Source organism: Lygodium microphyllum, chromosome 18 (assembly GCF_053477565.2).
Source record: "Lygodium microphyllum isolate KBCC chromosome 18, Lygodium_microphyllum_v1.1.10, whole genome shotgun sequence".
NCBI classification, from domain to species: domain Eukaryota; kingdom Viridiplantae; phylum Streptophyta; class Polypodiopsida; order Schizaeales; family Lygodiaceae; genus Lygodium; species Lygodium microphyllum.
In genome coordinates this window covers 42928517-43072695 of record NC_141152.1, presented here as the reverse complement: position 1 = coordinate 43072695, position 144179 = coordinate 42928517, and the positions used below count along the sequence as shown (strand labels likewise).

General features: G+C 41.0%; 2 protein-coding genes and 2 pseudogenes across 2 annotated transcripts in view; 3 read left to right on the top strand and 1 right to left on the bottom strand.

The window, feature by feature from the left end:
- Nucleotides 1-24359, top strand: part of LOC148020806 (putative NADH dehydrogenase [ubiquinone] 1 alpha subcomplex subunit 5, mitochondrial) — a 24848-nt gene extending 489 nt beyond the window's left edge. Inside the window, exon 2 of the mRNA XM_087699458.1 lies at nt 24017-24359. Within this exon, the coding sequence (XP_087555584.1) occupies nt 24017-24180 (164 nt within the window). The 3' untranslated portion in view covers nt 24181-24359. The remainder of the gene's footprint in view (nt 1-24016) is intronic.
- A 25935-nt stretch (nt 24360-50294) lies between these two features.
- Nucleotides 50295-110867, top strand: LOC148020803 (protein kinase family protein / protein phosphatase 2C (PP2C) family protein). The gene is made up of 12 exons (XM_087698615.1): nt 50295-50644; nt 68685-68802; nt 105383-105549; nt 105678-105745; nt 105861-106084; nt 107451-107502; nt 107583-108090; nt 108506-108578; nt 108749-108968; nt 109069-109173; nt 109850-109945; nt 110249-110867. The coding sequence occupies exons 1-12, from the start codon at nt 50527-50529 to the stop codon at nt 110441-110443; spliced, it is 1944 nt and encodes a 647-aa protein (XP_087554741.1). The 5' UTR covers nt 50295-50526; the 3' UTR covers nt 110444-110867.
- LOC148020805 (protein METHYLENE BLUE SENSITIVITY 1-like) lies at nt 67862-68159 on the top strand (annotated as a pseudogene).
- On the bottom strand, nt 75594-77571 carry LOC148020804 (uncharacterized; annotated as a pseudogene).
- Nucleotides 110868-144179: the final 33312 nt, after the last annotated feature.

Genomic DNA, 144179 nt, shown 5'->3' with positions numbered 1-144179 from the left:
ATCATTTCTGCAAATTTGTAGGGAGCACCGGTCGATTTTATTAATTTCTTCAATCAGTAGGTTTTGTAGGCATGTAGATAGGTTAAGGTCCTATGCTCCTTTGCAAATGACAACGAAGGTTCATGCATTTGAAAGGCCATTTAAAGCATTCTAGCAAAGTCCATTGATTTAAAAATTCAAGCGATTCAAGGGAGCATATGATCACATAGTAATGATACAACCAATGAACTTGACTTGGATTTTGCAAGTAAGTCAAGGAGTATCTGAGGATAGCTTAGTGAGGGAGTGGGAAAGTGCTCAAGCGATAATATAGACTTCCACGACCTAGGTCTCAACTTAGTAGTTCAAATATATAAACTTCAGGCCTTTAAAAATTTTAAACCCTAGCATTTAAATATCATTGTAGTAGTTTGAGTTGGAGCAATCTCCAATGGTCTCCAATAGTAGGTGGACATCTAATGGCTAGTTAATGCCATATGCATTCCGACTTAGTTGCAATTTCTTGGCAATTAGTAGATTACATTGGCATTGTTTTCAACAATAAATTTTCGAGGGTATTGTAGTTGAGGAGGAATGTAGTCTTTGTGGGAAACATGGAATGCCTATGACATGGCACTAGTCATTGCCTTGAGATCTCCTAGAGTCAACATCACTTGCCATATTAGAACTTGGAAGACCTCAAAGAGCAAGACCTTGTGGATAACAAATTTCTAGTATATAGAGAGTATAATACTCTCATGGTGGCAGCTTGCCAGTGAGAATGGTGAGTTGTAAAAGAGAGGCCATTGACCGTCCATTAGCCCAAGATCTTTTCGAACTTTCTTCTTCAGAGAAAATGAAGTTGGTGAAGGTAGAGGCACACTGGGATAAATTGAATGCTTGCATTTGTTCTTTTCTATTTTGCTCATGCACACGAGATGTAATAGCCACATCATGCATTTGACCAATGTTTGGGAGATATGGTTGGAATTGGATCAACTTTATAGTTGGATGATCATGATGAAGCAGGTGTCTTCTGGAGGTGCAGATGTGGACCTTGAACATGAATAAGTCCGCTTCCATGTGGGAGTATATCAACAAACTTTGGGAATTGTAGATGTAGGAATAGAATGCTGGGAAGGCAATCACTTTGAAGATATGGTGATAACTCTCTTGTTGTAGTTACTGCCCCAATTTAGTGCTTTCTACTCTGTCTTGAGTGTGTCAAGAGGAAGAGAGGTCTTCAAGACCAAATACCACGGTGATGGCACTCTAGACAAATATAATGTGTGATTGGTTGCCAAAGGGTTTGCACAATGGCGAGGAGTGGATTTTCATGATACCTTTGCCCCCATTGCTTGGATGGCTGGTCATTCTTGTCTTGGCCAGCCATATGGGATGGTTGGTCTATCAGCTTGACATTAAGTTTACCTTCTTAAATGGTGATTTGAAGGAGGAGATCTATATAGAGCAATTTGTTAGCTTTTCTTCCTTAGATGGTAAAGTTTACATGTTGAAGAAGGCCCTTTACGGCCTTAAACAGGCTCTATGTGCTTGGAACAATAATATAGACTTATTTCTTCAACAAAAGTTAGGGTATCAGAGATCATTGTTGATCCCAATCTATACGTCCATAGTTTAGTTGGAGGGTGCATTTTATTCATGCTCTACGTGGACAATCTCATTTTGATAGGTGACCATGCCTAGATGGTTAAGCATACAAAGGATGCACTATTTGAGAAGTCTAAGATGACAAACATTGAACTTATCCATTTCTTTTTAGGTCATGAGATATATAGGAGCTTTTGAAAAACCACACACAAAATCGGAGTACAAGTGCGAAACAAAAAACACACCTTGCTCTTGTATCCACCACATGCAACACAAGCCCCCCATGCATGCCTCTCTCACCAGCAGTATTCCATACCACCCTTAACGAGATAAAGGCGCACTTGCTAAGCGTGAACCATCACAGTTCCATAAGCAAAAGTGGTTTTGTGCACGCCATTAGATCTCGTATCCAATTGCAAGTTGAGGCTTTGATACCAGTGAAATGCCCCCCTAGAATCCATCTTGCACACGAGAAACGATGCTGTTAGCAGTCTTGTCTTGTGTGGTCATCTCTTACTTGTGAGTCTCAATTTGAGTCAGACGAGGACATTAGGAGCTTTGACATTCTATGTGTTTTAGACACTTTAGATGGAGGGCACATTAGTGTATTTCTTTTTGGGTAGTTTTGGCCATTTGCAAGGGTTACCACACTTAAGATTTTACTACTTTTTGCCTATATATATGCGGATATATATGCGGCTTTTCGGAAGAGGCGCAGGTTCCAGAGGAATAGTTGTTGACACCCAGCTATCACTGGGATCTCCACGAACAGGGTGTTCCTCACCTCCCTTTGAAGTTTGAACTTCCTTGAACTAGACATCACGGCTTGTGTAGACATCCCGCTTCACGGGATTATACAATCGGTAACCTTGAGATTGTGAGCTATAGCCCACAAACACGTGTGTTTTGGAAGCCACTTCAAATTTGTCACGTTGTGATTTCGGGATGTGAACATAGATATCACACCAAAAACCCTGAAATAAAAAATATCCAGCTTAGACCCAAAGTACGCCTCACAAGGGGTTATATCAACAACGGAAGTAGGGGATTGATTAAGAATGTGAATTGTAGTAGTCACAGCCTCAGCCCATAGACATTGAGGTATTTGATGATGCTCCATTAGGGCACGAACCATCTCGATCATACTACGATTTTCCCGCTCCAATATGCCATTCTCCTAAGGGGTGTTTGTATTGGCAAACTCTTGGTGGATACCATGATGTGTAGAAAAACAAGCAAGCTCATTAGGAACAAATTCTCCGCTCTTATCTAATCGTAAGATCTTCGGTTTCTGCCCTAATCGGTTCTCCTCAAAGAGCAACCAATCTGTAAAGTTGGAGAAAGCCTTTGACTTCAGCTTCAAGAAATAAGCCCCAATCTTGGAAAAGAATATGCTAGTACTTCATAACTATGAGACATTTCTTTTTGAGCTCACTTCCATATTTGGAGTTGTAGACACTCTGGTCGAGTAGTAGAAACAAAACTTCGGAAGCTACAACAAGGTAACTGCCCTGCCTTTGCTTACGCATTTGAATTTAGGCGATTAATCTATGACCTCTTTTGGTATGAGATGGGTCCAAAATGTGGTTGAGCCCCCTCATGCAGTTCTATAGCACAAACATATGGTTTGTGCTCAGGCAAGAGATTTGCATTCTTTTTTTGAAAGACATCTTGGAATTCTTGATATTGGCTTGGTAGCTTGACTGACTCATTCTTACTAGATTCTCAAGCTAGTATATGATATATCATGTAGGTCAGTTCTTGCGTTGCTATGTGCATAGATATACCGACTTTGTATGCTAGATGTTGGAGATGATGCTAGTCCGCATAGTGCTTGTACCGATTTTGAGCCTTTTGGATTTGTTGCTTGAGTTCTTGGTGATATCTGTGAAACCGGTCTATGACTCATATAAAGCAATAGTTCCTTCCTTTAATACCTGGTCTTTTCACACACACACACACACACACACACACACACACACACACACACACACAAACAGAAACCTCACTCCCTCGCTCAACACCGGATTGGCCCCAAAGACCGGCGCCCCTCTCGGTATTTCTTTATCAATTAAAATATGGAAAGTTACAAAAATGAAATGTTACAAAATACGTAACGTGAGAACCGTTGGCTTTCATCTTTTTTGAGTAAATCCCAGCTGCATAAGAACAGTACAGCATGAGCAGATCAACATCCCTTTTAGGAAAGCATTTTTTGTGACCAAAACTCAATGATTCATGTGCAGAATTGTAGTTTGCAGATCTCTGAATTCACTGTTCTTACTGTCCAGTATATTCAAAACAACATCCCTTTTAGGAAAGCATTTTCTGTGACCAATACTCAATGATTCATGTGCAGAATTACAGTCTGCAGATCTCTGAATTCACTGTTTTTACTGTCCAGCATGTCCAGCATAAAACATCCCACAAATAGCACTAAATCAGAGCTAAAAAAACCTATTCTTGTGTGGCATGGTTATTACTTCCTTTAGTTCCTGCATTGGAGAAGCCAACAGCTGCTCCTGAACCTGGATAGTGAGGTTCTTGCCTTAGCAGAAGTGCAAAGAAAACCCAGAACTGTACCTTCGATGGAATCAGCCCATCATGCAAAGCATTTCCTTTGAGAATAGAGAGAGAGTTGACTAGAGGGAGCAAGCTCTACCTCCGTACATGAGTCAGAAACGAAGAAGTACTCTCCATAGTTGATGAAATTGCAGCAATTTGCCCTTAGCTCCTCAAAACTTCATTCTTAGATCTGCCCCTTATGCCTATTATATTTTTTTAAAATGCTCTCTCTCTCTCTCTCTCTCTCTTTTTCTTTTGGGAATTTGTGCCAGATGGCATACATGTAACAAATTTCCCGTTTAAACCTTCCGGTCTAAAATTCTCCATGATTGGTGCAAAATTTGACCTTGGCATAGACCAAAGAATTAATCATCGTGCAAAAATGAAGATAATGAAGTGAACAGATTTTGGGGTCCAAAAATAGTCACTTTCTAAATTTTAGGAATAGTGACTCTTGCATTCCTCGAGTTGTTCTAAGCAACTTTAATTATTGCAATCACATCAAAAAGTGTAATGTGGCTCAGTTATAGTGACTTTTATTCCATGAGTATTCTCACATGTGCATCTTTTGTTTGGGCCAGGCTCATTGTCCTAAACCATCTCTAGTGGCTAAGCACACAGTCCCAAACCATTGACATTCTATTCTTCAGTGCCCATTCAATATGGAACTGGTCCTAAGGCTCAGACAAACCATTAGTCCGATTTGTCCCAATGGCTGCCTCTTCTGGCCATGCAAAAATCCTGACTTATTCCAAGAGAACTCTGGGGGTAAAAAGCAACAACAACTAAAGAAAAGAAAAATAAAATATTTATATAGGTGAATAAGAAAAGCATCTGTAAAAAGTATCACCACCTGGTGACAATCTGCTAGGTCTTGAGCTTTATCTCGGATGGCAGAGTTCTTTACTTGATTGGAGAGATGTACATCTATCCTTGGATGTTGGCCATAGTTTGCAAAGAAAGAAGTTTGCTTGGTCGATGCATGGATACTATTATTATAAGCAAACTCTGTAAAGGGCAAGAGCTCAAACCAATCATTCTGATGGTGTAGTAGAGATATTGTTCCAAGACTTGATTTACCCGTTCTGTTTGACCATCAGTCTATGGATGATTGCCTATGGATAACTTAACTTGGACTTCAAGAAGGTTGCAAAGGCTCTTTCAAAAACTAGATATGAATTGGGGATCCCAATTGTTAATGATGTTTGGGAGTCCATGTAAATTGAAAATGTATTTGAGGATGAGTCTGGCCGTAGCTGCGCTTGTGATGGTCTTGGTGGTAGGGATGAAATGTGCCATTTTCGTGAACCTGTCTACCACAACAAGAATAGAGTCATATTTGTATGATTTGGGAAGATTTGTTATGAAATCCATAGACAAAGAAGAGGAGGGTCGTGTTGGAATGGGCAAGGGTTGCAGGAGGCCATGTGGTTTGTGATGAGGTATCTTGGCCTTGTTGCATGTATCACATGATTTTTTATATTCCTTAACTTCTTTCCACATCTGGAGCTACCAAAAATCTCTTGAAATAAGCCCTAAGGTCTTATTAACTCCAAGGTGTCCTATTGTTGGGGTGTCATGGTATTGTTGGAGTACTTGGAGTCTCGGCTTTCTTGGAGGGATGTAAAGTAGATCCTTATAGTATAACAATCCATTAGTTTTGTGAAGCTCACAAACTTCATTTCCTTTTCCTTCTTGATTTTTTCTCTTGACATTGTTGGCAAAATCATCATGCGGCAGGGCTTTATGGATTAATTGGATCAAGGTAGGGTTGTCTTGGTGACAATTAAGATGGCTGCTAGCTGGAGGTGCTCTAGCTTGAGTTGTGTTACTCGTTGATCAAAAGCTTCTTCTCCCTTCTTAGATGCTAGGTAGGATTTTCTTGATAAAGTATCTGATTGACATTGTGGGCATCCTGGGCGATAGGTGATGACAAAGTCAAACCTAGATAAGAAGTTATTCCAGTGGGATTGTCTTCGATTGAGGATGCGGATTGTCACAAAGTATTCTAGGTTTTTGTGATTTGTATAGATGATAACTTTATGGGCTGTACTCTCTAGATGATGATGCCAAGTATCAAAGGCATCTACAATGGCAAGGAGTTCTTTGTTATGGATCTCATTGTTTATCTTTGGAGGGGAGAACTTCCTTGAGTGGAATGCCATTGGATGGAGTATTTTATCAACTAATTTAAATTGGGTCTTCGAGATGACATCAAGGACCTCATGCTCACTATGTTTGAGGCAAAAACACTCAATGATTATATTATGCAAGCCATCTAGTGTGATAATAGATTGTTCGAGAGGAAGCAAGAAAAAAGAGAAGAATTAAGGCCTCACCAATGGAATCCAGCCCCAATCAGAGAAGAAACCAAGTTTAAACCGATGCAAATAGATAATACCAAATTCTAGCCCTTGATCCCACAAGAAAAGCAAAGATGAAGAGAGAATTGTCTATGCCTATATTGTGGAAACCCTGGACACATCGCTCTAAATTGCCCAAATAAAAGGGCAAGAACCCTAAGAGGAGTTGTAACCATCCTTGAGCAGGAAAATGAGGATGTTCGGTTGTAAATGTGAGTGTACAACCGGACCTTGATATAAAAAAGGGTCTCTTGATTCCAGCCCTCCCCATGGAAGCTTTCCTTGTCATAGTCCAGATGATCCTGCCGAGAATGACCCTTTCCCTCAAAGCCCTGGTCGACTTCGAGGCCTCAACATGTTTCATTGATGATGGCTTTGTCAATAGATACTAGATTCCAGTACTCCAAAAGACCAATCCTGCATTAGCTGAAGTCGTGGATGGAAGACCTCTAGCATCTAGAGATATTACCAAGGAAACTCAACCACTCATGGTGACTCTTGGTGATCACAAATCTCGTGTATGATTTAATGTCATTTCCAGTCCCACAAATCCAATCATCCTTGGGATGCCTTGGCTAAAGAAACACAACCCAGAAATTGATTGGGTTAAGCAAAAGATTACATGTCGTGAAAATCAAGGAAAGTCAATATATCTAGGAGCCAAAGCCTTTATGCACACAGTAAGGCAAGAACCAATCTACATGATATATCATATACTAGCTCAAGAATCTAGTAAGGATGAGTCAGTTAAGCTACCAAGTGAGTATCAAGAATTCCAAGATGTCTTTGAAAAAAAGAATGCAGATCTCTTGTCCAAGCTCAGGCCATAAGATTATGCTATAGAACTCCATGAGGGGGTTCAACCACCTTTTGGATTCATCTACAGGCTATCTTGTGATGAACTAGCTGAACTACGTAAGAACATTGATGAGAACTTAGCCAAGGGGTTCATTAGGTACTTGAAGTATCCTATTGGAGCCCCAATTCTATTCGTGAAGAAGAAAGACAGGTCGCTTTGAATGTGTGTGGATTATCGAGAACTCAACAAGATAATAGTCAAGAATCGATACCCTTCGCCATTGATACCAGAGCTCTTGGAACGCCTTGGAAAAGCCAAGATCTTCACAAAGATTGATCTATGAGGAGGTTACAATCTTGTACAAATCAGAGAAGGAGATGAATGGAAGACAACCTTCCGCACAAGGTATGGTCACTTCGAGTATGTTGTTATGGCATTCGGCCTTACCGATGCTCTTGTAGTGTTTCAACATATGATGAATGATATCTTTCGAGAGCATCTAGATGATTTTGTAGTTATATACTTGGATGATATCCTGATATTTTCAAAAGAGCCAAAGGAGCATGAGCACAATGTAAACTTAGTTTTAGAAAAGCTCAGAGTAAAAGGACTATATGCAAAACTTGGGAAGTGTTTTTTCCAACAGACAGAAGTGGAATTCTTGGGGTACAATGTCTCCCAGAGAGAAATCTTCATGGATCCCAAGAAGATCAAGACTATTCTTGATTGACAGTTACCTACATGTGTTCGCGATGCCCAATGTTTCCTTGGCTTTGTCAACTTCTACAGGATATTTATCAACGATTACTCAAAGATAGTCACGCCACTTACCAGACTCATAGGAAACTCAAAGTTCTTATGGCCCCTAGAACCCGAGAAGGCCTTCCAAACCCTGAAGACTGCTTTCACCACTTTCCTAATTCTAGTCCACCCAGATTCTACCAAGTCATTTTTCTTGGAGACCGATGCATTAGACTATGCCTTAGGAGCCATCTTGTCCGAGCATGGAAATGATGGTTATATGCATCTAGTGGCATTCCACTCAAGGAAGTTCTCTCCTCCAGAGATAAACTATGAGATCCATGATGAACTCCTTACCATTGTAGATGCCTTTGATACTTGGCATCATTATCTAGAGGGTGCAGCTCATAAAGTTATCGTTTATACATATCACAAAAATCTAGAATACTTTATGACAACCCGTATCCTCAATCGAAGACAATTCCGTTGGAATAACTTCTTATCTAGATTTGACTTTGCCATCATCTATCGCCCACGATGCCAATAATGCCAATGAGATGCTTTATCAAGATCCTACTTGGCACCACTTACCAAACTCATAGGAATCTCAAAGTTCTTATGGCCCCCAGAACCCGAGAAGGCCTTCCAACACTTTCCTAATTCTAGTCCACCCAGATTCTACCAAGTCATTTTTCTTGGAGACCGATGCATTAGACTATGCCTTAGGAGCCATCTTGTTCGAGCATGGAAATGATGGTCATATGCATCTAGTGGCATTCCACTCAAGGAAGTTCTCTCCTCCAGAGATAAACTACGAGATCCATTATGAAGAACTCCTTGCCATTGTAGATGCCTTTGATACTTGGCATCATCATCTAGAGGGTGCACCTCATTAAGTTATCGTTTATACATATCACAAAAATCTAGAATACTTTATGACAACCCGTATCCTCAATCGAAGACAATTCTATTGGAATAACTTCTTAGATTTGACTTTGCTATCATCTATCGCCCACGATGCCAATAATGCCAATGAGATGCTTTATCAAGATCCTACTTGGCACCTAAGAAGGAAGAAGAAGCTTTTGATCAACAACGATCAATACTACTCAAGCCAGAGTACCTCCAGCTAGCAGCCATCTCCAGTTGTTACCAAGACGACCCTACCTTGATCCAGTTAATCCATGAAGCCTTGCCGCATGATGATTTGGCCAACAATATCAAGACTAAAAATCAAGAAGGAAAAGAAAATGAAGCTTGTGAGTTCCAGGAAACTAATGGATTGTTATACTATAAGGATCTACTTTATATCCCTCTAGGAAAACCAAGACTCCAGATACTCCAACAATGCCATGACACCCCAACAATAGGACACTTTGGAGTTAATAAGACCTTAGAGCTTATTTCAAGATATTTTTGGTGGCCCCAGATATACAAAGAAATTAAGAAATATATAAAATCATGTGATACTTGCAACAGGGCTAAGATACCTCGTCACAAACCACATGGCCTCCTGCAACCCTTGCTCATTTAAATGCAACCTTGGTCTTCTCTGTCCATGGATTTCATAACAGATTTTCAGACAAATATGACTCTATTCTTGTTGTGGTACATAAGTTCACAAAAATGACACATTTTATCTCTACCACCAAGACCATCACAGGCGTAGCTATCGCTGGACTCTTCCTCACATACATTTTTAGATTAGGTAGACTCCCAGACGACATCATTAGCAAGATTAGGGTTTCCAATTTATATCTAGTTTTTGGAAGAGCCTTTGCAACCTCCTTGGAGTCCAAGTTAAGCTATCCACAAGAAATCATCCACAGACTGATGGTAAAAAAGAATGGGTAAATCAAGTCTTGGAACAATATCTCCGCTACACCATCAACTACCATCAGAATGATTGGTTTGAGTTCTTGCCCTTTGCTGAGTTTGCTTATAATAATAGTATCCATGCATCTACCAAGCAAACTCTTTTCTTTGCGAACTATGGCTAGCATCGAAGGATGGATTTACATCTCTCCAATCAAGTAAAGAACCTTGCCATTTGAGATAAAGCTCAATACCTAGTAAATATACACTAAGAACTTACACAACAAATCCAAAAGGCTCAGAATCAGTACAAGCACTATGCGGACCGGCATCGTCTTCAATATGTAACATACACTGTCAGTGATGAAGTATAGTTACTCAGGCATAAATTAGACAACAAGGCCCTCCGCCAAGCTAGACCACCAGAGATTTGGGGCCTCTATCGTAGCCTAGATCAACCTAGCTGCTTACCAATTCCAACTCCCCAACACCACGAAGATCCACCCGGTCTTCCATGTTTCCTTGCTTGAGCCATACCATAGCTCACCACTGTGCAGGGAGAGATCTAATTCCTCACCACTTATCTAGATTGAAGATCATGAAGAATTTGAGATTGAGCATGTATTAAACTTGAGGATCTTCTGAGGTCGATTGGAATACCTTTGTTCACTGGAAAGGATATGACATCAATGATTGCACTTGGAAACTTGTAGAATATCTCCAAAGAGCACCTCTCAAAGTTAAAGAATTTCACAAGAGGAATCCAATGAAACTTGGATCAAACCACCAAGCCACTCCTCATGGAACTCGTTGCTAGAGGAGGGGGTGATGTCACACACATGTTGTGATCAAGTGTACGGATTAATTCTGGCTCATGCCATATGAATCCACACCCCATGCGAACACACCCTTAACATGGCATTCTCAAGCCAACCCTGCGAACGCACCCTTGTCATGTTATTATAGAACCTTCTAGAAGATATGCCATGTCATTGCCTATATCATCGATGATCTTATTATAGAACCTTCTAGAAGATATGCCGTGCCATCACTTGCATCATCGATGATGTCATCATGGAACATTCTAGAAGATCTTTAGCTACCCTCCAACACCTATAGAAGGGGAGGGGCTCGCCATAGATCTCCTTAGTCTTGCCAATGCCAATCTTGGGAGCTCAAGGAGTTGAGACCTCCAAGTAAGTAACTTCGAGTTTCAGTTCTAGTTCTTGTCTGGTTGTGGTATCTAGTCTTGTTTTTTCTTCCATCATACTTGTGTTGTCTTGTCACCTTGCAATCTTGTAGTACGAGATCTTGTTTAGTACTATATTGTATCTTGTTCATCCCCATCGAGGGAGATCTTGTAATTCTAATATCTTGTATTCATACCTATGGTCTCGGGTTGTGGGATCCTTCATATCCTATTGAATCTTATTGTCTATACCTACGGTTTTGGGTTGTGGGATTTTTCGTATCTTGTTAAGTTATCATTGCACCTTGTACCCCCTACGTGGGATTATCTTGTAATCAGAATTCTTAAAACAAATCTTGCATCTAGTCTAGTCTCTCAAGCACAGTCTAGTACTCCCATAACAGCCTATAATCATCTACAGTTAGCATGAAATACAAGCTTTGTCTAAGGGGCTTCATCCTCATCGGTCCACAAAGATCGGTAGAAACAAGCTCCAAGGGTGTTAAAGACTGCCTCGAAGCCTTACTGGAAATAGTATCACGAGTTTGCTTTCCATGGATGTAGGAAACACAAGGCTGCTGGCTCACCACAATATCTGGAAAACCTCAAACAAGCTGTCCCTTAGACGCCTTCCGCAGGTATTCATAGTTGAGGTGGCCAAACCGAGCATGCCAAAGCTCGGACTGAGTTTGAGAGGTAAGAAGAAGAGAAGTCAAGGCAGCATAAGAACGCAACTTATAGACTCCATTCTCCTCATAACGTGAAGAAAGAACCTAACTTGATCCACGATCAAGAATCCGAAAAGAATCCACATCAAATTCAACCAAGAGGTCGAGGGCATAAATATTGTGCACTGAAAGTAGATGGTATCCCAAGGCCGGCACATAAGGCACCTCGGATCTATGGGCACCACCTCACCCATCTGGAATAAGATGTATGTCACCCTGCCCTTGAATAGGGATAGAGGAACTATCACCAATAAGAATCTAGCCATGTGAATGCCACAAATGAGCAACACCTGTTGTTGAAGGAGTCATGTGCTGTGAGACACCATTGTCAACAATCCACTCCTGAGTGTATTGGGCTGTCAACGCAGCATCGGAGGCCTTTAGGATCAACCATCTCCAAGTATAGAAAAGCAATTGATGAGGGAGTAGCCACCGCTTCGGAATTCTTTGAAGATGTCTCCTTCTTTATATTTTCCTTCTTCTCCTTGTCGAGGCAATCCTTCTTCTAGTGACCTGTCTTGCCACAAATGTGCCAAGTGGACTCCTTTTTCTTGTCCTTTGATTTGTCCTTCTTCTTCTTCGTTTGGTCCTTCCCCTTCTTTTGAGAGGACTGACCAACCAAGGCCTCAGATTTAGAAGCATTGGTCCCTTTCAACCGCTCCTCTTGGGCAAGACCATAGAAACCAACTTTTACCGAAGAGTCTCAGACCACCCTGAATCAATCAAGGCGGAATAAAAACCACTGAAATAGAGCAGTAACTATGAAAGAAGATTTATCGCCATGTCTTTAGAAGTGATCACCTTTCTGGCATTTTGGACCTGCATCTGAAGCTGCCTTAGCTTGTTAATATGCTTCCACATAGAAGATGACTTGTTGACACTCATGGTTCTCATTTGCACTTCCAAAGAAACTCGTTTCATGATGGTTATATGATTATACATCTGATCAAGCTCCAGCCATATCTTTCGGGCCATTGTCAAATGCTCGGTATGAGAGAGAACTGTTATAGTATATGAGAGAAATAAAAACAAGCGGATGCGAGCATTGAGTTTGTCCCAATGTGCTCGAGCCTTTGCCAACTCCATCTTATCATTGGAAGAGAGTTTGGACTCGTTTCAGGAAGAAGGATGATGAATAGCCTTTGTAACAAGCTCCACCAAATTATAGAACTCCAAAATGGCAAGCATCATAATCTGCCAAATGCGGTAGTTCTCGCCATCAACACGACACCTTCCGGTCCATGATCGCTTGAAACTTGGTCTCGGTCTTAGAAGACATCTTCACCTACAATGCCTGCACAAAACACAAAAAACAGCCCCCTTTGACTATGTGAATGCAGCTTGCTAGGGCTCTTCACCGCTCATCCCACTTTGTCTTCACCCGTTGAAGGCGATGAAAAGATAAAATTTGCACTTGAAGGCCCAAAACATAGCCTTTTTCCTTCTCTAATAGCAAAAATCAGTAGCAGCTTTAGCAAATCTGCTCCTTTCTTGCATGCCTATGCTCGTCTTAGCCTTGTTTTGATGTGTAGCCCTCTTAGTCGCCCTTGAATGCTGAAAATAGTTGTGTTGCATTGAAATCTCCTCTCTAGGTAGGTCCACCCAGTCCTTCAATGCTCTGATACCATGTCAGAGTGAAGTAGTGCAGAAGTGTATAACCAAGACAAAGAGTGAAGAGAGAGAGAGAGAGAGGCAGTGGGACAGAAAATCTGCAGTGAAGAATGCTGTATAAGGAGGTAGATATGTACATAGGTGTAGAGAGAATGTGTGTGTACGTCTCCACCTCGAAGATCTCACACTCTGTGAACCCCAAGGGCATTCCCCACAGTTTGTAGCCTAGAAAACTGAGAGCATAGCTCAAAAAAAGTGTGGAGATTGGGACCAATAAATAGGCCACAAAAAATACATGGAATAATAATGTAGGTCGGTTGCATTAAATGCAACCGATTGGACAAAAATTGTCCAACCTATTGCAGGCTGTTCGACTTGCCACATAGACTTATCATGTGTCATGTCGCTTGTTGATGTCAGTTGCTTGCCACGTGGACTGCTTGATACATCTGTTGGGAATTGCTCAGATTTGCACCTGCCTGTCCAGGGAATGCCAATATCTTTGTCTAGGAATGAAGGGTGGATCTACATTGGGGCCTTCATGTAACTCTACTTTGTCACCAATTATTACGGTCGAGTCCATGTTTCTACACATTTATCAGGTGAAGGAGCCTTTGATCGTCCCGCCTTTTGAGCAGCCTTGGCTTATTGATAGTGGTGCATTGAGTCATATGACTACCCAAGGTGATTTGTTGCAGGATCTTTGTCTGTCAGAGGGTATCGTCATTGTTGGGGTGACATCTCTTGGCACCTTGTCTCGATTGGTTGACCATCCATCGAGCTTCATCTTTGAGGCCCTACATGTTCCAGACGGCCGGGGGTTCCTCTCATCTCAGTTTATGGCCTTCCTAGACTTGGGACCCGCATTGTCTTCACTGAGTTCGGTGTTTTTATTGAGGATTTTCTACAGGAGCCACTTTTGTGACAAATTGGTAGGATAGGGGGCTATCTATGCTGCATTCCCCTTCCATTGTGTAGGGCCCTCCGAGGCAACTTTCTATTGTTGCACCCATTTCCAATCATGCACCATTTATCCCACAGGTTCCATCCCATCCCCCATTATCTCCTTTGGTGGTTTCCTTGTACCTTCCATCCCTTTCAAAGGGAGACAATATTGGTGATGCAACTATGGATTTCGAGGTCCTTTTTGTTTCAAAGGGGTTCTAGTCTACTTTGGGCCTTTCTTTTATGTTGTGACCTTTGTTTCTATGCAGCTCATGGTGTCTTCCATAGTTCCTCACTATCATCTCATAGTGGGTTAGAGGCTTGGCTCACCCATTCCCGATTGGAGTTTTTGGGAGTGATCCATACGAGGCCTCTTTGTTTCCATTGCCCTTGGGTGGCTTTCTGTTTGATTGGATTTTTATATGGAGAGGGGGCTTTGCTCCTTGACCAGCTTTCTTCATCGACAAACTTCATCAGCATTGACACTCTTCCTACCATCCTCAGATCCACGTCTCCTTTGGCCTTCTACCACATCTAGGATGTGAGAGGGGGTGTTAGTAGTTGTGTATCTTGTATGGTTCCCTCTTCCTTATGAGGCTTGGATGAGGATGTTAGGAGCTCTGACATTGTATTTGTTTGTTATTTTATGTGTTTTAGACACTTTAGATATGTTGGAAAATGACAGCTAGCTATGAGGGAGAGAAAAGAGAGACGACGAGTGTGTGCTGAAGCAAAAGAGTAGAGTATACTTGTTGAATTGAAAGAATGAGAATGAAAGGTATAAGATAGACCTAGCTTTGACTCAACTAGAGTTAACTGACTCTTAACTCAAACTCTATGAGTGGTGGTACAACTTATAACTTTAGTTGTGTTCACACTAAGAATTGAAAAAGAACTAAAGACTAAAACATTGGGCACTGCCCATAGAATTGGCAAATTCTAACACTCCCTGCAATGCCAATGTGGTAAAGTACAGGAATGATTAATCACCAAAGGGTAGCAAGTTTAAGGACTTGCAAAAAGCCTCAAACTTCTCACGAGGTAGTGCCTTGGCGAAAATGTTTGCAATATTTTCATGTGTAGGACTATACATCAAGCTGATCTCTCTTGCATAGCATCTCTCTTTGACGTAATGGTAATATACCTCAATATGTTTCGTGCGAGGGCGAAACACAGGATTTCGTGTCACTGCAATAGCACTCTGACTGCCAGAAAGAATGGATGTAGGACCCTCCAATGGTAAATGTGGTTTAGCCAACAATATGTGCAACCATACACATTCCATTGTTGCGGTGAAGGCTTCATTCTTAATGTATAGAGTGGGAGTAGTTGGATTGTTTTTGAATTCTTTGCTAGCCAAATATGTTTCAATTTTAGAGTAGCATGCACGAGGAGCTTGCTTGAGACCATAAAGAGCTTTCTTTAGCTTGCATATCACGTGCTTTTTCCCCTTAACTGCAAACCTTGGAGCTTGTGACACATAAATATCCTCATGCAAATCCCCATTCAAGAATGCTGTCTTAATGTCCAACTGATGTACCTTCCAACCATAATTTGTAGCCATAGCAATTACACATCTCACTGTACTCGTACGGGATATAGGAGCAAAAGTCTCTTCATAATCTATACCCTTTTTCTGTGCATAGCCTTTTGTTACCAACCGTGCTTTGTGACTCTCAATGGTACCATCAGCCTTGCGTTTGAGTTTAAAAATCCACTTTGTGCCAATGGCCTTCTTGCCAAGTGGTAAATCCACAAGATCCCATGTAGAGGTAGTGGCAATAGAGTCTAACTCAACTTGCATGGCCTGCATCCAATATACATCTTGCTGAGCTTCGTCCAAGGAAGTAGGCTCATCATCATCTAATAGTGAGTTTATAAATACATGCTCATCACAATCATCTACTTTTGTAAAATCAATCGAATGGGCTTCCCTTGCATCATGCATTGCATGTCTAGCAACCCTTCTAGTGCGTTGAAAGGAGCATCCATTTTACTCTCCTGGAGAGTTTGTAACAGTCATCTTGAGACTGAAGCCACTGTTAGAATGACTCCTCAACAGAATGTTGTTGTTGAAAGGAAGAATCGTACTCTTATGGAGATGACTCATATGCTCAAAAGCAAGGGGTTGCCTCATAAATTTTGGTTAGAAGGCCTTCAATGTGCAAATCATGTGTTAGAATCGTATAGCTACTAAGGCACTAAAGACAATCACCCCATTTGAAGCTTGGCATGGCAAGAAACCCAAGGTTGACTACTTTCAGGTGTTTGGTTGCATAGACTATGCACATATTCCAAAAGAGCTTCGTGGGAAGCTTGACGACAAGGTTGTAAAATGAATATTTATTGGCTACAATTTGGAAAGCAAGGGTTATCGCATGTATGACCCACACACAAAGAAAGGTTTTGTCAGTAGGAATGTCATATGTGCGACGAGGCATGACAATGCAAAAGAGACTGCAAGTTTCCTTTTAGAGCAGATTATCTGCCGTTTCGGTCCACCGAAGGAACTAGTATCGGACCGTGGAACCCACTTTTTGAATAAAGTGATCAAAAGCTTGACTGAAGCGTGGCAAATCAAGCATAACAAAACGACTCCCTATAATTTGCAAGCCAACGGGCAAGTCGAAAGTACTAATAAGCAGCTTGTGGGTATCTTGTCTAAAATAGTCTCGGAGAAGAAACGAGACTGGGACAGGAAGTTGTATGTGGCAGTATGGGCGTACAATACAACGTTCAAGTGAGCTACCGGCCATACTCCATTTAAATTAGTTTATGGGGAAGAGTGTGTGTTACTTCTCAGAAAATGTTGCATTTTCACATAATCAGTTTCAAATGCCAACCACCCTTGACATTGGTGATGTCTGTGAGGGTCTCTTGCCACTTTCTTTGGACTCCATGCCTACTGTGAATGGCTAGACAGACATAATACAACAAGCTGTTGTTGCACCATATGCTCCTGAACATCAGGATATCGATGATGGTTTGCCACATGCAATGGAAAATGCAATATAGCATGAAAGGACTGCTGTAAATGCAGCAAAAGCACAAGACATGTACTCCCCTCTCTATTTGTGCGAAGTGTCTGCACTTTCAAGCTAGTTTCAGTCTCAAGCTTTGCAACAAGATGTTTAAAATGCATAAACACATCCGATTTTGCTTTCAGCCCATACACCCATGTATACCAAGAGTAGTCATCAATAAATGTAACAAAGTAAAGATGACCGCCAAGTGCACGTGTCCTCATGGGATCACAAACATCAGAGTGAATAAATTGCAATTTCCGGACAGCATGCACTGCACCATCCTTTTTGAAGGCAAATTTGTGCATCTTGCCCAAAATACATCCCTTGTATGCACGAGGAGGTGGAGTCTCCATTGGAGGCAATGCATCTACCATATGACACCTTTGAAGGGTCATCAAACTCCCAAAACTCATATGTCCAGACTCCATAGTAGGCATGCCATAGCTCCATATTCTGCATAGCGGGCGATAAGAGTAGTGATTGCTAGAGCATCAAAACTGTAACAAACCCTTGTACAAGGTCCCATATAGCCTGAGTGCATAATCTATCTCCTTGTCTCTGACAATGCATTTGTCATCTTGAAAGATGACCTAAAAGCCATGCTTGTTAAAAGCAGAGATAGACAATAAATTCTTTGTAATGCCAAGCACAAACAAGACATCTAGAAGGATGAAGTTAGAACCATTTGCAGCAGTAATAGTGATTGTCTCAATGCCACAAACATAATAACTATTGCTGTTTGCAATATGCTTCCTAGCAAGGGCTGAATACAAACAGAAAAATAAACACTTTCTAGAAGTGATATGCTTTGAAGCTCCGCTGTCAAAATACCATGTTTGCTGCGTTTCAGCAGCATTAAATGCTGAACTAGCCATTCAAGAATCATAATTGCAAGTTAAAAATGCATAGTCCTCTTCCACAAAGTTGGCTGAAGCATCACCATCAATAGACTTACTAGCTGATGTCTCTTGGACAGCCAAATTGGAGTCATTTTTCTTCTCTTTGGCTAATCTCTTATGGCATTCATTAATATAGTGACTTGGCTTCTTGCAATAATGACACTTCCCCTTCTTTTAAGACTTTTCTATGTCTTGGACAGCCTTATTTGATGGCTGTCCAACATCACCCTTTTGTTGATTTTTTGCATTTTGCTCAACTTTTTCTTTGCCTTTGAACTTGGAAAGCATAGCCACATCTCTTGAACACAATGCAACATTTTTTTGAGTGTGTTATTCTTGCAACAAGAGACCTTCCAATTCCACAAATGTAAGTGGCTTCCCCTGGCACAAAAATACAACAATATCAAAGAGGTGTGAAAACCAAGATATGTCTTTGGAAGAGAGTTCAGTGTGATGTTTACCGATTCAGTATCCTGAACAATTTCATTCACATTGAGCAATTGCCCATGCAAATCTTGTATGTGAGTAAGCTGATTTGTCATGCTATCACCTTCATCCATGTTCACATTGGTCAACTGTCTATGGAGATAGATATTTTGGTCTCGTTATGTACTCCAAAGATGTGTGGAATGATTGATCGAAGAAAGTGCATGTGTATCTTTTGAGTCTCCTCTCTAATCCTTGGTAGGAGGGGGATGAATCATGAGAGGCAGTAGCACCACCAACCTGTCCTCTAGCGTTATGTTGAGGTGTTTGAGGTGCAAGACCTCCTAGTCGCTGCAAGTCACTTGTAACATAGTTCCACAAGTCCTTTGCTACAAGAAGGTTGCGGACCATAAAACTCCACAATGGGTAGTTTGATCCATCAAGTTTGTGAAGTGAGCGATGCGCAGTGGCGATGCAATGTCCGGCGATGAAAATGTCAGGTAGAGAGCAAAACGTGTGCAAGAGTAGAGAGTGAGAGTCAAAGATAGAAATGTACGATGTTCTTGGGTACAATTTGTTGTGTTGTACCTCTTTAGGTTTTAGATAGATATATATGAAAGTACAAATGTGCTAAGGGTATGTTCACACCCATGCATATATAAAAGGCATGATGGCCCTTTATTCCTAACAACCTCCCATCTAAAGGCAATGTGCCTTAAGAGGAGAAAAGAATCAGCTAAGTCTAGGTATATACAAAGCTGAAATATATATACCTATCAAACTCCCATCATCTGTTGGCAATGAGCAAACCGCTCTGTTGGAAGACCCTTCATGAGAAGATCTGCAAGATTATCATCTGTATGCACTTTGACAAGCTCAATGCTCTTGCTATCAAGTATATCTCTAATGAAGTGATACTTCACCTATATGTGCTTCGTCTTTGCATGAAAGACGGGATTCCATGCTAGCATGATAGCACTATGACTATCACAATGGAGAATAGGTAACTCTGTAATGCTAAGCTCTCCCACCAAACATGAAAGCCATAAAGCCTCCTTGCATGCCTCAGTGGTAGTCACATACTCTGCCTTTGTAGTAGACAATGCAATACACTTTTGTAGCCTGGAGATCCAAGAGATTGCTCCTTCTGTGAAGGTAAACACATACCCAGAAGTGGACTTTCTGCAGTCCGCATGACCAACATAGTATGCATCCATAAAGCCAACGACAGATGCCTTCTGCTTTCCAAAGCAGATGCACAAATCCTTTGTGCCTTTGAGATATCTCATAATACCTTTCACTGCTTTCCAATGCTTTTTACCAGGGTTTGCCATGTATCTGCTAACCACTTCCACTGCAAAGGCAATGTTAAGACGTGTAGCAACCATAGCATACATCAAACTGCCAATAGCTGAAGCATATGGTATCTTGGCCATTTTAGCCTTCTTATCATTGTATGTAGGGCTGTCCTCTGCACCGAGTTTCACATATGGAGGCAATGGAACCCCAATTGTTTTTCCCCCCTGCATATTGAAATGTTGCAAAACCTTGGAGACATACTCCTGCTGAGATAGATAGAGTAATCCTTTTGACCTATCTCTGAGTATTCTCATGCCAGGAATGTGATTTGTACCATCAAGATTCTTCATGTCAAAGCTGCCATGAAGACTCTGCTTCAGTGAGTCCAAGGCATGAGTATCCCTGCCAACAATCAGTATGTCATCAATATATAGAACCAAGATAATCAGGCTGCCATTTACTGCCTTCTTGGTGTACAAGCAGTGATCCACTTGACTTCTATGAAAACCTTGAGACTTCATAAATGTATCAAACTTATGATACCATTCTCTTGGTGCTTGTTTCAGCCCATATAAACTCCTTTTGAGTTTACATACCATTTTCTCTTTCCCTTTTGCCACAAACCCTCTAGGCTGTTGCATATATATGATTTCATGCAGATCACCATGTAAGAATGCAGTCTTTATATCCATGTGTATAAGCTCCATATCTTTAGTTGCAACAAAGCCCAAAATGGTTCTCAATGTAGTCATCTGGACTATAGGAGAGAAGATCTTATCAAAGTCGACTCCATGTTCTTGCTTGTACCCCTTCGCAACCAATCTTGCTTTCTACTTTGGCGAGGAACCAGAAGTGACGTTCATCTTGTAAACCCATTTGCATGGAAGGGTTTTCTACCCTTTAGGCAACTACACCAAGTTCCAAGTGTCATTTTTCTCAAGAGATTCCATCTCTGACAACATGGCTTTATACCATTTCTTGCTGTCCTGTCTGTCCATTGCTTCCTTGAAGCAAGATGGTTCACCACAGTCTGTTAACATGACATAATCAGCCACATTGTTTGCATGAGGAACAAATCTATCAGGTTGTCTAGTAACCCTAGACGATCTCCTAATCCAATGATCATTGTTTGCTGGCTGTTGAGTCTATAAATTTCCATTTTCAGCTTGGCATTTTAGCTTGCAAATCAGCATTAACAGCTTGCTGTCCTAGCTGTTCATGCACATCTAGTGGCTCATTATTATGGGCAATGGCTGGCTGATCATTTCCATATTTTTTTTTGCATTTGCAAGTTCATTTACAACAAGTATTTGCTACTATACAGCAGGCACGTGCCAAGAATTTTTGAAACTTGTCAAGCACTTCGTCCTTGCTACGAATAGGGTAAACCCATACCTTCCGTGTAGCATCATCGCCAAAGGTGACAAAGTATTTCTTTCCTTCTAAAGATAACCCTGGCATCTGATATACATCGGAATGTACTAATTCTAGAGGAGAAGATTTCAACGAAAGAGACTTCTTATGAGACGTCTGTGCATGTTTACCATAAACACAATGATCACAATGCTCAAAATCAGCATAATGAAGACAAGGCAAGTAACCCAAACGAGAAAGCACTTTAATTCCAGTTTGACTCATGTGTCCCAAGTGGCCATGCCACAAAGAAACACTTGGCTGCTCGGTCACGGCAACAACATGGTCACGCACACTCGATACATGAGAGGATACAAGGTATCACTTTTACAACCTGTGGCAATTACTCTAGATCCCTTACTGATCTTCCATTTTCCATCACCAAACGTGGTATGAAATCCATCGTCATCTGGCTGCCCTGTGCTAATCAAGCTCTTCTTGAGCTGATGCACATGCTGTACATGCTAAAGTGTGAAAACAGAAGCATACTGAAATTGCAACTGCACATTGCCAATACTTGCAATGTCACAACCCTGTATAGTCAGAAAACCGCTCATGATGAGGGGTGACATGAAAGGAAGCACCTGGATCTAGAATCCAAGTATGCATGTCATCATCCGTATCTGCAAGTAAAGCATGTGTACTAAAATGTGAAGAGACAAAGAGTACGCCATTTCCACTACCACTGTCATGAGTGACTACATTCACCTTTTCAATTTTGACACTGCTCTTCTTAGACTGACTCTGTTTCTTCTATTCCTTGCTATCATCTATCTTCTTGCCCTTTCCTTTCTCTTTCTTCCATTTGTAGCAGTCACGTTTAAAGTGACCCTTCTTGCCACAATGATGGCATTCAACATCCTTACCACATGATTTACTGCGTTCCTTGCTATCCGATTTGCCTTTCTGCTGCGATTTGCCCTTAGTATGTAAAGCACTGGAAGACTTACTGGATGCATTGTTCTTCCGATTCATTTCTTCCATGAGTAGAGCACTCTCTACATCAACATACAGAAGGATCGTATTAGAATTGCTCATAGCAGTCCTGAATGTATCCCAACTCTCTGGTAGAGTGCAAAGCAAGAATGTAGCCTCAAATTCTTCATCAATCATGAACTTCAAGGCAACTAGCTAGTTGAAAAAGGAGTTAAACTCACTCAAATAAGTAGACATTGTTGTACCTTCTTTCATACACAAATCCATAAGCTTTTTCAGCCAAGAAACTTTGCTTGCGGCACTCTTCTGTGCATACAGTTCTTCCAGTTGAGTCCAAATAGCATAGGTAGAATCCAAACCTTCTATGTTAAACAGCAAGGCATCAGAAATCGATACCTTGATGGTTGAGCTTGCAAGCTCATTTAACTCATCCCAGTCGTTGTCAATTTGAACTCCAGGATTGAAAATTGACAAAAGCACAAGTTGAGATTCGAAAAGAGATGGCCAAAATGGATAGGAAATTGCAGAAATTTTGAAAAAACCGTAAATCTAAAAATTAGGGGGTCTGCACTTTGTAGGATTTGCAGAAAATCGCAGGCAGGGTTGAGAATATGGTTGATAGAGGTGAGAAAATAAGGACCAAAGCTAAAAACAGCAGCAACTCCTCCAAAATAGTAGCTCCTCAGGTGTATGCAAGCTGCGAATGGGATTGCACGTAGGGCTGTGCACAGGGTGAAAACAGTAGCAGCTTGTCTTTCTCTTCCTCGGGCGGAGAGCTGGCTGACAGCAACAGGACCTTAGGTAGGGCGGCACTAGGTGACAGTGGCTGAAGTAAATCTGTGCATCGAATCTGCTTTGTTACCAAATGTTGGAAAATGACGGCCAGCTATGGAGGAGAGAAAAGAGAGACAATGAGTGTGTGCCAAAGCAAAAGAGAGTAGTGTACTTGCTGAATTGAAAGAATGAGAATGAAATGTACAAGATAGGTCTAATATAGGCCTAGCTCTAACTCAACTAGAGTTAACTGACTCTAATTCTAACTCAAAGAGTGGTGACACAACTTATAACTTTAGTTGTGTTTACACTAAGAATTGAAAAAGAACTAAAGACTAAAACATTGGACACTGCCCATAGAATTGGAAAATTCTAACAAGATGGAGGGCACATTAGTGCATTTCTTTTTGGACACTTTTGGCTAATTTTAGGGGTTTGATCACATTTGGGGTTTTACCACTTTTTGCCTGTATATATGCGGCCGGCCTGCCATTCTTCATGGCCAGCTCCCTTTAACAACTGTAGATATGTAAGATAACTTTGGACTGCAGCACCCAGTTTCATTTATGCTGTTCCTTGCTTTGACTGGCTGTGACATAACAGCCATTGTGGCAGTTGACCAACTTTAAGTAACTCTAGGACACCCTGTCCAAGTCACATGCAGCATTGAAAGGTTCTTTAGAATAGAGTAGTGACATATTGCAATAACCGGATAAAAAGACACCAATTCCAGGTGCAAAGCCTTTATGTGTGTATAGTTAAAATTTAAGAATTTACCATCTTGGTTCCTACTCACTCTGGAGCCCTTAATGCATCCTTGATTCTAATATGAGTTGTGTATTAAAAAACAACTATGCATACAATGAATTCACTAACTAGTCACTTTTGTCTCAACAGAATGGAAACCATGGGAAGTTCCTGAAGGTTACACTCTGGAGGTTGACATAGATGAGACTCCTATTCCAAGTCATTGTCCACAGCATCCTCTTTTATTTACAGCAGAAGCACATGTTCCCAAATCTGAGGAGACTGAAACAAAAGACACACAAAAGACGGCCTAAAAACGCTGAAATATGTTCTGTGAACAGGATCAAGGTCGTTTTTGTAGTCATTTCAAGCTTCAATTGTAAAATTGTCATGGCACGGCAAGGGTTATGCTCTTGTTTCTCACCATGGATATTGATGTGTGACTCAAGAGTCTTATTCAAATAAATGTAACTTTTCTATGCTTTGGTTGTCACTTCGTGAAATAGTTTTAAACTAATCCTTTGTCTTTATGTTCTACTACAAAGAAGGCTAGAGCAAGCGGGGAGGCAAGCTCACCTGCATCTAACTATATGCAGAGTTTGAAAAAAGTGCATCCCTTTGCCATTTTTTCCTTTCTGTATGGCCATGAATAGTCTGCAGTGTCTAGCAGTTCTGTTCGAAGGGATTATTAACTAATGTCTGGTTTAGCTGGTCTCACTTTGGAGATTGCAAATGGAAATCTGGAGATTGTTTTGGAAAACTGGACAATAGCTTCAAGTCATAAGTTTTCACCTACCTTTATAAGGTTTTAGTATGTACCGCTTATGGCTGGAAGGTCTGGCTCAGGAAAGGAGTGACCAATGTTAGGGTCAGGTATGGCATATGTATAGGTAGTTGAAAACTTCTCATACTTGTGTACCTGCAGGCAATGGGTACCCCCAATGTGTGATTCTAGTTTGTCATCTTATAGTCACAAACTATGGAACATTTGTACACTTCTTTTAACCATATCTCTGAAGCAAACTCAGAAAGTCTCACTTCACACTTGTTCCCAGTTTCTCAATGGAAGTTGTGGTTTTCCTATATTGTTGAAGTTGTTGATTTGAGGGTCTGCCAGAGCTGCCAAGTTGAGGTGAGGATGGACCTCCTTGTGGTGATTGGGCATTGGGGGACACACTGTCATTCCTTTTGGGGCAGCCCTCCCTAGGTGATGAACAGCGGTCTCAGAATGATACAGACGATGGGAATCCGATTGGTTGATTAAAGCAAAGCATTGTGATGGATGCTGCCAATGTTGATGCTCTACCCCCCCTTACTCTTAAGCATTATGACAGTAATGGATGGCTTGGGGAGCTAATTCTGTAGAAAAGAGAAATTGTATCCATTGCTTTCTTCAAAACTATTTTTTTCATTGCTTGGCTCTATCAACTGTCATTATTAACGACTTAAAACATATATGTCTAGAGCAATATAGTGCTCAGCTGCATTATGAAAAATTAGCAGGTCTCCTACCTTAAACTATTTGGAGCTGTAAACTTTCATGTTTGAGTTTGATTTTTTGGGATGTTCAAGCTTCCTTCCGAACTGTAGAATTAGCTCTCAACAAAATGTATCCAAAGTCATTTCGCTCATGCTTTACTTTTCTATTTGTTGCTTGCTCCACCCCTGATATGGAAATCCCAATGGCTAGATTTTGTCATAGACCGAGTCTCAAGGGCCGCTTGATTTTACATCTTGTTAGGTATTTTGTAGCTCTTTTGTGTGACACACAATCAGCACGTGTTAAAAAAAGTGTGCGTGTGAAAACCCTTTTACACTAAAGGTGTAGGCATGAATCTTAGCCTATAAAGGAAGGCCCAAGACCTTTCTACTTTATAGTTTGTTTCCTTTAGTGATTATCTTCTACTTTTAAACTATGCAACTCTCTCTGTCTCTCTTTCTTTCTCTCTCTCTCTCTCTCTCTCTCTCTCTCTCTCTCTCTCTCTCTCTCTCCCCCTTGTAGTCGGGGCCTGTCACCTTGTCTCTTAGTCCACATGTCAATGTTTATTGTAGTAGTTCAGCTCGGCACCTTGTAGGTAGCCTGATAGGACGCAAACTCACATTATTGTAACACTCTTTCAAGTTGCTTGACAGTGCAAATGCTGCCTAATAGTTTCATGTCATAGTTCACCTCAAAAGTCCGCCGCATAGTCATGTGATTGTCCACTTTGGAGTCCTACATTTTGGGTTTTGTCTCACAAATCTATCCCTTTCTTCCATTCTTTCTTTCTTTAAACAAAGGCTTGTTCATGGACTAATTGATTGTTCTGTAATCTCCCCCTTCACCTCCCCTTGGGGTGTAATGGTAGCACCTAAGGCTGAGGGTTAGGCCTAAGCTCTTGCTAGAAGCTTTATTGCAAAAGAGGATTGCATTCCATGCACATACATGAAGTCTTCTTGAGGAATGGCATGAAGAAACACAAGAGGAACTAATTGATGAAGTTTGCCAAGAATGATTAGAGTCATCTAGTTTAGAGACCAAACTAAGGCCAATACTAGAACGAAAAGGGTTCAAATGGATGGTCCCATGGAAGGTCATCAAGCAAGGATAAAATCAAGCAACTTTGGAGTTTGAAAACATGGAAGATAAGGTTGAAGTATTAAAGTAATCAAAATGTTTGAAGGAAAGTAAACCAAGGATCAGGGAAAAACACAGATCCCAACACAACTCAAACTGCAACTAGGTGAAAATAGGGAAAATGGGCAGCTTATTGAGGTGGCAAAGTCATCATGGAGGAGTTCCAAAAAGCTTAAGCTCTAAGTTACTTTTGGGGTAAATAGGTAGCTTATCAAGGTGGCAAAGTCAGAACACTAAGTTGTGTTTGGGTCATGATGTATTAACTTTGATAGCTTTAGTAGTTGGTTTTCTTTTTGGTGCTAATGGTGCCTTGTCGGTTTCTTTTTGTGCTGACGACTTGAAGTGGACAATTAAGGGTGTAGCAAGCAAAGCTCAAGGCTAGAAGCTGGCAACATTGCATTCTACATAGTGCTACAAGAGTTGCAAAAGGGGAGACTTCCCCTTGTTTTGTCTTCTACTTTTGCTTCTTTGTGGCTTGTAGAACTACCTTTCTTTGCTTCCTTCTCCCTTCTTCCTTTCTTTGCATTGAGTAACAGAGCTTAGACATTGCATAAGGTGCCCATTGTCATTTCAATTTTGGGGAGATTGGCATGTGGTGATGAAAGCCACATGTTCGCTTTTGCCACTAATGAGATAGAGGAGCTAATGCGGTTGAGCAATGCCTTGGCTATCACACTTGGAGCAAGCTTATTGAGGTAAGGAAGAATGGCATATGCACTTGGCTTCATCTTAATGAGAAGATGCATGTGATGATGGATTGCAAGAATGATAGAATGTCAAGAAGAAGTTGTAGCTTTGGATTTGTCACAATGAGCATGCTTATAGAGATGCAAATGTCACCATAGAAAAACTTGATCGAGCATGAAGGACAATTAGTGTGAATCTCCGGAACTTTACCAAGGGGGAGAGTCCTCCATGTCTTGGCATTGAGTTATAAAATATTTAATTATATTGATATTAAAAGAAGTAAAAAAATTGTTATTGCAACTAGAGACTTGCCAAGCATAAGTATATGCTAAGACCTTTCCATCCTCTCTCTCTCTCTCTCTCTCTCTCTCTCTCTCTCTCTCTCTCTCTCTCTCTCTCTCTCTCTCTTAATTTTCTTTGTTCATGAGTAAAATAGATGTATTGTAGGCAATATAATGTGTGGGATGCTTTGCATAACACTCTTAAAATCATTGTAGTAATTGCTATTTCTTATATTTCAACTCATCTAAGGTTAGGGACGAGGGTGATTAGTGTAGCCAATTACCTTATTCCTCCCTTTGTAAGGAGGGTTTACCATTCATGTGAGGTGTACATGGTTGAGCTATGGTCCAAGATAGGAGGGATGTGGTGAAAGATTGTACCTTTTTTGTTGTTAGGCTCTCATCCCCCTTTGCTCCAAATGGGGTTTTGTTGAATATTTCATAGCTCGTGTGTGAACACACATTAGGGTGTGTTAAGAGTGCATGTAGGTGTGAAAATCCTTTACCACTAGTTACAAAGCACATTAAGGTAACTTTTTACTTCATTAGGAAGGTTTAGGACAAGCGCATTGAGCTTGTCAAGATCCATATGGACGATAACCGTGTACATCTTCTCATGAAGATTTTACCTTCTGAGTGCTTTGCACATTGCAAGTGCTGATGGGCATTGGATTGTATCTTCACTTTCTTCTTGTACTCCCATAAAGGTGCATTTACCTTTAAGTGGGAGATTGTTGGGGTAAAGGTCAATGGCCTATAGATGTAGGCAAGCATAGTTGTAGGCAAGCACCACTTGTATAATTACACAAGGATCATATGGCCTGATTAACTACGAATTAGATAAGCCACGACATTGGAAAATTTAAATAAAAGCTTAAATAGTCATATGGATAGTTATAAAGTAGCATGGTATGCCATGCTACTTTCTACAGTCATATTTAAGTAAACATAACAAAGAAGAATGTACCATCCATTTTTGTACCCACATAACTCTCTTGTGTTCTTCTTTCTCTCTCAACTCTCTTGCACTTTAGCTTCTACGTCACATTCCACAATTGCTTTTCTCTCAAGTAATTTATTTCCTTTTCATGCAAGGCTTTTGGAAATTCATTTGAAGAACCTTATGACTACAATAAAGATTGATGAGCATTATATAACATTGATTGATAATATTGATATATGTGAATATTGTCAATTGTAAGGGGTCTTTGTTGTCATAGCATACTCCTCATCCATAGGAACATGAAAATCCACTATTCTTTTACTATTACTTATGTCCCTAAGCAATTCCATTAGGAAATGTAAAGTAGGAGAGAAACTTGTGTAGATTGATTTTCTTAGTGTAATATTAGTTTAAAAGGAATATAAGAAAAAAAAAGAGCATGAAAAATACTTAGATAAACATAGAATATGGTTAGGCACCCTTGGATATGAAAAATATTATTTTTTGAGGGAAGAAATCAAATTTTGTAGCCAAAATAAGCCTACCCTTGCTAATTGGCACTTGGGAGAAGTATTGGGGCAAAAAGTGGTTACATAACTTCCATTGGAGGGCCCTAGATAGCACACATGTGGACTCTTAGAAAGGTAAATTGATTTGGAGGCATTTTAATGCAAAATAGAGTATAAAAAATTAGCATTTCACCTTGCACTATAATTGGGTACCTTTCAAGATTTAAAAATCATGTTTGGTGAAAAAGTAAAAAAAGTCATTTTTAGGGTAAAAATAAATCCAACTTGATGATGTGGCACTTTTGGAAGAGTGGTGGAATTTCTTTTGGAGGATAAAAAGGGTTGTTACCAGGGTGAAAAGAAAGGGAGATCCCCTTCTTTTGAGATAGGGTCCACTACAAAAAGTAGGGTGGAGCCTAGGAATGTAGGGGGTCTAGGGGATAAAAAGACATGCAATGATAACTGCATTCAAAGAACTAATCCAACTTTAAGGTTTCCTAATCAATTCCTTACAAGGCACTTTGGGAGTCCTTATTCCCTTTAATGGTGGAACATGATTGACCAACTTGGAGCTTGTAAAATGGGTGGAAATGTAAGAGTCTTCTTCAACACTTCCCAAGCATCTTTGCATGCTTTAGTCCACTCCTAGGTTATAAGTATCTTATAAAGAGGTGGTGTTGTAGTTGCATAGTTCAACAAAAAGCACTTGTAATATCGAGTGTGGCCAAGGAAAAAATAAATCCCCTTTGGATTTGTTAGTGGAGGTAAATCTAGATAATCCAAATATTTGGTGTATCAATTATGATGCTATTCCTAGAAACCATATGACCCAATATGTGACCATATTTTACCTAAAGCTAGCATTTCAAGGGATTCAATTTTTATTAGGGCCAAGATTACAATGATGCTAGGGTTGACTTCCTGGAACAAAAATCTCTTGCTTCTCTTAGGTTCATGGGTTTGCCATTGGGAAGGCATTGTTATATACTAGTCATACCTATCTCGTTGTTGTGTGTAGAGGCCAACAATGTGGAGGGAGGCTTGACTCAAAATCTATGGCTCTCATGGTAGTTGATGGTTTGGCCTTACAATAGATTACATGTCATAAGGAATGTATTGATGTTTGTTCACATGTCTATAGTGTTTACTCGGAGGCAAGAATGTATGATCTCCTCATTTAAGTTAAACACTAATTTCCTTAATCCCAATCATTACTTGTGAGAGGTTTTCAAGGCTTGGCAGAGTGCTGTAGAACCTAAACCCAAGAAGTGTTGGGTACAAGGCATTGGTGAAGTTGTTAATGTATCAAAGAAGTGTAGAAGAATAAAGGTTGCTAGGTTGAGAGATGCATTTTGTAGGGTTGTAAATTATAGACAATATACTCTAATTACTCTTGATGATTATCTTTTTGACCCTATGGTACTTCAAATTGTAGCAAGGATTAAACATATAGTGAATGATACATCGTCCATCATGAAGGCTACCTTCTTATCACACATGGGTGGAAACGATGCTAGTTGTGATAGCCATCGTACTTGACTAGCTCTTGACTATTGAGAAGCGCTCTTATATGGTTCTTATGAAAAAGAGGGAGTCCCTTGAACTTGATGGCCTTCCCATAGAGTTCTTCCATGTATGGGACCTATGCAACTAAGACCTTTACAACTTTACGAATGCATGCATTGCCTCCAAGAAGTTGGGTTGCTCATGGGAGCTTAACATACTATTAGGATTAGGCAAAAAAACGTGTTCTTTCAAGACCAACTCTCTCATGGCTCTAGCTACCTCTTGCATAGTTAGGTGGTACTCTTCATCCAAAACAACTATGATCTCTCCACTCTATCCCAAACAGTATAATAGACTCACAAAAACTTACATCCCTATCATTGTAGTCATATCCATTTTTTTATGGTCTCACAATCTAAGCGTGTCTCATTTTGCATACATTGTAGCCTTTCCTTGATTCTTCAAATATTTCCACTATAAGAAAATAGAATAAAAAATGTGAAAAATAGAGAGAAAAAAAGAGGAGGGAAGCTTCTTCCAAGCTCTCACACACAATCTCACTCTATCTTTGACTCAATCTTTCTCAACTTCTATATGACTCCCTCCCTCAAGCAATGGCTCTAGGTTCAAGCTCTTTCCAAATGAGACAACAGGAAAAAAGATGATAATAGACATGAGAGTATAAAAGGTGAAGCCTCAACCAAACTCTATCACTCAAGCTCTCACGCTCACTCCGTTCTATTTCTCAAGCTATGGTGGAAGCAAAAAAGTGCGTAAGAAGATAAAGAAGAAAGGGCTCACAAAGTTGCACCCACAAGAATGAGAGATTCTATTCATTTGGGGTCCTTTCCCCTCTCTCTAGTATGGTCATCTTGCCTAATTACATAGCCCTTTGGGCTCGTGTAGGTTATCCACAATACAATAGTGCTTGGTATGGAATTTTACAAATGGGTAAACTTGCCTCTAGTTTCATACATGAGTTTGAATTTACACCCAAGAAATTATTTTGTAGAACTATTTGTACATATAGGAGTTTGAATTTACACTCAAGAGAAAAAGTTTGCATGGGAGTGAGCTTGGCTCTCACTTTTACAAACATGTTTTATTAGGATATAAAGCTTTGAGCGAGATGTCCTTTTTAAATGCTTTTGATACCCAAGTTTATCTCCAAAATTTCAAGAATTTTACTTTTACGTTTTTAAAAATAATTTCAAATAAATTACTTTGTTAGTTTTGCTACCCAAATGGTCTTCCTTCTTGCCTCTTTCATCTTCATATCCATCCTTTTCTTTGACTAGTTGGCATTTGTTGACTCATTTGAACTTTTTCTTTGATAGCTTGTTTCTTCATTGACTTGCAACTCTTGCCACTTTAGGGTTAACATGATTTCCCTTGCTAGATAAGAGCTAGTCCTATGCTATATCAAAGGAGAAAGTTGGATCAAACACCGAAGATGGGAAATGCATAGGACCTGTGTTGATAGAGAGGTAATGGGTGATTAAGATAGTTTTTACACTTAGTTGCATCAACCTTGAGCCATTGTAGATAGAGAGCTTCATCTCTAAGACATTTTTCATTGTAAGCATCATACTTGGTACTATTTTCAAACCAATCATTAGAAAAACTAGCCATATCATAGTTAATGTATTGTATATCATGATATTGGTATGTAATTGTGATCCATATTAATTTTGCAATATCTAGTAACTACTCAAATCATTCTTACATAGGATTCTCATGCATTCTAGTGACACGCATGAGAGACCATGTAAATAAAACTATATATCACTCACAATAACATAATTAGAGTTTGTCACATACATAAGATAGTGCACCTTAAGCAAATAAATAGATGAATTGAACAAGATAATGGATGGATCCCTAGAGATAATAAATTCTTAATTTAAAATTGAAAAAATTCCACTAATTATGATGACTACAAAACAAATCTAGTATAACACCATTAGATAGAAATATAAAATAATGATGAACAAGATTACAAACACGTTCCAATAAGTTTAAGAGCATTTTGTTTATAAATAGTATGTAAATTTTGATGGCCACAAACCTAATTTAGTACAACATAATAGATTTGCTTAGGTATTCCTACATTCACATTAAGGATCTTAGTAAAGCTACATTGCCCATGGAGCTACATCTTATAGTCCATGCTTCACCATCATGGTTAGTGACAATAAAGTACATTAGCTTGTTTATGTGGTAGTGAGTAGCAAAAAATAAACTGATCATGCTCATTTGTCCTAAAGACAATGTATCACCATTTTGATGGTAGACTCCATGCTGCTTTGGGCTTCATTGCAAAGTATACTTTTCTATTACAAGGTATACTCTTCTATTTCTGTTGTCTTGGATGTTGCAAGCTTCATTAAAAGCATCTATGTCTTGCTGCTCTTTTCTACTTCAACATCAATGACTTGTTTTCCTTTTGTTAATGTGGTCTCACTCTTTGTCTTGAGTGTTCTTTCTGCCTCGGTCCTCTTTTTCCTCCATCATCGACTCTTCTTTCCTATAGAGGATGCATCCAGGTTTTTAGGTCCAGATAATGAGATACCATAATACTTTGTTTGAGCTTGTGTCATGACATTTATGGGGATAGGTGTGGCATCATTGTTAGGTGACTTGGCAAAAAAGAGTTTGAGTGGCACATATGGTATGATTGCCGAGCTAGTGGAGGGTTCTTGCCTAGGGAAATCAACAAACATGTGTGTGACTCCAGATTCGGGGCACCTCAAGTCAACCTTCTCTCTGTTTTCTTGCTCCTTTTCTCAGGGAAGTGAGATGAGTTATGCCCTGGATGGTCACATGTCCAACATGCTATGGGCTCTTGGTTGTGAGCTACTCCTAGGCCTCTACCTTTCCCTTTGCCTAAGGCCATGATCGGCACATGCCTATAGTCCATCAATATGGGATTATCCTCTTTATCATAAGAGACATAAGGGTTAATGTATGAGTCTTCCTCCATTGGTTCCTCCACAAAGTGTACTAAAGCATCACGTGGTGGATGGGTCATGATAGGTCCTGGAAGTCTATGGATTCCTATTGGGCTAATGTCTATCCTTGGAGTGACTGTCTTTGAATCTTTAGGTGTTGATAGAGCCAAAGGGGATCCCCTTTTGAAGTATGGCTGCTTGATTTTTGGATAGTATGGATGAGTGTAAGGTTGCCGATAGTAAGACAACCGTCTTAGAAATTGGTAGTGCATGGTGTCATCCCCAAATCGTCTGCAATTGGCACAAGGCCTTGATCTAGGACTGAGACATTGAGATGGCAAGTGGTTCCCTCCCCATAGTGCACACACTGCACATGAGGTCGTACTTGCCTTTTTATTTACTCTTGTAGTCTGGGCCAACTTTGATTTTACATGGGCTATAGCTTGGGTCTAGTCAACACTCTTTTCTTATTTTGGTTCATTGGGGTCTGCTCATTCGCTAGTTGTTGTAGTTCTCTCGGCATTTCTAAATCATTGCTCCCTTGTTGCATAGTCCAAGAGTTTCTCTCCCTGAGCAAGTCATCCACCTGTATGGCCTCCTCAAAGACTTTTGCAAGCACATCCCTTTGCATGTTTGAGTTTCTTGTGGGACTTATAGAGTTCTTTGTTTTTCAGATCCCATTAATGAATATGGTAGAGATTGCTCTCTCATTAGATTACTTAACTACATGTATCCCCTTTTAGAGACTCCTCACATTTGTGATGTAGTCTCGTATGTCCTCTTTGTCTTTTTGGCTAACACTTATTAGCTTAATAATGATGTTATCAAAGTATCCTACCTCCGAGAATCTCTTGATGAAGAGATTCTTCAACTAAGTGAAGTTATTGCATTCAGCATTGTCTAGACTGGTAAACCAAGTCGTTCCTTGTCCTCCCATGCAAAGATCAAATGCTTGTGCTCATTGAGCAGGGTCCGATTTATTAAGTTACTTTACAACTATGGGTATTTTCGTTTGGCTTCTAGTGTTTGGGGTAACTCCTAGCGCCGACTAGCAATAATGCCGTCGAGGCTGCCCCACTTTGGTCAAAGTTGGTATTGTCTAGCAATCTTTTCATGAGTAGCTCACTCACTGTAAGGTTGGCTTCTAGGGTTCTCTCCCTATCAGCGTTGCCTCCCATTCTATTCCTACCTGAGATGGCTAGGATCCTGTGAACCTCATTGAGCTCTCTCTCCTGACGCAAACCTTGAGTCCTTTGCTCTTGGCTATAACTTGCAATGCATTGCAATGATATCCTTCCTAGTACCATCTCCTCCTCAAGGTCGGCTATGATATTGCTACTAGTCTTCCATGATGTGCTATCCTTCTCTGCTGGTCGTACTGTGTGATAAGTCATTGGATATTGTCCGGACACTCTACCACATTAAGGTTCATGTCAAGGTCTTTCTCATTAGAGTTGGTACTTGCCATAGTGATTGCCTTTTGACCCACTAGTACTTCTATGAGGACAACTAGGCCGGCTAAAGATGTATTCCTAATCTTGGCTAGTCTTCCCTTCTCCCAGCGGTTTGATGGTTCTGTCTTCTCTAGGTCTTTGTTTTTGGTGTCTTGGGTCACTCGTATGATTCTCAGGGTTGTACCCCTACTGGTGGGTTTGTTTTTTAGCCGAATCTCCCTTAGTGTGTTTCTTATTAATCCAACAATTTGTAAATATACAACACTTATATGTTGGTAGTGCGATTTGATCTGCATTGTGCAAAATTAGGCTTTCTAGCTTTCACATGTACTTAAATGTCTACAATGTAGAGTGTAACATTTGATGAAGTCAATTGTATCCAATCAGTTTCATACCATTGCTACTTTTTTGAGTGGGTTTGCTTACTCCTAATAGTTAAAATTGGGTCCTTCACAAGTTGTGATAGGTGGTCTAGGGGTTCAGCCAAGTGGGATCTCAAGGTAAATGGCTATGTGAGTAGTTAGACTTGAGGGGTGTTCGTTTGAACATTAGAGTGGCCATTTGAGGCCCAAGATTTGGTTTTTCGAGGCCCAAAATTGGTGTGAGTCGTCTGAGTAGTCATACTCTTGTTTGAGTCGAATGTCTAAGTGGCTTAGACGTCCAAGCTAGCTCAAGACTTGGCCGTCTGAGGCTTGCGGTCGCCATTTGCGTAGTGCATGATAACACACCGAATGGCACAAATATCCACTTTTATGTCTTGATGATCAATACTCAATGCACGGAGGGTTCTAGAGCAATGCAAAAATCAACAATAAGGACTCAGAGCATACCTAGAAGGTGTGGATGTATCAATGGCAAAGATCGTAGGTACTGCTGCCTATAGACCTACCAATCCATGTCTCTCTCTCAATAGCTCTCTCAATCTCACTGAGTGAAAATAAGCCCTCTCTTCCCCTTTTCCACCTTTTGTGTTTTCTCTTTCTTCCCTCACATTCTATTTTCCTTCATGGACATAAAAAATCTCTTTCCTTTTTTTCCCCTGTTCCCTTGTTTCCTGGTTATATAGGGAGTTATCTTTTCATTCTTTTTCCTTATTTCCCAAATATTAATGTCTCAAATCTAATCAAAATACAATCCTTCTACTCTAATCAATGCACAGAAAGCTTCTTAAAACTAAACTAATCCATAAAAGAGATCGAATGGCCTTTGACTCCCTTGCTTCCTACCTAAAACCAAGTGCCATTTTGGAGATGAACTCTTACTTTGTCACTTGATTTGGAGCACGGAAGAACTTGAATCCATTGGTCCCTGCAAAACTAAGCCAAAGTGTTGTTGCTCTCACAAGCAAACCACCAAGACCCATGGACTTCTTGTTGCTTTAAGCATTTCAAGCTAAGAGCTATGGCTACCTCTCACATAGCTGTGTGCCCTCTTCCACATACCAATGTAGTGAGCTTACCTTTGAATTCGATTGAGTACCTCCTCCCATGAATCCATTGATGGATCCACAATTCAAGATGCACCCTCAAGCAAGCTCTATCTCTAAGTTCGGATCTTTGACCTCCATAGTCATTCATGCAAGATGGGGGAAGAGAGAAAAAGAAGATGATGAAGAGAGGAGAAAGAGAGCTTCTCCACGATCCCTCACTCTCTCATACGCACTCTCTCCCTCTCTCACACTCCCTCCCTCCCTTTCTCATGCACAAGAAGGAAGCAAGAGCAAGAAGCATTAAGAAAACAAGTTTGGTCACACACAATAATGATCTTTTTCCTTCATTTCTTGACTTTTATACATGCCCTTATCCCTCCCTTGGGGGGGTGGCCATCCCATTTTTTGTCTAGATTTTGTCCATTCCTCTACTCTATTTTCTTCTCCTTCCTATTAGTGTAGGCCACCTCAACATGCGCCTCTCATTCTTTGCAATTTGCATGGGAGAGAGCTTGGCACTCTTTTACAAAATGAATCGCAATATGCTTGACACTTTTCTTGCTGGTATATCATGATGCACTTATTATCGTGTGCCTCTTGATTTGGGATTGTCTTCCATTTCAAATTTTTTGAATTTTCCGTCTTGGTCTTCCGAGGGTGTAATATTGAAATTCCATGCTAAAATTGTTGGGCTAAATGCACAGCAATTAGGATATTGGGTGGACTTCTATTCTTTTAGAAGTTGCAACTCACTTTGGTGAGATTCTCTCACATTTTCTCTCGACACTTCACTCTAACTAAACATGCACCCTTCTCTCCAAAGCAAGAAAGCAAGAACATAAGAATAGCTTTGAGGCGTAGTGAACTCACCTATCTTACCTTCTCATGACCCAAGAAATATGATTCAATGTCATTTCTCCTTTGCATCCACCATCAAGCACACCAATGATGAGAGAACAATACAAAGAAGAAGAAGATAAAGAAGATTGATAAGAGCTTCACCTCGCTAGATCCCTCACTCTCTCACAATCTTACAACCTCATACACAACTCCAAACTCAACCCTCTTACCACATGAATAAGAAGAAGAAGATGTAGAGCTTCATTTTCTCTTAGTCCCTCACTCAACACACCTCTCACTCCCTCTCTCCATCACTCTCAATAATGGAAGTAAGATGATAGATTAGAAAAAGCAAATAGAAAGCTTTAATAGTTGCACTGATAGAGCTTCCATAGCATGGATGCACCAAAAGGGTAAATACAACTAAGACTTTCCACCCTTACATAGACACAAAGTAGGGTTAGGCTTGGGTCACTTCTCTAGGAAAGTGCACCATTTTAGGGTTAGGGTTTATGTCACTTTTGCATTTTAGAGTTTGCACCACACTTTGCTTTTTAGGGTTTTCACCCCTTTTACATTATAGGGTGTCCACAATTGTGAATTAGGATTTGCGCCCTCTTTTGGGTGCACTACCCCCTTTGTGGGATTTAGGCCAGCGATCCTTCCTTGAAGTATGAATGTACCTTAGCCTAATTAGATCTAGTTTACACTATTCTAATGACATTTCCATGTACAAAATACACACAATAAATGTGCGTGCTATAAATTCAACTGTGGGGTGATGATACCATGTGCATGGGTTTGTAAACCTAGCTCTCACAGAATAATACATCCATGATAATAATGTGTCAATGAAGCACCACAATAATACTCAAGTGTCCAAAACAACCATTGAAGCACTCCAAAATATACTCCATAAGCAAATAAATTTGACACTTTAGCTTTCACTTTTCTTTGATCTTCTTTGACTTTAGTCCTAAAAAATACTATTAATATTATTTCCCTTTGAGATGAGTGCTAGTCCTATAGCACTCACATCAAAGGTAGATGTGGAATGTTGAGAACAATTGATGAATTAGCTTTAATGGAGAAAAAATGAATGTTTCTATTGAAGAATCATAGATAATAAGAGCGATATGCATGCGGATAAAGAATTGGTACTAGAGGAAACGATACTCCTATTGATGCTATAGATGATGTCCAAAAGGATGTGGGAGATGGTGGGGATGGTGGCAATGTTGTGAGGGACATAGCTAACAAGAGATGGTGTTGCAAAAAATATAATTGATTGTTGATCCTTTGAAATGGAGAGAACTTGAATGGCCGTGGAAAATGAACAGGAGGTTTCAAAAGACGGGATAGTCAATATTAAAGTGAGATGTGATGGCTCAGGATTCTCCATGAACATTTGTATTAGCAACATAAAACCTCATGTATAAGCACTTCTTAGGGAAGAGTGCTTGTCTTTTGATTATGCACATGTAATATGATGTGGTTGGTTTAGGAGATGGGTCAAACTCCAAGTAAGCTTGAAGTGTTGTCCCACACTTGAAGACCCAAAACTATGAATAAGTTATGATGCAAATACTAAGTAGAAGTGTACATGCTTACATATGCTAATACTTAGAAGACTGCTTCATGGGTTCTTCGCGGCTGATGACGATTGATGAATCAAGGCAGCTTGAATTGATGATGAAGATTTGAAGAATTATTGTGGCCAAGGGAAAAGAGACTTGTTGAGGAAGCTTTGGGAGATACATTGTTGGTTGGAGAGATAGACAAAAGGTGGACTCCAATACAATATGCTCTAGAAGAACATGTGGCTTTGTTGAATCAACCACACATGGCAGTTGATGTAATTGTGATTTGGGTGTCGGAAGCACCCTTTCCATCTAGCTTTGGAGTTGTTTTGCTTGTATAAAATTGAACAAAGTGGAAATGAAAAAAGTACAAGTAACTTAGGGAGATATGTCTCTAACCAAGGCGAGCCCAGACTTCCTAGGTATGTGTCGAACTTGATGTGCCCTAAGTAAGTGTGGGGAAAAATGGAAAATCTCTGTCATTCGTTCTTTTTAGGATTAGTTTAAATAATTTTTTCATTTGTCTTTTTAGTTTATTAATGTTAGATTCAAATTTTCATAATTTGTTCTTTTTAGGATTAGCAAATAGTAATGAAATGAAAATGATCTTCTGAACATATGGCAAAAACGAAAGCATAACAAACTTTCAAACATACTGAAAAAAAAAACAATGTAAAACTTCAAAAAAATGGATATTTTGAATGGATGAGGAAGTGGCACCTTCTCCCATAATTATTTAATTACGAAGAGATTTGTGCCAAATCTTCGACATGCTATATAGCATGTTTTCTCATTTCATTTAGTTTTTTTTAAGTTTTTGAAGTACCGTTATTGTTTATTGATTTCATTTATTTATTTTATTGGAATTACTATTAATAAGAAAAAAATCATCATCCTTGCACGTTGAAAAAATAAACTATCTTTAAACCAATGAAATTACGAAGTATAGCATTTTTTTCCATGAACAAGTGTGCTGCGGTTTTATGATAAAAACATATTTTTCTCATTAGCAACAATGGACGCTACGAAGAAAAAAGTCACAAGGCATCCTTCAGGACTTCTAGAAAAGGGAAAACTATGGCTTCTAGAAAAACATCACTGAAACTGTTTGCTGCAACTTGGTACGACATAGAAAAATTCGAACTATCTTGGGCGACAAAATGTGAAAGCATCATTGGAAGACTAACAATGTGCACATCCTATGGTATGGTCACAATGCAACATCATGCTATCAACTCGTGAAAGAATGATCCATCTACAAAAGAAATACAAGTTACAATGGCTTTGTCAAGCACTATTCTCATCCTTCCATACCAACAACACGAAGTCAACATGATGATAAGTAAATGCTGACCATGTCTTGCAAAGAAAGAGAGGAACAAATATGTGATGTCACTCTTACCAGACTACACAAAATGAATTCTCAATGCAAAGCTGTTACAGCTTCAACTATTGAGCATCTGATACATCCATCTTGGTGTGCAAAATGACAAGAGCGATTGCGAACGGAACCTTGGACCGTCGATCTATTCTTGATAACCCTCTAGTCTCTCGGAATGATGGATCGCTTTCGCAACTATCTACTAGAATTGACTTGACTACATCCAATATTGTGGATGTGTTTGCTTTCAACATGCTACATAATCCACCGATCCAAAAGTACATGGCTATGGTAGAACATCCACATCCAAAGACACAGCTTTGCATCCTCAACAGGTAATCCATCAAAAGGATTATAGAGCTCCATCGTGAAAGCTCTCCATTCAACCCAATGCTCCAAGAAGATCTTGAGAATGAAAGATATTACAATTTGCTCGAAAATGCAGTCGAGCCAAGCCGACACGATAGGCATTCCAAATATCTGATCAGCATGAGTTCACATGCATCATATTACGGAATAATAACTGTCGTGTTGAAAGAACAACGACTTTCAAGAATGGACATCTTGCATGCAAGAACCTCACCTTGCTTAGATATCACCTTGGAAAATGCAGATTTTTGTTCTTATTCCCACTTGGTCGTGGCACCTAACTACTAAAAGAAATGTGAACGTTCAAAATCACAATCAATGACTCGAACTACATATGCATACATATTCTCCTTTCAGCATCATCCATGTATTTAAACAACACAAAAACTTATCTACAAATGTACTTTGCTTTGAAACACAATGTATACCTAAACCTCATTAGTAAAATTGCTACATAACAAACATGCAAGAAGAACTGTATGTAGAACTTCAAACTCCTTTACTGAGCTACAAATATCAACCTAGTTAATTCATGTATTTATTGATATCCATTTTCTTTAATTAAAAAAGATGTACTTCCCTCTCTCTCATTCACAACTCTCTCTCTTCCCCTCTCTCAAAGCAAGTGATGCACAGTCCCCCCCCTCTCTCTCTCTCCCCATTCTTTAGAGTTTCCATGTGCGCATCTTTGCCCTACCTACCATGGTCCTTGACATGGAGCGCCCCCTTGGCATGAAGTCTCCCCCAATTGCCTACCATGGCCCTTGTTCCTACCTGCCATGGCCATGATCTCGCCCTACTTGCTATGGTGGAAGCCTCCCCTGACCTCGACCTAGACATGCCTATGTTGCTACTCCTAGACTAGATGTTGGTCCTCATCACCATCTTCTTCCTACGATGTACTGACAATAGCAAGGACAAGGAGGAGAGTTCAAGGGAAATTGTGTCAGCATGCATTAGCACAGAGAGAGCAATCCATGGATGATGCCTCCCCTTCTAGGTTTAGGAGTCCCCCTTACTCTTGCCCCATGGATCAGCTTTGTTACCTTTTTCGTGGTAGGCTCCCATTCTGCTCATCAAGGCATCTATTCCTTCTGTATTTATTTAGGAAGTTCCCATTTTCTCAACATGCATCCCTTCCTTCTATGCTTTCAAAAGGCTCATTTTCTAATAAATAGGCTATTTTTTCCACCAAGGGAGGCCTTGATAGGAGGGTTTGAAGCCAGAGGGTCACCTTGGTCCATAGATCTTGATAACTATATAAATTAGTTAAGGAGTACCTTCTCAACAAGGGATATCTTCAGCATTAACTCAGGCCACTCCTTAAGTTTTTTCTCTTATGTAGCCATTTGTATAAAAAGAAAGAAAGGAAAATAGAAATAGTAAAAGACATCACATATTTTCGGCACCTAGGGCAACCCACTAGCTGACTCCCCCACTATATCGCATATTTTTGGCACCTAGGGCAACCCACTAGCTGACTCCCCCACTACGTCGCATATTTTCGGCACCTAGGGCAACCCACTAGTTGACTCCCCCACTACATCACAACCTTAAGGAACATTAAGAATAGAACATCTTGGGTCTGCTCAAACAATCTATCACCCTATAAACAGTATAGCATCACAACTTCACACCAACAAGGTCCTCAAGTGTGGGACAATATTCCAAGCTTACTTGGAATTTGACACAACTCCTAGTTGCACATTTACACACACCATCCACCACTACACACGTCAACTATACACACCCTATATACAAAGAGCATAAGTGGCTTAGTAGGTGCACTGGGATACTCAAAGACCTATCAACATCGGTGACCCTTAATCATCATGATTCCTCTAGCATCAGCCAACCATCACTTCACCTCTCTTTGGAACAACTAGCTAAAGTATCAAATCCTTCAACATCACCATTTTGAGCCAACTTCCCTTCTCTACCAAGACCCCTCATCAGTCATCCTAATGTGTTTCGCCAGTAACAAAACCTTACCCTTGGCACAAGTGTCACAAGACTGGTACTCATCTAGGGGGATAATATTAATTACAAGGAGAAAATGACCCACAATTGTTTTAGAAAGAAAATGGTTTTTGTAAAATTCATTAGATATTTTTTTAACAGATAGACTTCATCCCATGCAAATTGTATCAATAAAATAACACTATGAGGTTATAACTTGTATTAGTCAATCTTTTTATCCAAACTAAGTCTATATGCATATAATAGGAAGCATGCCTAGTCAAAAGGCCACAATAAGGGGCTAGATGCCCAAGGGGGATGGACAAACCCTAATTCTAGAATTAGGGAAAGGGGTGTGCATGTGGATCAAGGACAAGGATGTGGCTACCCACAATACAACTACACTGTGTAAGTGTAGGTAAGCATATTCTCTTGTTGTTTTAGTCATAGATCTGGAGTGTGAGTAGGTTAGGTGAGAGATGGTTGTGAGTGTGTAGGTCAAAACTCTTGAAATGATAAGAGTTGTCCAATGGTTTTGATGTCAAGCTTAGAGAGTGTTACATGGAGCATCATTCCATGTCACTTTGCATAGAGATTGATTTGCTACTTATAATGCTAGGAGACAAGGATTGTCCATCATCTTGGTAATAGATACATATCTGACATTATTGATATTGGGAATATATGTTTGTCACGGCCTAATGGATCTTCTTTTGTCTTGCAAAATGTACTGCATGTTCTAGACTTTAGTAAGAGTTTAATTAGTACTAGAGAACTTGATGATTATGGTTACAAGGTGATCATTGGAGATCATGTATGGAAAATTTGCAAAGAGTCTCGTGTTGTTGCTTGCTAAATGGCCTGAATGTGGTACTTTGTATCTTTTGCATGTTTTTGGGGTTAAAACCCATGCTCTATAGTAGCCATCAATTTCTTTATGGCATCCCATTTGGGGCACCGATCAGTTATAGGAAGGAAAGCTTTGTGATATTGAATTACCTTTCTATATTTGAACTTTTTTATCTTGGTTTTTTTTACCAGTCTTTTTGGTAGACAAACTAAATTGTTGCATAAGAGTGATTGTACTAGAAGATCAAATTGCTTGGATTTTGTACATAGTGACTTTGTGTGGACCTATACCCATGGTCTCATTGGGTAGAGCTTTATATTTTGTTGCTTTCATCATCAATGATGTTACTAGGAAAGTTTGCACTTACCTTCTACATAAGAAGAGTGATGTGCTAGACACATTTCAAAAGTATTTGGCATTTGTAGATCATTAATTAAGCAAAAAGTTTAAGTGCTTAAGAATTGATAGTGGTAGTAAATACAATTCTCATGCTTTATGAACTTTATTGCAAGCTATGGTATCAAAGGAGATTTGACAGCTCTTGAAAAGCTTACTCAAAATGATATGGATGAGAAGATGAACATGACCATTTAGAAAAGGATCAATAGTATGCTCTCTAATATTGATCTTATTAATGGGTTTTGGGTTGAAGCTATAAAAATAATAGTGCACTTGATTAACATGTCTCCTAGTAAGCCATGGGATGGAAAATTTCCATAGGGGTTATGGAAATTTTCCAAAGGAGTTATGCTCTGGAAAGAGGCCTGGTTATGTTCACTCGCATGTCTTTGGATGTGAAGTATTTATGCATGTACATAGGGACAAGCAAACTAATACTAATTCTAGGTCCTAAAAGTATATCTTTCTTATATATGGGGCATCACAAGAAACGGGTTATGGCTTATGTAATCTTGAGTCTGAAAAGCTTCGATGAGAATAAGATAGATAGGTAGTTCATAAAAAATCCACAAAGTAATGTTTGAGGAGAATGGAAAACCATCACATAAGCAATATGTACAACCTATTTCACACGATGCAAAACTTGGACAACTAGCTAATGTTGAGATAGGAGTGCCATGGGCAAGTGGATTGTCTTATGTTTTATGGGATGGATGGTGGAATAACCATAAACTCCTATTGAACCATTTTTACAATGGTCTACAAGGGTTTCTAGATCACTAGATAGATACATTATGTCTCCATATTATGTTATTGTTACAGATGTGGTTAGCCTTCTTATGATGTTGATGTTATGAGTAGGTCATAGGTAAAAAAAGTCTATGTAATTAGAGATGGATTCTTTAGTGAATTTTTTGAATGCTTCTTGAGACTTAGTTCCTTTGCCTAAGGGTAAATACGCACTACCATGCAAGTGGGTCTACAAGTTGAAGGTATCATTTGATGCACTACCTAAGTATGAGGTAAGATTAGTAGCCAAGGGATTCAAGCAAGAGAAGGTGATTGATTTGGATTATACATTCTCCCTGAGTAGTCTAGATGATCACCCTTAATACAATACTTGCATTAGTTGCCAAGGAAAACATGAAGCTTATTCAAATGGCTATAAAGATAGCTTCTCCATATGGAAGTTTACAAGAGGGCATTTATATACAATAGCTTGGAGGGTTTGTTGTGGAAGTAAGGAACAATAGGTGTATAAGCTACATAGGAGCTCATAGCCTAAAGGGTTTATTATAGAAGGTAAGGAATGGTTGGTGTATAAGCTACTTATTGTAGTGCATGAAGTTTCTGTTGTGGAAGGCAATGAAAATTTGATGGAGTCTCAAGGGTACACTAGAAGTGAGATTGACTACTACCTATACACTATGAAGGCTAGGGATGGTAGCTTTATGATTTTGATTCTCTATGTGGATGACATACTAATTGCTAGGAAGTTAGTCATGTATGTGGATGCATTTTAAAAAAATGTTGCATGAAATCTTTGACATAAAGGACTTGGGCAATGCTGTTCACATTCTTATCGTGTGCATTATGCATATATATATATATATATATATATATATATATATATATATATATATATATATATATATATATATATATATATATATATATATAAAATACTATATTTGTCTCAAAAGGGATACATTAGAAAGGCATTATAGCATTTCAATATGGAGAGAGGGAAGCAATTAGTGTTCCACTGCTTATATAGTTAAAATTTAGCAAAGAGGATAGCCCCAAGTTAGTAGATGAGTAGAAAGCTAAAATAGCCAATATCCCTTATGCAATCACAGTTGGTAACTTAATGTATGCCATGGAAGCTACATGTTCATTAGACATTACCTATGCAATGGAAGTAGTTAGTAGGTATATCATTCAAGAAACATTGGTAGGAAGTAAAGAGTATTGTGAGATACTTGAATAAAACTAGATCTACGAGCTTATGATTTGAAAAGAAGGATACATTTTTTTTTTTTTTTGGATATGTTGATGTTGATTTTGCAAGGGATGGATATTGTAAGAGGTTTGTTAGAAGTTTTGTCTTTACTTTCATAGGTGGTGAAGTCTATTGGGTCTCTTAATTGCAGCCATGTATGACTTTATATACCATTAAGGCTAAGTATATATTCACCCTTTGAGGCTTACAATGAAGGTATATGGCGTACTCATCTAGTGGGAGCCTTGGGCATTGTAGGAGAGGTGCCTACATTGCATTGTAATAATCAAAGTGCCATAGTTGGCATAAAACCTTGTCTTTCATGCAAAGACAAAGTAGATTGAGATGAAGTATCACTTCATCAAGAAGGTGCTTGAGGATGAGTGCATCAAGCTTGTCAAGGTCCATATAGATGTAGATCTTCTCATGAAGAGTTTACCTTATGAGTACTTTGCACATTGCAAATCCCTCACATGCATTGAAGAGTATATTTAGTTTCTTGTTGTACTTTCATAAAGGTGCATTGGCCTTTAAGTGGATAACAAAGAATAAGGGTACTATTCATTCTACCCACTAAACACTCTTATGTGCTTCTCTCTCTCAACCCTCCTATACTCAATAGCTTCTACCTTGCAGTAAAGCATTCTTTAGGAGTCATCCCATGAATTGGAGCTGTGGGAGTTCTGTTCATAATGTAGACAACAGTATGGACCGCCTTAGACCAAAAATGTTTGGGCATATTTTTTTCAGCCATTAATGCCCGTGCAACTTCTGCAATATGCCTGTTTTTTCTTTCTGCAACACCATTTTGTTGTGGGGTATACTTGTAAGTAAATTGCCTCTTTATCCCATGAGTTCTCAAGAAGCCACTGAACTCATTAGAGAGGTACTCTCCCCCTCCATCTGATCTCAAGCACTTCACTTTTAAGCCTGTTTCTGTTTCAATAGCTGCCTTAAAAGATTTGAAGTACTCAAACACATCACTCTTTTCCTTCATGAAGTATACCCATAGCTTCCTTGAATAGTCATCAATAAATGTGACAAAGTATTTGATGCCACTAAGAGATACATTATGTGTAGGCCCCCAAACATCTGTATGTACTACATCAAGTATATTTTTGCTCACTTCTCTATCATACAAGAAGGGTTGTCTCGCCTGTTTACCAAACTGGCATGCTTCACAGACTTTATGCAATTCTGCAACTTTAAAAGAAGGCAACCCTGTAACCAATCCTCTGGACTGCATTAATTTCAGCCTTTGCACATTTGCATATCTAATACGTTTATGGCATATTTCAATATCTGAAACTACTCCTTTCCTTTAGCATACATAGCGGCATCCATTGCAGGAATTCCAGCATCTAAAGTAAACATTCGGCCAACTCTACTTCCTTTTGCGACCAACCTACACTTATCATTAAAGTCTTCTACAAAACAACCTTTTGCATTGAATCGGACCTGCAACCCCTGCTCTAAAACGGGGCCTGAAACCCAATTTGCATTGGTAGATCTCTTGTACACCAAATCTCTTGTTTGAAATACTACTAACCCAATTTGCATATGTGTAACCATGCAAGTCCAAAGGCCACACGTGTTGCATAGAACAAGGCATAGTCAAGTGTAGACATGAGATAGCGCAATGTGCACTACATTGCATCCAAATGTGGCTTCCGTGGAAGCTACATGAATTGATTCTCCAAACTAACTATGTAGTTTAGATTAAGCCCAGTGTTTATCAAATAAATGAGGCTGCACACAATCTTTCTATTAATAGTGACATCCTCAATCACATCACCCTCATGTACAGTACGCTTAACATTGACATCCAAAGTTATCAAGATTGGCTTACAATCCACCATATCATATTTTTTTAGCATATTCAAAGCATACTATCTTTGTGCCATTATATATGCTTTGGAGTCCTGACTATATTTGAGCTCCGCATAACCATAGAAGTACTCTAATATCATGCAAACAAAAAAGAGGAAAGAGAGGTGAAGCAACCAAGAGCATACACAAAATGGAGACTTCAGCACACAAAGTAGTAGGGCTAAAGTTTTCTTCATCTTTTATACAAAAGTCCTTAGTCTACAACATAATAAAAGACTAATATTAAAGTATTAGAACACTATATATATATAGTCACTATATGTAAACTCGCTAAGGATAGATAAGGTGGCACAATAAATGTGCCATAACCAAGAGTGGACAACATGGGTGTAGTCCAGTTGTAGAATCATCATCATATCCTCCATGTCGATTACCTAACTTTCTAGTGAGTAAAGTCTTGCCATATTACCAGGACATGTAGTGGATCCTAGCTTATATGGAGCTCTCTCAACATGTTTGCATACTAGGAACATGAAAAACATCACTCCTTGCACACATTAAATATACATGCACATGATCTACTCTTTCTACAATTCTTATAAACAAATAGACATCGATATTTAATAAAAATGTAATTACACACACACACACACACACACACACACACACACACACACACACACACACACACACACACACACACACACACACACACACACACACACACACACACACACACACACACACACACACACACACATATGAGGACATGCGCAACTACAACAAGCAACGTCTTTCAAAATATTACGCTCAAGAAGAGATATGCTTCATGAAAATTTAAACCAATGCCAACAATGGGTCAATTGTATAAAATAGGCTAATGGATAAAAGTTTCCAAGAAATAGAGGTGATAACAATTGGACAAGTGTCAAGATAGCAAAAAATGTAGATCTCATAACAGGCATTGCAAATGGAATATGCAAAATTGCTAGTGTTGATAGAAGAGTAGAGAAATTTGCCAAGAATTCAAGTAACAATTGAATTCACCAACCAGCCACATGCCCTACATTGAAGCAAACACTAGCACAAAGCACTCACTTCTAAGTGGTTTCACAAATCAACATTCTCATTGTACTTGTATATGCGATCATTGGCATCATAAGGAGCCACAATTTTCCAAAAAACCCTCCTTCACATTAGAAATACATTTACTCTAGGACTTTCACACGTAATGCTCTCAAGAGTAATTGAAAGAACCTACCAATAATTGGCCTTCTAAATCCCTCAACCTTCACTTTAATGCTAAGCATAGAGTTGTGATCCCCAAACAAAAATAGAATGACACTTCACAAACACACAAATGATAGGTATAATGGGCGAGAGAAATATAAAAATACTCATAGTACTTTAAAGATAAAACAATAAAATGTGTTACTTTATGCTTCATAATTTTAAAATATGGTAGTGTTTTTAAAATTTCTTATACTAACACTTTTCTTTTTGTATTGTGAGTGGATATACAACCCCTATAAATGACAACATGAATACATATGAGGTGCATCAAACATATAGAGAAATGCCTATAAAAGACAATATGAAAGTAAACGAGGTGCACCAAACATATATACAAGATAATACATTTGGATTTAGTTTAACATTAACTAATATAGCTTTAGTGAATATTCCATACATCTCTTCTAGGCATCTATTACCAATGACAAGTCCTCATGAATCGGGACCAACAAAGAGCCATTTGATATATAATATCTATTCTCTCTCTATTCTACATGGGTACTACCAAATGAGGATAGCGAACAATATTAGGCAATGACCATTGGCATATATTGAGGGCTTCAATAACATTAAAGAGTATCAAAGATTCATGGACTTGTGCAAGGACACACATATAAATAACTGTGAAGGAAAATAATACGAACTTGCACATGATAAAACTCCTTTGTGATGCTACAAAACATTTATTGATTATAGAACTACATTTGAATAACATATTTATAGTCAAAATTGCAAAACCTCTAAAAGAAATACTCAACAAGCCCAACATTGAGTACAAAGACTTAAAAACGAATCCACTACAAATAATCATTGTATAAGCCCTACCAGGTACGAAAAATGAAGGGAAATTCCATATACGTAATCGAGTTACTTCATTACAGATGACACACTATTGACTGAAGCATAAGAATACATATGACACACTACTTACTTGAGATTAAGAATACATTAGCACAAATAAAGGCCAAACAAAAAGATGAAGAAAGACATTGATGCCTACTAGTTGTTCGAGGATAACTTTGATGTGAAGACAGGGTGACAACAAAAAAACACACAAAAGGCTAGATCAATAGAGCAAATGATAATTCTTAACATAAATGTGACAACTACAAGATGCGTAACTTATGTGGAGATCTAGCAAGATGTAAGAAGTGGTATATTAATTCATTAGTAAAAATAACTTCACTCTACTCTAAACTACTATTACTACATCCTCTATCAACCTTACCGCTTTCAAGCTCGTAATGCATATAAACAATTCACAAATAAGATTATTAAAAAAACTCTCATCCAATCTTTCATCCTTACTCAAACCAATACATCAAGTTGCTCTTCACTATATGTAATTACACGTGTTTTACTACAAAAGGCAAATGCTCACGTGACCAGTGTTGCTGATAATGCAAGTGCACGTGACTTACTAGAAAAGGCAAATGCTCACGTGAGGTCCTGATAATCTAAGCGCACGTGACTTACTAGAAAAGGCAAATGCTCACGTGAGCTGGAGCGCTCTTGGTTTCAGTGATAAATAAAATGCCTGTATTGGGGGCGTGGTCTAAAAGAACGAGCCACGTAAAGGCGAACTGAGGGATCGCCTGGATGGGCACTCGAGAAGAGAAGAGAAGAACAAGAGTTGAAGAAAGCACTGCAGAACCATAGAACAGGAGGAAAGAGAAGAAGCCGCAGCAGCAGCAGCAGGGAGAAGAAGAAGAAGAAGAAGAAGAAGAAGAAAAGACAGCACCAAGACAAGTATACATCGGGAGAAGCAGCAGAAGCTTTCATGGCGTTGAACCAGACCCGCAGTGACTGTTGCTTCCGAGGCTGTTGCTCCAGTGACCGCATCCTTCTGTCCATCTCGCCTAAATCCTCTCTTACTCTCTTGGCCGAGATCGCTCGAGGTACCATTCTTGAAGAGGAGATCCTCGTTCTTGCATTCTTTTGATATTTCATTTAGTTTATTTCTATGAGAATGAAAATGAAATGTTGTTTACTGGATTTCTTTTGTGAAAACTCATTCCGATGGAAAAATCCTCGAATAGAGGATTTCCATTTTTGCATTTTGACAGAAGTAGAGATTTCTAATGCTTGCAAGGACCCTATCTCTATTATGCACGGTCATTCAATTTTATATTTGTATTGCAAAACATCATCCAATCACTTTGTTGTTTGCCTTTGCATTTTGCGTTGATAAACATGAATATTAGATGCTAATAGATTTTGAATTAATTGAATATCGGGGCTTACATTGATACTTGTAGTCAATGGGTGCCCAAACATTTGACCACAAAACTTTACAAGTGGTCTCAGTACAATGCCCAACTTGGTGACCGGCCAAGTGGGAGCAATATTCACTTTCTTATGTCATACATTATACAAGGTGCTGTAAAGAAAAATACCCTAACACAGAAATATAAACAGAAACCGTACGACAAAGCACAGACCGATAAAAAGAACACAGTTAGGGTTATGGTTAGAGTAACTTAGAGACAATGAACACAATGAATAAATGAAATGATATGACTACTAATAATATGATGCTCATGCAGTAAACACACTATGCAATGAATGAATACTGAACCTCGAACTCCTATATCTCTAGGATTAGGATAGGAGTAATGAGCTGGAGAGTATGTCGTACTTCGAACGGATCCTGAATCGCAGCAACGCCACCTCCGGATGTCGAACACCAGCAAACGCAGCAGTGAGAAGCTGGATCTGATGCAGATAGCAGTGAGGAGAGAGAAAGACTAAAAACGAAGCCTACAAGAGAGATAAAAAAACGCAGGCAGGACAGCCTGCAGGAGAGAGAAAGGCTAAAAACGGAGCCTACAGGAGAGACTGAAAACGCATACAGGACAGCCTGCAAGAGAGAGAAAGACTAAAAACAGAGCCTGCAGGAGAGAGAAATACTGAAAACGCAGGCAGGACAGGCTGCACGAGAAAGAAAGATTGCAGTGATTGCAAACAGGAGAGAGAAAACTGTCAGTGTGGCAGCTGGAGCATGCAAACGCAGCAGTTTGCTGGCGTGGCAGGCTGTATGACAGCAGTGCAGATGAACAATAGTCAGTCGCCAGGTAGAAATAGCAGCAATCAGCGTGTGGAGGGCTGCAAACAGGCGCCAGACTGTAGGAAACAGTGATGGACAGCAAGGGCTGAGATGTCCTTCGTGACCGGGGTATGGGCAGCAAGTTGGTAATACTTGAAACCTGAAAAAACGAGATTGTAAAAGAGTGGAGGGAGTTGCTGTCAATTTATAGAAAATTAGAGTTCTAGATCCTCTTCCTTTTAACTTTCTCGATCCGCTCCCCGTTTTAGGATTTTGGCTAAAATAAGCCTAACATAAGTATGTTTTGGGACTGTTTAAGTGGCTAAGTGCATTTCTTAGTACAACATCCCCTCTCAGGTCCAAAATAGGGCGAGAAAAGTAGGCCAGCCTAAATTTTGATTTACCCCAAGGCGTCCCATCCCAAAGCAGCCAGGGCATCGGACAAAAGGTGCACGTCGGCTGCCCAGTGGCCTACCAAGACTACAGAGGCGATGAATATCTTACTAAGAGAGCCCAAGTGATCACCCTAGAGAGGTCAGAGCATCGGACCAAGGGTGCTCGTTGGCTGCCCAAGGGCCTACCAAGGACGACAAAGGTGGATTGAATCAACAATGGACTTGTTTGTTTTGTTTTTGTTTTTTTTTCTTCGAAAAGTGTTTTGAAAATACATAAGTAATATAGGGACAGTGGCCGATTAAGTGACAGGTAGGAAAAGATAAAGAGAGTTTTAAACCCAAGTTATTCACAAAACTAGCAAGCCAATCTCTTGCACTGACGAGGATAAGTGCCTAAGGATGATAAAAGTGAGTGTATGTGCCAATCATGTGTTGAATATGTGAGAGGCAAAAAAAAAAAAACGGTGGGCTTAGCAAGACAAGCAAAGCAAGCAAGCAAGCAAGGGTAGGGAAACTGCCTTTAGGAGAACTGCCATGTGTTATGCTACAAATATGGTGGATCCTAGAGTTGACTACTCCAAAAGACGGAAAATGGATAAATACGCATAGATGCATGTTGACATGAATAGAATGCCAATGCATAGGGTAATGCAAAGGGAGATGCAAGATGTTATGCTCATGTAATATGCCATGCAACGATGCCACTGGGACAGTGCCCTCGCAGGGGAAGTGTTCACTTGTCCTAGTGTCCTTTTTCAATCGGGTCATCCTGATAGTGCGGATGAAGTTACAAATGCCTATAATACAACACAAAAGAATAAGTGAATGCAATGTCTAAAAAATTGTAAGCAGCATCATCATTGTCACGATCAAGAGTAGGAGCCACCTCCTCGTAAACTGGAAGGGAAAGCAAGAGGGAAGCACCCTCTCCCCGTCAAGCTGAAGAAATAGGGGAGGGTGTACCCAAGCCGATCCTAGGTAGCAGGTACGGAAGAATGGGCCAGTTGACCGCTTTGGTTAAGATATCTGCAAAATTATCTGATGAAGGCACAAACTCTAGTCGAATAGTGCCTAGCTCAACCTGCTCTCTGAAAAAGTGAAAGTGGACTCCCACATGCCGTATCCGTGGTGTGATGATCGGATTGTCCGCAAGGGCAATGGCACTCTAGTTGTCGTAGTAGACAACTGTGGGAGTGTCATATGGAAAATGAAGCGCTGCCAGTAAACTCCTCAGATAGATGGCCTTGGTGGTGCCATCGAAGAGAGCCTGGTACTCAGCCTCGGCCGTGGAAGCCGCCACCGTCTCTTGCTAACGGTTGGACCAGAAAATGCGAGCTGTGCCCAAGGTAAAGAGGTAGCCGCCATGGGAACACCGGGTATCAGGATCTCCTGCCCAATGAGAATCAGTGTATCCCTGCAAACATAAACCAGAACCATATGTCAAGCCATAAGAAAAAGTACACCACAAATAACGCAACACACCAAGACATGCAATTCAATGTGACATCCTAGTTGTTGCGAAATACTACCTGAGTATGCTAAAAGAGTAAGCTAAATCTGGCCTAGTGTGAATTAACCAAAGAAGTTTTTCTACAATAGAACGATAGGTGTGTGCATCGAAGGGCTGTCCTAGGGTATCCCTCTCGTCAAAAACAACATCCCGCCTAACGATCACCTTGTTTGATCGAACAAACGATAGGCTTTCGCTTCAAAGGAATATCCCATAAAAATAAGGAGATCAGCTTGGGGAGTAAGCTTTCCTATCTTGTCATCAGGCATGTGTGTGTATGCGCGACACCTGAAGACTCTAAAATGGGAGATAATAGGCCGAGAGCCAAAAAATGCCTCATACAGGGTCTTCTGAGGAAGAGCTGAAGTTGGGCACCGGTTGAGGATGTACACTGAAGTGTTAAAAGCCTCGACCCAAAGGCACTCAGGAAGCTCTGCTGCAAACAGCATAGAGCGTGCCATTTCCATGACTGTGCGGTTCTTACGCTCTACGACTCCATTCTGAGAGGGGGAGTTGGTAGAGATGAGCTGGCGAGAAACGCCATACTTTTGTAGAAACTCGAAAAACTTGTGGGAGATAAACTCACCACCGCTATGACTCCTCATATACTCAACACGACGACTAGTTTGGTTATGAACCAGTAGCACCTAAGCAGAAAAATATGTGAAAGCATTTGACTTATGCTTGAGGAAGTACACCCATATGTATCGAGAATGATCATCCACTATCAAAAAGAAGTACAGCGCGTCAACGTGAATCAATCCAAGAGGCTCCTCAGCTCTATGTGTAGACTGCTGAGGAAATGGGGTGGGGTGTTGCTTCCCGAGTTGATAGGCTTTACAGACATCTCGAGCTAGCTTCAGGCATGGAAGGGCCTCAACCAGCTCATGGCGTGACAACTCATAAAGTGAGTCATAACCAAGATGCCCTAAGCGAAAATGCCAAAGACGCTCATTGTGCATAGGCTCCCGATATGTGGCTAAGGCTTGGAAGCTATGGAACACGAAGCATTCGGCGGTCGGCTCGGTCAGAAAGTGTGTCATGTGGTATAGGCCATTAGGCTGTGCCTCACCGCGAGCAATCACTAAACCAGTCAAAGAGTCAAGGACCTCGACTGTGGTCGCTGTAAAGAAAATTGCTCGCCCCAACCGGCAAAGCTACTGAATAGATAACAAGTTCACCCCAAGTTGAGGGACATGATATACATTGTCTAGCGAAGCCAGATCCGGACCCTTGTCCGTGGCAAAACTGATGCAACCTTGAGCCTGAATGTTGACCAAGGAGTTGTTTCCTACACGGACCTGCCCGGTTGCAGGGGCTCGAGTACGGAAAATGTCCTCTATAGGAGTCATGTGATGTGTAGCTTCACTGTCCACAATCCAAACTGGATCTGAAGTGCTCGGCTGTGACGAGTGGGTCTCTGTAGTAACCTCGTCGGGAGGGAACTCACAAATTTGGACGACACTCGCATCTGATGTCTCTATGGAGACGATATGGGCCTCTCCAGACTAGTTAGATGAGTCCTCTGGAATTGAGAACGTTGTCGATTGAGATGACTGTGCGGTGGCAGTGTGAGTCTGACCTTTAAACTGCTCCTTGCCATCACCCTGCCTCCCCTGCTGGGGGTTGCCCGACTGAGGGGTGGGGGTTGAGACTTAGGTTTTGGTGTTGTGCCTCGTGCCTTTGATCGACACTCCTCATCAAAATGGCCAGCCTTTTGACAATGTTGACAATACCTATTCTTTTTAGGTACATTCTGTCACCCAGGTTTGAGATGTGACTGGGAGTTTCCTTGAGAACCTCCAGATTGATTTAGCTTTTGAGTTTGATTTTGATTTTGAGTGGAGGTTTGGTTTGGTTTGCCCTTCCCTTGTTGCCCTTTCTGAGAATGAGCAAGAAGAGTCCCCTCTGAAGAGGAATTCATATGAAATTGATCGAACAACCGTGCATAACGCAACAACTGACACTCAAATTCATAGAATGTAGGCATGGTAGGCTTTGAAACTATTCCTTCCACAAAATTGAAGTATTTCTTAGGGAGTTTATTTAGGAACAATGTGACCTGATCATCAGAGGACTTGGGAGTCCCCGTAGTGGAGATTTCAGCGAGGAGATGCCAATACTTAGCTAACTTGACTTTGAAGTCATCCCGGTCAGTGATTTTGAAAATCTGAAGATCATGGTCAAAATTAATATGATGGGTCCTATCTCGAGCCGCATAGCGGTCAGTCAAGTGTGCCCATCGCTCTGACGCTAAGTCAAAATGCTGAAAACGAGAATGAAACTCTGGTAATAAGCCTTGCATCAACTCGACAATAGTGGAGGCATTTGTAAAGAAAAATATCCTAACACAGAAACATAAACAGAAACCGTACGACAAAGCATAGACTGATAAAAATAACACAGTTAGGGTTATGGTTAGAGTAACTCAGAGACAATGAACACAGTGAATAAATGAAATGATATGACTACTAATAATACGATGCTCATGCAGCAACACACTATGCAGTGAATGAATACTGAACCTCGAACTCTTGTATCTCTAGGATTAGGGCAGGGTAATGAGTTGGAGAGTGTGTCGTACTTCGAACGGATCCCAAATCGCAGCAAGGCAGTCTCCGGATGTCGAAAACCATCAAACGCAGCAGTGAGAAGCTAGATTTGGTGCAGACAGCAGTGAGGAGAGAGAAAGACAAAAAACGGAGCCTGCAGGAGAGAGATTTAAAACTTAGGCATGATAGCCTGCAGGAGAGAGACTAAAAACGGAGCTTGTAGGAGAGAGAAAGTCTGAAAACACATGCAGGACAGCTTGCAGGAGAGAGAAAGACAAAAAACGATTGTAGGCAGGTGAGAGACTGCAGTGACTGTAGCAGGAGAGAGAAAACTGTCAGGGCGGCAGCTGGAGCCTGCAAACGCAGCAGTTTGCTGGCGTGGCAAGCTGTACGACAGCAATGCAAATGAACAGCAGTTAGTTGCCAGGCAGAAACAACAGTAATCAGTGTGTGGAGGGTTGGAAACAGGCGCCATACTGTAGGGAACAGCGATGGGCAGCAAGGGCTGAGATGCCCTTCGTGACCGGGTTGTGGGCAGCGAGCTGGTAACACTTGAAACCTGCAAAAACGAGATTGTAAAAGAGTGGAGGGTTGGCTTCCAAATCTATAGAAAATTAGGGTTCTAGATCCTCTCCCACTTAACTTTCTCGATCCGCTCCCCGTTTTAGGGTTTTGGCTAAAATAAGCCTAAAATAAGCATGTTTTCGGATTGTTTAAGTGGCTAAGTGCATTTCTTATCACAACATCCCCTCTCAGGCCCAAAATAGGGTGAGAAAAGTAGGCCAGCCTAAATTTTGATTTACCCCAAGGCGTCCCATGCCAAAGTAGCTAGGGCATCTGACAAAAGGTGTATGTCGGTTGCCCAGTGGCCTACCAAGACTACAGAGGCGATGGATATCTTACCAAGGGAGCCCAAGTGATCACCCCATAGAGGTCAGAGCATCGGACCAAGGGTGCTCCCAAGGGCCTACCAAGGACGACAAAGGCGGATGGAATCAACAATGGACTTGTTTGTTTTGTTTTTGTTTTGTTTTGTTTTGTTAAAAAAAAAAAAGAGTTTTGAAAATACATAAGTAATATAGGGGTAGTGGCGGATTAAGTGACTGATAGGAAAAGATAAAGAGAGTTTTAAACCCAAGTTATTCACAAAACTAGAAAGCCAATCCCTTGCACTGACGAGGATAAGTGCCTAAGGATGATACAAGTGAGTGTATGTGCCAATCATGTGTTGAATATGTGAGAGGCAAAAAAAAACGTTGGGCTTAGCAAGACAAGCAAGCAAGGATAGGGAAACTGCCTTTAGAAGAACTGCCATGTATTATGCTACGAATATGGTGGATCCTAGAGTCGACCACTCCAAAAGACCGAAAAGGGATAAATGCGCACAGATGCATGTTGACATGAATAGAATGCCAATGCATAGGGTAATGCAAAGGGAGATGCAAGATGTCATGCTCATGCAATATGCTATGCAACGGTGCCACTGGGACAGTGCCCTCGCAAGGGAAGTATTCACTTGTCCAAGTGCCCTTTTACAATCAGGTCATCCTGATAGTGCGGATGAAGTTACAAATGCCTATAATACAATACAAAAGAATAAGTGAATGTAATGTCTAAAAAACTGTAAGCATCATCACTGTCACGATCAAGAGTAGGAGCCGCCCCCTCTCAAACTGGAAGGGAAAGCAAGAGGGAAGCACCCTCTCCCCGTCAAGCTTAAGAAGTAGGGAAGGGTGTACCCAAGCCGATCCTAGGTAGCAGGTACTGAAGAACCGGCCGGTTGACCGTGTTGGTCAAGATATTAGCAAAATTATCTGATGAAGGCACAAACTCCAGGCGAATAGTGCCTAGCTCAACTTGCTCCTTGGAAAAGTGGAAGTGGACTCCCACATGCCGTGTCTGTGGTGTTATGATCGGATTGCCCGCAAGGGCAATGGCACTCTAGTTGTCGCAGTAGACAATTGTGGAAGAGACATGGAAAATGAAGCGCCGCTAGTAAACTCCTTAGATAGATGGCCTTGGTGGTGCTATCGAAGAGAGCCCGGTATTGAGCCTCAATCGTGGAAGCCGCCACCGTCTCTTGCTTACGGCTGGACCAAGTAATGGGAGCCGTGCCCAAGGTAAAGAGGTAGCTGCCATGGGAACGCCGGATGTCAAGATCTCCTACCCAATCAGAATCAATGTACCCCTGCAAACATAAACCAGAACCATATGTCAAGCCATAAGAAAAAGTACACCGCAAATAACGCAACACACGAAGACATTCAATCCAATGTGACATCCTAGGTGTTGTGAAATAGTGATTGAGTATGCTAACTGAGTAAGCTAAATCTGGCCTAGTGTGAATTAACCAAAGAAGTTTTCCTGTAAGAGAACGATAGATGTGTGCTTCGAAGGGCTGTCCTAGGGTATCCTTTGACAAGTGGACAGTAGGATCAAGAGGTGTGGCCACTGGCCGTGTTTGATCCGAAGTGGTAAGCTTACCTACCTTGTCATCAGGCGTGTGTGTGTACGCACGATACCCAAAGACTCTGAAGTGGGAAATAACAGGCCGAGAGCCAAAAAATGCCTCATACGGGGTCTTCTGAGGAAGAGCTGCAGTCGGGTATCGGTTGAGGATGTACACCGAAGTGTTAACAGCCTCGACCCAAAGGCACTCAGGAAGCTTTGCTGCGAATAGCATAGAGCGTGCCATTTCCATGACTGTGCGGTATGACTCCATTCTGAGAGGGGGAGTTGGTAGAGGTGAGCTGGCGAGAAATGCCATGCTTTTGTAGAAACTCAGAAAACTCGTGGGAGATAAACTCACCACCGCTATCACTTCTCATACACCCAACATGACGATTAGTCTAGTTATAAACTAGTAGCACCCAAGTAGAAAAATATGTGAAAGCATCTGACTTATGCTTGAGGAAGTACACCCACATGTATCGAGAATGATCATCCACTATCAAAAAGAAGTACAGCGCGCTGTTCAAAGCGACAGTGGATGTCGGTCCACAAAGATCAACGTGAATCAATCTAAGAGGTTCCTCAGCTCTATGTGTAGACTGCTGAGGAAATGGGGTGGAGTGCTGCTTCTCGAGCTGACAGGCTTTACAAACATCTCGAGCTAGCTTCAAGCGTGCAAGGCCCTCACCCAGCTCACAGTGTGACAACTCATAAAGTGAGTCATAACCAAGATGCCCTAAGTGAAAATGCCAAAGACGCTCATTGTGCCTAGGCTCCCGATATGTGGCTAAGGCCTGGAAGCTATGGAACACGAAGCCTTCGGCGGTCGGCTCGGTTAGAAAGTGTGTCATGTGGTATAGGCCATTAGGCTGTGCCTCACCGCGAGCAATCACTAAACCAGTCAGAGAGTCAAGGACCTCGACTGTGGTCGCTGTAAAGAAAATTGCTCGCCCCAACCGGCAAAGCTGTTGAACAGATAACAAGTTCATTCCAAGCTGAGAGACATGATAAACATTGTCCAGCGAAGCCAGATTTGGACGCTTGTTAGTGGTATAACTACCGCAACCTTGAGCCTGAATCTTGACCAAGTAGTTGTTTTCTACACGGACCCGCCCGGCTGTAGGGGCTCGGGTACGGAAAATGTCCTCTATAGGAGTCATGTGATGTGTAGATCCAGTGTCCACAATCCAAACTGGAGCTGAAGTGCTCGGGTGTCCACAATCCAAACTGGAGTTGAAGTGCTCGGCTGTGACAAGTGGGCCTCTGTAGTAACCTCGTCGGGAGGCAACTCACAGATGTAGACAAGACTCGCATCTGGTGTCTCTACGGAGATGATGTGAGCCTTAGTAGACCGGTTAGACAAGCCCTTTGGAGTTGAGAATGCTGTCGACTGAGATGGTTGGTCGGTGGAAGTGTGAGTCTGACCTTTCCATTGCCCCTTGCCATCACCCTGCCTCCCCTGCTGGGGGTTGCCCGACTGAGGGGCGGGGATCTGAGACTTAGGTTTTGGTGCAGTGCCTCGTGCCTTTGATCGACACTTGCCGTCAAAATGGCCAGCCTTTTGACAATGTTGACAATACCTATTCTTTTTAGGTACATTCTGCCACCCAAGTTTGAGTTGTGACTGGGAGTTTCCTTGAGAATCCCCAAATTGATTTAGCTTTTGAGTTTGATTTTGATTTTGAGTGGAGGTTTGGTTTGGTTTGCCGTTCCCTTGTTGCCCTTTCTGAGAATGAGCAAAAAGAGCCCCCTCTGAAGAGGAAATCATATGAAACTGATCGAACAACCATGCGTAACGCAACAACTGACACTCAAATTCATAGAATGTAGGCATGGTAGGCTTTGAAACTATTCCTTCCATAAAATTGAAGTATTTCTTGGGGAGTTTGTTTAGGAACAATGTGACCTGATTGTCAGAGGACTTGGGAGTCCCCGTAGTGGAGAATTCAACGAGGAGACGATGATACTCAGCCAACTTGACTTTCAAGTCATCTCAGTCAGTGATTTTGAAAAGCTAAACCTCATGGTCAAGATTAATACGATGGGTTCTATCTCGAGCTGCATAGCGGTCAGTCAAGTATGCCTATTGCTTTGACGCTAAGTCAAAATGCTGAAGCTGAGAATGAAACTCTAACAATAAGCCGTGTATCAACTCGACAATAGCGGAGGCATTATGAACAGACGACCTCGTATGGAACAAATGCGGGATCGGGTTGGGGTTCCAACCCCTGCACTAGATTCCATAGGTTTTGTGAATCAAGGACATGTCTCATCAAATTCGACCAAGTAGTAAAGTTTGACCCGTTAAAACGAGTCTTGTTATTAAAAGCATTCTTGGCAGAAGATGAGCTAGAACCATGAGGTGTCGGGTGGGTGGAGTAAGATGATGGTGGGAAAGATGGTGGAGGTGAGAGTGTCTGATAAGAGTAAGAAGGAGGGGGAAGAGGTTGGTAGGTAGAAGTAGGTGCAACGATCTCCAGGAGGTCATAGCGCCAATCGATCCTCCATGTGCTCGAAAGAACTTAGTACGCACCGAATGTGTCTTATTGCCTTGGCTATAGTACTTCGATAGCCGATGCAAAACAATCTCTGTAGCCTAGAAAGGAGAGGTGGCACAAGGAGTGCTTGGTGGAAGACGCATATACTCCTCGGAGGGGTGGGGAGCAAGGGTCGAAGTCGGCAAGCATTGGTGGTGTGTCCAGTGATGCCATAGTAGGAGCACCCAGTAGTCTGGTCATCTAGTGGTAAAGAAGCCATGGATACCAGTGTGCCTTGCTGAAGAAGGAAGAGGTTAGCCACCATGAACCACGAACCGCAATGTCCGCCTCAAGGGGTGGGAGGGTAGTGGAAGGGTTGAAAGTGAGCTGCCAGTGGGAGGAGGATGTGATCAGCAGTAAGAGGTTGCAACCAGTAGAAAAATGCAGGTGAGGAGAGAGAAATACTAAAAACGCAAGTGAGGAGAGAGTTAGACTAAAAACGCAGGCAGGATAGCAGCAACAGTCAATATGCTGAAATCAGCTCTAAATAGTGTGTGATAGGTTGGAAACAAGCACCAAACTGTTGTAGACAGCAATGGCCAGCTTGGACCATGATGTCCTCCGTGTTTGGGGTGTGGGCAGTAAGCTGAAATATCTGAAATTTGCAAAAACGAGATTGTTTTCTGAATGGAGAGTGATTAGCAACAGTTGTTCTGCTGAAAACAGCTGCAAACTGCAGGTGGAAGGTTGGAAACAGGCGCCAGATTGTAGATGACAGCAAGGGACGGCTGAGATTGCGATGTTCTTTGCGAAAGAGGTATAGGCGGCAAGTTGAAAGTACCTGAAACTTGCAAAAACAAGATTTTGATGCAGCGGAAGAAGATAATAAGTGGATGCTGAACCCGCCACCGGTCTTTGCCTTCACTGGAGTGGAGGATCTTCGCCGCTGTTTGAGCAGATCTAGCTCTGATACCATATCAAAAGATGACGTACTAGTGAGACAATAGGGTTGGCGGGGAGGAACACAGAGTGAACTCAGTAAACATGGAGAAGAGAAGAGAAGAGAGAAGAAACTCTGATGAATGGAATGATGAAGTTTTGAATCATGGAGTGAATGTGATTCAAGGGAACAAGGGTGCCGTAGCACAAGAAAGATGATGAAGACAGCCACCTACCATGAACCGCAATGTCCTCTTGAAGGGATGTGAGGGTAGTGGAGAGGTTGGAGAGAAGAAGTGGACTGAATGAATGAGTCGTGAGGAATGAATGAGAGAGTAGCCTATAAATAGGCATAGTTAGTCTAGGATGGCGCCCCTTTTTGGGGCTGCAAACCCTAAACGTAAAACGCAGAAACACAAAAAACGCAAACTGCGAGCGAAGGGTTTCTCAACAGGGTGTGGGCAGCAAGCTGGAAACACCTGAAATTTCCAAAAACGAGATTGTAAAAGAGTGGAGGGCTTATTGCCAATTATAGAAATATGAAACTGATCGAACAATTGTGCGTAACGCAACAACTGACACTCAAATTCATAGAATGTAGGCATGGTAGGCTTTGAAATTATGTGACCTGATCATCAGAGGACTTGGGAGTCCCCATAGTGGAGAATTTAGCAAGGAGATGCCGATACTCAACCAACTCAACTTTCATGTCATCCTGGTCAGTGATTTTGAAAAGCTGAAGCTCATGGTCAAGATTAATACGACGAGTCCTATCTTGAGCCGCATAGCGGTCAGTCAAGTGTGCCCATCGCTCTGATGTTAAGTCAAAATGTTGAAGCTAAGAATGAAACTCAAGCAATGAGCCCTGCATCAGCTCGACAATAGCGGAGGCATTCCTAGCCTTCCATGAGCGGACGACCTCGTATGAAACAAATGCGGGATCGGGTTGGGGTTCCAACCCCTACACAAGATCCCATAGGTTTTGTGAGTCAAGGATATGCCTTATCAAATTCGACCAAGTAGTAAAATTTGACCCGTTAAAACGAGTCTTGTCATTAAATGCATTCTTGGTAGAAGATGAGCTAGAACCATGAGGTATCGGGTAGGTGGTGTAAGATGATGGTGGGAAAGATGGTGGAGGTGGGTGTGTTTGATAAGAGAAAGAGGGAGGGGGAAGAGGTGGGTAGGCAAAAGTAGGCTGCGAGTGTCCAATGAGTGCCGATTGATGCGGAGGCACTGGAACATGAATGTTTCCATAAGGTGTTGGTGTAGGTGGAGGCACTGGGACATGGTAGCCTTGTCCAAAGTGAGGTTGGGGCACAACAGTATGACCAGAAGGTCCGCTAGGCAATGCCACGGAGGCAAATTGTGGAGGCAACTGATCCACACTCAGGAGAGATTGAGTGGGATACCCAGGCTGCAATGATCCCGAAAGGGTGTATAGGTGAAACGCCATCCGGCTGAGGGAAGGATGAGGTCCTAAAGGATGTGCCTATGTTTCCATAACCCCTTGGTGTGATGTGCGATGTGATATGAGGTGTCTGAAATGAAAATGTAAATGGTGTAAATGGAAGTGGTGAAGCAGTGGAATAATGTGGTGGGATGGGTGGGTTTTGAAAGTGAGGTGTATGAGGTGCAGGTTTTTTTGTTCATTTTTATTATTTAAAAACTAAAAATGAAACTGTGAAGATGATGATGCACCATGTAATGAAGTAAAAGGAACACCAAATTCATTCTGATTATGTGAAGTAGACCGAAAAAAAGGAAGGATAGAAGAAGAGTTACCTGCCTTTTTCTTATAATCCCCCAAAAGTACCTTGCACCGGAGAGGACGGAAGAGTCTGAAAAAATGGAACATACTTCGGATCTTGCTCTCCAAGAGGGGGGCCCATCCTTGATGGAGGTCTTGACGGCCCTCCAACATCATCAGACTTATGCGCAATATCTAAAGAGTGAAATCCATGCATACCTTCATTTAGAAGCTTTTTTTGAAGAGCAATCCTTCGGTCGAGCTCCTCAATCTTCTTTCGTCGATAGGCTATGATCAATTTATATTCTTCAGAGGTCAGCTTGCCTATCTTTTCTTCCATGTACTCAGATGTGTCTTCCACCATGTCGGAACTTTGTGGAGCAAGCTGATCGGCCCACTCTGGCTCGGCTCTCGGCATAGGCTGTTCTGGAGACTGAATTGGTGTTGATGTGCTCGAAGTCATTTGAACCTACTGTTCTTGCTTCTTGCGAAGAGCTTTCAGATCAAAGGCCTAGGTTTCTTAGAGAGTACTAGGCTCTGATACCATGTAAAGAAAATATCCTACCACAGAAGCATAAACAAAAACCGTACGACAAAGCACAGACTGATAAAAGGACACAGTTAGGGTTAGGATTAGGGTTGCTCAGAGACAATAAACACATTTAATAAATGAAATGATATGACCACTAATAATACAATGGTCATGTAGTAAACACACTATGCAGTGAATGAATATTGTACCTTGAACTCCTGTATCTTAAGGATTAGGGCAGGGGTAATGAGTTGGAGAGTGTGTTGTACTCTGAACGGATCCCGAATCGCAGCATGGCAGCCTCCGGATGTCGAACACCAGCAAACGTAGTAGTGAGAAGTTGGATCTGATGTAGACAGCAGCGAGGAGAGAGAAAGACAAAATGCAGGCAGCAGTTTAGAGAAAGATTTAAAACTTAGGCAGGACAGCTTGCAGGAGAGAGAAAGACTAAAAACGCAGGCAACAGGTGAGAGAAAGACTAAAAACGTAGGCAGGACAGCTTGCAAGAGAGAGAGACTAAAAATGCAGGCAGGACATCATGTAGGAGAGAGAAAAACTGCAGTGACTGCAGCAGAAGAGAGAAAACTGTCAAGGCAGCAGCTGGGGCCTGCAAACGCAGTAATTTGCTGACGTGGCAGGCTGTATGACAGCAGTGCAGATGATCAGCAGTCAGTCGCCAGGTAGAAACAGCAGCAATCCGCGTGTGGAGGGTTGGAAACAGGCGCCAGACTGTAGGGAAGAGTGATGGACAGCAAGGGTTGAGATGTCCTCCGCGAACAGGGTGTGTGTAGCAAGTTGATAACACTTGAAACTTGCAAAAACGAGATTGAGGGAAGAGTGGAGGTCTGGTTTCCAATTTATAGAAGATTAGGGTTCTAGATCCTTTCCCACTTAACTCTCTCGAACCGCTCCCCATTTTAGGGTTTTGGCTAAAATAAGCCTAAAATAAGCATGTTTTGGGGCTGTTTAAGTGGCTAAGTGCATTTCTTAGCACAACATCTCTTGCTCTTTAAGAGTCTCCTTTTTTCTCACAATGATTGGAATAGACTTCCACTAGTCCCTAAAAACGTTTTTTCCACTTGCACGGGCAAAGTTTTGCCAAGTGGCAACCTTCTAATTCCATTTTTCAGCATTATCTAGGTTATTAAATTAATTTTTAAAATATTAATTCTGAAAGTTAATTTAAAAGTTATTCTAGTGTTCGAAAAATCACTTTCACCAACCAATCATTAAATTAGCTAGGCTAATTTGTCTTTCAAGTATCTTTGAGTATCTATTAGCCCTTAGAGCGGCATTAATTAATTAATTAATGTCTAGTCTCTAATGTTACCACCGACATTAATGGCCAATAAATTGGTCTAGGCCTAAATTTGACACTGGATACCACCTAGTAGTTGCGAGACATAGCTTATTATAACTTTTGCCTTTGGGCACCCACTGCATCCTCGGGGTCCTTGGCCTTGTACCATGAAATAATTGCCATGTGTGTCACATGTGTTGAACAACCTTGCATCTTTGATTAATAATTTAATCAAATGTTATTAGCAAGATTATAGCATCTCAAAATTTCACGTCCGCGTGACAGTGGGATGGGAGGGATTTGAGAAGAGTGGCTTACATGCTCAAATGAAAATAGAAGATGTAGTAGATATGCTTGATGAGGATGTCTGCTTTGAGAGCCTTACCAACTGGTCCGGATGGAGTAGCAAAGCTGATGGGAGGGGTGTAAGTTCGACTATATGTGATATGCAAGTACTCTTGAAACTCCTCCTCTATTACGAGACTGAAATCTAGAACAGGAGAAACTAAAGAAGGTGAAGGTGAAGGTGAAGGTGGGGTGTCGTCTTCCTCATGGAGTCCATAGTGTCTCCTCAGGCCCTCTAGTGGCGGAGAAGCCTAATAAGACATTGTGGGGTTCCAAGAAGAATGTGATTGAGACATTGTGATTCAATTACAAGTCGATTGTGTGCCTCGCACAAACCTAGCAATCCACAGTATTTGCAGGATACTCTTTACAAGATCATTGACTCTAATACCATGTGAAGAAAACTGTGGAGTAGCTGCTAGGGTTTGCACTGAGCAAACATAGACTTATATGGCGGCCCTTTGTTAGTCTCTCTTTAGAGGTATGTGTAGTGACCATCACCCCAAGGTCTTTATTGTTTGCTTTTTCTTGGAAGACCGGGGCCTCATTCATGGTAATACTAGCATACAAGATTCATTGTGGCACATGCTGAACTCTGATGCCCACTTTCGACATTCTTCTCTTTGTGAATCATTTGGTTTGTTCTTGGCGCTTCGTTCCAAAAGTGTGTTGGCATCTTGTAGAGGATTGTTTGGTAGCTAAATCTTTTCACCTGGAGTTGCAAGCTGTGTCACGGCTGCTCTCCTAGGATGGGAAATAGGAGGATCACCCCAAGTTTAACTGTCTGGTGCGTCTGGGCTTGTCTTCTCTTGCTGATGCCACTCTAGTGAGCTGTGGGGTGCTCATGTCCTTTGCACAACGTGGAGACTTCTTTGGATCCCTTGTGGGTATCGTGAGTTGTGGGTCAGCTTGATAGGATGCTGCCTGTGCAACCCTTGCTTGCACCTCTTCCTAGTTGTCCCTAGTAGGTTTGGGATCTTGCTGGCTGTCTTAACCTTCAAAAGGCTTTAGCCAACCAGGTCTACCATTTCATGATTAAGGATCATCATTGGCCGGTCACCAAAGCCAATGCGATTTTGGGTATGCATAAATCTAAGGCTGGTGGAAGATGACTGTGATGGAGGGATGGCTAAGTAAGACACCTTTTACATGCAAGGTCTTTCTTTGGTGAGTGATCATTGGTGAGCTGCCTCTTGCTTCAGCTCTTTCAAAGTGCCAAATATTGAATGGTAATTACTTCTTTTGCTTGAACAATGTGGAGTTCTCATGTCGTAGATTTATTTCCTGCCCTATAGCCAGGAAAATTTGGACTCTCTTGTTGGATATTTGGAGGGCTGTGGCTGGTCCGTTTTTGTGCTCCTCTAGTTGGGTTTTTGCCACAGGCCAAAATACCCCACCTCAATGATTATGCTTCATTTTCTGAGATTTTGGGGTTGTTGGCATAATTGGGTCACCCAAAAGGCTTTTGTCTTCGATTTTGCTGCGGGCATCCACAGGGACATATTGCCAAAATCAATGGTCTTCTACATGGCAATTAGATCTTATCCAGCACGTTGGTTTTCTTCCTAGGGAGGATTTAGTTACTTGGCATATGGCAATCTCTTTTGCTTCATTGCTGTGATTTTGTATCTCTTCCATCATCTGACTTTTGTACATATTCTGTAACTTGATATAATATAACTACTCATTACGAAAAAAAAAGAGTGTGCACACGCGCGCACATGCACCTTCCTTCTTCTGCTTCCATCTCCAAAACCCTAACCTCCCTTGACCAACGTGCGGCCATTCTTCCGTCTCCCCACAGTTGGAAATTTTATCATGATAGGCAAGGCGAAGCCTAAAAAGCACACTGCAAAGTAGATGCAGCAACTACCAATAGGGGCAGTGGAAAGGCTGGCTTAGAAGATCGCATTGGAGCAGACAAAGGAGGGCATGCGAAACTGGCCTGCCCCCGTCTGTAAGGCAACAGCTCTTGATGTGAAGAGTTTGCAAAATACATCATGATGTGCGGCATCCTAAGCTGCCATTTGAAGAGGACAAGCTGATTAATCTTCATTCATCTGTTGCTTCAGACAGCAAAGCAAAGCCTGGAGTTCAAGGAAGTTTCAAAAAATGATCAAAGAGGTATTGAAGTGAACTGGCAAGAGACCTGAACAATGGGGGCTATGAAAGAGCCTTCAGTGTCCCTGGGTGTTTGCTGTGTGGTACAGGGTTCTGCTTGCTCAAGGGAAAGTTATACTGCAGGAATTTCTTGCAGAGGTCAAGTTTGGTGTCACTATATGCTTTATGATATGGTAAGCTATGTAAGGTGTATTAGTATTTTTGCAAGGACTTACAGTTTGCCATGTGAGAGAGAGAGAGAGAGAGAGAGTTTACGGAAAAAAAAAAAAAAGAGAGAGAGGGAGGGAAGAACATCTATAAAGGCCAAAGTGGCTTGTGACGAGGGGTGTCTGATCATAGAGTACAATCAGAATATGATCAAAAGGTAAGACAAGTAGAATTGTATGGCCTAAAGCAGAGAGAGTATGTTTACATTCTATTTTCAACTATGATAAAGGCCTATGAGGTCCAAAAGTACTTACAACCATCATGCTTCAAGCAAAGGAGAGCTTGATACGATCAGTGCTATTGTTCTTTTCAGGTGCAGAGAGTGTTGTTTACGAGGCAACATACCAGGGCAACCAGGTGGCAGCAAAGAAACCTCGTCTCTCAACGTCTGATGATATAGACCGTTTTCACAATGAACTCCAACTATTAAGGTATATATGAGCAAAAAAGTCCAATGCTTACGGAGCTTTATGATCAAATTTTTCTTTAGTAAAAGCTGAATGGTTTTCTAGGCTTAGATTCTTATAGCTTGATGCTAGTGAGGGTAGTTTGTCTGATGATATGCATGCAGAGAGAGGTGTACAGAGCCAGCTTAGCACAATTCAAGTACCTAATAATCCATTTGCAAATGATGAGAATCCATGCCTCCCTCGTGCTCTTTTTCCCTCTCTCACTTCCTTCTCTTCTTGCCAACCCATATTTTTGCTCTCTGAGAATTGTTTCAATGTAGTAGAAGTTATGCTATTTACATTAAATAAATGAAAAGGCCCATACTTTAAGAAACATTTGACAATAGCAGGAAAAACCTCGAATTGCTGGTCCTTCAAAAGATGAAACCTATGACAATTACTGAGGGATTGTTGCAAGGTAAAAGCCAGCCTATCATGGGTGGTGTGAAGTCAAAGGATTCTAATGCTAGTACTCCAATCTTTTCTTCTAATTTTATAATGTGTCAAGTGTAAGGCCAGCCCCATGTTAAAAATTCTAAAAATATTTTTGTATACCCAATTGAACAAGTGATGATGACTAGAACAATGAGATTCGAACACAAGCTTGTTAAATGACCATAAAAAATAACGTGATAAAACTGGAACAAATCACAGATTAGATTAAGGACTAGGGAAAGCCTTTGCATGGAAGTAGTGTGCAAACCATAGCTAGTGTATATACCACAAGATGCATGAAATTTCATTGTGAAAGTTCTCATATATTTGCTGTAAATTCTCTTTCTCTCTCTTTTTTGTAATGAGTAATTATATTAATTACGAAAAAAGTACAAGACAACAAGATTACAAAGTGCAAGGTGGCTCTAAGCCATCATGTTTGAACCAAATACAATGGATTCAGTGGAACAAAAGAGGAGAGTGCAAAAGGCAAACCTCCGGACCAAACAGACACAAAAGATCAAGGGTTGTGGCGAGATCTTGTTGCATGGGCTTGGGCCTTCGTTGCCAATGTCTCTAGTACACTATCTTCAAAGAAGTCGCCCAACACCGCGAAAGGATTGGGCCTCTAATAGCTAGTGAGGAGGAAGGCGCGCGTGTAGAGGGGGAGGTAGAACCTGGATACTTGCAATCCCATGGAGTGATGACTATGACCAACAACATCAAAGGCTAGCAGAGAGGAGGGTAACAAGCGCACGGCAGGTCCTTGGTAACAATAGGAACCTAAGCAGTGGGCACATTTGAGGATTTGCCATAGTGATGCAAATGAGTGTAGAGCGGGTCGTTTGAAGAAGGGTCAACAGGTACTATGGGCACAAAAGTCTCCTTTGCTTTTCTGTTAGTGCATCGGGCTTCTGTCCATCCCTTTGTTTCTTCTTCTGGGGTAGCTTGCTTGCCTTTGGGTTGAGTGGGCTGAATGATCTGTTGCTCAATAGAAAAGGGGGGATGTGTGTTGGTCCCTATCCATGGGCTGATCCGCCATGGTACTTTTGCGATTTGGATACTCGGCCATGAAGTGACAGTGACCTAGTTAGCCATAGGAGAAAGAGTGGCCAGCAAAGGTACCTCACTTAAGCTGGAACCAAGGAGGCCGCATGCCCATGCAATTGAGGTGCAACCAACTGGGTTGCTTCTTGGCAATATCCCACAACATGCATAGTCTATCCTTGTTGATTTCCTTGAGACTAGGGGTACCAACACATGACCTTTGGCAGCCATTGCATCCTTGAGAAGGGCCCAATGGACGGCCAGGATATTCTCAACTTCCACCCATATTGGACATTGGTGCTTCAACATACACTAAAATTTTGGTAGTGGATGCCGTGAGACAATATGCACCAGGTGTTTCTCAAAGAAGAGGGGCTGCTTTTGGAGGAGGAAATCCCAAGACGAAGTAGAGAGAAGCACAACCTCATAAAATCCTTGTGGACCAACAAAGATCTCCTCCACACCGTTAATGTGGAGAATGGAGGTTAGCCACTAACGGATCTAGGTAAGCACAAGAATTTGATCCGTTTAGAAAAGAATCACACTTTGCTCATGGAAAGCTGAAAAGGAACAAAGAACCTCTTGAGTGCGCATTTCTGTATCCAGAACCTCCTCCTCCGCATAGGTAGGGATAGCTTGATAGTTATGCTCAACATATTCTTAGAGGAGGGTATTTGCGAATTTGAGCAATTGTTTCCAATTTAGTTCTTGCAAATCCTACAAGGTAGAAGCCACCTAAGCATACAAGCAAGCTTGAGCATCACCCGAGTCAGTACAATTACTGACCCAAAACAAGTTGACCAGGAGGAGAAACTCTGCCCAAGTCTGAAACTTCTGGTTGGAGTGCAGAATTGACCATTTCAGTCCACTGTAATTACTGGTTCAGACCTGTTTTGACACCTGTTTTCAGCTCATATTGTTCCCTGCACTGTTCTGCATTATCTGTGCCAAGTGCCCCTTGATTCTGACATCAATTGGGCTCTGAAATAACCTCTGAACAGTCCAAAAACAGTACTGATTTAGTGCTGTTTCAGACACTTGCTTGGTGAGGTTACCACCCTCACCTGTTCCTGCTTGTGGGCAGCAAACAATTGCTCCTGTTCCTGGAGAAAGGAGGCTCTTGCCTCATGCAAAAACAGCATATTCCCACACAACTGTACATGAATCAGAAGAAAGGCCCTCAACTGAGGCAAATCCATAACTGGCAGGGGGAGAGAAAGAGAAAGTAGGAAGCAAGCTCAACCCTCTGTGCATCATAGACAAGGTAGGCCAGCTCTCAATAGCTCTCCATTTGCAGTTATCCATCTTCCCCTTTCACAAATGAGCCCCCCAATCATCAAAAAACTGCACGCCAGCCCCTCTTTAAAGAGGTAAGTGCACAAATTTGTGCCAAATGGTAGCACTGGAAGGTGTTTCCCGTTCTAGCCTTCCGGTCTAAAATTCTCCATCCTCGGTGCAAAATTTGACCTCGGTACAGACCAGAGGATTAATCCTCGTGCAAAAATGAAGATAATGATGCGAACAGATTTTGGCGTCCAAAAATAGTAACTCCCTAAATTTTAGGAGTTGCTTCCATTGCATCCCCACTAGTCTTTTGACCATCTTTGCAGACTATGGCTACATCCAAATTTGCAATGTAGCTCAACTGAAAGTGGATTTCCACTGATGACCCCACATGGACTAATCTCTTGGAGATTTGTCCATCCTCACTTTGAACTAGTCTCTTCCAGGCTAGTTCTTCAACACACTTGTCCATATACACTTTCACAAGTCTCTTCCAAGCTTGTCAATCTATAGTGCCAATAGTCTCTTCCAGACTTGTACTGGACCTTAACTGTCCAGTCTTGACTCACTAGACATTCCTGTCCGTTTCACATACTGGCCCTGTAACTCGGGCGTTTAGATTTCAAGAGGGATCCTTCCAAAAAGAAAAACCAAATAAAATATGTAATAGAGAAATCAACAAAAAGGTAATAGTTGTCACAGTCTTATGACATACCTCCCTCTCGAAATCGCAAACGTCCTTGTTTGCATGAATGTCATGCATGCTTCCAGCTAACCCAGTGAACTTACACTTGGCAGCACATATACAACACATACATGCTATCAGTCAACATTGTGAACTGAAGACACTGTTAACACATGTATGTTCTAACTGTGAAACATGGCAGACTATCATCATGTGACTCCACATCACTGTTTCTAGATATAGTGGCCGGGACACCACAATGATATTCCCATAGTGGCAGATTCTCATTTGATGACTTCACATCACCCTGACTAGAGATCTAGTGGCCGGTACATCAAAATGATATCTCCACTGAGTCAATTCACAAAATACATGCTCGATCGAGTAACCATTGTTACAACATGTATTCAATTCAATAGAAGTAAAAACTGTATTCTTGCAAGCAATACTTACTTCTTTAGCACTGAGAAAACCATATGGACACAATAAGTGTTAACCTGTACAAAATCTATTTCTGTACATAATTTCTTTCTTGAGCAATTGTCACTTTGACAATCTATTTTAGCTTAGAGATACAAGGGGTCAAGGTAGGTTGCAAGCGAAATGCTTCAAGGTAAAGTTCCAACACATTAGGTGACTCTACAAGTTCACCTTCGTCCATCCACTTAGCATCTATAGCTGGATAGTTCTTGAACTTAACCAAATACCTTCTAACAACCTTGCCTTTCACTTTCCTTTCCTTGTGTGCCAGTACCTGTTCTAGAACAAGAATTTCATCAAGTTCCTCAACTTCGGGCTGTTCCTCAGCTGGCATATCTTCTGGCACATCACCCACATAGGGTCTAAGAAGACTTACATGGAAAGCATTATGAATCTTCCAATTGCCAGGCAATTTCAGTCTATAACTGACATCACTAATCTTCTCTGTTACTTGAAAAGGCCCATAGTATCGCATACTAAGCTTAGTGAAAAGACTTTCCTTGCCTTTCCGTTTCTTTAAGCGTGCCTTTTCAAACCGCAACAGTACCCAATCACCAAGTGAAAACAACAATTCACGACAGTGATGATCAACAGCTTTCTTTTGCTTTGCCTGAGTCCTTTCAAGGGCATGCTTAACTTTCTGATACATTTCACTCATATTCTGCACATACTGATTTGCTTGAAAGATCTTATCCTTTGTATGCAAAATGGGAGGAACCTTTTTACCACCTTCAACAATTTCCAAAGGGGCTTTGCCTGTTGACGAATGCATAGTATTATTGTATGCATACTCGACCAAAGGCAAATACTGCTCCCACTTTGACTTGTGCTCTGACATATAGCACTTAAGCAGATCCAAGACAGTAGAATTTGCCTCTTTTGACTGTCCATCAGTCTGTGGATGAAATGACAATGAGAATTTAAGTGTTGTGCCCATGTTCTCAAATATGCCTTTCCAGAATAGACTTGTTATCCGTGGACCACGGTCACTGACAATAGATTGTGGCATACCATGATACTTGAAGACATTGCACATAAACAAATGTGCCATCTGATCTGGTTTTATCTTCTTCCTGACAGGAATGAAATGAGCCTGTTTGCTAAACCTGTAAATAATAGTCCATATCCCATCATTTCCTGTCTGTGTCCTTGGAAGATCAAAGATAAAATCCATAGCTATGCTTTCCCATGGTTTATCTGGAATAGGCAATGGCTGTAAAAGCCTTGGTGCTTTTTGCCTTTCAAACTTGACCTTCTGGTAAATCAAACACTGCCGCACAAAAGCATCCACGTCTCTTCTCAAAGTAGGCCAATAAAAGAATGTCTCTACTGCTTTGACTGTTGCATCAATACCACGATGCCCTGCATACGGTGGAGAGTGACTCTCAATCATAACTTTCGGTCTCAATGGCATAGTTACACATAGTCTACCATGCATCAACATGAAACCATCCTTGAGAGGATAATGCTCATGATGTTGTCCATTAACAAGCTGATCAAAGGTCGTTGCAAAATCTTCATCATCAGCATACTGTTCCTTCATATCATTAAGCTCATGATGATAAGGAATTGACACAGCTGAAATTTGCGGCTTCCTTGACAAAGCATCAACCACAACATTCTTTTTGCCTTCCACATGCACAATCTGAAAATGGAACATTGACAAAAAGTTTGCCCAATGTATATGCTTTTCTGACAGCTTAGTCTGAGTTAAGAAATAACACAATGTCTGATGATCTGTCTGGACAACAAAATCTGCCCCAAGTAGGTAGTGTTTCCAACAAGAAAGCGCATGAATCACAGCCAACAATTCTTTTTCATAGACCTGCATAGTCTTCTTTGGCCCTCGCAAGATTCTTCTTTCATAAGCCACTCCCCGGCCATCTTGCATTAACACTGCACCAATGCTATTGCCACAGGCATCACACTGGACAACAAATGACTTCCTAAGATCTGGCAAAATGATCACTGGACTAGAAGTCATCTTTTCTTTAAGAAGATTAAAAGCTGAAATCTCTTTCTGTGTCCACTGGAAAGAGACTCCTTTCTTCTGTAAAGCATGTAAAGGTGAAGCAAGCTCTGCAAAATTGCGAATGAACCTCCTGTAGTAAGAACACAAACCCAAGAAGCTTCTAACATCATGGACAGTCTTCAAATTTGGCCATGTTCTAATTGCTTCAACCTTAGCACGATCCATTCGGACACCATCCTTTGACACTATGTGCCCTAGGAACTGGATTTCTTCCAAGAAGAACTCTCTTCTTGCCATTGATAAGCAACCTATTACTGCAAAGCTCATCAAAGACTGCTTTCAAGTGTTCTCTATGCTCCTGTTCATTCTTTGAAAGGACAATCATGTCATCAAAGAATGTACCAACAAACTGCCTGTATGGACGAAAAATCCTGTCCATCATTCGATTAAACGTAGCAGGAGCATTAGTAAGTCCAAATAGCATTACCAAGAACTCATAGAGACCAAACGTGGTCCTAAATGCAGTCTTATGCACATCCTCTTGCTTAATCCTGATCTGATGGTATCTACTCTTCAAATCTATCCTGCTGAAAATTGACGCTCCTTCCAAACGGTCAAGGATGTCGTCAATTCTTGGAATGGGGAACCTGTTCTTGATGGTACTCTTGTTCAATGCCCGATAATCTATGCACATGTGCCAAGAGCCATCCTTCTTCTGCACTAAGAGCACTGGTGAGCAAAAGGGAGATGAACTTGGCTGAATCAACCCTTTTTCTAACAACTCATTCACCTGGCTCAATATCTCTTTTTGTTGAGTTGCACTAACCCTATACGGAGGTCTATTTGGTGGGCTACTGCCTGGCACCAAATCTATCGCATGATCCTCAGACCTCTCTGGTGCACATGAGTTTTTCCCCTATGTTCCAAAGTCAGTGTCTTGTTAAAGGCATCCAACACACCATGCTTTTTGAACATCCATGGCATTCCCAACAAGACATCACAGCCTTCAAGTGGCATGATATAAAATTCTTCTGCATCAACATAAGACTGTATATGAAGACGCAGCTTTCCAAGAATGGGTGTCACAGACTCTGAGTGGCCAAGACATGCCAACCCTGCCTCTGCTGTATAGCCCATCTCATCTGCTTTGATGCCCAAAGTAGAAGCCAACTCTGGTGAGATAAAGTTTGCCTTAGCTCCAGGATCAAAGAAAATGAGTACATGTTGATCCCTAACTTTACCCCAAGCTCTACAAAGCTCATTAGCATCCGAGTGTGGCTTGTCTCCCAGCATATCTGGCACTAAACCTGCTGAAGGTTTGGGCTTCTTTCCTTTCCTGTCCTCTTTATCATCATCAGCTGATCTCTTATTCTTGTCCAGACAGTTAGACGCAATATGACGAGTCTGCTCACAGATAAAGCACTTCCTCTCAGCCATTAAAGCCTTTCTCTCTTCAAGAGACTTGTGCACAAAAGGTTTCTTCTGGTCCTTTGACTGTTGTCCAAAGAATTTGGCTGGCTTCTTCTTGAACTGCCAAGGTTTATCTGTGCTTTGAGAAATCTGAGAAACCTGTTTACCAAATGGCTTCTTTGCTGAAAATTTCTCAGGTTTGTCCTGTTTAATGCTGCCCCCAAAACCACTTGACTGTCCCAACAATAATGCATTTCCTGTGCTGGCATTCTCAATTAATTGAGTCAAAGTGGTGACCTTTGTCTTTGTACAATAATTCTGGAGTTCCTTGGGCAGCCCGCAGCAATATTTCTCTATCTGCTCGGTCAATGGCACAACCCTGTAAGAAGTGACTGGAAGTAAAGCACCCCAAAACTTCTTGTTATAATCTTCCAGATCCTTGCATTTAGATGCATCCAAATTGTGCCAAGCTGACATAACATCGATCTCAAATTCATTGGTCAACCAAGCAGAAGCAAATACTTGCTTAAAATAAGTCCAAGTGGCAGGAGCCTGTCCTTGCATCAACAATGTACTCCACCATTGAATGACTAGCATTGTCCTTAAGAAAAGTGGCAGCTTTCCGAACCTTAGAAGGCTCTGTAAAGTTCCCTCCTGCAAATGCGACATCAAACTGCTGTAAGAAAGAAAGAGCCTTAGTCCTATCTTCAAATCCTCGAAAGATGTCAAACTGTACGGCTGCACCACCTTCCTTGTATGGCTTTGGCTTCTCATGAGCCATCAAAGGATCCGTAGGATATGCTTGTAACATAGGAACACTAACAGGTGGCATAGGAGTTGCCTGACCATTGACTACAGGGCTTGTAGACACAATACTTGCTTGCTGATTTTGATAACCAGCCATACCAAAAGTGCCCTGTGGCATGCCAAAACTGCCCTGAACTCCTTGAAATCCAGGCTGCATGCCTATATTACCATACATGGGGTTTGGCATAAAACCCTGTGTATCCCTAAACACTGTTCCTGGTACATAAATCTGATTTCCAGGCGCATAACCAGCCATACTCTGAAATACAGATCCACCTCCAAAGTACCTAGGATGTACAGAAGTCGGTGGGAAAACCTGTGGTAAAGCCTGAAAACTGTTTCCCTGTCCATTTAAACCAACATTTGGCTGTTGTAAAGTGGCGAGCTGAACTGGCAGTGCCTGTGTAACTAGCATTTCCGCCACCTGTTCCTGGACAGTCGGAACCAATCTTGGAGTCTCCATTGACTCCGCAAGCTGCCTTGGTGTTTCCACTGAATCTACAGCATGCTTACCCTTATCCTGGACCTCTACTGGATCCGAAATCTTTGCAGATTGCCCCACTTGCTGTAAAGGAAGGGAGGGCTGCAAAAATGTCAAAAACCTTGGATTCTGCATCACTTGAGTAAACATACTCACAGCAGCAACTAACTGAGTCTTGAAAATGTCTTCATCCATAGAAGAAGCCGTAAGAACTTGTGGCTCAACCATAACAGGAGGAGTAACAAACTATGGAGGTCTAGAAGACTCTCCCACCTCATGAACAACAGGGATCTCCTGTGATGAAGATGCTTCCTCTCTGGTGTCTTCCTTTCTATCAGCCATAATGCACAATTCTGTGTCTTACACCCAAACAAATCGTGGCTCACTCTTTAGGGAAAAAGTGATTCGATCTCGGCAATGGAACCATGTAACCGGCCTGTTCACTAAAAAGGGCTGTAGTGTATAACCAAAATATATAAATGCTTTCATCCAATTAACAGTCGCCCACTTTACCTGAACTTAAAGACACAGAATCAAGAAGAAAAACAGGAAGCTAGAATGCTCCTATTGCCACACAGACGGCTTGTTGGCCCCTAAGTCAGGCGCCCCTTGCGGTATTTCTTTATTTTTAAAATGAGAGAAAGTACAATGGGCTGTCTTTCACCTATTCTGGGTGAAATTTGGCAGCATAACAGTACAATTACTGACCCAAAACAAGTTGACCAAGAGGGGAAACTCTGCCCAAGTCTGAAACTTCTGGTTGGAGTGCAGAATTGACCATTTCAGCCCACTGTAATTACTGGTTCAGACCTGTTTTGACACCTATTTTCAGCTCATATTGTTCCCTGCACTGTTCTGCATCATCTGTGCCAAGTGCCCCTTGATTCTGACATCAATTGGGCTCTGAAATAACCTCTGAACAGTCCAAAAACAGTACTGATTTAGTGCTGTTTCAGACACTTGCTTGGTGAGGTTACCACCCTCACCTGTTCCTGCTTGTGGGCAGCAAACAATTGCTCCTGTTCCTGGAGAAAGGAGGCTCTTGCCTCATGCAAAAACAGCATATTCCCACACAACTGTACATGAATCAGAAGAAAGGCCCTCAACTGAGGCAAATCCATAACTGGCAGGGGGAGAGAAAGAGAAAGTAGGAAGCAAGCTCAACCCTTTGTGCATCATAGACAAGGTAGGCCAGCTCTCAATAGCTCTCCATCTGCAGTTATCCATCTTCCCCTTTCACAAATGAGCCCCCCAATCATCAAAAAACTGCACGCCAGCCCCTCTTTAAAGAGGTAAGTGCACAAATTTGTGCCAAATGGCAGCACTGGAAGGTGTTTCCCGTTCTAGCCTTTCGGTCTAAAATTCTCCATCCTCGGTGCAAAATTTGACCTCGGCACAAACCAAAGGATTAATCCTCGTGTAAAAACGAAGATAATGACGCGAACAGATTTTGGGGTCCAAAAATAGTAACTCCCTAAATTTTAGGAGTTGCTTCCATTGCATCCCCACTAGTCTTTTGACCATCTTTGCAGACTATGGCTACATCCAAATTTGCAATGTAGCTCAACTAAAAGTGGATTTCCACTGATGACCCCACATGGACTAATCTCTTGGAGATTTGTCCATCCTCACTTTGAACTAGTCTCTTCCAGGCCAATGTCTAGAGCAACTAGAGCATCGGACAAAGAGCGTGCATCAGTTGTCTAGTGGCCTACTAAGACTATAGAGGCAATGGTTATCTTACCAAGGGAGCCCAAGTGATCACCCCAGAGAGGCTAGGGCATTGGACAAGGGGTGCACGTCGGCTGCCTAGTAGCCTACCAAGTCTTGCAAAGGCGGATGGAATCAGTGATGGACTTTTTTTTTATAGAGGGCTTTGTAGTTTTGATAGATTTAACATTAAGTGAGGGTTTTAAGTCAGTTTTTGTCCTATTGAGTATCTGTGCCCCCGACGAGAGAGTGATAAGGGATGGTCAGATCCAAGACATTCATAAAACAAGCTTACTATCCCTACCATTACTAGGTGTCGGTGAAAAAGAAAAATGGCTAAGGTGTGGGTGACACAAATATAGCAAAGATATGAAGCAAGCAAGACAAGCAAAGCAAGTAAGCAAGCTAGGGAGAATTGCCTTGGAAATTGCCATGTGCAATACTACGAATATGGTGGATCCAAAATCGACCACCCCAAAAGACCAAAAAGGAAAAATGTGCACATATGCATGTTTACATGAACATAATGCCAATGTATGGGGTAATGCAAAGGGAGATATAAGATGTCATGCTCATGCAAAATGCAATGCAATGGTGTCACTTGGACAGTGTCCTCGCAGGGGAATTGTTCACTTATCTAAGTGCCCTTTTACAATCATGTCATTTTGATAGTGTGGATGAAGTTACAAATGTCCATAAATATAATACAAAAGAATAAATGAATGAATGAATGTCTAAAAACTGTAAGAATCATCACTGTCACTATCAAGAGAAATAGCTGCCCCCTCTCAAACTAGAAGGGAAAGTAAGAGGGAAGCACTCTCTCCCTGTCAATCTGAAGAATTAGGGGAGGGTGTACGCAAGTTGATCCTGGGTAAAAGGTATTGAAGTATGGTCGGTTGATTGCTTTGATCGAAATGTTTGCAAAATTGTCTAATGAAGGCACAAACTCTAGGTAGATAGTAGCTAGCTCTACTTGCTCTCCGGAAAAGTGGAAGTGGACTCCTGCATGTTGCGTCGGTGGTGTGATGATCGGATTGCCTGTAAGGGCAATGACACTGTGGTTGTCACAGTAGATAACGGGGGGAGAATCACAAGGGACGTGAAGCACCGCCAGTAAGCTCCCAAGTAGACGGCCTCAGTGGTGCCATCGAAGAGAGATTGAAGAGAGCCCTATACTTAGCCTTGGTCATGGAAGTCACCACCATCTCTTGCTTATGGTTGGACTAAGAAACGGGAGCCGTGCCCAAGGTGAAGAGGTAGCCGCTATGGAAACGTTGGGTGTTAGGATCTCTTGCCCAATTAGAATTAGTGTACCCCTGTAAACATGACCCAGAACCATAAGTGAGGCCATAAGAATAAGTACACCGTAAATAACGCAACACACAAAGACATGCAATCCAACATGACATCCTAGGTGCTGTGAAATACTGGCTGAGTAAGCTAAGTCTGGCCTAGTATGAATTAACCAAAGAAGTTTCCCTATTGTATCATCAGACGTGTGTGTGTATGTACGACACCTGAAGACTTTGAAGTGGGATATGATATGCCAAGAGCCAAAGAATGCCTTGTATGGGGTCTTTTGAGGAAGAGCCATAGTCATGCATTGGTTATGGATATACACTGTAGTGTTAGCAGCCTCAACCCGAAGGCACTTAGGGAGCTTTGTTGCGAATAGCATAGACCGTGCCATTTCCATGACTGTCCGGTTCCGAGGCTCTATTACTCCATTTTGAGAGGGAAAGTTGGTAGAGGTGAGTTGGTGAGAGATGCCATGCTATTGTAGAAACTTGGAAAACTGGTGGGAGATGAACTCACCACTGCTATCACTCCTCGTGCAACCAATATGACAACCCATCTAGTTATGAACCAACAACACCCAAGCGGAGAAATATGTGAAAGCGTTGGACTTATGCTCAAGGAAGTACACCCACATGTATCTCGAACGATCATCTACTATAAAAAAGAAGCACAACGTGCCGTTCAAGGCAATAGTGGATGTGGACCCACAAAGATCAACGTGAATCAATCTAAGAGGTGCCTAAGCTCTATGTGTAGACTGTTGAGGAAATGGGGTACGGTGCTGCTTCCCGAGCTGACATGTTCTACAGACATCTCGAGCTAGCTTCAGGGGAGGAAGGCCCTCAACCATCTTACGACAAGACAACTCATAAAGAGAGTTATAGCCAATATGCCCTAGGTGGAAATGCCAAAGATGCTCCTTGTTCATAGGCTCTCGAGATGCGGCTAATGCATGGACGCTATGGAATATGGAGCCCTCAGCTGTCTGCTCGATAAGAAAATGGGTCATGTGGTATAGGTCATTAGGTTGTGCCTCTCCACGCGCAATCACTAAACCAGTCTAAGAGTCAAGGACCTCAACTGTGGTCGCTATAAAGAAAATTGCTCGCCCCAACCAACAAAGTTGCTGAACAAATAACAAGTTCACCCCAAGCTGAGGGACATAGTATACATTATCCAGAGAAGCCAGATCTGAACCCTTGTTAGTGGCAAAACTGACGCAACCTTAAGTGTGGATCTTGATCGAGGAGTTGTTTCCTATGCGAACTTGTCCGCTGGCTGTAGGAGCTTGGGTACAGAAGATGTCCTCTATAGGAGTCATGTGATGTGTAGCTCCACTGTCCACAATCCAAACATGTGCTGATGTGCTCGTTGGCTATGAGTAGGCCTTTACGGTAACCTCATCGAGAGGCATCTCAGAGATGTGGGCGAGACTCGCATCGAATGTCTCTACGGAGATGATGTGGGCCTTAGTAGACCGGTTAGACAAGCCCTTTGGAGTTGAGAATGTTGTCGACTGAGATGGTCGATCGGTGGAAGTGTGAGTCAGACCTTTCCATTCCCCCTTGCCATCACCCTACCTCCCCTAATGGGGGTTGCTTGATTGAGGGGCGGGGGTTTGTGACTTGGTTTTTGGTGTTGTGCCTCTTGCCTTTAATCAATACTCGTCGTCAAAATGTTGCCTTTGATCGATACTCCTCGTCAAAATGGCCAGCCTTTTGACAATGTTGACAATACCTATTCTTCTTAGATACATTTTGCTACCCTGGTTTGAGTTGAGACTGGGAGTATCCTTGTGATTTCCTTGCTTGATTTTGATTTTGATTTGAAGTTTGATTAGGTTTACCCTTCCCTTACTGCCCCTTCTGAGAATGAGCAACAAGAGCCTTCTTTGAGGGATTATTTATATGAAACTGATCGAATAGGCTTGCATAATGCAATAGTTGATATTTAAATTCATAGAATGTGGGTAAATTGTGCAGAGAAACCACTTGCTGTACAAAATTGAAGTATTTACACTGTAGCTTGTTAAGAAACAATGTGACCTAATCGTTAGAGTACTCAGGAGTCCTTGTAGTGGAGAATTTGGCAAGGAGACACCGATACCCAATCAACCAACTTGACTTTCAAGTCATCTTGGTTAGAGATTTTGAAGTTTTGAAGCTCATGGTCAAGATTTATTCGACGGGCTATCTTGAACCACATAGTGGTCAGTCAAGTGTGCCATCAATCTGACACTAAGTCAAAATGTTGAAGCTGAGAATGAAACTCAGGCAATGAGCTGTGCATCAACTCGACAATAGCAAATGCATTCTTAGCCTTCCATGAGGGGATGACCTCATATGGAATAAGTGCGGGATCAAGTTGGGGTTCCAACCCCTACATAAGATCCCATAAGTTGTGTGAGTCAAGGACATGTCTCATCAAGTTCGACCAAGTTGTAAAGTTTGACCCGTCAAGATGATTCTTGTCATTGAATGCATGCTTGGCGGAAGATAAGGTAGAACCATGAGGTTTCAGTAATGTGGGGTAAGATAGATGTGGAGGATAAGATGGTGGTGGTGGTGGTGTTTGATAAGGAGGAGGAGGGAGAAGAGGTGAGTAGGCAAAAATAGGCTGTGAGTGTCCAATGAGTGCCAATTGATGAGGAGGCACTAGAGCATGAATGTTTCCATAAGGTGCCGGTGGAGGTGGAGGCACTGGGACACTTAAGCCTTGTCCAAATGTCGACTAGGACATAGCATAATGACCAGAGGGTCCACTAGATAATGCCATGGAGCCAAAATATGGCACTAACTGACCCACACTCTGGAGAGACTGCGGTGAATACCCAGGTTGCAATGATCTTGAAAGTGTGGAGAAATGATGGAACACCACCCGGCTGAGGAAGAGATGAGGTCCTAACGATTGTGCCAAGTTTGAAGAACCCCCCGGTGTGGTGAATGAAACACATGTGATCCTTCATGAGAGGCAACATGTGGTGTACTTAATGGAGGCTGAAAGGATGTGGCAACGGAATAAGAGGGTGGGATGGGAGGGAGATTAAATGGATTTGTGATAGATGTAGATGCGGGAAATAATGTGGGTTTTTGCATTAAATTGAAATAGTCAAGATGAAGATGCATCTACTTCATTTTGACCTTTGAAAACAAAATTGTTTGAAGGAAAAGAAGAGGAAGGAGTACTCACACTTTCTTGTTTCAATTGCTTACCTAGTCTTGAGTTCATTAAGAAATATTTGTCTTTCTCATTACTCATAAACCAGAAATTGTTTTACGTACGTCCTATACGTCATTCACATGAAAATCATCCATACCAATAGGAGAAGGGGAATCATCATTAACTGGATCTGAAATGGTAGACATACCTAGCACCAGAGAGAATAAGTATGAAGGCAATGGAGTGTACTCTGCTAGTTTCCACTTGTGGATGGCCAGTCCTAAGTGGAAATTTCGCCCCTACTTCTTGCATGGCCAGTAGATCGGTGCAGCGAATGTAAAGGGTGAAATTCAGACTTACCTCCTATTTGTTGTTGGGCTCTATGCATCAAAATGAGATCGTACTCAACTACAGTGATCTTGTAACGTCGTGGAACTCCATGATAGTCCAATGTCTGTCCGGCCATGCTAGGAGCTTGTGAAGCAAGCTATGAGGCCCACTCCGACTCGTTCCTCAATGGATTTAGCTCGGATGTGAGAAGCGGTGTGGAAGTAGTGTTCGAAGTCATCTGCCCTTCTGTTGTTCTTGCTTCTTGTGTAGAGCTTTCAGATCAAGGCCAAGGTTTCTCTCAGAGAACTCGGCTCTGATACCATGTGAAGAAATACCCTAACATAGAAATACAAATAACACTGTGCGACAAAGCACAGACTAATAGAAGAACACAGTTAGGGTAACTCAGAGACAATGAACACAGAGAATGAATGAAATGATATGACTATTGAATATACAATGCTCATGTAGCAAACACACTATGTAGTGAATGAATACTATATCTCGAACTCTTGTATCTCAAGGATCAAGGTAGGGGTAATGAGCTAGAGAGTGTGTTGTACTCCGAACGGATCCAGAATCGCAGCAAGGCAGCCTCCGGATGTCGAACACCAGCAAACGTAGCCAAGGAAGGTTGAATTTGATGCAGACGATAGTGCAGGAGAGAGAAAGACTAAAAAGCGCAGGCTGCAGGAGAGAGAAAGACTAAAAACACAGGAAAAACCAGCAGCAGCAGTTAGCATGCTGAAATCAGCTCCGAACAATGTGTGGTAGGCCGGAAATAGGCGCCAAATTGTTGTAGACAGCAATGGCCAGCTTGGACCGTAATGTCCTCTATGTTTGGGGTGTGGGCAGCCAAATATGCTTCTCTAGGAAGCATTATGATCTGCCCTCCCAAGTGGGTTTGTGCTTATGGGATACAGACACTCTCTAAGAACGCATTTCTTTTTAAATAAACGAGGTGTCTTCCTTAATTAAGCATGTTTTGGGGCTGTTTAAGTGAAGCTAATGCATTTTTAGCTCAACAGCGCTGCAAGGCAATGCTTGTAGGAAGGCAAGGTGGAGGCGCACCTACAGCTGGACCTGTATGAGCAGATTGAAGTGAGGGTTGGTGGTCAGTGCACAAGACTCCGTCAGATCGCTGTTGCTTCGTGACTTGTCTCCTCTCTCTCTCTCTCTCTCTCTCTCTCTGTGGATTTGTGAGCTTTTGAAAAACTCGTGTGCGTGTGTGTGTGTGAGAGAGAGTGAGTTAAGGATTGGGATGCTATTATGCTAGGTCGATTTCTTTTGTTCTCATTTTGGATGGATTATTCTTTGATGGGTATATTAGTGGTGTATGCTATCAATAGACAGTGATGCTTGCCGCCGGTGGTTGGTCTTGGACTTCTTTGAGACAAGGCAGATCTCAAGTGGATCATTGGAAAATAGGCAAGAGACTTTACTATGGTGGAGTCTTTGGAGGATAAGAGAGGCAAGAGAGAGAGGCTCTCAAAGATCATGAATGGGCAGACTAGGAGGCGTTAGAATGACGAGAAGCAGAAGTAATAAGGCACACGCAAGCTAAACTAAATACTGACCAGATGAGCCAATTGATCAGCCACGTGTCTTTACTCTCTTTGCTAGCTGCCTCCATGTGCCACATGCCTCTAATGCTAGCCTTTTATAGGCCGCTTGCTATTGTCTACCACTACCAGATTGTCATCTATAACCTGCTTACCACCACCCATCATCAGCTGCTAGCCACTTGATCCTTGGCTTGCTTGCCCTATTACATAGCCTTGTCGTTGTATTTGCTCCACTGCCTTGCACCCTTTCCCTGCTTGTCCTGCTACTTGTCTCGCTCCTATGCCTGCCTAGTTGAGACTGCTTATCCCCAAATCCTGTGGTTGGGGTGTAACCAACATGGTTCCCTGCCATGCCCACTGTAGTTGAGATTGCTTGCCCTGAATCTTGGGCCTGCCGGGAAATGAATAGTGTAACATGGGCAGCTCCATATACAACATAGTATACTTAGCAATGATAATCTTTTTTTATTTTCATGACTAGGATATTTCAATTAAGTTTGAAAGAGCAAAGGATTGAGGATGGAAAATGTTGATCATTTAGAAATGATTACAGCCATACATATGCAATGAAGATGAAGTCAAATTGAGGGTTGAAGATGGGCAATGAAGGAATTTATGTTTACTCATCCATTCTGTCATAGGGATGCATATTTTTATTGATTAGCTTTGGCGTAATTAAGTTGTACACATGTGAGATGCACATGTGAAATGCAAGTTAGATTTAGCATGGTGATAGGTCCAAAACCTAAGTGGGGCAGTGGGGGGACATTGACAAATGTTGTGACAAGTTATATTGGATAGGTACTTGTGGGTGCTTGGTGTTGGTTGGCCCTAGAGCATAAATTAGGCCCTAGAAATGCCATGTGGTGGCATTTGGGGTAGGCATTAATTAATTAATTAATGCTTGACTAAGGCCAATTAAAGTTGGAAACAACTTTTAGTTTCAAAGGGCTTAGCACATGAAATGAGGATGGGTTGAGGCCAATCAATGGGCAGGGCCGAAGGGAATTACTTAATTTTCAGTAATTTATATCGGTTTTACAGAAGTGTTGTGGAACCATAAAATGCACCGATTTACAACAATTAACAACAAACAATAAATTCATCAAGTAAATGGTTGCCATGGTGATACAACACTGCTCTCTTTGCCCAATAGTGCTCTCTCTCCACCCTTAGATTTGCCCCAGACGACCTCCCACAATCTTGCATGGCACCCAACCTAACGAAATGCCAAGTTTCTATTGAGAAACCAAGTCATTGAGTACATTTCCCCTATTTCATTTCTAGTTTGGTTTCCATTTACAGCCCCAAAAGGCTTTATTTGGATCATTATTTAGTATCGGGGCACCACCTGAGAGTTTCGGTGGGTGCCACTCGAGAGAGTTGGGGCACCACTTGAGACAGTTTGTGCCAATTAGTATGGCACTGACTTCCCTCATTCATCATCCCACACCTTCATTCCTTTTGACACTACGTCACTCTTCCATATTCTTCTCTCCTTTCTCCATCCTCTCCATTGCTGTTCACACCTTGCGAGGAGAACATTGCAGTTCATGGCTGCTGCTTCCATCTCCACCTGACGTTTTGCAGCCTACATCACCTAGTGTTAGCCCTCCTCACCTGTTGTCATCATTAGGCTTCATTTGCAGCAGATTTTTAAGCCGTTTACAGCAGGTTACACCTTCTTTAGCAGCCCTACATTGGATACTTGCGTTTTTATATGTTCTTCACTCCTGAAGGGTTTGCCCAGCAATCGCCTAGGTGAACTCGGATCTCCCGGGGTAAGTGAAGCTTGTAGGATATGCTACTTATGTTCTTGATAATCAGAAAATAATCATAATACTGTGAAGATAGCTTATAGCTCTTGTTGGTTTATTGAATCAGTTTTGTTGGGGACTTTAAGGTTAACCCACATGCCCTCTTAGAGCTCTTGTAGAGTACGATGTGGATTAGGATAAAATGTGGCATGCCCTTGGGCCGTTTTAATGCTTTCCCTCTCAATCGTCAATATCTCTTGCATATTGTACAAATAGTCAGCCACGGTTTATATTTTCACCCCCTTGAGCTCAATGGCAATCAGTGGTTTTGATTCATAACCATACATTAGCATAAATGGGCTATACCTAGTAGTTGAATGCTTAGCAATGTTATAAGCAAACTCAATTAGAGGAAGATAATGCTCCCAATCAGATTGTTTATGGGAGACATATGTATGCAGTATATCCTCTATAGTCTGGTTTGTCCTCTTCATCTTAGAATGCTTTGCCATAGTTAAGCCCTGCATTTGGATGCTCTTGCCCTTGCTCGACATCACACTTGTTACTTGCTGCATTCTCTGACCTGCAGACAGGTGCTTGTTTGTCCTGTCTTGCGTGCTCACAGTTCGCCTCAGCAGTGCCAGCTCAGGCCTACATCAACAGTCCCATCTCATAACACATTGCCTGCACCTGCGTCCCCGACAGCCTGTCTTGCCACGCCCACCTGTCCATGTGCTGCCTACCCTGATCAGGGTTGACTTGTGTTCACTCCCAACAAGGCAATGCAAGTAATCAAATGGTGCCCCTGTCAGCTCCTACATGTCAGCTGCTGTCTCTCAATAGTCGGCGCTTCCTGCCTGTCACTTGCTGACATGTTGCACAGACTAGAATTGTTAACCTTTGCTACGTTGAATTTCAGCTTCACCACGTCCAACTGTTCCTATCAGGCCTGATAGCTTGTGTGCTCAGCACCTGGTCAGCTTGCTGACAGTCACTTCACACAGCACACATGGTTGCCACATCTGCCCAACCCAACAACTTGTGCACATTTTCAGCCTGGTCTGTAAGTTTTTGGTCTTTGATTTGCTTTATTTTTGTGCTGCCCATGCATTTGTACTTTGGACACCTTGTGGTTACAAATACTAGCAATTTGCAATAAGCGATGGCAAGCCAAAATGATTTGCTAAATATGTTTGGGGATTCTAACAAATTGGATGGTACTAATTTTCCCATGTGGGCATACATGATGAACTTTGAAGTATGTTCTTGTTGCCAAGCAGCTTTGGGGTTACGTATGTGGTTCATAAGTTAGGCCTGCAGGCCCGGTTACATACATAGAATGCTATAGGTTCTTCTAGCTCATCCATTGTTAGCAGTGGATCTTCCACTCACCTCCTCCTGCACCTTCCATGAAAATCAATTGAGATGCGATAGGCATGATGCCAACCTGATGCTTTGATTGCACTCTCATGCAAGAGATAGGTTACCTCGATATTTAGTCGTGCACAATGGCCGAGGATGCTTGGGATAAGCCTGCTTTGTTGTATCAGGTGTGCAATGAGGCCCATGTAGCCTATTTGTATAAGTAGCTTGAGATGGAGCACATGATAGAGGGTGATTTTGTGGATGCATACATTACACGTGTCAAGGACATCATGGAGCAACTTGCTAATATTAGTGAAATAATTCTTGATGCCTCTCTTGTATCTACAGTCTTGGCTGGTCTATTTGATACTTATCAGAGTTCTGCCACTACACTTAATTTACTTGCAAAAGGAGATGCCAATGCATACACATTTTTTATGCTTTGGTATTACTACTGTTGCAAGAAGAGCAATCAAGGCTGAATTGCTCTAACATATGTGTGGACAATCGAGCATTTGCTGTGAGTCATTGAAACAAAGGGCAGTCATGGCAGCCCTCAAACTCAAAGGATAAAAGCAAAGTAGCTTCTTCTACAGACTCTTCAAGCACCAAGGATGATGGTGCTAAGAAAAATAGATGCAATTATTGTAAAAGAAGGGGTATATTATTGAAGAATGCAAAAAGAGGATGACAAGTGAAAAGAAAAAACAATTGGGCATGAGTATTGTTGAAAATTCAGCAAATGTGAAGGATGCAATGGCACATTTAGCATGCTTGGAAATTGGTCAGTCTTATGCTTTTGTTGTGTGTTGTTCATATGATCCTTCACATGAGCATGATCTTTCAGTGCTGAAAATTACAGCACATGGTATTTTGACAATGGAGCTTCCAAGCCACATAACGTCCTTTTGTGACTTGTTTGTGTCGTATGCAAATGTACAATGGACTCTATCAACTTGATTTATATGAGAGGAGAGCAGTAGAGGATGCATTTCAGATTGATGCCACCATTGTGAATGACATTGAGTGATGGCATGCTCGGTTCGGTCATCTTAATTATGACAGTTTGCTTCACTTAAAAAGTAAAAATATTGTAATTGATCTCCCTCTGTTAAAAGCATCTACTCACAATGTATGTGAAAGTTGTGTACCTGGAAAAATGCATCGTGCTTCATTTCCCAAAGGTGGATCTATGTATGTTGATTAGAAATTACACTATAACAAAATGATGTGGCTGAAAGAAAAAATCACACTTCGATAGAAATGGCATGTGTATGTTGTCACAAAATAAGTTGCCCTCAAAGTTTTGGCTTGATGTGTGCAGTGTATGTGTTGAATTGCAGCCCAACTAATGCATTGGCTGAATGTATGCCTTACGAGGCTTGGAATTGTTGGAAACCAGTGCTGTCACATATTGGTGTCTTTGGTTGTTTGGCATATGCTTTGGTGCCACAGCTACGAAGACAAAAACTGCAAGACAAGGCTGTTAAATGCATTTTTATTGGTTATAGTGTAGAAAGTAAAGGGTACCACTTGTACCAACCATGCACTAACAAAATTTTTGTCAGTAGAGATGTGGTATTCGCTGAACATGCTGGTCAGCCCTTCATGGACTGCAAAAATCAGCCCAATGTGGGACCTATGGACATATTTGACAGTTTATTGCCTTTATTTTAGCAAAGTACTCCTGATTTTGATCAATTTCAGCAACCAATTGAGGGTTTATAGCAGTAAAATCAGCAACAAATACATGCTGAACAGCAATCTAATTTTCAGCCCATTGATCAAGGCATTGCTGATTATGAAGTAGTTGATGAGAGGTGCTGTCGCTCTCGCGAGTACACCGCCAAGACCCATGGACTGCTTATTGCTTCAAGCGTTTTAAGTCGAGAGCTATGGCTACCTCTCACATAACCATGCGCGCTTTCCCATACACAAATATAGTGAGTTTACCTTTGAATCTGATCGAGTTGCCTCCTCCCCCAAATCCGCCGGTAGCTCTATGATCCAAGATGCGCTCTCAAGCAAGCTCCATCTTCAAGCTCTAAGATTCGAGGTGCATGCGAGAAAGGAGAAGAGAAGAAGATGAAGATGAAGAGAGGAGAAGAAGAGCTTCTCCAAGGTCCCTCACTCACACACACACACACACAGAGTTCCTCTCTCACACTCGCTCTCTCTCTCATACACAAGAATGAAGCAAGAGCAAGAAGCAAGAAGAGAGCAAGTTTGGCCATACAATAAGAATGAGCTTCTCCATTCATTTTTTTACTTTAATACATGCCCTATCTCCTCCTTGGGCGGCCATCCACTTTTTGGTCTGGTCTTTGTCCATTCCTCCACTCTTTTTTCTCCTTCCTATTAGCATTGGCCTTAGTGTATACCTCTCATTCTCTACAACTTGCATGAGAGAGAGCGTGGATGCTCTTTTACAAAATAAATTACAGTGTGCTTGGCTCTTTTCTTGCTAAACTATTAAGGTGCGCTTTTTCTTACATTTAGAATTTTCATATGCTTTGTATCTTCGGATTTTTTTTTAGTGTATCTTCGTTCTCCATCTTCCTCTTGCCTTGGGACCGCTGTCTTCCAAATCCGATTTTCCGGAATTTTCTGTCTTGGTCTTCTAAGTGTTAACATTATTTCCCTCCCAATTGAGTGCTAGTCCCATGGCACTTAATGGTACGGGTTGAAAATATTGAGGGTCGGTGTGGTATGGTTCGTGGTGCCTTTGGAGAGGTAGGTCATGTTAGGGATGCTCTATAAAGTAGGTTTTGAAGGTTGCCGATGTTGGAGATAGATGGTTGGTTGAAGAAGGCCTCTGTAGTTGTTGGTTTGCCGTGCTGCCGTACAATGCACTTGAAAAGAAGAAGAGTGCACTTCCTAGGGGGTTGTGTCTATCTTACCGTGCAATGCACTATGCAAGTGATGGTGGAACTGAGAGATGGGTTGAACCATAGGTATGCCTAAGGTGTTGTCCTTACACTTGAGAACCCGGTTTGTGTAAAGGAAGGTGCTGTGAGTGACTTAAGAATACAGGTCCATCAAAATGTCCTACCCTTAATGTGCCCTAAGTTGTGAAGTGGGGGAGGGCTAGGCTAGTCCCTAGGTGCAGTGATTGTGACGCTCGTAGAGTACAGATGTACATATTTCATTTTTGTTTCCGTTTCTTTTTCACTTCTTTCTCTCTTTTTTTCCTTTACTTTTTTTTCCTTTAAAAAAATTTATAGCGGGAGCATGTTAAGTGGCATCCTTTTCATGGGCAAGGGCCAAGCTGTGGGGAGGCTTAATGGATTTACTTAGGAAGGCTCTACTTTTTATTAGTCCTTCAAGTTAACTCTTACATTGAAGGGCATAGATGACAAATATGGGTGGTTGCACCCAGTGAACCTATTGTCACTTTTATTCTCTAATAGGCTCATATAAAATGCTAGCAAGACCGTGGCTCTCATCATGAGGTAGACCAGTGCGCAGCTATCTATTCCTGCATTAACATAAAAAAAGAGGGGCGGTTATCGCTCTTTCTCTCTACTGTAGGCTTTTGTTTTAGTAGTATTCACAAAAGGCGGAGATAATTACAGGTGGTAATGAAAGCCGGATTTGGGTAAGAAGAGAATTCTTTGAGGAAGTCTGCTATTGATTGACAGAGATCCCTTTATAGTGAAGGTTAGGCATTCTTTAGGAGACGCAGCATTCACATTGTAGATCATAGGGAAGTCATACCTACCATGCACCTCCCGGTTGAAATTAACTCCAATTCTCTGTGGGTAGAGCATGTAGGTAGGATCATTCCTCTCGTGTGGTAGGGTGCTATAGAAAGCCATCCAAGTCTCTAAGTTAGAGTCTTAGAGGTTTTTGTGCCACTTAGATTGAGCCTCGTACCCTTCCATTTTCTTGGGCATCTCCACCGCCTCATCTTCCCAATAATCCATAGGCTCCTGTTGCCACCTCGTAGGGTGTCTTATTCTTTCCTCCAACCATCTCCTCCCCAGCCTCGTTGAGAGCTTTATTACGTCCTCCACCACCCTTGGAGATAATACTCTGTCTAGTGTTCGAGGGAAGGTGAAGGTGAATTCGAAAGGGCGGCTATGATTTTTCCACTACTTCCACACTAAAAGTTCTGGCCCCAATTTATAGGGTCGCACTCCTCTCCTTGAGGGATGGTCACATGTGAAACTTGTAGCGGCTTGGCTTGGAGTTTTTTGCGTGCTAGTTCTACATGCTCTCTTAGCTTGTGCCTTGTTTTCACCATTCTTTTGGGTGGTATGGTTTCCTCCCCTTGCTCTTCTAGTTGTACTTGTGGTTGCAAAGGGGGGCTTGGTTCATACGGTTGCTCTTCTTCAATGTGGTTATACTCAAAGTCTGGTCCTTCTTCATGGATTGGCTCTGTCGGCTCTTATATGGAAGAGACTATGCTCGTTGCTCCGGGTTCCCAAAGTCTAACAATTCAAGTTCTCTCATAGTTAATCTAGCTGTGATCAAGTGGGCTCTTTGCTCCTCCACTCCTAAGTTGGTGCTGGGGTTGGGTAAAGGTTCGTTGCTGCTCCAGCATCCCCGTCTCTACCGCTATAGATTTGCTCGTTGCCATGAGGCATTCACTCTCTGAATGGGCCAGTTGGTAAGCTAAGTCTTTAATTCTATTCTCATTCCTGGCTGCCCATTCTTCTGCTTTCTCCTTCATTTGCTCCAACCCTTGGTTTTGGCATTGGGCTAGGGTGGTGATGATCTACTCTTTCTCTCGCTATAATACATTCATTTGTTCTTTTTCTTGGTTCCAGCACTCCACTTGTTCCTTTAGGATTCCCTGCTCGTGGAGAGTTGCTTGGAGTTGGTTATATAGTGCTGCCATCTTTCTCCTTGCTTCCTGCTCACTTTGTGCCTTTGCTTCTTGTAGTTCTTTCGATAGATGTTATCTTTGTTGCTTCAACCTATTACCTCTTCTTCGAGGCGTTGCCTGTCTTGAGATACGAGAGTGCATGGTGCCTCTAGAGAAATGCGGCTCTCCCTTTCTTCATCATATAAGTCTTTTAGACTTTCTTCGCTGTGCTTTACCTTTAAAGTTTCTTTTAATGACATCACCTCCCTAGTTACTATGGTATTTTTGTCAGAAGTGGTGCAACAATGGAAGCATAAACATAAGCTGTAATAAACTGCTGAAACACAAGACAAAAGAAAAGAAAGAGATAACACAATATAGATGAGAACTCAGATGTATGCTCGGGAAATGGAATCCATATACCAAGACATGAGATATTATAGATACAATGTGAGTCACCAGCTGTGGAGGCACTGGCACTTACTCCCTCTCTCCAAGAACTGTCCAATGATTTCTTCCTAGAAGCCGCTAACTCTTTGTAGTCCTTCCTTAAATGGCCTTTCTTGCCACAGTGGTAACACTGGGCCTTCGACTTCTTCGTTTACTATTCACTCGTTCATTGTGAGTGTGGGCATATTGTTGAATCCTAACCTAACACCTTCAAAACACAATCTTTCGAACATCCTCAAAAGCTATCCGTATGTCTGATGGTACCTGAACATAATATTGGTTTTGGTAAAGTATTACGCACCATAGAGCCGATCTTGAAGATAATATACAAGGGTTTGCAGAGAGAGAACATGGAATGTATGAACATGACTATAACACAATAACCAAGATAGTAACACAATAAACACAAGCCCTAAATGCAAAACTCAAACTCAAAACACTAACACAAACAGAGAGAGGAGAACTTTGAAGTGAATGAATAAATGCAGTAAATGAATGTAACAACGTACAAAATGCTCAAGGGCAGAGCGATGAGTGATGATGTCCATCGGAGACAGATCTGGAGTGCTGTAACCACCAATTGAAGTAGTAGGAGTGCTGAATAATGAAGGGCAACAAGCCGGTCACCAAAACACAGCAGTCTAGAGGCTGAAATCTGGTAAATATAGTAGTGTACCACCCAAACGAGTTGAGAACTGATCACCCAAGGCTCAAGATAGTTAGGCAACAGCTGGAGTGAAGAATGCAGATGCAGGGTGGCCTGCTGGACAGCAAGACACAAGCTGCAGCAGACTCCAGAAGAGGGCAGCAACTTATTGCTTGGCTGCAGGGACAACAAACCGCAGTCAAAATAGGAGCAGTTGGTGGGGAAGCAGCTGATGACAGCAGAAAAGCTGTAAATGCAGCAGCAGGAAGGCTCTAGGCAGCAGGGTAGCAACTGAAGATGACATGCCAGGTCCTTGAAGGTGGATGGCTGTCGTCGCTAGGAGCTGGACAGCTTGTCGATGAGGGCTGATGGCCATGTCAAGAAATGATTGAGCAACCAGAGAGATAGTAGGGTTTGTAGGGAGAAACACATTGAGAAGAAAAGAGAAGAGAGACTCAGATGAATGAATGAAATAATGAAGTGAATCTAATACAAGGGTGCGGTAGCACGAAGGATGCTCTGGAGTAGGGAGACTGTTGAAGAAGCCTCTAAGTCTACAAATGCAAGGACGATGAAGTGTTGCTTGGAGCAGGGAGATTGCCGTCAAAGAGGAGCCTTTGAATCCTCAACACAATGTTGATGATTGGTGATGCTTGGAGCAGGGTGATTGCTGTTGGAGGATGAGGAGCCTTTAAGTTTGCAAACACATGCCTAAAGACTAACGCTAGTTGTTGTGGAGTGACACAAGAAGAGGAAAGAGCCAAAAATTGAAAAAGCAAATTTAGGGTCCTCTGATGATGGAAGCACCAATTGTGATGTGATGCTAGATGGAGGAGGATGAGCCAGGTTGCCTAAACGCAAGCAATAGTGGTCTTTGGGGTTGCCTCCAACTAGAGGAGGAGATTGCCTACTGTAGAGGAACCACCAGGAAGTCAAAATGCAAGTAGGGCTTGGAGATGATGTCGCCTGGAAAAGGTGGAGTTGACACGAGATGGAAGATGCTGACACCAGGAGGTGGAGTGCTGTCGCCAAGGTGTGGATGGCTGCTAGCTAGAGAGGAGAAGCCACTGCCACCATAAACGCAGCCCAAGGCACTGGATGCGGCTTATTGCCTTAAGCTTAGTAAGTTGAGAGCCGATGCGGAACAATCTTTGTGGCCTAGAAAGGAGAGGTAGTATAAGGAGTGCTTGGTAGAAGACGCGTGTACTACAGTGGGGTAAGGAGTAAAGGCCGATGTTGACAATCTTTGGGGGTGTGTCTATTCTTGGCGCAAGAGGAGCACCTAGTAGATGGGGAAGCTATCAGTGGAGATGCCACAGTATTGGTGTGCCAACTTGTAAAAAGGAGGTTAGGAGGGAGAAGAAGGATGTCTCCCAACGATGGAGCGGGAGAAGTAAGAAAGTGAGATGTGGATGTTGAACCTACAACCTATCTTTGCCTTCACTGATGCGGAGGATCTTCGAAGCTCACTAAGCACATCTAGCTCTGATACCATGTCAAGAAATGATTGAGCAACCAAAGAGACAATAGGGTTTGTTGGGAGAAACACAGAGTGTGTACAACAAACATCAAGAAGAAAAGAGAAGAGAGATTCAGATGAATAAATGGAATAATGAAGTGAATGTGATACAAGGGTGCTGTAGCACGAAGGATGCCTTGGAGTAGGGAGACTGCCAAAGAAGCCTTTTGAGTCTACAAACGTAGGGATGATGAGGTGTTGCTTGGAGCAGGAAGATTGCCATTGAAGAGGAGTCTTTGAATCCGCAACACAAGGATGATGACTAGTGATGCTTGGAGTAGGGAGATGGAGCCTCCGAGTTTGCAAACGCAGACCTAAAGATTGATGCTAGCTGATGTGGAGTGATGCCGGAGAAGATGAAAGGGCCAGAAAAGGCAAATGTAGCAGCCTTTGATGATGGAAGTGCCAGTTGTGATGTGATACCAGATGGAGGAGGATGAGTGAGGCTGCTTAAATGCAAGCAACAATGGTCTTTGGGGCTATCGTCAACTGGAGGAGGACATTGCCTATTGTAGAGGAATCACCAGAAAGTCAAAATGCAACTAGGGCCTGGAGATGATGTCGCTTGGAAGAGGTGGAGCTGACGCGAGATCAAAGATGTTGACGCCAAGAGGTGGAGTGCTGTTGCCAAGGTGTGGATGGTCACCAACTAGAGAGGAGAAGCCATTGCCACCATAAACGCAGCCCAAGGAAGCTGGGGATTGGCGCCTGGCGACGGGGGTGGATATGGTGGAAAGAGAGGAGAGAGATGATTGTCTCATGAAGTGAGTGAAAGAAGCGGGGTAAAGAATGAATGGGAGGAGTCATATATACAAGCACAAACAATTTGGAGTCTTGCCCATTGAAATCTCTCATACGACGCTCTGACGCTCTTAGAAGACCCTAGAAAACCTTTTTGGGGCTAGAAAAACTGATACAAAAAATGAGAATGAAGAAGGGAAATTGTACGGAATGATGTGGTTTCTCAATAGGCTGGAATTTGCATGTGAGAGTGAGAAACTTGCACATAAGGATAGGGCTGAATGGTGGGCATCCTATTTATTTATAGATGCAGAAGGATCCTTCCAAATTAGGGTTTTTCATGTGGGATATTGAAACTCTCTAGAACCACTCCCTGTTTAATGAAAATTTTTGTAATTTACATGTTTTGGGGCTGTTTTAAAGAGCTAATTAGAATGTAATGCATTTTTAACTCAATAGATAGAAGAGAGTGGTGTGGAGGATGGAGAGAGTTAGAGAAAGTAGAGAGAACAGAAGATTATTTTGTGAAGAAGTGTGCGAGCACAATATGTTCGAGAGACAATAGGTGCAAAACTATGGGCTGCTGGAATAGCAGAGTGCTTGAAAGTTGAAATGCAAAGTGCTATATGAATGCATAACTCCTTTTTATATTTTTGTTAGAAAGGGGCCAGCTTGAGGAGGCTACTCAAGGGGGTTGGTTAAGTGGACTTAGGAAAACAGGGGGGGGGGAAAGAATGAAAATTGATTAATATTTAATGGTCCCTATCCTTCTCGAGAAGTCCAATTACATGGATGTTTCCACACCACATGCCAAAATGGTCACAAAAGTTGCCATGCAGATCTGAAGTTGCTTCACCCCCCATTTTCCTGCCAAGTTGCCATGCTCCCTAGCCATGGCAGTCCCATCAATCTTGCTGTCTCCTCCTCATCACATTCTCTCTCTCTCTCTATCCCTGCCCCTGCCCCCGCCCCCCCCCCCCCCCCCCCCCCCCCCCCCCCCCTTATGCGCATGTGCACACGCACTAGTAGTATCTCATACTACCCTAAATGAGGTAAAAGTGTACTGGTTAGGTGTGAATCATCATGGTTCCACGAGCAAAAGTAGTTTTGTGCACGTCATCGAACCTCAAGCCAAATAGCAAGATTATGCTTTGTTACCAATGAAATGTCCATGTCGGGTCAACCTATACACAAGGTATGACACAAGCTATATCCACAAATATATTGGGATGGGACATCAGACTCATCTCCCAATCATAGAGCCAAGTGGGGTCACCCCTGAGCTTGGGAGCTAGTAGCACTTTGGGTCACAACTGTGTCCCAAGAGCTGGTATCCCATAAAGTCATCCCACACCATCCAGGTGTATCAATGCGTCAGCCTACGGGCCTTGAGTCCAAGAGTGGTGATCACACAATGATATGCAAAATAGGGCCTTCAGTCTTATAAATAGGACTCAACTGCCCTAACCTTGAAGTGCTCTCAGTGTATTTGTGCTAAGTCACTTCATGACCATTGTGACCAATGCTACTAGCGTCCATGTGGATGTCCAAGGATGTAATAGGCAGCACTCCAAGAAGCTCCACGAACTGAGGTATGCTCCAAGTAGGGGTGTAGACAATGATGAGAGGGCTGAAGGGTAGCTGTGAAAGGTGAGAAGGATCGAAGCTTGCACGCGAGCTATGGCGGGAGAGCAAGAGCAAGAAAGAGAGACAAGAAATGGGAACTCCAACAATCATAATGTGTGACCGGGCCTTCCTTTATTTACTAGTCACTAAAATGAATGTAAAGAATAAAGTGACGTGACGGGTGCCCGCCACCTGCAGTGTGTAGTGGCGGGTACTGTCAGTGTAGTAATACACGGGGCGGCACGGCGGAGGCGCCTTTACCCCAACAACCTCCCACTTAAAGACGAATCTGCCCCAGTGAGAGAGAAAAGAAAAGAAAAAAAGACAGTACAACTGTACATAGGTACAAGGGATGAGGAAAGACAACATCTCATCCAACGCCCATCAATCTCCTGAGGAAGGCAAAGCGCTCAGTAGTAAGGCTTTTTGTGAGCAGATCTGTAGGATTCTCGTCAGTGGAGATCTTGACAAGGTCAATGGACTTGTCCTCCACGACACCACGTATGAAGTGATACCTCATCTCAATGTGTTTCGTCTTCGCATGGAAGACCGGATTCTTAGCCAACTGAATGGCACTCATAGAATCCGAATGCAGTGTAGGTATAGCATCAATCCCAAGGTCAGCAACTAGACGGCCTAGCCATATGGCCTCCTTGCAAGCCTCAGTGGCTGCAACATACTCGGCCTCAGTGGTAGACAAAGCCGTACGCTTGTGAACCCTGGACATCCAAGAGACAGCACCTCCAGCATAGGTGAATACATAGCCAGAAGTGGACTTCCTACTATCTGCATGTCCTGCATAATCGGAGTCAGTGTACCCCACGACCCCTGTATCCTGGCTGCCATAGCAAATACACATATCTGTTGTGCCCTTCAGGTACCTCATGATACCCTTTACGGCATCTCAATGTTTCCTGCCAGGTGTAGCCATATAGCGTGCCACAACACCAACTGCAAAGGCAATATCTGGACAAGTGGCTATCATGGCATACATCAAACTGCCCACGGCTGAAGCATAAGGGATCTGGGCCATCTCGGCCCTCTGCTCATCTGTCTGCGGACAATCGGCCTGTGATACCTTCACATAAGAAGGCAATGGACAGCCAATAGGCTTTACGTCCTGCATGCGGAAGCGCTCAAGGACTTTATGAATATACTCCCTCTGTGACAAGTAGAGGAGTCCCTGATGCCTATCGCGTCTAATGCGTATACCAAGTATGTGAGAGGCCTGTCCCAAATCCTTCATCTCAAAGCTCTTCTTTAGCTGAGATTTAAGAGCATCTAGCTCATCATGAGCTTTCCCTGCTATCAGCATATCATCCACATAGAGTACCAAAATAAGCAATGAACCATCACGGGCTTTCTTCGTGTAAAGACACGGATCCATAGCACTCTTGCTATAGCCCTATGTCTGCATAAAGGCATCAAACTTATGATACCATTCCCTAGGTGCCTGCTTCAAGCCATAAAGACTTTTCTTCAACTTGCACACTAGGTGCTCCCTGCCAGGTTCTGCAAAGCCCTTAGGCTGCTCCATATAGATCTCATCATGCAAGTCCCCATGTAAGAAAGCCGTCTTGACATCCATCTGATATAGATCTAAGTCAAGCTAAGCAACCAAAGCCAAGACCAAGCGCAGGGTGGTCATCTTAACCACAGGAGAAAAAACCTCATCAAAGTCTACACCATGCTCCTGCTTAAAACCTTTTGCTACCAATCTAGCCTTGTATGCCGGCTTGGGGTGTCCAGGGGTACTTTTCAGCTTGTACACCCACTTGCATGGCAAAGCCTTCTTGCCCTTAGGCAAGGCAACCAAATCCCAAGTCTCATTCTTATGCAAGGAGTCGATCTCAGACTGCATAGCCCTCTCCCAGGAGTGACTGTTACCCCTGCGCATAGCCTCATCATAAGTGAAAGGCTCTCCTGCATCTGTAACCAAAACATAATGCATAGAGGGCTGAAATCTATTAGGTGGACGGCTGTCTCTAGCAGACCGTCTCACTGCAGGCTCTGCTGCCTGTCCAACACCCTGACCATGAGCATCTGCTGCAGCTATAGGCTGTCCAACTGGCTGTGCAGGAGCTCTAGGCTCCTCCTGAAAGATCACTCTGCGGATCTCAACCACCTTCTCAGGCTGCTTGTGCATCTTGTCTTCATGGAAGACTACATCATGGCTGCGTACTATTTTCCGCGCCGGCGGATCCCATAGGCGATAGCCCATCTCTCCTAAATCACCATAACCAAGAAAGATGCATTTAATGCTCTTTAGATCCAACTTACTCCTCTTGTCCTTGGGCACATGGCAGAATGCCTCACATCCAAAGACACGGAGATACGCATAAGAGGGTGGCTTACCAGCCCAAACTTCCTCTGCAACCTGGAAATCCAATCCACTAGAAGGCGATCGGTTTATGACATGCACTGCCGTACTAACTGCCTCAGCCCAAAAGCTCTGTGGTAGGCCTACATGGCTAAGCATAGAGCGGACACGCTCCTGAATAGTCCTGTTCATATGCTCAGCCAAACCATTCTGGGCGGGGGTGTATGGGGCGGTCAACTGACGCTTAATACCCCTGTCATCACAAAACTGCTCAAAAGCATGTGAGACACATTCTCCCCCATTGTCAGTTCTAAGGCATTTCAGCCTATACCCAGTCTGGTTATCAACAAGAGCAAGCCAACGTTGAAAGACTACCAAGACATCGGACTTTTGCTTTATGGGATAAGCCCACACTTTCCTAGAAAAATCATCAATGAAGGTAACAAAGTACTTCCCGCCACCCATAGACATACACGGCATGGGCCCACAAACATCTGAATGCACCAAAGCCAAGGGCTCACTCATGCATGGCCTACCCAATTTCTTATGCGTAGACCTATTTTGCTTACCATAAAGACAATGAGCACACGAGTCAAAACGTGTATAGTCCAAAGGTGGAAGATACTGCAAACTAGATAACATTTTCATTCCCTTCAAAGACATATGCCCCAAACAGGCATGCCAAAGTGATACATGTGGGATAGAGCCCACTGCCAAAACATGGTCTACAGAAGACCCAGATACAACAAGAGGATAGAGGCTGCCAGCCTTGGCGCCTCTAGCAAGCACAAGTCTGCCTCTCGTAATCTTTCAGGCAGAATCCCCAAAACAGACATGAAACCCTGCATCATCCAACTGTCCTGCAGACATAAGACTGCACGTAAGCGCAGGTACATGACGTATGTCCCTGAGCAAAAAGGAACTGCCAGTGGAAAACTGCAATTGAATATCTCCAGAGTCCACAATATCAAGAGACTTGTCATCTCCAAGTCTAACTGATCCAGATATAGTACGGTAAGAGTGAAACCACTCACGGTAAGGCGTCACATGGAAGGACGCACCTGAATCCAATAACCAGCACTGTGCATACATACTAGGTGTCTCAGTCAAGTGTGAGGCATTAGAAGAACTAGCTGCAAGTATGAACTCATCACTACCATCGGAATCCTCGGTCTACGTGACATTAATTTTCTCAATCTTGACGTTGGACTTCGCGGGTACTATGCTGCGATCAGAGGACTTCTCCTGCACTTTCTCTTTCCCCTTATCCTTACGCTTCTCATTGCGCAACTCATGACACTGTGGTCTGATATGGCCCTTTTTCCCACAATGATGACAAGTGACATTAGCATTGCGCCCACGCGACTTACTATGCGAATTTCCACGAGATTTAGACCGACCCTTCTGAGAGTCACGGCCACGGCCATTCCCACGTTCATTCCTGTCGGCATCCAAGTTTTTGCGATTAACCTCTTCCTGCAGAAGAGCACTCTCAACATCATTCAATTTCAGAGTAGCACTAGAGGCACATAGGGCAGTGCGGAATACATCCCATGACTCATTCAGAGTCCCAAGCAAGAAAAGAGGAGTTACTTCCTCTCCAAAGGTGATATCCTGCGAAGTCAGGTTCTTCAGTATAGCATGGAACTGGCTCAAGTGAGTAGACATAGTCTCATTATCCTTCATGCGCAGATCCATAAGCTGCTTCAACCAGTACATCTGACTTGCCGGACTTTTCTTATCATAAAGATTCTTGATCTTATTCCATAGGTCCCATGCACTCTGTGCTTCCTCAAATACATTATAATGTACCTGTTTAGTGAGAGACAATACAATTGTGGACTTGCATAGCTCATCAAGTTCAAGCTAGTCGTCATTGTCCATAGTTTTAGATTGCTCCCCGCTCAACCGAAGTGGCTTAATCTGAGATTTCTGCACCAAGACCTGTCAAATTTGACTCTTCCAATAAGAGTAGTTGGTACCATCCAACTTTGTGATGTTAAATATGGCATTATCAGCAGTCGAAGAGGACGCCATAATGCAGGCTGGAAATGCACAAACAGTCTAAAACTGCTTGCTGTTTTACTATAGAAAATGCCCAAAATCCACTGAAATGAGCTCCAAATGGCGAGAAAAGTGTACCAAAAGATGCTGTCCACTTAGTACTAGGTGCGGTACACCAAATCAGGATATTTCAGCATAAAAAATACTGCTCAGTCCACCAATAAATGCTTGCTGTAATAAATTTCAGAACTGCAATAATGAGAGCAAGCTGTCCCAAAACTGGATCTAATGTCAACTAAACAATGCTAGGTCCAAAGCCGGCATAAAGAGGACAAAGCAAAGCCAAATGACAGTGAAAATACATGAGCATAACACCGAGAGATGTCAAATAGCATCTGCCAGTAAGAGGCACACCCCTAGGCAATCTAGGCAAAATGTACTTGCAACTGCTAAAACCTAACACAAATAGGTGTCTGCTCAAAAGAAAGTGGATCCAAAATTGAGACTCAGCTCATAAGCATCCTGTGAACCAAGACATATACTCAATGCAACATCCAATTGTCGGAGTATAATCTCAAAGTCTCAATACATCTATAACTGCTCAATGACATAGACTGCTCCAATACACATAACTGCTCCAATAGCATGTAATCCCTGCTCAAGGTCAAGTAAGCACGCAAGATGCTCCCACTGGCACAAAAGGCGTACAAACGAGCTCAAGGGCTCAAGCAACCCAAGACAAAGTACCAGTGACAAGTGACCAAGTCAATGCGTCATACGCATCCCAAGAGCATGACATACATGAAGCAACTGATGGAAGCAATCAACGAGCAATACATAATTCCAAAATAAGATCTCTGTCAACTCAATGACATCCGATAGCAACCAAGTAAATGATCAAACTGAGTCGGAAATGCTCAAATACATCCAAGGCAAAGCTCCCAATGTCGGTAAAGCATAGACGAACCAAGCGGTATATATCACGAACCAAAGCATGTAATGTATGAAGCCTAACTGTCAAGCATAGACAAAAGGCATAAGCAGTCCAAGAGCATGCCAAGTCGGTCCAAATGCTAGTGAATACCAACCAAGATGGAGCTTATGCGTAGCTCAAATACATTCCATAGATTCAAACATGAGCTCAAAGTCGTCCCCAAATATCAGATACGTGATGGCAAATCCCAAAGCATACATCCGGTACCAATAGGTAAGTGACAAAGCATCCAAAGTACCTTCAGCCCACTGTTATTACAGCCAAGTTTGACTGTCAAAACTGAGAAATTTCAGCCAATATTTTAGGCCAAAATCATGGCATAATCATGTGCATACATTCCCAAGGCACTAGGCATCATGTAGGCCGCATACGGGCATCAAACAAGGTAACCGAAGTAGAGTATAAGCATCAAATGCCAATGCCAAGTGTGGCTGCCCTGTTTCCAGCACTGTATAACAGTAAATGACAGTCCCAAATCAGCCAATATTTTAGGCCAAAATCATGGCATAATCATGTGCATATATTTCCAAGGCATTCGGGCATCAAGTAGCACAACCTCAGTACCAATGCCTTGAAGGTGCCTCAATAGGCCGGGAAGGTGCTCGGGAAGCCGAGGAGTGACGGGAGCTCGGGGAGATCGGATATGGCTGCCGGGATGGAGATCCAATGCAAGAAGGGAGTCAATGCGAAGCTAAGCAAGCACCGAGTCAAGCTCGAGCAAGAGGAAGCCAAGCTCTGATACCAATTGAAAGGTGAGAAGGATCGAAGCTTGCACGCGAGCTATGGCGGGAGAGCAAGAGCAAGAAAGAGAGAGACAAGAAATGGGAACTCCAACAGTCACAATGTGTGACCGGGCCTTCCTTTATTTACTAGTCACTAAAATGAATGTAAAGAATAAAGTGACGTGACGGGCGCCCGCCACCTGCAGTGTGCAGTGGTGGGTACTGTCAGTGTAGTAATACACGGGGCGGCACGACAGAGGCGCCTTTACCCCAACAAGCTGGTTTGAATGAAGGGATTTAAGGATGCACTAGCACAAGACTCCTATTTATAGAGGATCGGGGCTGCATCTCTCCTATTTTCAGAAATAAGCCATTTATTTTCGGTAATTTTGTTATTAATTGCTTTTTGGGGCTGTTTTAAGAAGAGCGAATTAGGTGTTAATGCACCATAATTATGTCTCAGTGCAACCCTAATGTTAGTGGCTCATTTACAACTGTCTAGGCAGGTTGTATTCTCTTTGTATGCAGCATTCTTTGGACTTTTAAGTCTTAATCTTGATTCAGTGTGCTTCTTGCTAGAGGGTTGTGTGTGCGCTGCCCCAAGCCATTGTAAATAAAAAAGCATGAAAGTTGGTTCATCTTACTATGGCTTGAGCTGCACACTGCAGTTTTGACCCCAGAAAGCCCTTTTTTTCACTTAGTAATATGGCCTTTTGATGAACCTTTCTAACTTTAATTCTGTGCAGTCATACAAAATTTAGTAGCACAAATAAGGGTCCTCATTTTGTCCTCTTGTGTCTGAGAGCTTATTTTAACTAAATTCTCTGGTTATTAGCAATTGCTTTCTTCAACTGGTCACAAGCCAGCTCTGTTTCTTAATAATGACTTTTTATTAAAAGAGCTTTTGTTTTCCATCCTCTTACGTGTGTTGCACTTGACAGCAAGTTAGAACATCCAAATATCATCAAGTTGATTGCAGCACATGCTCAGCCACCAGATTACTTGTTCCTCTTTCAGCTGTATACTCAAGGAAATTTATCTCAAGCTCTTCATATCAGAGACTGGGAGCCATCAGGGGAGGAAACTTTAAAGATATCTTTGCAATTAGGTTTGTATCTTCTAGTTCTATTGGTTGCTTTCCACTTTACCATTCTAACTTATAACCTTGCAACTTACATCATGTGGCAAAGATACCATACAATAGTTGCTAATGTGATTAATTTGGATTCCATACAGCAAATGCCTTGTCCTACATTCACAACATGGGAATTGTTCATAGAGACATAAAACCTGCCAACATTCTTGTAAGTTCCTAATTATTTGAATTGCCACAAGCACTTGAGAGTGTTTTTACTTAACCATATCTGCATTCAGTCTCAATGCTTGACAAACTAATGATGAAAATGCTTGGAAGTTCAGTTGGACAGTGATTGGAATGCACATCTAGGAGATTTTGGATTGGCAATGCTTGCTACAGATCTTGTAGAGTCGAAATTTCAAAACTGGAAATCATCTGGTAAACCCACTGGAGGGTTCCATAAAAAACATCTGGTGGGCACATTGATATACATGGCTCCTGAGGTTCTGAAAAAAGAAGTTCATACTGAAAAGTCTGATGTCTACAGCTATGCAATCACCATCAAGTGAGTTGACGAGTATTGATAAACTGATTACTGTCTTGTAAAATCTCATATTTTAGCCATAAGCAAAGCAAAATTTATGGTTTTGGCTTCTGTTTACTGATGTGGTTCCCTTCTGTATTCTTGCTATCCTGAATGAGAATATGGCAGGCACCCCAGATGTAAATTCTGCATGTAAACATGGCATGCCCCTCCAATGGATCAAACTGTTTCATGATGGGCTATCATTGGTCGCTTGTAGTATTACCTCTAAAAATATGTTGCAAAAAGAAAATTAAAGGATATGTCTTGTAAAGACCCTTAACCATTTCTTTGTGCAAAGAAAGGAGTTTCCTTTGTTCATCAGCTTTTAAAAGACGAAGTATGTCAGCAGCCTTATCTGCTGAACTTTGGGAACTCTCTTAATGGGGAAACAAATAGCCGCTAAAGGTGGAGTTTGATATCAGAATGATGCAATGTAGAAGCAAAGGAACAAGATCAATGAGTATAGTGGGAAAACATTAACATCAAAGCATAAAACAAAGATCACAAAACTGCTGGAACAGAACCCAGTAGTGTACAACATGGCAATATATAATAGCTATCACCCTAGTAAAGAGAAGTTGTCTGTTTTGGACTGCATGTTTCTGACCTTGAAGGGGCTAGAATGGTGGTTAGACACCTCAGTCAGGCTGAAAATTAGTGCCACGAAGAGAGGCAGATGTGAAAATCTTAAAGATGCAGCAATCTGCTGCCATGTACGGTCACCAAAGGCAGGGGAACTACGGAAACACAGCTACACTACCAAACACGATCAGCTGTGAGGACTTATGTCCCAAGAAACATAGGTCCAGGCTTAATGCTTCCACAAATGGCAAGTGATTACCTTCCATGGAGGCTCCAATGGCTAGGACAGGCACTTCGTTCTGATATCAGGATGGAAAGAGAGAGGGAGTGACAACAAAGAGAGAATGAATGGGAATTAAAGACATAATCATGTGAGCATTTTCCCAGATTTTAGGTTGGCAATGTGGGCCAGTTTTGACTATATTGCCGAAACACTGCCACACTAGCAAACACGATCAGCTATAATGACTTATGTCCCGAGAAACGTAGGTCCGGAAAATGCCCACATAAATGTCAGGGCAAAAATCCTAGAAAATAAGGCCCGTAAAAGCACCCTGAAATGGAGCTGGACATTCTCATTTGGCAGAGACTATGGAGGTAGACATGGTGGGCAGCAATGATCAGGAGCTCAATAACATTTGAAACACAATGTATCTTGTCATTTGCACATTGGAACTCTCTCTCTTTTTAGGAGCTATGTGCCTAGTCCAGTCACATGAGTTTTTTAAGATTCTGAAAATGCCACTGACTCAAGTTGTTTCAGTGAACTTGCAACAGGTGTTGTACCGTATACTGATCGCAGGACAGAAGCTCAGGTACTTTCCGCAGTGTATGCCATGACGTTGTATTTGAGCAAGCACTGTTGTTCATTTTTGTTATCATATTGTTTCTGTAGGCTCATACAGTATTGGAGATGAACTACACAGAGCAGCAATTGACTGCAGCTATTACCGCAGGATTGCGGCCTGTTCTCACTGGGTCAGGGTTAGGAATACCACATGATTTATCCTTGCTGATAGAGAGTTGCTGGAATGAAGATCCAAAGAGGCGACCCTCCTTTTCTGAAATTGTTAAAGAACTTGAAAGGATCCAGTCTACATGGAAATCTAAAGATCATGATAATGGTAAAAAGCAGATAACTGTAGGTGCAAGCAGTCAAGTAACTGATGTTGATTTTGACTGGAGTAAGAAAACTGCTAACCTTGGACAACAAGTTTCACCTGTCCTGGATTCAAGCTGGCTCAGGTTTTCTGATCCTCAGAATTCTTTCATCCCAACAATATCCTGGGGTTTCTTCAAAACCAAAGGTGGTAGAGATACCATGGAAGATGCCTGCTTTCTTCTTCCCCAGTTTGGAGGGGCAAATAACATTCACTTCTTTGGTGTTCTAGATGGGCATAGAGGTCAGTGTCCTTTCAACTCTAGAATACTATGTCATAAGATCACGAATGTTGATAATCACGGTATATTGGTAAGAGTAATTAGGCTTTTACCACTTCATTCAAGAATCAGTTGTACTAGTTCAATGGACTTTCCCTTCTTAGAAGCTTCTGTCATGCATAGAGGCCTTGCTGACCTCAATGTCGACAGAGTAGAGTAGGTAACATGAATATTCTACATCAACTGGAGAGGGAAGTTCTCTGCCTGATGATTTCATTTACATAATTCCTTATCATACCCTTGGACATCTATGAAGTCTATGGGATTTCTATGCAAATCTTTAATATCTGTATGTTTTACTTGTTCCCTTGAAATGAATTTCTTGTGGCACACATTCTTCTAGTTCTTTCCTGAGAATTTTTTTACCAAATCATTCAGGGTTTGAAGCTGCTGAGTATGCTGCACATGCAATCCCTCACCATTTGATTGGAAGAGTGGAATTACGATCTAGGTATTTGGTACAAATACATAGCGTGGACAAACTTCACGCTGGAATGAATTTTATGCTTGTTTTGATAAATACCCTTAAACACTCGTTATACAAACTCGATTTGGAGTGCATACAACATGTTAAAGGCTGTGTCAATCTGAGGCAATCAAACATCCTGTTATCCTTTGCAGCCTTTCAGAGGCACTGTCTGCTGCTTTTACTGAAACAGATGCTGCATTCAGAAAAGAACTTGATATTCAGCGACTCAAAAGAAAAGATCAGGGGAAAAACTGGCACCCTGGATGCACAGTTGCTGCAGCATTACTTGTCAATGATCTGCTGGTGGTAGCCAATGCTGGTGATTGCAGGACAGTACTATGCAGAAACGGTCAAGCAATGGCTCTTAGCAAAGTATGGTGGATGGTCTTTGAAGATTCTTTAAGAACTAGTAGGGTCCTATGTTTTTAGGTCATTTGGTGTGAAAGTTATGTGTTTTCTTGTGTGACTGAAGGACCATACAGCCAGCTGCAAGCTGGAGAGAGAACGAGTTGTCAGACGAGGTGGAGAAGTGAAGTGGCAATTAGACACTTGGCGTGTTGGAACTGCAGCTCTTCAGGTAAGAAATTAATTGTTTTTGTTTAATGCTTGGATCATGTACTCCTTCGGGGAAAATGTCTTGCAAGCCTTGTGCATATTTTGTGTTTGCTTCTTAAAAATTGCTGATTAGCATAACATGCAAACTAGTTAAGTAGAACAAAGTGTTTGGCAGCAGTCTGAGGCTGTTCACGACACAAGACCCTTAATGCTTAATCAAGGGCTATGTTGGAACAAGGGCCCATGACTATACAGATGAACACAATCTGACCAAGATGTTGTGGAGCTCCTCTTGAAAAGGGAAAGAGCCACATACATGACAAACAGCATCGTGAAACATGTTTGCTCATCCATGGTTGGCACTCACCTAATCATTGTTATGAGGCTCCTGACCAATGGGCTATCAGTAACTTGGGGATCGACATTGAACAAACTCTTTAATGCAGCTTGTAAGTTACAAGTATTTGTTTTCAGATGGGTCATATACTTCTCTTATATAAGTTGAGAGGATATGCACAAGCTGATGTACCATTTACTCCCTGAATGGCACATAGTTCATGTTCCATTGCAAGTCACTGCTTGATCAACTGGCTCTTTCCATAGAATATTGAAACACAAATACTTCATGTACTGTTCACTCTTCGAATGGCTCATAGTTCATGTAGTAACATGTGAGTTCATGCATGTCTATTCTGCAGGTGACAAGGTCCATTGGGGATGATGATCTGAAGCCGGCGGTGTGTGCAGAACCAGAGATTATGGAGGTTACTTTGACAGAAAATGATGAATTCTTAGTAAGTGAATTATAATCCTAGAAAGAGTCATGACTCCACTTTCTTTTGGGGCTGGTTGCCTTTTCTGCACTAGAGGATGGGAAAAAGAAGGCAGGTAGAGGTAATTTTCAGTGTTGAGCAACTGAGGGCTGGGGAGGTAGTCATAAGTAAATAGCTAATGTGTGTTAACCTATTCTATAGTTGACTCTGTTAGCTGAGAGTTATGAATGAAGTCATGTTAGGGATGAGTGCTATGCAGAGGGATTTAGCAAGGCTAAACAAATGTACTATATTAACATATGTCTTTGGCTGTTTACTGTTCAGATCATAGCAAGTGATGGACTTTGGGACACAGTAAGTAATGAGGATGCTATCTCTTTTGTGAAAAACACAGTGAAGGAACCGACCATGTCGTCAAAGCGATTAGCCACAGAAGCTGTAGAACGGGGTAGTACTGACAATATCACAGTCATTGTGGTTTTTCTACATCCAGTCTCCTCACTGGAGCGTGTGTACTAAGAAGCAGGTGGTGAGGCTACTACATATTCGCCCATTCTTTAGAAGCTTAAGCAGAAAAACTCATTCCACATCATAAGACCCTCCCATTCTTGGGATGCTCAAGGACAAAACTCATTTACATCATTATACTTTCCCATTCTTTACATTCTTAAGCAAAAATTCACTTACATCATTATACTTTCCCATTCTTCACATTCTTAAGCAAAAATTCACTTACATCATAATATCAGTATTAGCCAGCTGGTCCAGAAAGGTCCTTTAAAGGCATTAAAATGATGTGATTCACAGTGCTTGAAAAAGCCAAAAAATGTAAAGGTGGAAATACTTTCATCTTAGGAAACTCAGAGGTATTTTGTGAAAGATGAAGGTAAATTTAAAGTTTAACACTAAAATCCCTTGGATTTTTGCAAGTTTTGGCAGACTCAAATTTGAAGGTGGGTTTACACTAAAACTAAGGTTTTTTTGAAGCACTGGATATGAAGCTCGTGGTCATGCTTGGTTCTTAAATCTATCACATTTGTTTTCCCCAAAAAGCACCCTGTTATTATTTAAAGAGATGTTCACAGAGGTTCCTCTCTTCAAGTATACAGGAGCTAGGTTGGCTGAGTGCTTAGTTTTAGGCAATGTTGGCAAGCTTTGAGCATTATTAGTCGTTCATGAGTAGTTTTAGGAGCACATGCTAGGGTGAAACTTGCAAGTGCTCCTATAACTAATCCACTACTGCTTGCATCAACTATCTGATGCAAGCAATAGTGGGTGAGTGCTTAGTTTTAGGCAATGTTGACAGACTTTGAGCATTAGTAATCATCTGTGGGTAGTTTTAGGAGCACTTGGTAGGGTAAAACTTGCAAGTGCTCCTAAAACTATGACTCCTCAACTTAACCATGATTGCTGCCCCAAAGCTATGTCCAGTCACTTGACATGGCTTGAAAGTGGCCACTTTTTAAAAGTTTGATTGCCAGCATATACTAGTTTGTCACTTAGTTAAAATCCTATTGATAATCGAAATTGTCCTCCCTCATTATTTTGGCAAACCATGATTATGTGATCTCCATCATGAACATTTGTGACAGTCTTGATTCCTTTGTGTGACCATCTAAAGTACAATGTCACGAATTTGCATGACCTACATTTACTATATGTTTTTGGATTTTCCTGAAAAGGGCCTATGGTATTGGTAATGGGTTAGCATTACACTTTGTGCTTGTAAGGCGTTTTTATTGTTATTGTGGGGTTTTTATTCAATAATAAAATGTAAAAGAGTAAAGGCTACAACCTATGCATACAAAAAAGGTGAAGTTTTCCTTTTAGGGCTACAAATATGGCAAGAAATTTGAAGAATAGGATATTTTTTGGTAGCCTAACATTTATAGTTTTGATAAAATTTGAATTCTGATAGCTAATAATTGCCATTTTTATGGAGTGAAAATATGGGTATCTAGATAAGTTACCTCTAAAGTTAAGGAAGTTATTGTCAAGTGATCAATTATTCAAAGAGGGATTTGAAAATAGTACCTTAATCTAGTGTGGCACATCATTCTACACGCATCAACATACAAATCTTGAACCATTGTGATCTCCCTTTGGTTCTATCAGGCTAGCAAAACTTAGGGATAGATGTATAACATGCCCTTTATTGAGCCAAGGTAAAGGGCAATAAAGATTAGCCTTTGAGCACATACATGGCAACATTTGGTCACTATCTAACATTTAGGATTTTTTAGTCATTTGTTTTAATGATTATTTTCTATTTTTCCAATATTTATGATTATTTTCTATTTTTAAAATGTTTATAGAATGTTTGTAATCATTCCTCTTCATTTAGTATATTACATAGAGTCTTATCCATGTAATGGTCTTATATGTAGAGGCCTTATTTCATCTTCTGTTCCATTAAACATATTTTACTTGTTTTGCTTCTTGTGCTTTGACTTTAGAGTAGATAGAGGATAGAGTAGAGAGGAGAGACTAGACCAAGGTTGTCCCTCTTGCTTGCTTTTATAAATATAGGGAGAAACAAAGTAGACAGAACAACTCAACCTAAAATACCACAAAATTTTAGTAGTTTGGAGCCTTTAGGTGAGTTTTGATTCATCTCTACCAATGAGCCACTCCTTGATTTACTACCATTAAGTGTGATTTTGACATTGATATATTGTTCATGCTCTAATTTTTTACCTCCTAGTATGCATTAATTGCCCATTTTCACTTACCCCTTCATGGTTATGGTTTTTTGGCTTAAAGTTTGGTGTGCATGTGTTAGACCAATGAATTGATTAAATAAGCACAACTTTGGGATTCGATGACCTCCATGTAAACACATGGACTCATAATTTCCCATCCTCTATCTAATTTAAGTAGTGTGTACCCATTTTCTCTCTTTATTCTACTACAATGTTTTACTTTTTAATCTTTATTTGCACTTTTTGATTTTTCTACCAAATATTTCATTTTAATCAAGTTTGATTGATTCTTGTAACTTTTAATTTTCAACTTGTTAGTGCTATCACCATCTTTAGCATTATCATGTTTTTGTGTGCCTTTTTCCTTTTCAACCACGAACACTACTCAATGAGTCCCCCCATGAGGTACCACTGACATAGCATTTTGGCTTATATACAAATTTCTCCCCTACATCTAAGCTACTTGATCGTATTGATAATGGCTGTATACATCACAAGTGATTCAAGTACATTAGGGTTTGTGGAACAACTTCCCATGTGCATCTCCTTTTTACTTGAAACTTTTTTCTAGTAGGGGATGGACTAGCAGGTCATGGAAGAGGTCATGATTACATTTTTTGCTCCCAAACCTAGTTGAGGTTGGTGCTACATAATTTTGGGGCCATAGGCCACAATAAATACTCTTCTTAGACTAGTTCTAACCTCTATCCATACCATACTTTATCAAATGCACAACCCTTTTGATGTCATCCTTAATAAGATTCATATCCTCATTTGTAGTCATGTTTCTTTAGTAATATGAGGGTATGACTCTAAGCTTCTATGCATTGTTCTTGGTCAAGGTTTTGAGAGGCTTCTCCATTGCTATTAGGGGCTTCTAAGAATAACCTCATATTCTTCCCAATAGACTAGCATTGCATTAGCTTTTGTCTGCCATGGTCTCATCAAATGCTTTGTGTAAATAAGTCTTAGTCATCATATTAATTATGCTATCCAATTGATTCTACATCAATGAGAGGGGTTGCCTTATGGTTTTTGTTGCATATGTGGCCATTGTGAGCATGAATTCTCATAAGTAGGCTTTAATCAAACAAGAGGGTTAGGCTTTTTGAAACATACTTATTTTGTCTTTGTGGAATCTCATGATTTTGGGTTAGTATCCATAGTTTCCAAAGTCTGACCTTGTTTTTCTTAGGACTTCTTAACTCACAACTTGAACTTCTTATTCCTCTTAGGTGTAGGCTTCTTCCTTGTTCTTAGATCTTGACCTTGTTGTGGGCTTTGGTACCTTTGGACTAGAAGGTCTCATTAGTGGCATGTGTAGTTTTTTTGCTTAGGAACCTAAACCACCTCCGACTTTTTAAATTTCCTCTAATTTTATTTGGCAAATGAGTGTGGCTTTTGTCTTTACCATTAGGTTTGCTTACCTTTTGTAATGCAACTCTTCTACTTATATAAAGATGTGTATTTTTAGATTGTTAAATTCTTTTTTAGAATCCTCAAATTTAAGTTTTCATTGTGTTACTAGATCCTTTATAAATTGTTGTATAACTTAAGATGAGTGACAGTGATGAAAATCAAACTCGACTCATCAAACACATGAAACATCGGCAAATCTAAAAGATGGTTCTAATTAAAAAATTTGAGAGAAACCATTAATGTCATTGGATTCAATACAAAATATTACTCTCTTAAATTTTATGGCTTGTCTATATAATGCCAAAAGCTCTCTGGACCAAATTGTGATGAGTTCAAGAAACATGGATGAAGCTTTAATAAAAAAATAAGAGTCATATTCATATAGTTGTGGAAAGACAATATCCCACATGGAGAGGGTATAACCACAAAGTTCTTACCAAGTAGATCGAAGCTAAAAGGTTAAGAGATGAAGGCAAAAACTACATCGATTTGTAATGGAGGGTTATATCCAATAGATCCATTAATAGGTCAACCACCCGAATTTCGAATGTTTCATGACACAATTAAGCTTATTAGAGGTCAAAATGATCGATTATTGGGGTATTTTAATAGTTTATAGTCTCAACATGTAAGGGGGATTCACAACATGAGACAATTGGTTTATCACAACCATTGTTCTTGGGAGGCAAAATATGGACAACAATGAGCAAATTGGCTAAGATAGATATGCAGTTAAAATTAGTGGCGAAGAATGGATTAGAGAAGCTCAAGAAGGAGAAAAAATTACAAAAGGATCAAGTTTCTAATTAAAAGCCTCATAGACTTCTACATGTTTCAAGTTCAAACAAAGGTAATTTAAAAGCCTTGACAATTTAGCACTTAAGGGCGGGGAATTCAAGGGAAAAAAAAGAATATAATAGCATTTGACTTTAACCATTTTCATTTCAAGAGGTGAATAGCATGCCAAAACAAATAGAACATTATCAATTCTTAAGGATCCAACTTCAAGCTCTCTAATGCAAAGAGGGCTGAAAAAAGAGATAAGTAAGAACTTTCAAGACATAGTTGAACCAAGAAAGTTTTGAAAGCATGTGATAATGCTTCAATTAAGGTATAGAGCAATTGAAAAGATGATAATGAAGAATCTTTGTCAACATTGTCAAAGTGCTTTTGTTCTTCCCAGACCATACATGCTTGCAAAGAAGAGGCAAAGTCAAAACTTGGCAACAATCAAAAGCTTCTAGGTGACTACAAGCACATTAAAGATTTAATGCATTTTTCAAAGGGAACGAAAAAAGATATGCTAGTTTTTCCATATAATGAATTCAACAATATCTAGGTGTGGATGTTGCAAGAAGCTAAAATGGTACATGCTTATAACATGACTCTAGGGAATACAAAGGGGAGAATCATCTTAATATTGAAACTAGATGAGGCACAAATAATAAAACACCATAAAATAAAAAATATAAGTATTGCACTCATAAAGAGGGCTCTACAATAGGAGATCTGTCATCATGGGACAAGGCTACAATCATTTAATCTAAGTATGATTATATGATGGATAGGTGCACTAGTGTAAGTGCCCAATGGGAGCCATGAGACCCTAAAATGGCTTTTCAATCATACAAACATCTCAAGTATTATAGAATCGTAAGACAAAGGAGAACTACTCGAGGTAGAAGGCATTGGGGCATTTTTAGTAGAATGGTATTTAAGTGTTGACTTGAAAGCCCTAGAATGCATGTTTGGGATCTTTGGTGGAGCAAATGGTACATCCATGCTTGTATTGTATGGATGGAATGATCTTCTTAGGTTGGTCTGACATAAGAAGCCTAGGAGTTTCCCCATTAAGGAAAAAAGTGAAAAGTCAAGAGTGACGACTTTGAACAGTGAAGGAAGGCAAATACAAAGAGATGTTCTCCAAGGACTACAAAATATAAATTGGTAGACCATCCTTGAAGTTCCATTAGAAAGAGTACAAATTAGGAGGCCATCCTTCAAATTCCATTAGAAAGAGTACATATTTATACAATGCATATATAGATCCACATTCTTGATAAGCTTCTAAGTTTGCATTTAGATTATGCACACTCTATTAAGGTTACATCACTTTTAGACACATGTATCAAGAAATGTGAAAATTTCCTTTAAAAAATGGGCTTTCATGGGGACCATGTGCAACTTTATAAGGATACACAAAATAGGAAAATCACATGATGTCTTAGCTATTATATCAATGAGAGGAGCAAAGGCTAGAAGATTTCTCTCCACCTTTGATAATGGCCAACCAAATGCAATATGGGAATGTTAGAAAGAATTGCAAGAAAGTACAACCCAAGTGGCTAGTGATCCCTTGGTAGAAAATTATCAAGTAAAGGTTTGAATAGACCTTGATAACTTCATATGACTATTTAGCTAGAGTAGTAATAGTGCTGGCTATTATTTAGAATTCAAGAAGAAAATATAAAGTTTGGTGGATGTAATGGTAAAAGCTTGTGTCCTAAAACAAACATAGTTTGTTGACAATTGTGGACCATTGTCAATATGGGATACATAAGGTGTGGTGGTGGGACCATTGTCTACTTTAGAACCACAAGATGTGGTGGTGGGCCAAAATCAATCAACCCTACACAATAAACTACATAAACCACATAGGAGGTATTTGGGACAATGAGCAAGAAGAAACTAACAAGGAAAATAATGACAAACACCACTTTATTTAAAAGAACAGCTTAGCACACAATGAGATAAAAAGAGAATGAAAAAGTAATGTAGAACTCTCTCCATATCCACTTTCATTTTGTGTGCATGCAATGAGGAAGGAAATAATGGTACGTAAGGATGGAATATATATTTTGGATTAATGGTCTGAATATTGCTAGTATGTTGGTCAATCCAAATGGCATGATCAAGAACTCATCATTATTGTAGCGAGTGTTAAAGGTTGTTTGATAAATATCTAGCTCATTGATCTTGATCTAATAGTAAATCCCAATCTTACGTCTATTTTAAAGAAAATTTTAGAACCAGGCAACCATTTTACAAGTTCATCAATCTAGGGAATATAAGTTCTTAACAATTACTTGTTTTACAAAGTTAGAGTGAACTATCTTTCTTCTTCTGGAAGAGAATAGGTGCGAGAGTTGGTTGCATAGATGAGTTTTTGATCAATTGGCTACCTTACTTGCTCCTTGAGGGCTTCAGGGGGTGGAAATTTATAAGATATTTTGGATACTCTTTGCTCAAAGGATTAGTTCTATTTCATGATCAACTTCCTTGTTAGGAGCTAAGTTTGTATGTTCTTTTGAAAATACATCACCTAATTCATTCATCAAGGATGGTGTCTTGTTTTACTTAGGATTTCCCATTTTATTTAACTTGATTAGATAAATTGATTGAATTTTCCTCACAACCTCTTTGGAGTCAAAAATCCTTGACCAATTGGATCCTTCTCCTCATGGCTTTTCCTTGTGTTTTGATGGTGTCACTATTTAGATTCTATAGAATAACTTCTTCTTCGACATGTATGATTAGTGCTTTATTTTTTTTAAGCCAATCCATACATGATAATACACTATAATAGCCTAGTAGTAGTACTTGAAAGTCAACTATTTTTGTCTTTTTATCTAGTTCCAATTGGATTTATCCTACAATCTTAGTAAAAATTACTTCTTCCATGCTAGCTAGCTCTACCACCACTTCCTTGTTATTATAGTCTATAGATGCAACTTTTGTCATGCCATGATCTCTTCGGTTATTTGTAGAGATTTCTTGTTCCAATGGTTTAACTTGGATGATGGCATCTTCTAAGGTTGTGGGTCCCATTACCTTAAGATGGGTGTGAAGAGGAGGATTTAGGCCTTCGTAGAACCTTGAAATCTATTGAGCCATTGTCATTGGTTGCATGTACTTTTAGAGTCTCACAAACTTCGAATACTAAGCTTCCAGGGTACATTCAATTGGAAGAGGCTATAGAAGTCATTCATCTTGATGGATTTGAAGGATGGAGTTAGGTAACATTTGGTAAAAGCTTCTTTATTTTGTTTCTAGATATGAGAAGCTTCAATCAAAACCTTGTCTCAGCACCATTGTTTCCTCATAGCATGGCTACTCTAGTGATATACAAAGGTGTGCAATCATGGATTGATTAGTAAAAACAATACATACAATAATAAAATATTCACCCATTGCCTTAGTCTAGGCTTCTGCATCTTGGGCAACCTTACTTCTTCTTTCTTTGTTGAAGTTAGATAATTGGATTTTTTGTTTGTTTTTTTTTTTGTGAGTTTCGTATGCACAACAAGTTGCACAAGTAATCACAAGGCAAAACCCTTGGTTTTGCTAGACAAGTTTGCATATTTCCACTTTCTTTGATTGATACCTCTAGGAAGACTAGCCCTGTGGTAGTGGGGGTAGGCACCAGGCACCCCATTGAGGGGCCTAGTAGTTTGGACTTGGGAGAGACCTAACTCTCACCTGGTAAAATGCATGAGCCCAATGGGTTCTTGCAAAAGGAGTGCCATGCACACCTTGGGTATCAACTCAGGTGGTTGCATTTGTTTTTGAAAGAATTTCTTCTCTTGGAGATCCTTATACTTATTATCCATTCTTATGATTTGATTATTCTAGGTCGGAAACACGCAATAGATATTTATGAATATTCTTTTAATGTGGATTCTACTCATGAATATCATGAAGTGGTACTAGTACAACTTTAGAAGGTATTCTCAATATCTTTAGAGCCCTATAGACTAGTGGTGGTAAGTTTTGCATTCTAGTCATGAAGCTCATGAAGTGGCACTGGTACAAATTTAGGATATATTCTCAATATATTTAGAGCCCTATAGATTGGTGGTAAGATGGGGAATCCTTTAATGCCATAATAATTTTGAGAGTATTTGCCATACAATATAGTATCGTCTCAAACTAAGACCCGGGTCACTTGGCCATTTACCCAATGATGCAAGGTCATTAGTTTGTTATTGATATAGTCACTATATCATTCATTTTTTCTTCTTAAAATTCATTAATTATCCATTTGACCCTACTCAAGAATTGGCTAATGCTAGTCTCATTTGATGTGCTAACCCCCATGGAATATTTAATTATTCCAAAATTAGTATTAATTAATTAATGCATAGTCTAATGTCACCACTTCACTTTAATGGCACAATTAATGGCCAAGATAGTTAAATTATTAATTAATTAATTAATGCCTAGTCCTAATGTCACCACTTTATTTTAATGGCACAATTAATGGCCAAGACAATAAAATGTTCCATGGGGGTAACATGAAACTAAGCATTAGCCAATTCTTGGGTAGGGTCAAATGGATAATTAATTAATTCTCAAAATTGAAAAAAAAATACATGCAAACTAGTTTTAGCTCTTCTATCTATGCAATTCACCTAAGATTAACTATAAGATTCTCACGATTGACCATGGAGAAGTGATTGGAGATTCTCCATGACATTCCTTGAGATTAACCTTACTAAATCTAAGTGAAATGAATATTCAAGACGTTTTTAAGAATAGTCATTATATTTTCCCAAAATTCTATATCGAAGGATTGACATGATATTTGGTAAAATGTCTTAAATACCATAACTTGTGAATGGATATGCTCAACATCTTATAAAAATCATATCGCACTTGTTAGACCTTCAATGATAAATGTCTTCAAGCTCTTGTATACAAAAGTAGGTGTGCTAGCCTTTGGATCTAGGAATTGATAACAAGTCAAAGGATTAAGATAGTTGGAAGTTGACAGTTCTTGGGCTTGGTTCTTCCTAATAGAGATGAGAAGGAATTATGTTAATATGTTGGCCATAGATTAATTAACATAAGTATCGTTCTTCTATGTATATATATCCCATTGTACATCATCAGTGTGTAAGGTACAATGGACTTAAGTATATTGGTCATAGATTTCGCCTAATAGAGATAAGAAGGAATGGAATTAGTATGTAGGTTAATTAACATAAGTCTCGTTCTTCTATATATTCATCAGTGTGTAAGGTACAATGGACTTAAGTATATTGGTCATAGATTTTGCCTAATAGAGATTAGAAGGAATGGAATTAGTATGTTGGTCATACATCCATCTTTTTCTTGTATATCAGAAGTCTTGTTCTTCTATATAGTACTATCCATTAGGGCCAATTTTGAGGAATAACATGCTTTTTAACTATGTTAACTAATGAGGAGATTAGGGAATAAGCCAATGGGATATTGCCATGTGTCACTACAATGTAACATTTGACTCTCTACTAATTCAGCCAAACTTCTTCTAAGATTGGTAACAAGGTGAAAAGGGACCTCTAAACTTATTCTCACGAGGCAATTCCAGCCAAATGACATATTCTTAATAATGATACATCTCCTTTTCTTACTCTCAACATGTCAGTGTAACTTTCTGAAAAGTGTAACTTCTAGTTTTAATATCAGGACATTTTAAAAGTTTTTATAGTTCGCTCTTTTTAATGTGTATTAATCTCGTAACTCTCATTATTTTGATATCTCAACGCCTCCAAACTTCTTTATACATTACCTCTATTATATTCCAACATTATTTATTGTCAATACCTCATACTTCTTCTAGGTAGCCATCTAAATCTATATATGTATATGTATGCTATAATATAAGAGAAGATGCTATGTGGTACTTACAACCTCTAGAATTGAATAACAATTCTTTCCTCTTAAAAAGTTTCTCACAATATCAACAAATGGAAAAGAGAAAATGTGAGCTTTTACTCGAAGGGATGAATACTATGGTTTATGTTATTTTGTTGTATGCTATAAAGGATCTTCACTTTGATGCCTTCCATGCAGTAAGACTTTCCACCTCACTTTATTTAATTTTGTTGTATACTACAAATGATCTTCACTATGATGCCTTCTGTATAGCAAGACTTTCCATCTCACTGTAAGGTAATGAAATCTACATTTCAAGAAATGTTATCTTCTTGTATGTCTTTTTATTTTAGTTTGTATTGTTTCATTGAGCTTGTAGACTAAGTTTAAGTACTTTGTGCAAATGTGTTTCCATCAACAAATGTGGAATGATGGCAACAACCACTCACAAGTACATTCAATGTCATACATGTTGAACAAAGTTCTATGAAGATTATAAGAACATCAAGGAGAGTCAATTTATCTTGGTTTATCCCAATTCATATTTCTAGATCAATATTTCAAGAAACATATTTGTAAAGAAAAAAAACAATGTGGTTGGGGAAAAAAAACTCATCTAGCACATTAATTAAAATCTTTGGAGAAGATTAGATGTCAATGGAGAAATCAAATAAAGGTAATTCGTCTCTCTAAAATTGTTTAGAGGATCTCATTACCTTATTATACCTCATTCTAAGGCAAACACTACATCTTGCTTTTCGATACAAAAGATGAAAGAAAACAAAGGATGCATGGATATCTTTGGACTCTTCGAAAAACAACGATCACTTTACTATGACAATCTACTTAAAGGATGAGGATTCAAAGTGGTTGTTAATAAACAAGAAATAGATATCGATAGATATCAGACAATCCCTTCAATGTCTATTCACAACCATAGATATGAGATCCTAATTCATAATTAATGATGAATTGATTAGAAAAGGGGGAAAAAGCCATATACATGTGATAAGATTCCCCAAGAGGGCATTGTAAAATCTTCAAAGCCTTAAACTCACCAGTTTTGTGAAATTTTCTACATGTTCCTTTTTAATGCTTTAGTTCATTCAAGATTTGAATGCTTATAGTTAAAAACATTCAATTTTACAGGACTAAACTCAATTTTGACAGATATAAGATTCTCAAAAACTAATAATTCATAGGAAACTAAGAGAACAAGTGAGTAAATGATAAAAGTCATTGATCTTGTATTGATTTTTATTGGATATAACAAGTTATGTATAGATATGAGGATCTTTTTAGGGTTTCTCTCAAACATCCCTAGCTATAGAGTATACTTGGGTAACCTAGGAGACCTTCTAGGGGAGGCTTGGGATTCATTATCCTTTTCTGGGGTCTTTAGTGGGCCCTCTTAAGGAATCCTCTGAGCCTTCTATGGGGACTTTTCTAAAAGGTGAAGCAGGACTAGAAGCATGAGGAGAAGCAAGAGAGAAGTAAGAGCTATGGAGATTCAAGCACAATGGCATATAGGAACTCCAATAGTCATAATGTGTTGAGTACGTACAAGAAGGAACTCCAAGAGTCACAATGTGTTGAGTGCATACGAGAAGTGAGCTTTCGGAGTGAGCTTTTGAGCGAGCTTTTTTTGAAAACCTCCAGTATTATTCCAAATAGTCCACTTGGTCCTCTTTTTCTTTTGGGCATGCATCAATCACCTTTACTGCTCCTCCATTGCCACCACCACCTCCCCCTCCACCACCAGTACTAGCACCACCACCACCACATCTTACTCTCCCCCTCCTTGTTAGAATGACAACCAATTCTCCTCTCTCTCTCTCTCTCTCTCCTTATATATTGGGGATCAACCACCAACATCTCACTTCTCTCAATAATATTTCTCTCACTTACTCACTCACTCATATCTTGGAGATTCGCGACATATGTCTCTCTCTCCTCTCCCCCTCAATAACACCCTCTATGTCTATCTCTCTCTTTCTCTTTTTCACCCCCCAACTCTCTCTCTCTCTCTCTCTCTCTCTCTCTCTCTCTCTCTCTCTCTAACAACACATTAATAGTTCTCTCTCCTTAACTTCTTTACATCACTACATTAAGCTATGTGCTTATTTTTTATAATATCATAATATTAGTGGCTGAATTACACATGTGCAAGTGATATTACTCATGTATGCATTCATATCTCCCCTCTGTTGATTATTTATATATATATTACAATTACATCATGATGTATCAATACTTCAATTGTGCATACTTGAGCAAAACCAAATACACTTACACACACATCCCCCCCTCTCTCTTATGTGTTGGGGACCAACCATCGACATGTCACTCCACACACACGCACGCACGCATATCTCACATGTTGGGGATCCACGATATGCATCTCCCTCCTCCTTGTGAATAACAACCTTTCTCTCTCTTTGTCTTTTTCACCCCCAACTCTCTCGTTACACACACACACACACACACACACACATGCATTAGTAGCTCTCTCTCCTTAACTTATTTACATCACTAGATCAAGCTTATGTGCTTATCTTTGATAATATTATCACAATATTAGTGGTTCAATTATACATACATAAGCAATATCACACTACATGTACATTCACATCTCCCCTCTCTCCCTCCTCATTTGAGTAGGCATATGCATCTGTTTACAATAGACCCTTGCAAGCAATTGCTTCACAATCTCTATAAAATAAAGCTATGTATTGCTTCATTACCTATAGTTGTTATTCCTTTAAAAAATTCTTCATTTTACACTCCAAACTTTAACGTATATATTTTAAAATATTGATATATTTCACATTGTAATACATGTAACTTACTAAAAAAACTACAAAAATACATAAAGTGCGACATATTCTAAAGAATACATGTGGAATCACATATCATGAATTTGGATCCTTATGTCTATTGTACCTTTTCTTCTTCAAGTATTTTTGGTATAATGCCTTCTCATTGGAGGGAAATTCACCTTTAGATAGTCGAGGAAGATAGGACATCTCCAGTACACCTCCTCATTCCACTATTGCTCAATCTAGTGATCCTTATACATAGGCTACTTCTCCTTCAAGTCCACCTAATCCTTGCATTCCGATGGCAAAGTTTGCAATACCCCCTTCTCCAATTTTCCATACACATGAACCTCCAATTTATAGTTTTATTACATATAAAGAACACACTGACAAGATGCCATTGCAAATATACTTCTATAGAAGGATACCAAGTTATGCCTGTAGAGAAGTCTCCATGCTATTAACTTGTGCAACTTCTAAGACTCAACATCATCATCTGGTTTGAAATTCTCTTTATCTCCTATGTGAATTTTTTTAAAAAATATTTATTCAGTTGAATGTTGTAGTAGTTTTCTTATTAAAAACGGGCACTCACGCACGCATGAGAGAGAGAGAGATAAAGATTATGTGATTTGATTTGATTTTTATTTCCATTAGGAAGGGGGTTGTCGGCAACCCTTTCTCTATTTTCTTAAAAAAATTCATAACTCGTCTCCATCATCTCTCTAAGATGAGGAGATTTTTTTTTCATTAGATACGAGTTGTGGCGGCGACCCCTTCTTGCGATTCACAAGTCCCCTCAAAGAAATAATGGAGGAGACTTGTGAAAATATTTTTCGTCTTAAGAAGGGGTTGTTGGCAACTCCCTTCTCAATGGGAAAAAATTTCAAAGCAAGTCACATAATCACACACACACACATTTGTCTCGCTTTCTTCTTCTCTCATTTGTCTTTGTCTCCCTCTCTCCCTTCTTTTTGTATTTCTATTTAGTAATCAACTAAAAATATTAACTAAGTAATAAATTAGGTAGTGCATTGTGTATGCGCCTCTTTCTTTGTCTCTCTCTCTCTCTCTCTCTCTCTCTCTCTCTCTCTCTCTCTATATATATATATATATATATATATATATATATATATATATATATATATATATATATATATATATATATATATATATATATATATATATATAGTCATTAGGACTCAATAGAGTCGAGAGAAAGAGAGAGAAATATATAAAAATAATTTTTTTATGAGAGCGAAAAGTTTTAAAATAATATTTGATGAGAGAATAGGTAAAAAATAATTATTAGCTAAGAGTATCATATTAAGTGCGCATTTATGATATTTTAATGTGAAACATAGTAGATTGAGACTTTGTGAATGAACTATATTGAAATGTTTGGATTTTATGAACAAAAAGTAGTTCTCTCTTTTTTGCATTGTGTATTTGAAAAATAAAGACCTTATCAAAGATTTGAAAAAGTTTTATACTATAGAAATTATAATCAAAAAGTGACTTTTTAGCCTAATTGTATTCATGCCAAAAACTTTTAAATAGAGGAATTTGATCACAAGTTGGAGAGAGAGAGAGAGAGAGAGAGAGAGAGAGAGTGTGTGTGTGTGTGTGTGTGTGTGTTTTAATAAAGGCCTAAAGCTATTGATGTAAAAGAAGCCCAAATGTAGTATTGTAGAATTATAGGAGAGAGTTGCTAAAATTGTTTAAACACACACACACACATACATAGAGAGTGTGTGTGTGTGTGTATTTGATAAAGATCCAAAGTTGTTAATATAGGAGAAGCCCAAAGATAGTATTGTGGCATTATAGAAGAGAGTTGCTAGAAATTTTTAAGGCCACACACAAAGAGAGAGAGAGAGAGAGAGAGAGAGAGAGAGAGAGAGAGAGAGAGAGAGAGAATAATGATGTTTTATTTTTAATACAATGTTTAATGAGGTTGTTTGAGCCATGTATAAAGAAAAATGTTTAGTGAGTGTTTGAAATGGGATACAAATATCAACATATTTATACACCTACCCATGCTTACTGAAGAGAACTTGCATCTCATATTTGGAAGTAGAAGAACTTTCCCCACATTACCCATAGTGTGACCAACAAAGCAAAGACTATGCTAATTATTAGAGCAAATACATTTTACTTTATTGAGAAAATACAAATTTGCATTGCTTGGTTAGCTATGATTAAATTTACGATAATATTTTACTATCACTATCTCTTAGTTTGTGGAATAATAGTACACTTGCCAGAGGTCAATGTAATACAAATCTAGATTTAGATCGCACTTAGAAATTGTTTTCTATTGAGAGAGAGAGAGAGAGAGAGAGAGAGAGTGTGTGTGTGTGTGTGTGTGTGTGTGTGTGTGTGTGTGTGATATAGCTATATACTAGTAAAGAGAGAATTGTTTGTTGCAACACATGTCACAATCCAATGTAATACAAGTTCTATTGATCTAGAGTACTTGTAAAAATGTTTTCATATTGCAAACGAGAGAGAGAGAGAGAGAGAGAGAGAGAGAGAGAGAGAGAGAGAGAGAGAGTGTGTGTGTGTGTGTGTGTGTGTGTGTGTGTGTGTGTGTGTGTGTGTGTGTGTGTGTGAAGGTAGTGGTGAAGGTAGTAATAGTGGTGGTGGTGGTGATGGTGGAAGTGAAAGTAGAGGTGGATACATCTAAGAGTGGAATAACTAAACTATGTGAAAGAAGAAAAGCGAGATTCTCAAAAATAATTTGCTAAAAAAACTCACTTCTTACCCTTCTCGCAATGTGTGCTTTGCCTTCTCTTATTTTATTGTCATGTAAATAATGAATAATAAAGGGACAGTGATAGGTAGTCACCACTTGCATTTTAAAGTGTTGAGATATCGAGCTCCACTTGTGATATGCCAGGGTGACCGTTGTGCATTTATGTCATCGACTTGTTAGCTGCAGATGCGGTTGGTACACCACCCATGAATAATAGCTAGATGACAGCTATCCTTATCTACTCTAGTTCGTGGCTCAGTTAGTATGCCACCTTAGTTAGTTGAGTTTGGTTTTGAGACCCATATATAGGGTTCTTCTATTTCTTTGTATTAGAGTTCTTTTTGGCTTACACAACTAAGAAAAGGAAAACTGTTTTCAGCCTCCACCCTTGTGTGTATTCCCCCATTGTGCAAGCAAGAAAGCTACAAGTGAGGCTCCTTCCTTCTCTCCCATAATCTTGACATGGTATCAGAGCCTTGTTCGTGGTAAGGAGATCAAGAAAGCAAACCAAGTTCGCGGTGTTCTGGTAAGAGGACCAGTGTTGCTTTCATTTTTCTGTTTTGGGAGCAAGTCTCTGCAGGTAGCACAGCCGAAAAGTGCAAGAGTGCATTGTCTCAAATTGAGACCCCCTTCGCGGTGAAGCAAGAGGGCAGTATATGCTGCGGGAGAGGGCTTTAGCCCGTGGTGACCCTGTTTTTTTTTAATTTGAGGCCATGTCGGGGCCTATTTTGGATGCGGAAGTTTTCTGCACGCACTCAAGAAAAGGCCATGTTTTATGCTGTGCGACCATTGTTCTACAGGTTGGTGAAAAGTTATTGTAGAAATTGCATCGTATGCCTGTGCGCAGAGACATTGGGAGTTATAGAATCATCATTGTTGCCTATTGATGCAAAATCGTCACTAGGAAGTGACTGTGTGGTAAAATACCACTTTCGTCAATTTTGCAGATTTGCCCTTGTGAGGCTGAAGCTGTGTTCTTTGCAGTGACAGAATTTTTTGCAGTGTTTTATAATGGCGTCTGATTCTCTTTCACAGATTGTCACTGAAAAGCTTGACAAGAACAACTTCCAAGCATGGAAGTTTAGAATGACGAATTTCCTTATGGGAAAAGGATATTGGGAATTTGTTGCAGGAAATGAAGAAGAACCAGTTCTTCCTGATGTTCCCAATCAACAGCAAATGCAAGCATTTAAAGTATAGCATGAGAGAGCCAGGAAAGTTATGTATTGGCTATCTATCAGTATTTCAGACTCTATGATTGTGCATATTCAAGATGCAAGTACGCCAAAGGAGGCATGGGATACTTTGTCAAAAATGTATAGCACAAATACACAAGCCACGAAAATGCAGCTCAAGCAAGAGTTGCATAATGTGCAAAGAGAAAATATGAGCATCAATGACTACCACATGAAGGTGAAGAAGATTGCAGATGCACCTGCTTCCATTGGGTCGCCAGTGGAAGATGATGATTTAGTTTCTGTGACCTTGAATGGTCTAGGAAAGAATTATGCACAGTTTCGAACATCCATTTCCGTCCGTGAAAGATTTCCTGATTTTGAGGAGTTGATTGCTTTTCTAATTTCTGAGGAGCAGAGAAATGGTGGTGCATCTTCTTCAAGAGGAACTTCAAAAGAAGCTGTCTTCTACTCAAATGCTGGAAGAGGTAGAGGCAGAGGTAGAGGAGGCCGATCTGGAGGCCGTGGTAGAAATCAGAATATGCAGCAAACTCAAGAAAACCAGTCCTATGGAGGAGGACGTGGTAACTCTAGAGGCAGGGGGAGCCAAAGAGGTCGTGGTGGATGGCAAAGAGGGCAAAATCCAAACAACAATGTTGAATGCTACTACTATGGTAAAATGGATCATATGGCTAAAGACTGCTATAAAAAGCAGAATGACATCATGAATGAAAAACTGCAACAAGGGAATCATGCATCTTCTAGTAGACAGGGTGATGACAGAAATGAGCATTTGTTTATGGTGCAGCACATGACCAATTCTGTGACAAGTGCATAAGAAAGAAACAATGTGTGGTATGTTGACTCAGGTGCATCAAACCACATGACAGGTCATGCAAAATGGATGCAGGATGCAAGAAAAATGAAAAAACCAGGATTTGTGGAGACTAGTGATGATACTGCACATCCTATTGTGCAGATTGGAAAAATTCCTTTGTCTATGCAGGATGGGAAAAAGAAATACCTGTCGGATGTATTTCATGTCTCGAATATCACCAAGAACCTGGTTTCTGTTGGTCAAATGGTTAAGCAGGGCTTGCAGGTCAGATTAACTTCCCATGGATGCTTTGTTGAGGATATGAAAAATAAAGGTCGCTTGATAGCAAAAGGAAAGAAGAAGGGCAGAATGTTTACATTGGATGCAAACATGCCTGAATTGAGTGCAGCAATGTTTGCACATGGGACCGGTGTAGTTGCAGATATTGATATCTGGCATAAACGCATTGGTCATGTTAATGTATAGTGACTTAAATCAATGCAAGCCCAAAATATTGTTGCAGGATTGCCTAAATTCAAGGTTGCAGAAATGCATAAGGTATGTGAAGCCTGTCAGTTTGGAAAACAGGCAAGGAAACCATTTCCTAGACATGTTCAAGAGAGTAAGAAGCCATTGGAATTAATCCACTCTGATGTGTGGACTACTAAAGCTGCATCTCTTGGAGGCTGTCATTATTTTGTCACTTTTATTGATGACTATAGAAGAAAAGTTTGGGTGTATTTTATGAAAAAAAAAAGTGAAGTTTTTGGGCATTTCAAAACTCTTAAAGCTATGGTTGAAAAAGAAACAGGCCTGCAAATAAAATGCCTAAGGTTAGATGGAGGGGGAGAGTACCTCTCAAATGAGTTTGCAAGGTTCCTGCAGGAGCACGGCATAAAGCAGCAATATTCATGCAGTCATACCCCACAACAAAATGGAATTGCAGAAAGGAAAAACATGCATATTGGAGAGGTATCTCGTGCCATGCTCAACGAAAAAGACTTGCCAGATTTTTACTGGGCTGAAGCAGTTGCTACAGCAGTCTACATAATGAACAGGACTCCCACTGCAACAATACACGGGATGACTCCAGAGGAGAGGTACACTGGTAGGAAACCAGATATTTCTCATTTGAAAATTTTTTGTTGCATTGCCTATGTTCATGTGCCAGATGAGTTGAGATCCAAGTTGGATCCAAAAGCTGAGAAGTGCATCTTTATTGGTTACTCTCTACAGGCAGAAAGGGTATAGATGCTATAACCCTTCTACTGTAAGTTTACAGTGAGCAGAGATGTTGTTTTTGATGAGATGAGTAGCTGGTATAAACCAGTAAATGTGATTGATAATGTAGATGCATAAAATGGTAATGCTACACAGAATTCACAGCAGCAGTCATAAGATATTAGTGGACCTGGAGCGTCCTCTAGTAGTGGTTCACATTCTTCGCCATGGATAGGCAGATTGAGATCAAGAGAATCTTCTCAAAGCAATGCAGATAATGGTATGCAGGTATCACGAAAAGGAAAAGAGAAGGTAGATCAGCCCATGTTTGATGTGAATGCAGGTCACTCTTATGTGGATGGTGAATGCAGTGGCTCAGAACAGAGCATTGATGATGAGTTGGGTATTCCTTCTATTGTTACACCTGGAGTAAGGAAGACCAGGGATGTTTTGAGAGCACCTGGGAGTGAACCTACTTTGCGCAGGTCTACAGAGCTAGATATCTTGTGGATAGGCTAAAATATGATGGATTTACAGCCATTCACTATGCATATATGGTCAAAGTGATATAGGAACCAGAACCCACTTCTTTTGAGCAAGCCATGGGAAAGAAAAATGGGAGAAAGCCATGGATGAAGAAATGGATGCCTTGGAAGCAAATGCTACATGGGAATTGGTATCTTTGCCTAAAGGTAAGAATGCAATTGGCTGTAAGTGGGTTTATAAGGTGAAGCACAATGCAGATGGTTTTGTGAACAGATACAAGGCAAGATTAGTAGTCAAGGGGTATGCACAAACATATGGCATTGATTATGAAGAAACATTCAGTCCGGTTGCAAGGATGGCAACCGTAAGAGCAGTCATTGCTATGGCTGCATCAAAGGGATGGTCTTTACATCAGATGGATGTAAAGAATGCCTTCTTGCATGGTGATTTGCAAGAAGAGGTCTATATGGAGCAGCCACCAGGTTATGTGCATGATGTTCATCCTGAGTTTGTTTGCAGGTTGAAGAAAGCCTTGTATGGCTTGAAGCAAGCACCTAGAGCATGGTCTGACAAGATAGGACAGTATCTTGTCACTATTGGCTTTCAAATTTCCAAGGCAGATTTCTCACTTTATGTGAGAAACACAGAGAAAGGTATTATGCTACTTGTTATTTATGTTGATGATTTGATTATGACAGGTGACAGTGATGAAGATATCCTTCATGTGAAAATGCTATTGAAGCAGAAGTTTGAGATGAAGGATTTGGGAGAGCTGCGTTATTTCTTGGGCATTGAGGTGATTAGATCACCAAGTGGATACGGCTCTTGCAAAGACAGTATGGATTGGACATGCTATCCAAATATGGGATGACAGGCTATAAGCCTATTTCAGTTCCTTTGGAGCAGAATGTGAAGCTGAGCGCAGATGCAGGTGAGCTTCTGGAAGATCCTACTATGTACATAGGCATATTTATTGCATTCCCTATGTTCATGTGCGAGATGAGTTGAGATCCAAGTTGGATCCAAAAGCTGAGAAGTGCATCTTTATTGGTTACTCTCTGCAGGCAGAAAGGGTATAGATGCTATAACCCTTCTACTGTAAGTTTACAGTGAGCAGAGATGTTGTTTTTTATGAGATGAGTAGCTGGTATAAACCAGTAAATGTGATTAATAATGTAGATGTACAAAATGGTAATGCTGCACAGAATTCACAGCAGCAGTCACAAGATATTAGTGGACCTGGAGCGTCCTCTAGTAGTAGTTCACATTCTTCGCCATGGATAGGCAGATTGAGATCAAGATAATGTTCTCAAACCAATGTAGATAGTGGTATGCAGGTATCATGAAGAGGAAAAGAGAAGGTAGATCAGCCCATGTTTGATGTGAATGCAGGTCACTCTTATGTGGATGGTGAATCCAGTGGCTCAGAACAGAGCATTGATGATGAGTTGGGTATTTCTTCTATTGTTACACCTGGAGTAAGGAAGACCAGGGATGTTTTGAGAGCACCTTGAGTGAACCTACTTTGCGTAGGTCTACCAGAGCTAGGTATCTTGTGGATAGGCTAAAATATGATGGATTTACAGCCATTCACTATGCATATATGGTCAAAGTGATATAGGAACCAGAACCCACTTCTTTTGAGCAAGCCATGGGAAAAGAAAAATGGGAGAAAGCCATGGATGAAGAAATGGATGCCTTGGAAGCAAATGCTACATGGGAATTGGTATCTTTGCCTAAAGGTAAGAATGCAATTGGCTGTAAGTGGGTTTATAAGGTGAAGCACAATGCAGATGGTTTTGTGAACAGATACAAGGCAAGATTAGTAGTCAAGGGGTATGCACAAACATATGGCATTGATTATGAAGAAACATTCAGTCCGGTTGCAAGGATGGCAACCGTAAGAGCAGTCATTGCTATGGCTGCATCAAAGGGATGGTCTTTACATCAGATGGATGTAAAGAATGCCTTCTTGCATGGTGATTTGCAAGAAGAGGTCTATATGGAGCAGCCACCAGGTTATGTGCATGATGTTCATCCTGAGTTTGTTTGCAGGTTGAAGAAAGCCTTGTATGGCTTGAAGCAAGCACCTAGAGCATGGTCTGACAAGATAGGACAGTATCTTGTCACTATTGGCTTTCAAATTTCCAAGGCAGATTTCTCACTTTATGTGAGAAAAACAGAGAAAGGTATTATGCTACTTGTTATTTATGTTGATGATTTGATTATGACAGGTGACAGTGATGAAGATATCCTTCATGTGAAAATGCTATTGAAGCAGAAGTTTGAGATGAAGGATTTGGGAGAGCTGCGTTATTTCTTGGGCATTGAGGTGATTAGATCACCAAGTGGATACGGCTCTTGCAAAGACAGTATGGATTGGACATGCTATCCAAATATGGGATGACAGGCTATAAGCCTATTTCAGTTCCTTTGGAGCAGAATGTGAAGCTGAGCGCAGATGCAGGTGAGCTTCTAGAAGATCCTACTATGTACAAACGCATCTTTATTGCATTCCCTATGTTCATGTGCGAGATGAGTTGAGAACCAAGTTGGATCCAAAAGCTGAGAAGTGCATCTTTATTGGTTACTCTCTACAGGCAGAAAGGGTATAGATGCTATAACCCTTCTACTGTAAGTTTACAGTGAGCAGAGATGTTGTTTTTGATGAGATGAGTAGCTGGTATAAACCAGTAAATGTGATTAATAATGTAGATGTACAAAATGGTAATGCTGCACAGAATTCACAGCAACAGTCACAAGATATTAGTGGACCTGGAGCGTCCTCTAGTAGTGGTTCACATTCTTCGCCATGGATAGGCAGATTGAGATCAGGATAATCTTCTCAAAGCAATGCAGATAGTGGTATGCAGGTATCACGAAAAGGAAAAGAGAAGGTAGATCAGCCCATGTTTGATGTGAATGCAGGTCACTCTTATGTGGATGGTGAATCCAGTGGCTCAGAACAGAGCATTGATGATGAGTTGGGTATTCCTTCTATTGTTACACCTGGAGTAAGGAAGACCAGGGATGTTTTGAGAGCACCTGGGAGTGAACCTACTTTGCGCAGGTCTACCAGAGCTAGGTATCTTGTGGATAGGCTAAAATATGATGGATTTATAGCCATTCACTATGCATATATGGTCAAAGTGATATAGGAACCAGAACCCACTTCTGTTGAGCAAGCCATGGGAAAGAAAAAATGGGAGAAAGCCATGGATGAAGAAATGGATGCCTTGGAAGCAAATGCTACATGGGAATTGGTATCTTTGCCTAAAGGTAAGAATGCAATTGGCTGTAAGTGGGTTTATAAGGTGAAGCACAATGCAGATGGTTTTGTGAACAGATACAAGGCAAGATTAGTAGTCAAGGGGTATGCACAAACATATGGCATTGATTATGAAGAAACATTCAGTCCAGTTGCAAGGATGGCAACCCTAAGAGCAGTCATTGCTATGGCTGCATCAAAGGGATGGTATTTACATCAGATGGATGTAAAGAATGCCTTCTTGCATGGTGATTTGCAAGAAGAGGTCTATATGGAGCAGCCACCAGGTTATGTGCATGATGTTCATCCTGAGTTTGTTTGCAGGTTGAAGAAAGCCTTGTATGGCTTGAAGCAAGCACCTAGAGCATGGTCTGACAAGATAGGACAGTATCTTGTCACTATTGGTTTTCAAATTTCCAAGGCAGATTTCTCACTTTATGTGAGAAAAACAGAGAAAGGTATTATGCTACTTGTTATTTATGTTGATGATTTGATTATGACAAGTGACAGTGATTAAGATATCCTTCATGTGAAAATGCTATTGAAGCAGAAGTTTGAGATGAAGGATTTGGGAGAGCTGCGTTATTTCTTGGGCATTGAGGTGATTAGATCACCAAGTGGATACGGCTCTTGCAAAGACAGTATGGATTGGACATCCTATCCAAATATGGGATGACAGGCTATAAGCCTATTTCAGTTCCTTTGGAGCAGAATGTGAAGCTGAGCGCAGATGCAGGTGAGCTTCTGGAAGATCCTACTATGTACAGAGGCATATTTATTGCATTCCCTATGTTCATGTGCGAGATGAGTTGAGATCCAAGTTGGATCCAAAAGCTGAGAAGTGCATCTTTATTGGTTACTCTCTACAGGCAGAAAGGGTATAGATGCTATAACCCTTCTACTGTAAGTTTACAGTGAGCAGAGATGTTATTTTTTATGAGATGAGTAGCTGGTATAAACCAGTAAATGTGATTAATAATGTAGATGTACAAAATGGTAATGCTGCACAGAATTCACAGCAGCAGTCACAAGATATTAGTGGACCTGGAGCGTCCTCTAGTAGTAGTTCACATTCTTCGCCATGGATAGGCAGATTGAGATCAGGATAATGTTCTCAAAGCAATGTAGATAGTGGTATGCAGGTATCATGAAAAGGAAAAGAGAAGGTAGATCAGCCCATGTTTGATGTGAATGCAGGTCACTCTTATGTGGATGGTGAATCCAGTGGCTCAGAACAGAGCATTGATGATGAGTTGGGTATTTCTTCTATTGTTACACCTGGAGTAAGGAAGACCAAGGATGTTTTGAGAGCACCTGGGAGTGAACCTACTTTGCGTAGGTCTACCAGAGCTAGGTATCTTGTGGATAGGCTAAAATATGATGGATTTACAGCCATTCACTATGCATATATGGTCAAAGTGATATAGGAACCAGAACCCACTTCTTTTGAGCAAGCCATGGGAAAAGAAAAATGGGAGAAAGCCATGGATGAAGAAATGGATGCCTTGGAAGCAAATGCTACATGGGAATTGGTATCTTTGCCTAAAGGTAAGAATGCAATTGGCTGTAAGTGGGTTTATAAGGTGAAGCACAATGCAGATGGTTTTGTGAACAGATACAAGGCAAGATTAGTAGTCAAGGGGTATGCACAAACATATGGCATTGATTATGAAGAAACATTCAGTCCGGTTGCAAGGATGGCAACCGTAAGAGCAGTCATTGCTATGGCTGCATCAAAGGGATGGTCTTTACATCAGATGGATGTAAAGAATGCCTTCTTGCATGGTGATTTGCAAGAAGAGGTCTATATGGAGCAGCCACCAGGTTATGTGCATGATGTTCATCCTGAGTTTGTTTGCAGGTTGAAGAAAGCCTTGTATGGCTTGAAGCAAGCACCTAGAGCATGGTCTGACAAGATAGGACAATATCTTGTCACTATTGGCTTTCAAATTTCCAAGGCAGATTTCTCACTTTATGTGAGAAAAACAGAGAAAGGTATTATGCTACTTGCTATTTATGTTGATGATTTGATTATGACAGGTGACAGTGATGAAGATATCCTTCATGTGAAAATGCTATTGAAGCAGAAGTTTGAGATGAAGGATTTGGGAGAGCTGCGTTATTTCTTGGGCATTGAGGTGATTAGATCACCAACTGGATACGGCTCTTGCAAAGACAGTATGGATTGGACATGCTATCCAAATATGGGATGACAGGCTATAAGCCTATTTCAGTTCCTTTGGAGCAGAATGTGAAGCTGAGCGCAGATGCAGGTGAGCTTCTAGAAGATCCTACTATGTACAGACGCATATTTATTGCATTCCCTATGTTCATGTGCGAGATGAGTTGAGATCCAAGTTGGATCCAAAAGCTGAGAAGTGCATCTTTATCGGTTACTCTCTGCAGGCAAAAAGGGTATAGATGCTATAACCCTTCTACTGTAAGTTTACAGTGAGCAGAGATGTTGTTTTTGATGAGATGAGTAGCTGGTATAAACCAGTAAATGTGATTAATAATGTAGATGTACAAAATGGTAATGCTGCACAGAATTCACAGCAGCAGTCACAAGATATTAGTGGACCTGGAGCGTCCTCTAGTAGTAGTTCACATTCTTCGCCATGGATAGGCAGATTGAGATCAGGATAATGTTCTCAAAGCAATGTAGATAGTGGTATGCAGGTATCATGAAAAGGAAAAGAGAAGGTAGATCAGCCCATGTTTGATGTGAATGCAGGTCACTCTTATGTGGATGGTGAATCCAGTGGCTCAGAACAGAGCATTGATGATGAGTTGGGTATTTCTTCTATTGTTACACCTGGAGTAAGGAAGACCAGGGATGTTTTGAGAGCACCTGGGAGTGAACCTACTTTGCGTAGGTCTACCAGAGCTAGGTATCTTGTGGATAGGCTAAAATATGATGGATTTACAGCCATTCACTATGCATATATGGTCAAAGTGATATAGGAACCAGAACCCACTTCTTTTGAGCAAGCCATGGGAAAAGAAAAATGGGAGAAAGCCATGGATGAAGAAATGGATGCCTTGGAAGCAAATGCTACATGGGAATTGGTATCTTTGCCTAAAGGTAAGAATGCAATTGGCTGTAAGTGGGTTTATAAGGTGAAGCACAATGCAGATGGTTTTGTGAACAGATACAAGGCAAGATTAGTAGTCAAGGGGTATGCACAAACATATGGCATTGATTATGAAGAAACATTCAGTCCGGTTGCAAGGATGGCAACCGTAAGAGCAGTCATTGCTATGGCTGCATCAAAGGGATGGTCTTTACATCAGATGGATGTAAAGAATGCCTTCTTGCATGGTGATTTGCAAGAAGAGGTCTATATGGAGCAGCCACCAGGTTATGTGCATGATGTTCATCCTGAGTTTGTTTGCAGGTTGAAGAAAGCCTTGTATGGCTTGAAGCAAGCACTTAGAGCATGGTCTGACAAGATAGGACAATATCTTGTCACTATTGGCTTTCAAATTTCCAAGGCAGATTTCTCACTTTATGTGAGAAAAACAGAGAAAGGTATTATGCTACTTGTCATTTATGTTGATGATTTGATTATGACAGGTGACAGTGATGAAGATATCCTTCATGTGAAAATGCTATTGAAGCAGAAGTTTGAGATGAAGGATTTGGGAGAGCTGCGTTATTTCTTGGGCATTGAGGTGATTAGATCACCAAGTGGATACTGCTCTTGCAAAGACAGTATGGATTGGACATGCTATCCAAATATGGGATGACAAGCTATAAGCCTATTTCAGTTCCTTTGGAGCAGAATGTGAAGCTTAGCGTAGATGCAGGTGAGCTTCTGGAAGATCCTACTATGTACAGACGCATAGTAGGAAGTTTGATTTATATGACTATTACCAGGCCAGATTTGAGCTATGCTATTGGATTGGTAAGTCAGTTTATGCAAGCTCCAAGGAAACCGCATTTGGATACGGCTACACGCATACTCAGGTATGTGAAGTCCACATTGTAGTATGGACTACTTTATGAGACTGGGGTTCAGATACAGTTGCATGGATACACTGATGCTGATTGGGCTGGTGGTATTTCTGATAGACGATCTACCAGTGGATATGTGTTCTCTTTTGGGAGTGTTGGAGTCACTTGGAGCAACAAGAAACAGCCTATAGTTGCCTTGTCGAGCACAGAGGCTGAGTACAGGGGCGCAGGAATGGCTGCATGTGAGGTAGCTTGGTTGCATAAGCTACTTTATGATATGCATCAGCCTACAGATGGGCCAGTTGTCATTTATTGTGACAACATGAGTAGTATACACTTGGCAAATAACCAAGTCTATCATGCTAGAACAAAGCACATGGAGGTGAATTATCACTATGTGCGGGAGAGGGTTTTACTAGGTCTTATTGATCTAGTTTATGTCAGCACAGAGGATCAGGTAGCTGACATATTTACGAAGGCATTGGGCACAGAGAAGCTGCGCAAGTTCAGAGACCTGCTTGGTATGCAGGAATTGGGATTGAGCTCGAGGGGGAGTGTTGAGATATCAAGCTCTACTCGTGATATGCCAGGGTGACCGTTGTGCATTTATGTCACCAACTTGTTAGCTGCAGATGCGGTTGGTACACCGCCCATGAATAATAGCTAGATGACAGCTATCCTTATCTACTCTAGTTCGTGGTTCAGTTAGTATGCCACCTTAGTTAGTTGAGTTTGGTTTTGAGACCCATATATAGGGTTCTTCTATTTCTTTGTATTAGAGTTCTTTTTGGCTTACACAACTAAGAAGAGGAAAACTGTTTTCAGCCTCCACCCTTGTGTGTATTCCCCCATTGTGCAAGCAAGAAAGCTACAAGTGAGGCTCCTTCCTTCTCTCCCACAATCTTGACATAAAGGTGCGTGAGCAATAAGTATAAGTAAATGCAAATGGCTAGGCCTATGCAACCTTTAATCCTCAACAACCTCTCACTTAAAGGTGACTATGCTTAAGTGCGGAGAAAACAAGAAAAGTGAAAGTACAATAGTATACATAAGTATAACAAGATGAGGAATAAACATCATCTCATCCTATGCGCATCGTCTTCCTAAGGAAGATATAACATTCTACTAGGAGGCTATTAGTGAGTAGAACTACAAGATTCTTGTCAGTCGAGATCTCGAGAAGATCTATTTGCTTGTCTTCAATCACCTCTTAGATAAAATGGTAATGGACCTCAATTTTCTTGGTCTTCACATGAAAGACCAGATTATATACACTGAAAGGCACTCCTAGAGTTTGAATGTAATCTAGGAGTCATAAGTATACCAAGGTTTGTAACTCGACAACCTAATCATAAGGCCTCTACAAGCCTAAGTATTGGATTTAGCATACTCATCCTTGGGGCCAAGCATTTTTGCACCTTAAATATCCAAGAAACAACACCTCTAGTAAAAGTGAAGATATAGCTAGAGATTGACTTTCTACTATCTACAGATCTTGCATAATCAAATTTTGTGTATCCCAGGAGTCCAGTGTCCTAACCACCATAACAAATACATATATATCCAATATCCTTAAGGTATCTCATGATACACTTCATGATGTCCCAATGTCACCTACCACGTGTTGCCGTATAACGAGCCACAACTTCCATTGTAAATGCTATGCGAGGCCTAGTGGCTATCATGACATATACATCAAGCTACCCATAGGGGATGCATATAGGAGCTTTGCTGTCTTGATCCTCTCGTAATCTAATTGGGGATAATTTGCATGACACACAAGATAATGCTAAGGCACTAGTGATCCGGGTCAATGCAAGTAAAAAAGAGTAAGGAAGCCCATGCAATGAGATTGACATATGATAGTTATATAGCTCATCACTAAGCATACATGGCAAAGGTTATGTAAGATATAGGACCCACTAGTTTTGAGGATGCAGTGGATAACAAGTAGTGGGATGATGCTATGGACGAAGAAATGGCCAAATGACATATGGGATTTGGTACTTTCACCTTAAGGTAAGAAAGCTATTAGCTAAAAATGAGTTTACAAGGTAAAGCATAAGTCAGATGGATTGGTTGAGCACTATAAGGCAAGGCTAGTTTTCGAAGGGTATGTGCAAAGTCATGGCATTGATTATGAGGATAATTTTCCTCTAGTAGGTAAAATGACTGTTGTGAGGGATGTCATAGTAGTGGTGGTTGCATCAAATGGATATTAAATATGCCTTCTAGCATGGGGAGTTTCAAGAAGAAGTTCATATATACTGAACAACCACATGGTTATCTAGATGATAATTATCCTAATTATTTATGCATACTTCGTAAGGCCTTATATGGCCTAAAGCAAGCATCCAATGCATAGCATGATAGGATTACAAAATATCTTGTTAGCATTGGATTCTACACCGTATGAACTGATCACTCAATTTATGTATGCAAGAGTGATGTGGCTATTGTGGTCATTATTGTATATGTAGATGACTTGATTATCGTAGATGATAATGAGACATGGATTGAGCATGTGAAGAGTCTTCTCAAGGCTGAGTTTGAAATGAAGGATCTAGGAGAGTTGTGTTATTTCCTTGGTATAGAAATAATCAAGACTCAAGAGGGTATATGGTTGTCACAGAGAAAATATGCTTTGGATATGTTGGAAAAAGCATGGTATAGCTTATTATAACCCAATTTTGATACCTCTAGATGTAAATGGTAAGCTTACTCCACATGAGGGTGATGTGATTGTGAGAATATTGCTATCTATAGAAAGATTTGGGGAGCCTTATTTATTTGACAATCAATAGGCCAAATCTAAACTACATTGTTGATTTGGAGAGTTAGTTCATGTAGCTTCCATGAAAGCCACATGCGGCACACATTGTACTATGTTAGATGTACACTTGATTATGCCTTGTTCTATATAGCAGGTGTACCCTTGGACTTGCATGGTTATTCAAATGCAGATTGGGCTAGTAGTATTTTAGGCAAGAGGTGATATTGCCTTGCAATATACAGGATCAAGTTGCAAATATTTTCACCAAGACCTTGGGAGGAGCTGAGAAGCTCCACCACTTCGAGACTATGCTTAGAGTGCATGAGCTCATGCTTAGCTCGAAGGGGAGCATTGAGATATTGAGCACCATAAGAGCTAGCATCCACTACATGCCTTGGTGATGTGGTGGTAGGAATTTACTCATTAGCATGACCAACATGGAGGATGTGCTAGTGATTCTATAGCTAGATTACACCTATATAGTTTACTCTTGGTAATGGCACATTCATTGCATCATCTTATCTATCCTTAGCAAGCTCACACACTTAGTGATTGCATATGCATTTTTTACTAAATATGAAAGTACAAACACCATGTACACAAAATACTACTTTTCTTTTAACATGATTTCATTGACTATTTAATGGCTTGGCTACATAAAATCTACTTAAAAGTTTAATCATTTCAAAATAAAAATTTTCAATTTTTTTATAATTAATAGTGTAAGGATATTAATTTTTCTTTTTTTTTTCTAAGTATTTTAACCAATTTCTTAACCACAAGTACTTTCGAAATTCTAATCTAATTTCTAAGTAAAATAATTTTTATTTTTCTAAGTCTCCTTTGATTATTGCAAAACCAACTATAATTTTTAGGCTAATTAATATACTTTTAACTTTAAAATATTAATCTCTAAAAATTTTGGCATATTTTTCACTGTATTTCTAATTTAAAAAGTTATCAATAATTAAAATTCTAAAGGAGATAAGATAACATTTAATTTTTTAAATAAAAAAGTATCGCTACAAGTAAAATTTGAATAATGCAAACTATTTACAAAAATAAAATATTATATCTCGAACGTATTCTTAATGTCTTGGTTGGTCATAGTCCCACCATGTCGATACGCTTACATGGGGCTATTGTCAATGGGAAAAGGCAATAGAAAAGAAAGGATTCAAGGTAGGGTGTCGACATACAAATGGCCACTATCTTCTTCTTGGAAAATTCTCTCACCTCTCTCTCTCTCTCTCTCTCTCTCTCTCTCTCTCTCTCTCTCTCTCTCTCTCTCTCTCTCTCTCTCTCTCTCTCTCTCTCTCTCTCTCTCTCTCTCTCTCTCTCTCTCTCTCTCTCTCTCTCTTTACAAGGAAAGAGAGGTATAGTGACGGCGGGTAGCGACGCAGGTAGCGGCGTCGCTATTTGCGTCGCATTTGCAACTCAAATAGGGATGCCCCACAGGGAAAAAAACAGGGCCGAAACCCAAGCACGTTTTATTTCGCACATTTTCGTGAGACATTTCGAGAGGGAGAGCAAAAGAGAGAGCGACTGTTTTGCATAGAGGGTGAGAGAGGGAGAGGAAGAAGGCTTGCCGCCGCTGCCGCCACCGTTCGGAAGGAGACGAGGAGCCGTCATCGCGAAGAGGAGCCGCCAAAGCCTCACCATATCTTTACAGTGAGTCCATTCTCTCTTTCTTTTGCTTGTTTAGGGTTTAATTCTCTCCTTCTTTTGCTTGTTTAGGAGAGGAAATGAGAGAGAAAGAGAGGGAGAGGGAGAGGGAGATGGAGGGAGAGAAAGAGAAAGAGAAAGAGAAAGAGAGGGAGAGGGAGGGGGGAGGAAATGAGAGAGGGAGAGGGAGGGAGAGTGCATTCTCTCTCTCTTTTACTTTTGCTTATATGATTTGTGTATATATATTGAGAGAGGGAGAGGGAGAGGGAGGAAATGGGAGAGGGAGGGCGAGAGAGAGAAAGAGAGGGAGAGGGAGATGGAGGAAATGGAAGAGGGAGGGGGATGAAATGATAGAACAAGAGGGAGGGAGAGTGTATTCTCTCTCTTTTTTATTTTATTTTTGTATAATTTGTATATAATTAGAGAGGGAGAATAAATGAGGGAGAGGGAGAGGGAGAGGGAGGAAATGGGAGAGGGAGAGGGAGAGGGAGGAAATGAGAGAGGAAATAAGAGAGGGAGAGGGAGAGGGAGAGGGGAGACGAAAACATAATAGGGAAATGAGAGAGGGAGAGGAGAGAGAAAAAAAGAGAGAATGAGAGGAGAGAGAAAAAGAGATAAGATGTTAAACATAATAGGCAAAGAGAGAAAGAGAGGGTGAGGGCGAGGGAGGGAGAGGAAATGAGAGAGGGAGGGAAGAGAGAAAAGGAAATGAGAGAGGGAGAGGAGAGAGAAAAAGAAATGAGCAAGAGAGGAGAGAGAAAGATCATTAAACCTAATGGAAAAATAGAGAAAGAGAGAGTCAATGTGAGGGAGGGAGAGGAAATGAGAGAGGGAGAGAAAGAAAAAAGGGGAAATGAGAGAGGGAGAGGAGAGAGAAAAAATGAGAGAGGGTGAGGAGAGAGAAAAAGAGAAAAAAATTATTAAATCTAATAGAGAAAGAGAAAAAGAGAGGGTTAGGGTGAGGGAGGGATAGGAAATGAGAGAGAGAGAGAGAGAGAGAGAGAGAGAGAGAGAAAGAGAGAAAGGTAAATGAGAGAGGGAGAGGAGAGAGAAAAAAATGAGAGAGAGAGAGGAGAGAGAAAAAGAGAGAAAAATCATTAAACCTAATAGGGAAAGAGAGAAAGAGAGGGTGAAGGCGAGGGAGGGAGAGAAAATCAGAGAGGGAGAGAAAGAAAGAAAGGAAAATGAGGGAGGAAGAGGAGAGAGAAAAATGAATGTGAGAGAGAGAGGAGAGAAAAAAAAAGAGAAAGATCATTAAACCTAATGGGAAAGAGAGAAAGAGAGGGTTAGGGTGAGGGAGGGAGAGGAAATGAGAGAGGGGGAGAAAGAGAGAAAGGGAAATGAGAGAGGGAGAGGAGAGAGAAAAAGAGAAAAAAAATCATTAAATCTAATAGAGAAAGAGAGAAAGAGAGGGTCAGGGTGAGGGAGGGACAGGAAATGAGAGAGGGAGAGAAAGAGAGAAAGAGAAATGAGAGAGGGAGAGGAGAGAGAAAAGGAAATGAGAGAGAGAGAGAGAGAGGAGAGAGAAAAAGAGAAAAATCATTAAACCTAATAGGGAAAGCGAGAAGAGAGGGTTAGGGTGAGGGAGGGAGAGGGAAAGGAGAGAGAAAAAATGAGATAGGGAGAGGAGAGAGAAAAAGAGAAAAAATCATTAAACCTAATAGAGAAAGAGAGAAAGAGAGGGTGAGGGTGAGAGAGAGAGAGGAAATGAGAGAGGGAGAAAGAGAGAAAGGGAAATAAGATGGAGAGGAGAGAGAAAAAGAAATATGAGAGAGAGGAGAGAGAAAAAGAGATAAAAATCATTAAACCTAGGGTGAGAAAGAGAGAAAGAGAGGGTACCCTAGCACTTGCTACATAGTATCATAATACTGGGTACTTGGCACTATGATACTAGAATACTAGGTGCTAAATACTAAGATGCTATGATATTATGTGCTAGGTACCAAGTACTAGGTACTAAATACTAGTGTTCTATGATACTATATGTTAGGTCATTGAAAAAGAGAGAGATGGAAGGAGAGGATAACAATCTAAGAAAAGAAAAGAATGATAACAAAAACAAATTGTTTGTCGTAACGTAGACAAAATGGAAAACGAAAAATGTCCTGTTGTTCAAGATAGCGAGGCGTATCTTAATCAGCATTTTCCATGTCCTTACTCTCAATGCAAGCTGGCAATTAGACGAAAACATCGATTATCTATAAAACACGTACGATGATTTGGCGAGTTTCAATCTGAGATCGTTGATCAGGCAATTGCGGATTTTCAACAAACGGTAATTTGAAGTTAATATCAATCATACATTGTACTCGCAAACTAATGGAATATCATATACAATAAGATTGGGTCTCGCTGGAAATTTTTCTATCCGGGGAGGTGATGTCTCATCTCAAGGAGGAGTGCACCCTTTGCGGCCAATTAGAAGAGTACGTGGGCGTGCGATGGATGGAGTGCAGGAGCCAATCCACCACTTGCAAGGCCAATCTATACCATCAATGCTAGAGGAGACAGGCAACCTTCCAGACCTACCTACAATCTTAGAGCCTGAGATGGAG

Bases quoted from the DNA above. Each gene is read 5' to 3' on its own strand.
- LOC148020803 (XM_087698615.1), top strand. From the start codon at position 50,527: ATGGCGTTGAACCAGACCCGCAGTGACTGTTGCTTCCGAGGCTGTTGC. The intron at 108,969-109,068 runs GTATGGTGGATG...GTGTGACTGAAG, and splicing joins AAGCAATGGCTCTTAGCAAA to GACCATACAGCCAGCTGCAA. The intron at 109,946-110,248 runs GTAAGTGAATTA...TTTACTGTTCAG, and splicing joins CAGAAAATGATGAATTCTTA to ATCATAGCAAGTGATGGACT.